Source organism: Dermacentor andersoni, chromosome 4 (assembly GCF_023375885.2).
Source record: "Dermacentor andersoni chromosome 4, qqDerAnde1_hic_scaffold, whole genome shotgun sequence".
NCBI classification, from domain to species: Eukaryota; Metazoa; Arthropoda; class Arachnida; order Ixodida; family Ixodidae; genus Dermacentor; species Dermacentor andersoni.
In genome coordinates, this window is record NC_092817.1 from 50,771,903 (window position 1) to 50,915,482 (window position 143,580).

Sequence of the window (143,580 nt, forward strand, 5' to 3'; positions counted from 1 at the left end):
ACTCCCTAAACTATATCTCAGAAAACATGGATGTAAAAAGTCACTGCTGCACGTTGGTATCACGAGTGTCTTATAAAAATTTTTCTTGGCCACATTGCAGGTTCCTTAGGTTATAGCATTACTGAGGTGAAGCCAACTTGCAGAGTGTTTTCATGTTACATTTCTGCCCAAAGACCTTGCAACATGTCCTGTGTAAGAAGGAAAGACAATTAGGCAAGCAGAATAGGAAGCAGCCAGCATTCATAAGCCAACATTCCTTGATGTTTTCTTTTCCCTGGCCATTAATATGTAATCCTTACTACAACAGCCAGTATATAATCAACCGTAGATTTTAAAAGCAGCATTTATGGAGCTACTTGAAGCTGTTAGTGTAATTTAGTATTCTCGGAGCCATCATAATGGCTGAGAACTGTCGAAAGTTGTTATAACTGGGTTCTATTGATAACGACAATGCTTTCAATTGAGCGCACAGCAAACCACGAGATATGATCTCCGTGCACTGTGGAAAGGCCAGTTGAAACTGCATAAGTGTGAAGCAACGTCACACCACTTGTAGTTATTGTGGTATTGAACCCAAACAAAGCACCACATGTTTTTGTGTTTCTCTCATTCTTATGCTGTTAATGTGCATTTTTTTAAGTCAGTTATGAATAACTAAGTTGGCCAGGCTTCTATGTTAGAAAATGTTGTAAGCATAATAACAGAAGCGGACTCGAAGATGAATGAACGCTGGTGTATTCAAGGTACTTAAGCTACGAAATTTCCTTTTATGCTACCATACACTCAGCAATTTCCAAAGTGCTGTAGTTTGGATGAAACTCTTGAATGAAAGCACGGTTGTTGTCACTCTTACTTACAGAAGACACCACATGCACATAATGGGAAAGCCTTTTCACTCCATAATAAACAACAAAGCTCACCTCTTAATATGGAAACCAGATGGAGCATAGGTGCCTCATTTATTTCACTATCATGGTGACCAAAAAAAAACACTATCACAAGATTTTAAAATTTTTTTCACAATTTGCAACAGTCTCGGTGTGAAAACACTGCAAATAAAAACTAGTCTTACTATATAATAACTTCAACATATATGGTACACAATATATAACGTTGTTTCTACACCTCAATTGACTTACATCTGCTTCGATTGTAAGCTTGTGTTGCAGATGATAAAGGTTTAAAATGCTGAAATCGCTGTCTCGCAGAGAGTAACAGAAAAAGGTTTCCTACACAACCTCAAACCTGATCTTCAGGGGTCACTAACATTAATGATTTCAGTGGAATATGTAACTCGTTAATTGTTACGTGATATGAGCCCCGGCATCTTCCTGCGTGAATACGAAGATCTAATGAAATTGTCCCCTTTTTATAGACTTACAACTGTACCTTACATGTTGTTGGGAAATATAGTGAGCAGTAAACATGCGATCATAACATTCAATGGCACATTAACGAAAAATAAATAGAAAAGAAATTATGGCTCGTCATGTGTCCTTAGCGTCCGGAGCACACACTGCAGGTTTTCCTCATGGGGCTAAACAGCCAACACGACCCTTTGCACTTTAAGAACGAGAATCTATATCATGTACTTTCACATAAACAAGTCTCACATTAACTACCACACGTTTGGACAACTGCTCTGAGGCATGCAGACCTCGCTGACCACTTCCTCAACTTGGGACACAGAGAGCATGTGCAGCATGTGCTGCGCTGAGCCCACAACAGTCATCGACGGTCCACCTGCCACCACAGTCAAGGAGGCTGCAGGCTGCTGCATGCTGGCAAACAAGTGCTCCACGGCGGCATGGTCGTGAGTTCCGGGCTCCATTCGGGTCAGCTCGGTGATCTCCTGCACCGGCTCCAATTCAACTATGCTGCTGGCTGTTGGAGACAGCGGTGGTAAGGAAACCAAAGCTTCAGCTGCTGCCGCGTTATGAACTGGAGCTGCTGTTGTATTGGAGGCCGCCGCTGGATAGGAAGTTGCGTCTGGAACCGGAAGTACTGTGGATGCAGCCGTCATGCATGCAGCCGAGGACACAGAGGATGAATTTGCCACATCTGGAAGCGAAGACACAGTGGGAGCAGCTGCCATGCCTGGAACTGAAGGCGCAGTCGACGCGGGCAGCACTACTTGAACTGAAGGCACTGTGGACACAGGCTCCGCGTCCGCAACAGAAAGTGTGGCTGAAGTTGGGGCTGTGGCTGGTTCAGGGTTGACGCCTGTCATTGTGACTGACATCAGAGCATCTGCAGAGGGCTCTGGAGAGTTCGCAATAACTTCAGCTGTTGCTCCGGCTTTGGCACCATCCTTCAAACAACAACAAAAAAATTTCTTTCCCTTAATAAGAATGGCACAAATTCTTATTCATATTAGAAAAACACGGCAGGGGCTAGAGTTTAAACAATATTTTCTGTCATCGACTGTTATTGTGTTTATTCAAACGCTTGTGCGTGCTACCCCTTGCCATTTTTTTTTTTGCCAGGATTGGCCACTCGGCATATACTGGGGGAAAAAATCAGAAAGAAAGAAAGAACAGAATCAAGTGAAAAGACACATTAAAGTTTTATATTGTTATGCTGAGATCACATAAACTTGAATTCTACTAATGGTTTAGTTGCTTTGCATGTTCCTGGCAAGGATTCCAGCAATCCCTGGCATGAAATTTGAAGAGCAAAGCCTATCACTGTAAACTTCGAGAAGTGGTAACAAACTTAATTGTTTAACAGCAGCCATAGGAACAATATTATTGCTTTTTCTTATTGAACTTGAGAAAAGAAGACACCCTACAAGGCGCTAACCACATGGAGAGGCCCACTGCCAAGAATACTTCTTTCACTGCACTGCTTTGTATTCCGCCTGGTTTGGAGACTACCAAATGCAATGTTGTAATTAACTGCGATTTACCTGTGTAAGATTGAAAGATGTAGTTATGTTATTACTAAATGGCTTATGGTTACGTTATTCCTAGTTGTTACTAAATGGTGCCACAGATGGCCCCCTTGCTTGTATACTATATTTCTGCTACTAACAAATAAAGCAGTCTTCATTCGGCTGCCGTCATTTGTGCTTGGTTGGGCTGAGTGCCACTCCGCAAGCACCAGCCGAGGATACAACAATGTTGTTGTAATAAAGTCCACAACATTTGCATTTTCCCTTCAACAAAGTTTTCAGGGAGCAAGCCTAGACATAGATACTCCAAAAAGAGAAAAATATAAAACTTAAGAGAGAAAAATATAAAACTTAAGAGTTACTTTTGCAAGTCCTGATCTAAGAAATTTTTGCAATCAATTAATATGCAGGTATCAACTGCCTTCGAGTGCTCCCCAGATGATCCTGGTAACAGCCAAACAGCAACTGACTGTAAGAGCTAGCGCTATTCTCAGTGTCATTAACATGTGTCAAGTATGTGGCAAGTTTATGTGTAGTCCACAACACCAATGTGCTGCTTCCATTTTGAAAGCTCTTTCAAAAACTTAATTACTTTACATCCTAAGCCAGCAGCAACAATGTGTCTGGTGTTTCCAGCCATCTGGGCAAATTTATGCTTAAGAAAGTCATGTAAATCATCAATTTGAGATGGCTGTACCCCGCAGCATATTTGTCAAGGCAGACTGCTGCGTCATCAACCACGAAGAAATGAGCAATGACAAAATCATTAGGAGTGTTCATGGTTTTGATTTATCGAACAGTGAAGATCCCACCACAGAGTATGCATTCATTCTGACAAAAACCTTACACAATGAAAGCCTTTAGTACAATCTGGAGTTTTGTCTGAGTGCATGACAATGATGTCACGATGCTCTCCTGACAGAATGCGAAATCTGCAGTGCATTGCCGCTGTTTGCCACCAAGTGCAAGTAAGCTGATATTCAAATTATTCAATTAAAACTACTTTTCCATGTCCCTAAACCACAAGATTTGTGGTTATTTGTAAAATTAGACATCTTTGAAATTCTGCCACAATTAAATTTTGTTTTTACAAGCCCTATCAACTTCGTTGTAGCGCGATTCAACTGCATGTCACTTAAAAAACACAGACCAACCTTGTGTGCAAATTTAACATGCAGAAGCATGGAGGCATGGCTCAGGAAACCCCGGTTGCAGACAGCACAAAATACACGCAGGCTTGATCGGTGCGCAGTGGCAATGTGCTTCTTGAGGCTGCAGCGACTGCGATAGATCTTGCTACAGACGCTGCACTTGAAGTTGACCTCCTGGGTGTGTGTGCGGAAGTGCATTGCCAGGCTCAACTCCGTCCTGCATAAATATAGCAGCAAAGAAAGTGTTTCAAGAATCAGAGTCACCCTTGGGCAATGGTGAGCATGGTTGAAGTTTCAGATGTTGAATTAATGCAAGGTAAGCATTGTGCATATATATATGGATGACAAGGATGCCATCCTTGTCGAAAACTGCGATGTAAAGTATGCCCCTACATGGTCACATCGCAACAGGTTACTAGTACGTCTTCAAACTTTTGTTTAAAAATCAAAGGCGATTTCGACTGCGACACAAATAACGTAATATACATGCTTGAATGTACGCTCTGCAAGAAACGGTACATCGGACAAACAGAAGGGCCTTTCAGATTCCGCTTTAACAATCATAAATCCCACGCTAAAACGTTGCCCAACCTGCCCATCTCAAGACACGTGCATCTTTCTGACCACTCATTTGATAAACTTAGAGTCATGTTGCTTGAATCTGGATTTCGTTCAAATTATGATAGAGAAGCCCACGAATCCTTCCTTATCTATAAGTTTGATACTGTCGCGTGTGGTATGAATGAATGTCTAGGAAAATTGTGTTGCCTGTCTTTGTAGCCGGTCAGTTGTCCCTTCTTTTACTAGTACGTCGCTATTCCCCTTTTTCTGTGTCTGTGTTTGCTTGATAACATAGCACATATTGAGCACATATTGACGTTTTGTTGTCACGTGGCGATTGGTTTTTACAATTCATTTCGGTGCATTTTTATGCTTTGTATTTTAGATGATATGTTTGCAATCGCCATCGGTCTATACACGTGTCAGCTGTCCTTTGAAGAATTCAGATGCATTTTGTTCGCCCATTTCATTCGTTTTTCATGTAAACATATCTTTATTTGGTTGATAGGCACATGTATATTAAGTGTACTGACACCATGCAATGTATTCTGATGAAGGCCGGACCCCGGCCGAAACGTCAATAAACCGCTTCATACGCACGTCTACTTCACTGTGAATATTTACCCGGACCCAGAACTGCCTTTTTTTCTGGTATATATATATATATATATATATATATATATATATATATATATATATATATATATATATATATATATATATATATATATATGCATTATTATTTTGCAATATAATATTAAACTCCAATATAACAACGTCTTTGATGTAACAAAGTATTTAACTTTGCATAACTTTGTGTCCATAGAACACCATATATTTCAAACGTCACTATGACAAATTGTGCTTATCTGTATAATAAGATATCGCTGCTGCTGTGGATGAATACCGAGGCAATAAATGGAAACTACAGTGAGAGTCAGCTGTCAACAGTTGAATTATATGCGGCTTTTTGCAAACACATCTTTCAAATTGCAATCCACGTGGCAAAGAGCAGCTGGCGAAGCAGTTTGTCAAGAGAGAGAGAATAAACTTTATTTTACAAAGGAACTCCGTGTGGTTAATCTTGGGTGGAGCCCTCTTGTAGAGCCCCACTGGCTGTAGCGGCTCACCAGGCCTGGTCCAGGGTCGCCAGTTGGCTTGCCAGTGCCAGCTCAGAAAGCCGTGCCTCCCAAGACCACGTTGTGAGTGTTTGTGATGAGCTCACCAGCCTGGATACTGCCTGGGCTGGGCGCTCCATACACTGGTAAGTAATGAGTGTCAGTGTGGCTGTGTGGCCGTTACACCAGGTACATATCCTGGTTGTGTATACCTCTTGAAAAATTGCGTGCAGTCTCAATATGTGTGGGTATGTGTTTGTTTGAAGGCGGCGCCAGTCCCTGGCTTGTTGGCTACTTAAGTTGGGATGGGGAGGAGTGCACTTCTGTCTGGTCAGGCACTGGTACTCCAAAATCTGCCTGCTAGTGATGGTTTCTTCATTGTAATCTGAAGGGGGTTTCGAGGAGGATTCTGTGGCTCGGCCAGCAAGTCCTTGAGCTACGCAGTTCACCTCCTGGTTGCCGCCCAGGCCCGTGTACCCTGGGCACCAGGTGACGGCATGGTCCTCAGTCAATCCAGGGCTCAGGATATCTGTGATGCACCGGGGAAGTGTGCCTCTGAGGTATAACCGACAGGCGGCTTGTGAATACGTCAGGATGTATGCGGGGCGACCCCTTCGTTCTGCATCTCTTGTTGCGAGGGCTATGGCTGCTGCCTCCACGGTGGCGATTGATCTGGTCCGTATAGATGCGCAGGACACCACCTTCTTTTGGTTGGTTTGTCAAATAGCCAGCCATGGCCTCTGAGGTCCGAGCCCTGCCATATCCCAGAGGCCATGATCTGGAGAGTGTGGTGCCGAGGAGGCACTAGGGGGCATACATATCGGTGCATCATATTGCGCAAGTCACACTTTCCTATTAGCACATCCTACGCAGTATAGCAGGGTGTCTACCAAGTTGACATTTCCAAATTCCCTCAGTTTTTCACGTTTTCCTTGAGTGCCTTTGCAAAATTCCCTGAGTGACGCAAAACTATGTTTTATGTCAAGACGGGCTGAAACCAAGTCACCCGATGCTGTCACTCTCTAGTAAGCATACGAACATGTTTTTTAAAAAACGACTTATTCCTGTTTGAATACTAAGGAGTAGTGTTTATGTTATTGTAAAAGAGTATAGAAAGGAGGGGTTAGTAAAATGCACAGCAAATTATATGTCTTAAAAAAAAAATTGCAAATCGAGTCGGACATATGCCAGCATCCTCAAATACGAATAAAAAGGAGACGCATAGAGAAGAAAATATTTTTTAATATGAGCAATTTCTATCAGCTGATATCAAGCTCAGAGGTATGAGGCCCGAACTTTGCCACAATTGAGATTCTCTCTCAACAGCTCGTAAGTCAACCTCAACTGTCCTGACATACTCTCAGCCCATGCACAACGCCTCAGTGTTGTTTCACTGCTTTAAAGAGTTTATTTTGGTTTGGATGAGGAACACCTGCACCTCGGCATCAGGCAAAACTTTTTTTTTTTTTTTTGAGCTCAAACTTCAGAACGGCGGCAGCACGCATCCTTTCCTGTTCATTCCTCAATGCATAGGTTTTTTCTGTTCTTGTCCTTCTTCCGCCATCCGTTCGCCCCAAGGACCATTTGAAGCATCTTCCTGGTCAGTTGCACAGTCCACGTGCGATTTTTCGAACTCCCTAAGGGCCGCGAAAACGTCCGAAAAATCGGCCAGTTGGAAAAAATAAATGCATGTCATATACTGCTCTTAAGGGCTCAACCCCCACAGGCACATTCGAAAACGCTCTGAAGGCCTGTCGGTACACGTATTAGGCATATCGGTGCTCGTACTGTAACAGGAGATACCGGATGCATGCGTGTATAATTAAGGAATACATACTATGTCCCGTGGCAATAGCCCCTTCACAAGCTTGTTATGCTTCACTGCAATACGCTTGCGTATGCTTTACCAAGTAACATTTCTGTAAAGAGGCGAAGCTGACTTTCGGGAACCGGCAATATGCAATGCACCGTGCTTTCCAAGCTTTTTAGCCAATCGCGAGGACCCCAAAGGTGCAGTCGGTTCCATTGCTGACAGCAGCGAATTCTTTCAATGAAAAACACGGCACCCAACGGCAAGAAGCTCAATAGCGAACGTCGAAACAGCTAGGTCTAGCGTTGCCACAGTGGTGGCTACGGCTGCCAGCGGACCTGCATGCGAGAGCGTCGGTTCGAGGCAGCGAGGTAATCAAAACGGCAGCGGTGGTGGATTTGATTAATGCCGTTTCGGACCTGTGGTCACGGCAAAAAGTCCGGAAAATCGAACAACGACGAGTTCTTGCGTTCGAAATTTCAGACGTTCTGATACATTGACTCTATGGGGTGGTGGCGCGAAGCCGTCCAAATTATTGGGAATCTGGAAAGTCGGTCGTTGACTGTACACTGCAAACTCCTCCAGCCTACGACAGGGCGTTAAAGTCGATTCATTACGATTCCTGTCTGTTACTTGAGCCAGCATTATCGCAGCTTTCGACCTTTTCAATAAAATTGCAGCTAATTTTCCCTGATAGACACACAAATTCCCTGAGTTCCCTGAGTTTTTCCAGACTACTCAAAACCCCTGAGAATTCCTGATTTTCCCAGTTGGCAGACACCCTGGTATAGTCATAGCTCTGTATTCCATGCGAGCCTTGCCTCAGTGCCTGATTTGGTCACTGATATGGTGTTTCTGTTGTGGCTAATGTTCCCCACAGTTATGTCCAAGGCTAATGAGGCCTAAACATTATTACATTAGAAAAGATAAAGAATATGAAGAAAACATTTCAATATAATGGCATTTCAATATAACAAAGTGAGGTGACGATTTTACCAACTTGGTTATATTGATGTTTAACTATGGTTATTTCTCAAACCAAATCAAATTTGAATCAAATAGTGACATAAGTGAGTCAAATAAAGTATTAATTACTTTTAGAATAGTTTTCACATAGCTTTGAAAGAATGAACAGCCATTTTCACCTTAATATAAAGTGATGTTCACATTCTGTGCATATTCATATTGTTAACAAGTTTTTGTCATTACAGTGCAAATTATGAAGCGCAGCTTACCAAAAGCAAAATGAAGCATTATGAACAAATAAGCAGTTTGTTTGCATAGTCGGGACACTTCGGTCGGTGAGTGTAAATGATATTGGTTTAGCTGGAAACATCTGGACCTCTGAGCAACATAAAGCATGCTCCATTATGCAATTTCTTGTGTTTTGTGTCAACTATGGCAACTGGGATTAAAATTATGACACTATTGCTTCAATTTTATGCTAGAACACCCTCAGTTGACGGTTTAAAATATCAGAAAACTATTTGAAAACTATTTGTATTTACGAATAGTGGCCGCTCTAGTCAAAGAGGGAAGTTATTTTGACATTATATGTGATCTGTTATTCAGATATTTGCGCACCTCTATATATGTCACCTTAAAGGGACACTAAAGGCAAATATTAAGTTGAGCTACATTGAAAGATCATGCTTCCATAGTAACGAATTCTTCATTTGTAATGAAAACAAAGCTTTCATAAGCGAGAATATGATGAAAATAAAAAATCAGAGTGGCACCATGTGTTGTAAACTATGGTACCTATGTGTGGCGTCAGCACCTCTGATTCACAGAGAGAGGCCACGACCCGCCACTGTAAACAGCATTGCTTTTTTCTCTTTACAACGGCTGAGGCAGCAACATTTGGCAATTGACTACTCTGCCGGCTGCGGCAGTGCAGGCTCAAGTGACCGTAACTGGTAACCTGAACCCAAGCAGAGCCCACAGAGTGACTCACGCAAGCTGAACACCTACACCCGCCAATAAGTATGCTTTGTATATAAAGCTAAATATAGAGTCTACAAAAGACATAACAAAAGCACAGAGGGCGGTCACATGGAGATGACATCAAGTCCTCCGCTTTGACGCGGGCAGTTTAAATTGAGAAGCAGCAGTAGACCTTTGATGGCAATGCCCTAGACAAAAAATTTATATATTGGCATGCAGAAAACTATGATACTTCTAGACGAATACTCTATTAATCTAGATCGGCTTAACACTTTTCTTTAGTGTCTCTTTAATGAGCAATGCCCTGTCTATGCACATAATGGCAGAGAAGAAGTTAGTACAACTCAGCTCCTGCAGTGCCCAGTGTCACAGCCGCAGGCAAAACTCACTGGAAGGATTTTCCACACTCTGGACAGAACTTCTCCTCAGCAGTTTTCCCCTCAATGCCATGAACGAAGACCCGGTGTGCACGAAGACTGCCATCAAACTTGAAGAAACGGCCACAAGGTTCACAGCTGTACTTCCACCGTGAACATCCATACTTCCTGCAGAACAACAGGGTTAACACAGATATGCTGCAACTTTTCCTTAGTTTCCTATTCACAGGCAAAGTGCTAATTTATGTGCATGCATAAGTAACTGCCATACAGTTTTGTTTCAGTTTTTGGCACAGCTGATATGTACTAGCATAGATATACACCGCAATACCGAGAGATGTACATAGTAGGAGCAGTATTGGTAGTGACACCTTGAGGCATTGTGTTCACCCAAAGAGTGCATAACATTTATCAAAGTGAAAGACTGCTTTCTGCTTATTCGCTGATGTAAAAATGTCAGCAGCAACATAATAATCTAGAATAGGTCTTGACTCACTATTCTCATTGTCAAAGGTAATAGTTGTGCAACACAAGAATGTTTCTAGTTCATTGCAGTTGACCACAATGTCATGAAATGTCACCACCAGCATTGCTACCGTTCATTACATTGTTTGATGTTACAGTAAACATGTGTGCTAACACCGTAACACCATATGCATAATCTCAACTTTTTGCATTATATAGATAAGTTTACTGTAGTGTTCCCACCATGTCGTTACACTCTGCCGAGCCTTGTTACAAGAGTAAAGCTAAGGAGGAAGAATTGAAAAAGACAGCTTTATTCTTCATTGCGGGACAAAAGCCCCGAGTTCTTTGTGAGAAACAAAGAACATGTTGCAATACCCTATTGCCATAGCCTGCTGCTTCACCAGGCTTCCAATCGGCTACCCTACAGCTTTCTAGCCTGTACGCTGCCTGAAAAACTGGATTTCTAGAAATCCATGTGGACACAAAGAGCTTCGCAAGATTAAGTGCCACCAGAACTTGTATTTCCTGGCTGCTTATAGCAGCTTCAGAAATAGCAATGTGGCTGAAACAGAAACTACTGCATAAAGAATACTTGGTTGGAGGAGATGAGGACACCACAAAATTTGTGAAGGATAACTTCAAGAAGAGCATGAATATGACACGAACAAGAGAAAGCACTATATCTGACATCTGCTTCCTTCCTCCTGCCCCTGGGGATAGCATTTACACTGTCCCTCAATGCACTGAACGTTCAACCTGTTAAACTTTCTGCACAGCTGCCCCCTTCTAACAAAAACCCATGCAGCCAGTGTTCGTGTTCCTGTCCAAAAGACACGCATGTTTCCGCTCACCTGCCTGGCCTGTGTGCCCAGTTTTTGGCGGGCACAGCCTGCTTTGCTGTTTTTTCATTACCGCCATATGAATCAAGATGAGCCACCCTTCTGTGAGCCACCATGCCACTGGATGTGCGAAATCGCTTGCTGCACAGGTTGCAGGTGAAACGTGTTGCCTGTGCATTATGAACTGAGGCCTGGTGCTTCTCCAACAGCCGTGGAGTCTCGTACAGCTTCTTGCACTGGGTGCACTCGAGGCCTTTTGCGTGGGGGGCACCGTGCAAGGCCACATGTGCAGTGTGAGCATCCTCAGAGACGAAATGTCGCGGGCAGTGCGGACAAATCAGTGGGCCGCCTGGTCGGTGCTGGCGCCGCATATGCAATGTCAGCTGGAACCTGCATGGGCAAACTTTGAAAATCAGCAAGAAGATAATGTAGTTATTTCGTGACACCTTGGCATTGCCGCATAGCGTTCCGACTAGGGCTGGGCATTGATTGAAGACTGAAACCCGATGATTGGAACATAAAATTCAATGAATTGGTGTATCTGTGTATCGAATCTGTGTATCTACACACGTAAGGCAATAATATCAAAACTGATTATGTTTGTATATAAACTTCAAAGAAAACATGCTATCTGAATCAACATTCGCCCGTAATGTGACTGTAGTGGCACCTTGCTTGAATGACTATATATAAAGCATATCAAACTCACTCAAATGCAATCATAAGTCTAGCTGCAATGAGAGTATTGCCTTGTCCCATTGGCCCTAAGTGCAGCGCTCACAAGTGGCTTCTGTGGCAACAAACATGCAGGCGCTGCCTTAGTTGGAAAATTTTAGCTCATTATAATTGTGGTTACTGTATCAATAGGCTATTCAAAAGATTAAACAATAAATCATCGAGCCCTAATTATGACTTGACCTTTTTTCGATGGCTAATCTAGCTCTTTTGCTGAAGCTCTCAGTTGAGAGTCTAAACTCCTGACTAACGTGGCCTAAACCTCTGGCTGACATGCATGTGCCAGTACTGCACTCCTCCCTAAATGAATGAACAAAAGCCTATATTTAGCAGTGAACAAAGCGACTTGGGGTGCACACAGTTGTCTGTCCTCACCTCAAGTTGTGCCATTCAGTGTTTGAGATGCTGTACCAACAAAGCCAATTCTAAACACATTCAAAAGCTTATCTTATCGGGATATCTGCAATGGGTACATCTTCCAGTAGCCCATATGCTGCATGGGGACATTGGGACATTAAACCTCATAATTCATGTTTTTATGCTTTTTTTTGTGTTCTTGCACTGTATTAGCCTTTCTTTCACCCTTTTGCAAAAATGATTAAGAGCATACATAAATCCACACCAAACACGCAAATCGAAGCCACCATGCCTTGAATTGCAAATACAAACCAATATTTAAAAAAATATTGCAGAAACCATTGGATTGTTAACCTAAGCGAATAGCTCGAACGAACACGTGAGAGCCAGCTAGAGAGGGAGAGGGAGTGAGAGAGTGAAAGAGCAAACAAATGTTTTCCTTCGTGAATTCAACTACCTACTACAGACCATTGACGTACTGCTACCAACCTACCACAAAGACAGCCAAAAGAGCCAAAGAAAGCTGCCATTGATGCATGCAATCACGAAATCAGCGGGGACAATGAAAAAATTCATTTCTGAGGCAATTTTGTCGCAGTAAAGTGAGATAGCACAAACAGGGAATTCACTTAAATTTGATTAATTCTAGACTACACGAATCCCACAGATGAGATGAATATATATATATACATATAGAAAACTATCAGTCATAGCTCTCGTAGTATAGCCCTCTGGGCCGTTTCCTTTTTTTTTCTTTCGAAAGTAGTCCTATTAGGGTTATTATAATTACACGAAGGTATTTCGCCCTCGTCAGCAGCAGTCCTTGAGATAGTTATTCTGGCGGCTAGCTTCCCACGCTATGCGTGCCGCCATCGCACCTGGTTAAGCTTCTCCTAGACGCTAGAGTTATACTATGTCCGCGCAACCTTGAGCGATCGGAAGGCGCGTTTTCCCCTCTTGGCCGGCGGGGACGGGAGGCTTTGTTCCGGCCGCAAAGCCCTCCACGTCTCAGTGAGGTGCCTGGTGGTGGTCTCGTACGGACGATGCCCTCTCGGTGAGCGCAAATTTCCCCTCATTTTTTAAGAGGTTCAATACTTACAAGCATTTGTCTCGCAAACCATATTTATTTCAAGGAAATTTTCCACGTCTCAATAATTTATCTCGTCGTATTCGAGAGCTGATTGCCGTGTTATAGTTTGTTAACGAAGCTTTCCCTCAAGTCTAAATATTTCAAGGCAATTTGTCGGGTGCGTACCATGGCCACGTACGCTTATATCGCCTTCCGTTTCTCTACCACGAGTGCGCTTCAAAACCACGGCGCTGCAATTTTGCTTCGGAGACTTTCCTTTCCTTCCTTCTTCGCCTCCCTTAAACTGGCTCTCTCAACTACTACACGCAGAGACAAAGCAACAGCGCACGCATTAGATCCCATAGATGAGATAAATATTTACATTATTATTAGGGTTATAATTATATTCGAGTGCTGATTGCCGTGCTATCGTTTGTTAACGAAGCTTTCCCTCAAGTCTAAATATTTTAAGGCGGTTTGTCGTGTGCGTATCATTGCCACGCACTCTTATATCGCCTTCCGTTTCTCTACCACGGTTGCGCTTTAAAACCACGGCGCTGCAATTTTGCTTCAGAGACTTTCCTTTCCTTCCTTTTTCTCCGCCCTTAAACTGGCTCTCTTAACTACTACACGCAGAGACAAAGCAACAGCGCGCGCATTAGATCCCATAGATGAGATGAATATTTACAATTATTATTAGGGTTAAAATTATATTCGAGTGCTGATTGCTGTGCTATCGTTTGTTACCGAAGCTTTCCCTCGTCTAAATATTTTAAGGCAGTTTGTCGTGTGCGTATCATGGCCACGCACGCTTATATCGCCTTCCGTTTCTCTACCACGGGTGCGCTTTAAAACTACGGCGCTGCAGTTCTTGCTTTCCTTTCCTTCCTTCTTCTCTGCCCTTAAACTGGCTCTCTTAACTACTACAAGCAGAGACAAAGCAACAGCGCGCGCATGCGATCCCATAGGTGAGATGAATATATATATATACATATAGAAAACTATCAGTCATAGCTCTCGTAGTATAGCCCTCTGGGTCGTTTCCTTTTTTTTTTCTTTCGAAAGTAGTCCTATTAGGGTTATTATAATTACACGAAGGTATTTCGCCCTCGTCAGCAGCAGTCCTTGAGAAATTATTCTGGCGCCTAGCTTCCCACGCTATGCGTGCCGCCATCGCACCTGGTTAAGCTTGTCCTAGACGCTAGAGTTATACTATGTCCGCGCAACCTTGAGCGATCGGAAAGCGCGTTTTCCCCTCTTGGCCGGCGGGGACGGGAGGCTTTGTTCCGGCCGCAAAGCCCTCCACGTCTCAGTAAGGTGCCTGGTGGTGGTCTCGTACGGACGATGCCCTCTCGGTGAGCGCAAGTTTCCCCTCATCTTTTAAGAGGTTCAATACTTACAAGCATTTGTCTCGCAAACCATATTTATTTCAAGGAAATTTTCCACGTCTCAGTAATTTCTCTCGTCGTATTCGAGTGCTGATTGCCGTGTTATAGTTTGTTAATGAAGCTTTCCCTCAAGTCTAAATATTTTAAGGCAGTTTTCCTAGTCTCTAAAGCCGCTCGAGTTCGCTCTTCTCCTCGGGCAGCCATTTTTCCAAGAAAGTATGCTTTCCAACCACTCGGAATCAGCAAAAACCGACTATCGCGGACAACATGAGTCCCTTTCCACGTAAGTGTGAGGCTCGGAACAGGAGCTGTGGCGCTTGAAAATAGCCTGGGGCCTGACGAACCAACCGACTGAGCTATCTTTCCGGGCAACATCGAAGGGTCACGAGCTCAAATCACCTGTTATGTTCCTTTTTTTCCCCCTTTTTCTTTCTTTTTTTCTTTCTTTCTTTCTTTCTTTTTAATGTCTTTTCCTTTATTTTATCACTGTACGGGAACCCTCCTAAAATAAAAAAAAGAAAGATATATATCTTCAATTATGTATGGCCTCACATGTGCAGGTCATAAATACCAGGTTCTCTAGCCGAGTGCCATCCGTGCGGTATAACCGAGCTCAGATTGGTCCACCTTGACTGATCAAATAGGGCACCACTGTATATTAAATGAGGCGTACAACTCCTGCGGGACCCGCCGTGGTTACTCAGTGGCTATGGTGTTAGACTGCTGAGCACGAGGTCGCGGGATCGGATCCCGGCCACGGCGCCCGCATTTCGATGGGGGCGAAATGCGAAAACACCCGTGTACTTAGATTTAGGTGCACGTTAAAGAACCCCAGGTGGTCAAAATTTCCGGAGTCCTCCACTACGGCGTGCCTCATAATCAGAAAGTGGTTTTGTCACGTAAAATCCCACAATTTAATTTTTAAATTTAACTCCTGCGGGGACGGTAGAGTACCTGCCTCCCGTACAAGAGGACCGTGATTCAAATCCCGGGCCGCACAATTCTCCACCGGAAAATACCAGAAAAAAACAACAACAACCGTGTGTTGAGAAAATTGCACAAACAGGCCTGGAGTGCGGCCTGATCCCGGTGACCAGAACCGGTAATGCACTCTCTCACCAGAGCAGGATTGGCCACCCTGGAGCAGTACTTGGCCACAACCTCCTATATGAACACAACAATCAAACCCCGGCCCTCAGTCCCCAGCAGCTGCGAAGCAACTGACCACGGCGGCGGTCAGACCTGCGACGCTGCAGAGGGTGCTAAGAATCCCTGACTCCGGACAGGCCGCCATTGGAATATGAACCTGGCAACGTTTAACGCTAGAACTTTATCTAGTGAGGCGAGTCTAGCAGTGCTATTGGAGGAATTAGAGGGCAGTAAATGGGATATAATAGGGCTCAGTGAAGTTAGGAGGCCAAAAGAAGCATATACAGTGCTAAAAAGCGGGCACGTCCTGTGCTACCGGGGCTTAGCAGAGAGACGAGAACTAGGAGTCGGATTCCTGATTAATAAGAACATAGCTGGTAACATACAGGAATTCTATAGCATTAACGAGAGGGTGGCATGTCTTGTTGTGAAACTTAATAAGAGGTACAAAATGAAGGTTGTACAGGTCTACGCCCCTACATCTAGTCATGATGACCAGGAAGTCGAAAGCTTCTATGAAGACGTGGAATCGGCGATGGGTAAAGTCAAAACAAGATACAGTATACTGATGGGCGATTTCAATGCCAGGGTAGGCAAGAAGAAGGCCGGAGACAAGTCAGTGGGGGAATATGGCATAGGCTCTAGGAATAGCAGAGGAGAGTTATTAGTAGAGTTTGCAGAACAGAATAATATGCGGATAATGAATACCTTTTTCCGCAAGCGGGTTAGCTGAAAGTGGACGTGGAGGAGCCCGAATGGGAGACTAGAAATGAAATCGACTTTATACTCTGCACGAACCCTGGCATCATACAAGATGTAGACGTGCTCGGCAAGGTGCGCTGCAGTGACCATAGGATGGTAAGAACTCGAATTAGCCTTGACTTGAGGAGCGAACAGAAGAAACTGGTACATAAGAAACCAATCAATGAGTTAGCGGTAAGAGGGAAACTAGAGGAATTCCGGATCAAGCTACAGAACAGGTATTCGGCTTTAACCCAGGAAGAGGACCATAGTGTTGAAGCAATGAACGACAATCTTATGGGCATCATTAAGGAGTGCGCAATAGAAGTCGGTGGTAACGCCGTTAAACAGGAAACCAGTAAGCTATCGCAGGAGACGAAAGATCTGATCAAGAAACGCCAATGTATGAAAGCCTCTAACCCTACAGCTAGAATAGAACTGGCAGAACTTTCTAAGTTAATCAACAAGCGTAAGACAGCGGACATAAGGAACTATAATATGGATAGAATTGAACAGGCTCTCAGGAACGGAGGAAGCCTAAAAGCAGTAAGGAAGAAACTAGGAATAGGCAAGAATCAGATGTGTGCGTTAAGAGACAAAGCCGGCAATATCGTTACTAATATGGATGAGATAGTTCAAGTGGCTGAAGAGTTTTATAGAGATTTATACAGTACCAGTAACACCCACGACGATAAGGTGAGAGAGAATAGTCTAGAGGAACTTGAAATCCCACAAGTAACACCGGAAGAGGTAAAGAATGCCTTGGGAGCTATGCAAAGGGGGAAGGCAGCTGGGGAGGATCAGGTAACAGCAAATTTGTTGAAGGATGGTGGGAACCCTGTCCTAGAAAGGTTGGCCGCCCTATATACACAATGCCTCATGACCTCGAACGTACCGGAATCTTGGAAGAACGCTAACATAATCCTAATCCATAAGAAAGGGGACGCCAAAGACTTGAAAAATTATAGACCGATCAGCTTACTGTCCGTTGCCTACAAAGTATTTACTAAGGTAATCGCAAATAGAATCAGGAATACCTTAGACTTCTGTCAACCAAAGGACCAGGCAGGATTCCGTAAAGGCTACTCAACAATAGACCATATTCACACTATCAATCAGGTGATAGAGAAATGTGCGGAATATAACCAACCCTTATATATAGCCTTCATTGATTACGAAAAAGCATTTGATTCAGTCGAAACCTCAGCAGTCATGAAGGCACTACGGAATCAGGGTGTAGATGAGCCATATGTAAAGATACTGGAAGCTATCTATAGCGGTTCCACAGCCACCGTAATCCTCCACAAAGAAAGCAACAAAATCCCAATAAAGAAAGGCGTCAGACAGGGAGATACGATATCTCCAATGCTATTCACAGCATATTTACAGGAGGTATTCAGAGACCTAGAGTGGGAAGAATTGGGGATAAAAGTTGATGGAGAATACCTTAGCAACTTGCGATTCGCTGATGATATTGCCTTGCTTAGTAACTTAGGAGACCAATTGCAATGCATGCTCACTGACCTGGAGAGGCAAAGCAGAAGGGTGGGTCTGAAAATTAATCTACAGAAAACTAAAGTAATGTTTAACAGTCTCGGAGGAGAACAGCAGTTTACGATAGGTAGCGAGGCACTGGAAGTGGTAAGGGAATACATCTACTTAGGGCAGGTAGTGACCACGGATCCGGATCATGAGACTGAAATAACCAGAAGAATAAGAATGGGCTGGGGTGCGTTTGGCAGGCATCCTCAAATCATGAACAGCAGGTTGCCACTATCCCTCAAGAGGAAAGTGTATAACAGCTGTGTCTTACCAGTACTCACCTACGGGGCAGAAACCTGGAGGCTTATGAAAAGGGTTCTGCTGAAATTGAGGACGACACAACGAGCCATGGAAAGAAGAATGATAGGTGTAACGTTAAGGGATAAGAAAAGAGCAGATTGGGTGAGGGAATAAACGCGGGTAAATGACATCTTAGTTGAAATCAAGAAAAAGAAATGGGCATGGGCCGGACATGTAATGAGGAGGGAAGATAACCGATGGTCATTAAGGGTTATGGACTGGATTCCAAGGGAAGGGAAGCGTAGTAGGGGGCGGCAGAAAGTTAGGTGGGCGGATGACATTAAGATGTTTGCAGGGACAACATGGCCACAATTAGTACATGACCGGGGTAGTTGGAGAAGTATGGGAGAGGCCTTTGCCCTGCAGTGGGCGTAACTAGGCTGATGATGATGATGATGACACTAGAAATGTCCCCTGGGCTAAAAGCTGCCATTAGCAGCTTGACTGGACCCAGGAGGTGTTGTACATGGCAGTGCGATAACAGGTAGTACTTTGTAACGTACGTGATTAATGATAAACACAGTTCAAAACCTACTAAAACGATGACCAAAGTTAAACAAGATCAATTTGAAAATCTTTTTTTTTATATATAAGCCTCTTGACAGGTTAATTGACATGTAATATAGAAGCAAACATTCAAGCATATGTGATAAGATCATGAAAAAAATCAAAGGCGGTCGTTCAATCAGCATCGTTATACATGAATATATATATATATATATATATATATAAGTTAACAAAATACATCTTCAATTCCTTGCTAGGCAAATGAGTAGTGTGAACATAACTATTAAGGTTTTTGGCAAATAGTGTTCAATGGACTACAATTCGTATTCTGTGCAAAAGCATGGTACAGACTAAGGATCAGGGTTTCTGAAGTGTACTGATATTTCATAGTGCTGCAGGGTTGCAATTGATGTAAGCCAATTTCTTAACTCTTCTGCAAAATAAAGTGTATGTAAAACATAGTATTCATAGTATCGATCTACCTATACAACTTAGCACAGTCGAACTTCGATATATCGAACAGCACTGTGATCGCGAAATAGTTCGATATGGGCAGAATTCGATATATAAAATAAAGTTAAAAATCGTCAAAAACTTATGCAAATTAATCAATGAACCAAGGGTGCGATCGGGGACTGTTGTTCAGAGCGTACGTTCGGTTGCGCCATGCGCAATTGGCCTAGGCGGCGCCGACTTCGTCTGCTGGGAGTGCGCAGTCGATTGCGCCGCACGCAATTAGCATAGACCGCACCAACTTTGTCAGCAGCGCGAAGTCGGCGTGGTCTAGGCCAATCGCGTGCGGCGTAACTGAACGCACGCTCCGAAGAAGGATCCCTATCGCGCCCCCAATCATGGCGCAGTAAACACTCACTTGAAGCCTCACAAAAAGTATTTATTTATTTGGATGAAAGCACTGCATCAGTGTAGCCTGCTACTCATTGGCAGCCACGTGCTTAAACCTGGAGTCCTCAACATAGTCTGAATGACCCACAAGCGATAGGCCGGTGCCCTCTATCCACCTTTTGCGACGCTGAACTGCGCATGCGCAGTGCCCTAGCGGCTGAGTACTGAATCAATTTGACAGGCGCATGGCCGGACTCGACTCTCTCCTCCAAGTGAGTGGAGTCTGTCCGTGACAGGCACTGCACATGTCAGTGAAATAGGGTGCCAGCCGTTTCTCTTAGACTCTTACAGACCGGCACATATCTGTGTCTTACTGTTCTACACAATTTACCCCGACGTATGTGGCGTCGATGCCTGCCCGTCCTGCGGGCAGACCTCCACTCTAGCACGCATGCTCTGGGAGTGCGGGTCGAGGTACTCCAAGTTCAGCAAGGAGGAGTGGGACTCGCTTCTGCGCAGCCCTGCTCTAGACAAGCAAATCCTGGCTATCCAGCATGCCCGTGACCGGGCCGGTGGGCTAGATCTGCCAGTCCCTACATGGGACTAGCCAGGTGCGCGCCGAGTTTGCGTCCTTGCCGGACCTCCAATAAAGCTCTTTCACTCACTTGTCAGCCTTGCCATTCTTGCTACAGCACGCATGGAACGCCTTTCGAACATTATTGCCATTGAAATTTGGCGTGACGCCAATGTCGTGTCTCGTTTACGGCTGCACCTCCCATGACCATCCCAGCAGGACAATGAGAATTTTCCGATTTCCATCGGTAAAACGCAATAGACAGCGCTGTGAAGCCTGGATTAGGGTTGTGAAGTGGCAAGATGAGCAAGGGCATCCATGGCAGCAGTTAGCAGCATTTAGACTGTGCGGGAAGCACTTTGTGACAGGTATGTATTGGCATATGCAGTTTACCTCTCTGTTTTTGTCATTACTGACTCATACGAATAATCTCTACAAAGACACAAATGTATGTTTGAGCTAGCAAAACAAATTATCTCCGAGCTCGTGCGACCTGGTTGAGTGAAACGAGAAGTGCTTTTTTTTTTCTGTCGTCTGTGTGTTTGCCGGTAGAACACTGTTATTTTGCAACTTCCCACCATGTACACTTGCAGCTTTATAAACACTCAGCGAAGGCTCGTGATGTCGGCGTAGCTATCTGTCAGAGCCAAGGTCACCTGCACTACTGGGGTGACGTGGGAAACAGCGTGCACTGTCGAAGTAGATGATAGTGCTAGTTAGCAATCGTTGCTAGTTGTCGTTTCGTCATTCTTGTCGGCATTAAGTAAAGTAATATTTAATTGCACAAGACTTTTATGTTCGTTTAGCAAATCGGGATGTAGTATAGTACAGTATGTACTAAGGCTCATTTTCCTGTGTGGCATCTTCTGGAGTTGAGTGGCGCGTCTTATTGTGTAACTGACACATTTCAGGGGCGCCTTTGTTGTTGCCCAGACATCTGGACTTCATACCGACGCTGTTTGTGTACATGAACTAATTCAAAAAAAGGACGCGGTTGACCGCCACGTTCGTACCGCGGCACGTTCTAAGAGGAGGACAGGTGCCCCACAAACAGGAAGTATTATCTATTTTGGTCATTCTGACCATTTTTTTGCATTTTTGTAGATGTACACACACTTTATGTGGGTAAATAACCTATGCAACTTGACGTTCTGTTGGCCTCCCCACTGCCTTTGTATGTGTGTACGCCTAGCACTACACTCTAAAAAATGCCACGCTTAATCGCACATTAAGTTGTAAGTTTAAGCGTGACGCGCATGTAAATGAGGCAGAGATGACATTTCAAGCACCATGTGACCGAAAATAAGCATGACATGCCTTCATGTAAGCGTGAGGGCAAAACTGCCTGCCATGGTTCTGTCTTGTGCGAGCGTGAGCCAAGCGTACGCATGAGAAATGCAAATCACACGCTTAACATACTGCGAAGCGCTCGCGCGGGAACTCTCCATCACGCTTAACATATCCAAATAGGGGATCCGTGATATATCACATTATCTGCACGAAGCGTGGGCGAGGAAGAATAATGCTCTGCGTCTTCTCACTGCCCTGCAGGGAATGCGAAACTTTTCTTGGGGAGGCTGAAGGAGAGTGTTTTGAAGGCCGTGCTCAGCCATTTTCGGTGTGGATCTTCCGGTGGACTGCCACGAGCAACGTTCGTTCATTGCAGCACAGAGCTTCCGTTCTAATTGTCAGAGTTGGTGTATATCGCCATGTTTACTTTTACAGACATTCAGGGCGTACAATGCGGGTGGTGTATGCATACATTGTGCACTGTGCCGAGTTTACGAGAGAGAATCCACCACGGTCTGACGGCTCCAGAACAGCCTTTCCATATGGATAATGGATACATCGCGGTCCCTCACCTGCTATTCATGAACGATTCAAATATAGAGCTAAGAACACTAGTTATGGTTCGCTTTTTTTTAAACAGCGGCTAACTGCCAACTTGTCATTATTTCAGGCATGTGCTTGTATGATGTGTTGTGCAATATTTGCATAATGGTACACTTATTGGAAAGTGAGAACCTTTTACACGAGCAGTAGCAGTGATCGAAATTGAGAGCAGTCAGCCTCGTGATTTTTTAACAAGTTTTAACACCGGGCTGTTGAAGTCCTCTGAATTGTTCAGTTTATTGAGCTGAAGTACTAAATTCCCACGGTTTCTGTTTTTATTTTATGTTCACCAGCTCACCATTCTCTGTGTGCCCGCTGCCATTTCTCCTCGGGCAAGGGTGGCGAGCTGGGAGTTGCCACTCTGCATTTTGCACCGTGCTTTTTCTCATGATTTAGAACTATGTTAGTGGTGCATCAATGTGGTATGTGTATGCTGTGTGGTTGCTGCATATGCTGCTCATAGTGTACCGGTGCTTATAAAGTGAAAGTTCATAATCTTGTGAGCTACTTGTTGACTGACAGTAACCAGCATCTCTGAAGCGCTGCATGCAAGGTTGCAACCACACGTGCTACTTAATTTGCAACCTCAATAGCACGCTGAATTAGGATATCTATCTAGCGTAGTGTAGCTTCGCATATTTTACATTTCAGGCTTTGGAGAGAGGAAGTGTGACTGTGGATTGATAAAGGGAAAATCAGACATCCACCCGTTCGTAGCAACTGCTACAAAGGATTGGGTGGATGCCTGATTTTCCCTTTATCAATTACTTCTCTCCACCTTGCAGGTTTCCGCAGAACTACTACGTCAAGTGTGACTGTGTTCAGTGAACATGAGTGTACTCTGCCCGTTGCAGCTCTTGATTTCCAGCTGCAAACGCATCTATGCCCGCAGTGAGATTTCACGTGCGAGAAGCTCACATAGAATGTCATTCTTGTCAAAATTTCCATCTCCATTGGGTTGGGAGTTAAGCGTAACTACATTTTTCTAGCTCATCTTTGCTGAGGTAGTAAGAGGTTTTATCGAAAACGTTGCCAGTTGTGTTCGAATTTTTAACTTTATTTTTATGATGAGCATGGTGGAATAAAATCAGTTACAGCTATGTGTTTTACCTAAATGCGTCTTGCACATTGTTCTTTTTTTTAGGTCACATTTAAAAGATAATAAAGGTTTGAATGTAGGACTGATGAAAGTGAACAAAAATTGAAAAAGTTCCTTCTGATCGTATCAAAAATACTGAAATTTTCTGAGCCTTCATACGTGGCTTTAGAAGCGTGCTTGCAACCCAGGCTTGCAATGCATGCTCTCATTACTGTGGTCATTTGACCACATTGTCCCTATTGCGTACTTCTAAAACCTTCCAAACTGCAACACTTTAAGAGCAGTCAGTAGGAGAAATGTCAGAAGTCAAATCAGTGTTAAAGCAGTGAAAAAGCAAGCGGTCTTCGTTACCACATTTAGTCTAAAAGAAACATGTTTTAACCTCTAAAGTATTATACTTTGGGCATTAAGACATCTTTATTCTTTATTTTTCAGGTCACGCTAAGTAACCATATAGGGCCATGCATAGTCTGGGGGGGGGGGGGGGGGAACAAGGCTTTTCACCTGTGCCTGTGAGCAGGAAAGCAATGAGATCAGTGACGACACACCCCTTGAAAAGGCACTAGTGATGTGCCTATGCTTTTATGGTATACAATATGTAACATATCCGACGGCATATGGCCAATTTTAGTGCAACCAACTTAAAGCCAAGAACAAGCCAAGAAATATTATGGGTGCAAACAAGATTAAGGGATTTGTTCACTGCGTTGCGCATTTAAATCAAACTCATATAAAGACTTTCTCAGCTATCTGAAAACGCTTTAAATCTGTATGTTTTGTTTTTAGGATCAATGTTTCATAATGTCATATTTTCTCGGAATGAATGTTATGAATGAAATATTTACCCCAGGAAGAAATATGTGTAATACTTTTTTGCTGCTTAGCATATTCATTTTTCTTAGAGAAAGAGGCCAGAGAAAAAGAATTTGATCAAGTATTTTGGACCAACAATCAGAGAAAGAGTGCAATAGCATGATGATTTTAATGTGGGATATTCTGTCCTGACGTCCCTATCCAACACAAGGCTTGCTAACTTTGAATGCGCGACGCTGCGGAGCACGGTTGAGAGGGCATTCATTCTTTTAGTACAAAGAGATACCGAGGGGCTTTTTACATTTTACATTCCTTGGCGTCATTGAAATGTGCCAGGGCTTGTGAAGAGGGGTTGCTGATCACTCCTTGCAGGCGTAATCGGTAAGCATGAATAATATCGTGCTTAGATTAAGCATACAAGAAAACTGCAAACGCACGCTTAGATAAGCATGGATTTTTTTAGAGTTTATGGCACACCATAAAGCAAGACATGCAGTGGTGAAATGTGACATTCGCCCTAAGGACTACACCTCATACCTTGTTTGAGTCATGCGTTTTTGTGCATGACCGCACAGTTTTATTACTTTTTCACTTTACGCCACAGGTGCAGCGGTTTCATGTCAAGGAGCTTGTAAAGCATTGTCGATGCTTTTCTTCCAGCTGTTCATCATGCTGAAGAAACCTCCGGGTACAAAGCATTCACCAGCGGGCTCCATGGCTAGCTTACGATGACAAAATATGACAGCGCTTACACGTTGTCTCACGTGGGGCGGCGGTCGCGGCGTGCAGCGGCGCCTGCCAAATTGTTTCTCATGGCCCTCGCACGATGGCGCCACAATGCATTGCAAAAGGCGGATTGCGCCACAGTAGTGGCGTAGAAGGGCCAAAGCAGCTACAGCCTCAGTTGAAGTCAGGAACGGGGCAACATCAGCGCTTGCAGGATCAACCTCGGCAGCGTCTTCGTTTGGCTGCTACTTCTGGTGCGATCTCCACATCCGTCAATCTAAGCATATTGAAACACTGTCAATAACCAAGTGGCGTCTGCAAATTAAGGCGTCTATGAGTCAGCCCAGGGAGTGCGCACTGTCGCGCGCCTTTGCGGATGCAAAACGCCAGTTCTCACGAGGCGCGGCAGGCGCAGAGCGCGGCACCGAGGAGCAGCCAGGGCGACAAATGCAATGCGTCGCTGATGTTGTCGAACTTGGGTCGAACTAGCCACAGCCGCAGCGTTTGTACGCTGCTACATTCAAATGACACCCTCAGCGTGATCGATGTGGTCCGTAGCAGTAGGGAACACCCATCGTGCCACCGCTACCTTCAAGGGTGTCGTGGGAAAGCTCACCACTTGTCAACAGAGCACAAGTGGTCTGCCTTGGCGGAGTTCGATATATCCATTTTGCATTTGACCCCGTTCGAAACAAAAAATTTTAAATGTATGTGATTTGTTAGGTGATATAAAAAATGTTTGATTTACACAATAATTTTATATATTCATGTTCGGTATATCGATGTTTGACTGTATTTATGTGACAAAGTTGTCTTCAATTGGGGATCGGTATATTACTTATGTGGCGGAGAAGTGCCTTTTGTAATGTAATTATTTTATTCATGTTGGTTTGTGCTGCAGCCCCCGATACTAAACTACAATAACTACTTTGGGAAGTGAAGAATGCATCATAAACTTGTAGCTTGGTTTTTACCGGCATGAGAGCTCTATAAGCCAGCACCCCAGCTACTGGGGAGAACTTACAGCGAAGTTGATTAAAATGAGCATCACAACTCATATGACATGAAAAATTATACCAAGTATCTTATGTTCATTAACTAGCTCAATATTTTTATCTAAATAAGTTATTGAGTGTTCTAGTTTAATAGTTTATTCTTGCTCTAAAATAAACAGCTTTCGTCTTAGCACAATTAATTCTGCTAACGCACTGCCACCCAAAACCTTACTGTCAAAATTTTGTTGGCCTACGTTGGTGGGCCTTGCTCGAGGCTAGAGAACCGCATTTCTGACATTGCAAATTGTGCCCTGTGCGTCACCGATAAGTTACGCAGATACGATCACTTTTGCAAGATTTTATGTAATTGAGCAGTAGACACATCGATGTCTACGAACAACAGTGTTATGGATGAAGATTTGCCCTATGAGGCCATATTCACAGTCAATTGCGTTCACAGATACGATCACTTTCATGAGATTTTGCGTAACTTGGCAATGGACATATCGATGTCTACAGGCTACAGCGTTGATACGATAACTTTTGCGAGATTCTGAGCAACTCACTGGAAGTGTCAGTGTCTGTTGGTGACAGCGTTCATACGATCAAATCACCTTATCAAGATTTCGGACGGGCTGGCCTCTACGAGTAATAGCGTTTCTCCAGCGCACGCTGTCACCTGTACACACCAAAGCATCTTATGTAACGTTATGCAAAACCTTGCAAAAGTGATCGTAGTCATGAAAGCTACGAGCGGAGAATACATCGAACCTGTCGGGTGGTACCGAAACAAGGTACGATAACAGGGGACATGTAAACTTGGATGTCCATCACAGCTGGAGGCATGGCAGCCCACCTCAGTAGGAAGTGGATTTGATGGTTCTTACAAGACTTTATTTTCTCCGGCAGATTATGCACAGCACATGGTATGCAAAAAACTGTCGTCCTATGTCAGTAAATGTTGATGTCCATCAGTGCCATTTGATAGGGGCGATCAAAAAGCAAGATGGCAGCCATGATATGCTTCCGGTGCTAGCGATCGCTTACTGTGCTTTGTTGTTTTGTACAGTGCAGTCCACTTATAACAATATCAAGAATAATGGAAATCCTCATCGCCATATCCAGACTGCCATAAAAAAAGAAAGGAGAAAGGAAAAAAGAAGAACAACAAGGATAAGGGAGAACTACCAAACACATATTTTACTACCAAACATGCCTTCAAGGCTCCGGAACCAAATTTGTCACTTAAGCTAAAAACAGACATTGTACAAAGCTGGCAGCAAAAAAGAAAATGCTTATTTATAAAACAGTGTCGAGTGTTAGGCATGCTGAAATAGTCAGAAATATGCACTTGCTTGTACGGAAGTTTCAGATTCATAACCGCAGTGTGCATCGCGTCAAGCTGCTGCATGAACACTGGTGCTAATAATTTAGCTTACATGAAATCAATGAGGGACTTGAAAGAGGTCAGTGTCAAAGACAAGCCATTGTCAATCCATGGTCACTGCTGCTGCTGCTGTTGCCTCTGTCGCACAACGCCGCCGTCTGTCGTGATAACGATCTCCCCGTCAGACACCTCTTCACAGTGAAGAATGAGGTAGCACTATCTGTACTCAGAAACTCTTCCATCGAAGCACCCACCGCCTGTTTCGTCGACGGTAGCGACTTGCTCAAAAAGCTCAGTCATGCCAGTGGCTTCCACCACGACTACCATGGGGGTTTCTTGCCCTGGTGCTCAAAGCCTGCCTTTCTTGTTGATCGGCATACCCCCTGGTTGCAGCCATCATGATTGCGGTGCTCCTGTGTGAGCTCATATTTTTTTCAAGTCCTGACAAATTTGTAGCTTTGTCTCAAGCGACACAGCTTTGCACTTTGTTGGCACCATATTCTACTAACTGGGCTGTCCACTGCTTCGGGGCTGCTTCCGCGCCACATTTCCGCACTCGTTGAGGAAGTGTAGAAAGGGCAGACGCCGCTTCGTTTTTAAGTCGAAAGCCTTAGATAGCTCATGGGTTGAAAAATCCGCTGCCCAGCATTATGGCACCAAAAATCAAGCGAACCAACTTGGAAGCATGGGTGAATCGGTCATATCTCCAAGTTGGATTTTAATTGACATCCTGAAGGTCATGTGTCGAGCCCACCCCCTTTGGTGTTGATGAAAATGAAGTTAATTGAGGCACAGTTAATTAAGATGAAGCTAACTAGGGCAATTGAACGAACATCACATGAATAAGAACAAATTTAATTAAGGCACAGTTTATTAAGGTGGAGTTAATTAGGGTACTAAGACCCACAACCTTTGGCGAGAGAAAACAATTGGAAACAACAACACATTTGAATGAAAATGTCAAGTAATGTAATGAATGTCTCATGAGCGCACATGCCTTTTTTTGTCTTCATCCTCTTTAGTGTATGCTAAAGTGACTGTCAAATTTATTTGCTTTTTTTTCCCTCTCTCTCTTCATGCATAGAGCACGATCTTGGGCAACATGGAAGTGAAGCGCCTGGCGCCATCTTATGGCGCGCTCTGCCAACTCACGATGCTCTCCATGGCTTTTGAAATTGGCGTGCGGTGGGATGCACTGCGAAGTAACGGTAGTAGATACGAACTTTCATAGGCAAAGTTTTCTCCCCACCTCGGAATCGTTCATTTAAGAGGAACTTAGCAATGCAAATGTCGCTATCATTCTGCATGGAAAACGCCATACAGAAGGCAAAATTTTGATTGTTGTATCTAATATGCAATATAATATACCGTTATATAAGCCTTTGATTTTCTCATAGCCCTCATGCATAAGCAGACAGTCTTAAGTCAACTCATCGTTACAACCGATATACTGTTATATATAGCATCATTATAAGTAGACTGCACTGTAAGCGAAAATGGCGGCAGGCTCTCAAGCGTGCTTCAACAGTATTTTAATGCAATTTAAGTGGAGAGAAAATGCATTTGAGCACTTTTTGCACTCTGTTAGCATTACACGGGTGATGGCAAATTTCACTGATACGGAATTGCAGATAGATAAGCAATGTACAGAATCCTATGGGCATAAAAACAAAAACAAAAGACTGACCGGAAAGTGAAAGCCCGTTCGCACTGTGTGCATGAGAAGGGGTAGCGCCCTGTGTGAGTGGCCCGGTGCTGGCGGAACTGCAGGGCACTGTAAGTGGCAAAAGAACAATCGGAGCAGCGCAAGTGCCGCACGCGCGTCATGGCGTCCAGCTCCTCACGCGTCAGCTCCTGCTCATGCACCACCGCCATGTGGGTCTGCTGCTTGCGCTCGTTTGGGAACTTGTGGCCACACAGTCTGCGAAAAGAATGGAGCCAACAGGAAATCAGGGTGTGCTGAAGACGCACGCACCACACCAGAACCTGGTCTAAGGTGTTGCACTGGGCAACACAAGATTAAACTTATGGGGCCACATTATGTAAAGGTGCACTTCATTTTTCCATCTTTTCATCCTTCATTACTGGGATTGGCCATTTGAGAAGCCAGATGATGATAAACAAGAAGTTACATTACAAAATTGTAGGAGTATGCGAATACTCTAATATTTGATTTTGAATTGACTAGTGAATATTCGAATGATTCATTCACGAATATAGCTGAACTTCGTTGATACATTCCCGTTATGTGCATTTTCTCAGCACCAATGCTTGCAATCGAGAACACAAGAAATTACCCAACAGAGTTACGCTCATTTTTTTAACGGTTAATACGTTCCCGAAAAACACGATTTTTTGGACCAATGTTCAGTACATTGCAAAATTGCGATCGTACCATACGTTTTCCGACCGCTAGATCCCATGTAAACAAGAAAATGCACGAGGTATAGAGTACAGTATATAGCTACCCGATGCAGCAGCTTCACCGCAATACTCGCCCGCCCATCTCACGTGAAAATGCCGGTGCGCATGCAGTTTCTCATTTCAGTACCAGCAAATCATCTTCGGGGCCATCACACGCGGCATTCACAGCTATCACCAACAATCCTATTGCGATAAGTATCTTCGCGTATCTGTTTCAAGTGTGGTGCTGTCAGAAGCACAGCACACACTTTTAATAGGCAATAACTGAAACACACTGCCGTTCCCTGCAGCAGACTGCGATCGCATATGTTTTCTGGCCGTTTGATCCCATGTGAACAATAAAAGACACGAGGTGCACATGATTGAGAACAGTACGTAGCCGCCCGTCTGGCGTGAAAACGACGGCGCGCATGCTTTTATATTCCGGTACCAGCAAATCTCCACCCGGGTTGTTGCACGCCGCGCCGCATTCACAGCCATCACCGCCCATCCAATTGCGACAAACATCGTCACCTATCTGTTTTACTGCACGTGGTGCGTAGTGCCATTGGTAGTGTGCTGCACGCCTTTAGTAGGCGATAATCCAAATGCGCCGCTGTTCCCTATTGCAGGTGGCGCAACGTGGGCACCCCATTTCGCTTCGACGGCATCTGGCATCGCCCACCAGCTCGATTTCGTTTCGGTTTCCCGTCGCTCTCTTAAAACAACACACAACAGGAAAACAACAAACCCATCTCGGGCTGCCGGAGCACAACCAGCTCAACGCACGTCGGCGTCTCGTGCCACAAAGATCCGCGTGACACTTCACATTACGTAGATGTCAGCAATAGTTGAGTCTGTCAAATTTTTTAGTTATTTCGGATTATATGTTTTCCCTGTTGATATGTTTTTTTCTTGCATTTTCTTCCAAAACGTATAAACGAGGTTCTACTGTATTCAATTTTTCGAATATCGGAACCTTCGGTGAATGACCCAGCCATGGTCGGTGCCTTCACGAGCGCAGCATTCCCAAGGTACATGATCTTTATCGGAACAAGGTTCGACTAGGCCGACCAGACCGAAACAATTAACGCTATGTGAACCGAGGGAACAACAAAAGCAGCGCATGTGGAAAGCACGGAAGCATGTGTGAAAATCGGGCCAATTAACCACCAGAAGGCACGCTGATTGCTTGGAATACGCAAGTTCAATGTTCACACATGCAGGTTCATGCAGTTAGGAGCTTTTTACCCACATGTGAGCATAAAGCCCAATTGGTATTTGGTCAACTTCGCTATTTCTTCAGTTTAAGAGCGAAGAAAACAGTTAATTCTATTTGGCAGGACATTCTATTGATAAAAAATATTCTCCAGACATTTGTATACAAACTGAGTTGCTACCAGCACTGGCTTACTAATTTGGTGTTCCCTTTAATAAAAGTAGAGCATACTTTTATCTCGATTTATAGGTACCTAAGTTACTGCTAGCTAGCAAGATTCTTGTTAAGTACCGTATTTATTCGAATCTAGGATGATAGTTTTTCTCAAATAATCATTTTCCAAACTCCAGGGTCGGCTTAGATTCGAGGATTTTAAAAAACGCACCAGTTTTTCATTAAAACTGCTAAATATAGCTAGCGCCATCTAGAAAAGTCAGTATCGCAGCCGCTACTAGCCGTGCCAGTAGCCAACTGTACACAAGCGAGGTCGCCATTTTGACCTGTGTCATGTCGGCCGAATCAGTGTGTGGCGTGGTGTTATCGCGATGGCACCAAGCAGGAGATGCCACTACAGTGCCGCTTTCAAGCGAAAAGTTGTGATAGCCGCAGAGACATCGTCAAACCTTCAAGCCGGGCGGGACTTCGGCGTCGACGAGAAAAACGTCCGTCGTTGGAGGGGACAACGACAGCAGCTTTTTGCATGCGCCGCAATGAGGATGGCATTTAGTGCACCAAAAAAAGGCCGTCACCACAATGTGGAGACAGTTTTGGCCGACTTTGTTCGGACGCAGAGAGCAGCTGCCTTTCCAGTGACGAGAGAAGTGCTCCAAGCGAAAGCTAGGGAACTTTTGAGGGAGCGAGGCCTAACACCAAAGGATTTCAAAGACAGCCGGGGCTGGCTTCAGAAATTCATGAAGCCAGTGGCTTCAGCCTCCAATGTCGCACTTCAATCACCCAGAAGCTGCCAAGCGATTTCGAAGTAAAGCTGAGACCTTTTCAGCGCTACGTGCTGCGAAAGAGAGAAGCGGCAGGCTACAACTCTGGGCAAATCGGCAACGCCGACCAGACGGCTGTGTATTTTGATATGCCAGTGGCGTACACCGTGAATGAAAAGGGTGCCAAGGACGTGAAGGTGCGCTCTGCCGGCTACGAGAAGCAGCGCGCAACTGTGATGCTGTGCTGCACAGCAGATGGACATAAACTCCCTCCTTATATGATATTTAAAAGGAAGACACTGCCTGCTCGAGAAACTTTCCCAAGAAATGTCATTGTGCGGGCAAATGAGAACGGGTGGACGACGGGTGCGATGGTGGAAGAGTGGGTTAAGATTGTGTGGCGATGGCTTCCAGGAGCCCTTTTGACAAAGAACCGCTCCTTGTCGTCGACTCTTACCGTGGGCACTTGACCGACAACGTGAAGGCTGCGCTCACCCAAGCAAACACGGACCTCACTGTCATACTGGGCGGCATGACGGGCCAGTTGCAGCCACTTTATGTCTGCATGAACAAACCTTTCAAGGATCGTCTGCGGAAATATTACACGGTCGGGTTGACTGACGAAGGCCACATGCTAACGACAACGGGCCGCTCAAACATGCATCACTATCGCAGCTGGCGGGCTGGGTAGCTGCAGCGTGGGACGACATCCCAGGTACTTTGATTGTGCGCGCCTTTAAAAAGTGCAGCATATCTAATGCGCTTGACGGTACTGACGATAGTGCACTGTTTGAAGGTGACAGTGACAAGGAACACAGCGACAAGTCTAGCAGCGACGACGACGTTGAATGAGCTCTGCACGTTCAGATTCAATAAATGCTGTTTGCATTTTGTGAACGCTGCCTTCGCTTTTTTTTGTTCGGCCTACATTCAAGGTAATATATATATATATTTTTTGTTGGCTTTGGACTTTAGGGGGTCAGCTTAGAATCGGGGTCGGCCTAGATTCGAGTAAATACGGTAATGTGATAAGCCTCCTGAACATCTGCAGAACTATTTCTTGCATGAAATTTGGAAGCATAAAGGTTTGTGTTAAATTTTCTGATATTCGATATTCAATTAGACATTCTGCTTTTCCTTTTTTACTCGGTTCGATAATCAATTCACAATCTACAATTCAGTATTTGCACACTCCTACAAAATAGGCCTCCTGAGCTGTTTCTGGGCCACGAATTAATAGGCAGTATGAGAACCACAAAATAAGCTTTTAGTGATTTGGCTTCAACACTCTACCAGCATTTAATTGTCTGAGAAAGGTTGATTATTATCACAGAAAGTGAAGCCCATGCTACCCTTTTCGAATTTCCCAATCAACGGTGACATCAGTGATCAGTGACATCAATGTTTTCACAGGCTTCACCACCCATCTCTGATTTTTGGATCTTTTCCCACTTCTGTTGGTTAAGACTGTCCTACTTAGTACAAAGAATGCGATGTCGTCCTCAAAGGTAATCTACCTTATCCAGCTAAGTATTTTAGTAAACTTCAACATCGCCTTCAATAATACGCAAAGTGAAGTGTGCAGCCAGCTCAGACTATCTGTTGAAAACTGCATACACTACACCTTACCGGCAAGAAAACTTGAAGTTGCGGGTGTGGACAAGTCGCTCGTGATTGCGCATGTAGTCAAGGGTGGCAAATTCCTTCGAGCAGTGCGGACACTTGGTGGCATTGGCAAAGTCGTGGGTGCGCTTGTGCTTGGTCAGACTGCCCCGGCTGGTGTAGCGGTGACCGCACTGATCACACAAAAATGGCTTGGCCTGCGAGAGGGGGAAGGATTGAGTGTACCATGTGAGCCCGTATGAAGCCATGTTAATTGTCAGCCAAACCAATAAAACACACAAACAGCATGAAGCAATAGAACACGCTGCTATCTGCTGCATTTCAGTCACAAAAAAATATAGATATATATAGTACTACCAGAGAGGTAAAAGAGGGTGGTGGAAATTGGGGGTTAAATATATGTACTGCATTTATCAGATTCTAATGCAACCATGTTTTCTTCAAGGAAAATGGCCGAGAAGTTCACGGTGTGTTAAAATTGAATATGGAACAACAAGCATGTTTGTGGCATTGGCAACTGACGCAGTTGAACCTCAAAGTAATAAAAATGGATAGAGCAAATTATGAGATTAAAATTATAACCAAGTAATTATAAAATTTGCAGTTTTGTTTCACAGATATCAGTGTGTAGGGCATAACAAATAGAGGATATAATGAAAGTATTTTCATGTTGGATGCAACTGTGTTACAGGCAGTGTCCACATCACACCCCCACCACCCCAGGACAGCTTCCATAGAGCACAGTCAATGACCAATTTTTTGGATGCCTTCGAAGCACCGCCATATACCCCATAGAGCCAGTGTATAAGAACACCTGACATTTTGAATGTTGAAACCCTTTGCCGTCCATTTTCCAGACTTTTTGCTGTGACTGCAGGTCTAAAATGGCAATAATCGAAGCCACCATTGCCACCATTTTGATTATCTTGCAGCATCAAAACAGCGCTCTCACATGCCAATCTGCTTGTAGCCGTAGCCAGTGCAGCAAGGCTAAGCCTAGCTGCTTCGACGCTTGCTGCAAAGATTCCTGTTTGGTGCGATGTTATATTGCAATAGCAATTATATGGACACTACAGGTGAATTTGTGCTGTCAATGTCGGTGTTGCTGTGATGTTCAGTATAAAGTCCAAGTGGAATATAGGATTGCTACCGCGCGCCATTAGTTGTAGGTGTAACGGTAAGCTAGCGAGGCTGAGCTGAGAAGGAGCTTGACCCCTTGATCTCACATGCGTAAGGGAAGAAGGCAGGGAGGATTCGCCCAGTCGTCTCACACGAGCAAGGTGGGGGAGGGGTGGGGAAGGGGTGCGCACCATGTCCGTGTGCTAGAAGGGAGGGGGGCAGGGGGCAGGTTAGCATGCTTCTCCTTATCTACTCCAGCCGTTGCTGCACATGGTGCATGCGAGCGCAGTCGCATGCACCCTGCACTACAGTAATCTGGAGGTAATCTACATTGAGTACAACCCGAGTTGTACTCAATGTACAACCGAGCATGCCTAGTTCGCTCACTGCTGCTGCAGCTCTTCATCACATCAGAGCCCTGATAGAGGGTGTCTGTGGTCATTGAGTGAGATTTGTGTATTTTTGGCTGTGAGCGTGTGCCATCATGCTTGTTAATTGTGTTTGTAAGCGAATGTTTAGAATAGCCTAAGTGGCCAATAGAACTATTATCCTTAATAATTTGTATAGCCGTCTAATAATTTGCTATCGCAATCAATGCTTCGCCTTTCAAGTGAAACTGCAACTTTTTTCTTCGAAAGATTTTGCTGCTGACAGCAATGGCACCAACTCTGCCTTTGCAATCCCCGCTAATGGTATAGAAGCATGGAAAGTAAGGCAAGGTCAAGTGTTGCATAGTGCTGGTTCACAAGAGTCAGCTTCGCCGCAATACTGCGATGCTAGGCGGTGAAGCATACGCAAAGCATTGCAGTGAAGCACACTAAGAGTTGAAAGGAGCCACTGTCATGGGACCAATTATGTATTCTTTAACTATACACGTGTGTACCCGCTGTCTCTTATCACAGTACGAGCACTGATACACTTGTGTACCCGCTGTCTCTTATCACAGTACGAGCACTGATACACTTGTAAAGTGTACTGGCAGGACTTCAGAGCTGTTTCGGACATGCCTGTGGCGATTTGAGCCCTTGGAAGCAGTAAAAGGCGTGGATTCATTTTCTTTGGACTGCCTGACCTTTCTGGCGTCTTGCGGCCCCGTCCCTAAGAAGTCCAAATAATCAGATGTTGACTTTAACAGAAACACATCTCGAAGGCCATGGTTTCGAGCAGTGCAAACACAAGAAGCTATTGCAGGCACCAGAAACATGTTATGGCCACCACATACTGAACACTACTTATAATGCAATTTGATTGTACCGTTGTAATAATCAGAGGTGGTGTCATTGCCACTGCCAACGCAATAAGTCAGTGGCGATAATGAAATCTCTGATTAGTACGACGGTACAGTCTATAACAAGTTTTTGCATATGATGGAAACAACAGCACACCACTTTCATTACAAAAGCTCATTCAAAACATAACTTATTTAGCACATATACAGCAGAACCTCACTGATAAGATCTCATTACGCAAGATTTCCCCACATCGACATTTGCAGTCGAGAACATAAAAAATGACCCAATACACTTTTGCTTTTGTTTAACTGTGCAAACAAACAATCACAGAGAGAGCAGACAAGGAAGGCGCCTGTCCTTGTCTGCTCTCTCTGTGACAGTTCGTTCACGCAGTTAAAGAAATGTTCGCTAATATGCACCAACTCGCCCAACAAGCTTTTCTAAACAGTGTTGCTTCTTTTTTTTTTTTTACTAGTTCATATGCTGCTGGAAAATGCAATCTTTTGGTACCAACATTCAGTACATCATCAAACTGTGATGGCATACATTTTACATCCCATGTAAACAAGAAAGGTGCAAAGCACACATAATCCAAGAACAGCATCTGCCTGCTTCAGCACCTTCCCCACAATACTTGCGCTCCAATATCAAGTGAAAACACTGCTGCACACTCAGTTTCCTATTCTGGTACCAGAAAATCTCCTCTCGGCTCATCACCCGCCACATTCACAGCTATCACCACTAACCCTATTGCAAAATGCACCTTCACCTATTTGTTTCATAGCATGTGAACGTAGTGCTGTTGGAAGCACACAGCACCTTTATAACCCTTTCAGGGTCAATGACGTAAATATACGGCGCTGGAAACAAGTCCAAAATGGTCGATGCCGTATATGTACGGCGCCGTCGGTACGTTTAAAAAGCACGCCAATTTCCTAACTTTTTCTTTTCTGCCATATGCTGCCACTGTGTGGGAACACAGGGAATTTTTTTCGCGCACCTCCTTCTCTCGGTTTTCGTTGCATGGTTTGTTTTAGAGCAAACCGGCGTGTCTATATACTACCGCCCGCGCATTGGCACGCGCGGGCGGGCGGCGGTTTGGGTTTTGTTCTGCGTACGGTTTCGGCTTCTTGCGCTGGCAAAACTGATGGCTATCTCGTTACTAATCGCTCAAAGGGCAACCGCTTGTTTCTAGCTCATTTAGTACTCACAGGGGTGTGCATAGGAAGGATGCTGTCGTGCATGCATTCCCGTTTTTCTTTTTGGGGACTCACGAAAACTAGTTGCCTCTGGTTGGCGATAAGATGAAGATTAGAGGAAGTTTGTGACACGTTTTGCTTTTTTGACCAGCACACCACACAGTTTTCTTGAGTGCGCACACCTACGCAGTTTGATTATGCTATGGACGTATATATTAGTGTAAGAATAGGAACATTTGAGACTTGCAAAATATTCTCGTGTGCACATTTTCAAAGCCTTGAACTATGTGTATAACAATGCATCAAATTTTTTATTCTTATAAGCTTATTTCCTTTTTTAATGTTGTTATTCGTGAATGAATAGTACACATATACCAACGCAAAATATTTTTTTCTCACTGTACGGTCACCCTAGAAAAATTATGGTAAATTTTTTTCGAGATAGGTCCCTAAGAAGAATGGGAATCTGCAATAAAAAAAATCGACCCTGAGTGGTCGCATATGGCAAAAAAAAAATCGACCCTGAAAGGGTTAATAGGTAATAATACAAATGCACCAGGGCTACCTGCAGCAGGCGGCGAAAAGTGAGTGCCATGCCATGGCATCATGTTTTGCTCTGGCGGCATTGTAAGCATCATATTCCAGCACAAACCACCAGCTTGACTTCGTTTCGATTTCCCGTTGCAGTCTTAAATAAGACTAAGCAATAGGAAAAGCCTAAGACATGTGTCTTAGGTCGCTCGGGCCCCACTATCTTACCGTGCATCAGCGTCTCATGCCACAATTCACGCCGAGTGAGCAAATCAAAACTTCCTGCCAAAATGCCCTTCTAGAAAATACTGATGACCCAGGCCAAACTCAAGGAGCGTAAACATAAGCTTGCTGAAGCCGCAAAAGTGTCAATATGCATCCCGGGCTGCTCGGGCCCCCTACAGTTTGGTGCACGTTGGCATCTTGTGCTGTAAGAATTCGTGCGACACTTCATACTATGTAGGTGTCAACTACAGTTGAGTTGGTAAAATTTTAATGACTTTGAATTGTACATTTTATTGCAGTACGTTTTTTTCTGGCATTTCTTTTCCCATAATGTATCAACAAGGTTCTACTGTACTTGGGTAAGAACCACACTTTTTTTCGCAATCTAGATGAGGTGAGACGCTTACACGGGCATGAGCCATTGCAGTTGAATTTTTCTGGCTGTATGAAAGATCCCTGATTTCTTTGTGCAAAAAGAGTGAATGTTGTTTTCATAATGTGTGTATTTGTTCATGCAAGCACGCAGCTGATGCCTGTCTGTACTATCCGCAGCTGTCACTGTCACTGCTACTCAGATTCGGTTCGGTAGCACACTCATGGATACAGTCTTCCTCAGTGTTTTCCACGGTGTTAGATATGACTGTGACGTCAAAGCTTTTCACAACGATGCCCAAAGACCTCACACGCCAGGTCTTCAGAATCCATGAAATGGCACACAAGCTGCAACACTCTTCAGTCTTTGAATTCTTTATTGAAAAATTTGTTTTATAATTTTGGGCTGGGAAGTTACAAGTGAAGCCCTTACATGAGTGCGCCTCTTAGTCGAGTATACTTATATGGTACATGCTAAGCCAATGGCAATAGAGTCATGTCACATGCTTTTTGCCGTTCTGAAGACCTGTGTGCATCGTAGGATGAACTGACAAAGTGGTCATTTGAGGCATGGGCCGCCACTCCGGATTTCCTCTGGTCCCCTGATGTAGTGAAATCAAATTAAAGAAAAACGGGGAAACCCATACCTACTGGGAAGCAATAATGGGCCACCAACCCATTCGCAATTGCTGTGTAGTCATTTAAGAAATGGAGAATATGAAGTGCATGGCGGATGGTTTGTTGTCGTGCATAAGCAGTACTATAGAGTGGTCTGAAAGTGATGACAACGGACATTATTTACTTCCATACCACACTCTTATCCTGAATTCTGGCAAAAAATGGCTAAATTATTTTTAAAGAGATTACCGTATTTATTCGTATATAGGTTGTGGGGGTTCCACTCTGCGTGCGGCTAGGGCTGAAGGCGAGCTCCGGATCTAGCCCCACACAGTAGCTTCGTGGTACACCCAACCCGTAGCGCGGGAATTGCAGCTACGCCGGGTTCAAACGAATAAGGCAACCAGCGGTGTCAACGGTAATAACGTTTATTGCTATTAGCAATAGCGAACACTCGCAGAGGGACGTCCTCTCAGTAATAGTAGTAAAAGGCTTGCCTCGTTGTCTGGGTGGGTCAGACAAACGAGATCACTCACGGGATGCGGCAGGTGCTTTCGTCCAGGCGGTCCAGGTGTCGGCGTCCCAAGAGAGAGGGTCTCCCCCGGTCGCGCTGTTTTGTACCTTATTACCTGGGCGAGGGGAATGTCCTCCTCGCCCGTCAGCTACCTGCCCGCAAGTCGGGAGGAAGGGCGCGCGCCCGTCGCGAGAGCGAGGGAGAATCGGGAGAGGGCGTAGTGCGCCTCTCCCCTGTCTATGCCGGCTCTCGACGCGATGGCGCGGGGGAAGATGGGCGCGCGTGCTCCCCACAAGGTCGACCTTTTTTCCAGGAATGTTACCCATATATTAGCTATCGACTTACGTTTGTGACCAAAGAATCTTTACCTATATTCATGATCAAAGCTAGCAAAAGTACTAGCTAATGGAGTTTCAATGTGGAACAGAGCCGCTGCCGGAGCAGCGAGGGCCAAGGCCGCTACTCAAAATGCCTCGCTATGCATGTCGATACCACACGTCGAAGCTGCAGTCGCACAAATCACAAATACCTTATTTACTCTATTCTAACGTGCATTGACTGTAATGCGCACCCATACAGTACTGCGCACCTGTACAATACCGTGCAACGGTACAGTACTGCACACCCATACAATGCCGCGCACCCATACAGTACCACACACTCCACAGTACTGCGCACCCGTAGAGTACAGTACTAAATTAAGGGGGGACACGGGTCTTAGAGATAGAAAAATTACGGAAAAATAACTTTTCTAAAAATGTTATTTTTGGATTATTTTGCATTATCTCAAAAATTTTTATGCATCTTGGACCAATATGTTGGTGGTAATGGTGTTTCATATCACGTTGGCGAGCAGTATTTTTAATGACGAACGCATAAGGGCCTTTTTCTGTGACGCGCAGTTGCCGTTCTAAGTTTCCGATTAATAAAGGGAAAATCAGACATCCACCCGTTCGTAGCAATTGCTACAGAGGAAACCCATACGGGTTCCTCAAAAGAAAAGCCTCGCAGTTGAAGAAAAATTCGTCCTGGTTCGGGACTCGAACCCTGGGACCACCACCTTTCTGGGGCAGCCGCTCTACCATCTGAGCTAACCAGGCGGCTAGCAGATGGTATGGCGAAGTCGAATTTGTCAACAATTTGAAGAAAAGGCAAGAGTTTGACGTGATATTTTTGCGGAAACCCACTACGAACTGGTGAACGTCTGATTTTCCCTGTATTAATTACTTCTCGTCACCTTACGGGTTTCCGCAGAACTATTACGTCAGGTTTCCAATTGCAGCCATCTTGGTCTTGTTTGAAAGAGCAACTCTTCTCGTTTAGTTTTTGCGCCACCGCTTCTCTGTGAGCTGAATGGCTATGAAGAAAAAGCCTGCGAAAAAGTATTCCCCATGCGCAATTCCCTTTGTTGACTGAGGCACGTGACCGTAATAATGCCACGATATTGGTAGATTTTCGCCGGCGTCCAATCGGGCATGCGAAACTCGACACTAAGCGATGTCAAATTCAGTTTGCTACAAGCCATAAATTTGGCGAACAGAAGAAGAAAAGAGGAGTTTTAAACTTTCGAAAGTGTGCAGTAGCTTTGGAAGATGCCGGCAATAGTTTGCTACCCATGCTGAGCCCCACCAGGGTATCCCCCCTGTGACTGTGGGATAGGCTTAGCAGATGAAAGCGCTTTTGGCAGCGGCTGGTGTTCATGCGGCATTCCAGCACTACTAATGCAGCTCGATGATTTGGAGAAAGTGAAGAAGGCTCAAGAAAAATGGCAAGACTTTGCTTTAACGCTCGCTAACAGGCTAAAATCGGATTTTCTCACTCATGCTGATGCGGTCGCGGCTGGCTTGGATGCGATGTAAATGCGCTTTGTTATCATAAGCATATAAATAAATGCTCTGCCATCTTGTGTAAAACGCAAGTTGCGGTGCAGCAGCAGGCAAAGGTGAATGTGACTGCGGTCTCCCCATAGAGATAGTCATCTTGTGTGCAATCTACGGCGATGCTGTGTCGGTATGGAGTTCGCCGCGCGTGAGCGGCGGCCAAACGTGCATCACGTTCCTTGTGAACTCTCTCGCTGTGCACGCTGAGCACCATTAATTGGCAAATGGCATTAAATGAATTCTTTTTTTTTAACCAATTAAACATGTTGATATCGTGTGCAATCTGCAGTGGTGCCTCGTCGACCAAACATGCAACCCATTCCTCGTGAACAATCTCGCTGCGCGTGAAATGCGGAGCCCCGGTAATCGGCAAATGACACTTTTCTTTTTTTATAACCAACGTTTCACACTAGGGCTAGGGCACACTAGCCTGCTATAACTGGTAACACGTACATACTTCATTATATTCCTGAATAAATCGAGCTGTCTGTTTTTCTCAACACAAACTTCTCGCTCAGCCTGCCTGCTTGTGGCAACATTAATACAGCTGTAATTTTATATATATATGCATGTATGTGTGTGTGTGAAGCTAAATGCATTAAATTTGCAGTGTTGCAAGCACATTACTACGGTGCTTACTAGTCAATTCTGAATGCAAATATGCAAATAGCTTTTGCTGTATAGCACTGAGCAGTGCCTTGGCATTCCACTGAGCCCAAAGTTGTTCTTTTTTCTCAATTTCTCTAAACATGGTTTTTGGTCACTTTGCTTGTTTGCTGTATCAACAGCTTTGGATCTAGGACAGCTGGAGCTATTATTTCTTTTGCAGCACGAAGCTAAATGTATTGAGAATGCAATGCTGAAAGCAGATTTTTTATTTTCAGCTCCAAATTTTTTATTTACATTTACATTTGCTCTTACTATTGATACTGTGAACCCAGAACTTCAATGGGCTGCAATATGGCAATTGTTCAATTTCGAATCTCTTTCTAGCGTTGTTATCTTATGCGCTCTAGTATTCAACTACACGTTGTGTGCAACTTTCCCTTTTGCAGGTAAATTTTAATTGTTTCAACAAACAATAGAAGGCAATTATTAATTATCTCAGGAACTACTATGTACAGTAAACTCTCAGTTGTACGAACGTCGGTTTATCGAATATTTCAGAATAACAAACTTTTTAAAAATCCCCGGCAGTTTTCTTATAGATTCTATGCAAAAATTTTTCACTTAAACGAATTGCGGAACAGTGAATATTTCAGTTTAACGAACTCGCTCAGAGGACCAAGACTTATTTTTACGATCAGTTCAACGAAGTTTTGTGCCCTGCACTGCAGGCGCAACCGATGCCTGCCCTCATCAAACTGCCGCTCCAGCGGCAATGTAACATCGCTGGCGCTACAGCGCCCCTGGGGCAAAGCAATGGCGCGGAAAACGAACGGCAACGAGGCATGGCCTCCAAGATAGCCTGCACAAAACGAGCAACCATGTAATCTCGGAGGCCATGAACAAAGTAACATCGGTGGCGCTTACAACGCCCCCAGAGCAAACGGTGATCTGTCACATCACAAACCACGTGGTGTGTTTTTTTCCGACCGGCTAGTTGTGGCATGGTCGTCGTCTCTTTCTTTCCAGTCTCGTTGGTTCTGCGTATGCACACAAACGGCCCACGTGGTGTGTTTTTCATCGGCTCCATTCAGCCTTTCAGTTTAAAGTAACAACGGCAATTCACGTGCCCACTTTCGAGATGAGTACGACGAAACAGAAGCGGTTGTCTTTCAAGTGCAGAAGAAGATTACAGATTTTTTTTCTAAGTGAGAAAGGCAGCATTATAACTGTTATGAACCTTATACTTGTTGATATGTACAAATTCCATTTCACACATTTCTAACACTATGGATGCCATGTCTTTTGCTCCATGAATTGCACTTCAAACTTTTGACTCTGTATGCCATGTCTTATGTTGGTCTAGTGAATATTCAGTTTAGTGAACTTTCAGTTAAGTGAACTATTTCCTTCAGTCCCTTGAAGTTCACTTAAGTGAGAGTTCACTGTATATGCAAAATATAAATAGATTTTTAAAATAAACATGATACACTGAATCTGCATATGCAGTTTTATCAGATTTGATCAAGAAAAAAAGTTATTTCAGCAACCCATATCCCCCCTTAACAAGCATGGTGTGACACACGCTCAAGCAAGCATGAACACATGTGAACACATGAACACATGAACATGAACACATGAAAACAAACATGAACACAAATACTATGTCCTGCTTCAGTCCACTGTGTTGCTTAGCTGGCAAAAACCATCTCCTTCAGTTTGTGCCAGTCCTGCATGCAAGTTTCGGGAACTTCAAACACTCGTGATATGGCCTGATTTCCGTTCGTCTCCGCACACATGATCACTTTCCTTTTAACTATGGCCTCATGATGCCCTCAGCACTTCATGCTGATAGAGCAAACGCAGAAAACGGGAAGACAGATGGTGGACTAATTCCAAAGCACACATACTACAGCATGTGGAGGAAGCTACGGCAGCTAGGCTTAAAGCACGTACGAGGCAGCCATCTTGAAATGCTGATGGAGATATGGTAACGTAGATTTAGCGTCATGCTCAATTCTAACACACTGACTCTAATGGGTCAACCTATACCCAAATAATTTTCTTTTTCTCTCGGAGAGCACAATATATAGGGGTTGACCTATATTCGTGCTCTACCTATTTTTGAGAAATACGGTAGTTGGCACCGTTTTATTTCCTCAGAAAGAATTAATTTGCTTCTGCTGGTGCTGCTCTGTGGATTGGGTGCTGCCACATACCAAAAGCATGACTAAGCAGTGAGACAACATTAGGCTTCTCCTTGGCCATTTTTACCAGAAACACATGGACGAATCCAGATCCAAAACCCAGAAGGGGTTAAGCTCGACTAAGTTTACATTCTATGAAGGCAATTTCTGCAGGTTTCATATTTTTCGAATTGCAAGAATTAAAGGCATGCTTCCTTCTTCCTTGTTATAAAAAAATTTACACAGATACCGTTTATCTTGATCCTCAATGTAAGCGAACAGCCAAAAGCTCCAAGTAAGCTGTTCACTTTATTAAAGAAATGATGCACTTGATGACATATACAGTAGAACCTTGTTCATATATTTTGGGAAAAAGAAACGAGAGAAAAACGTACTAACTAGGAAAACATATGATCCGAAGTAAGTGCAAAAATTTGACAGACTCAACAATTGTTGACATCTATGTAATGCGAAGCGTCACGCAGATCCTTGCGGCACGAGACACCGACGCACATTGAGCTGGTGGTGCTCCGGTAGCCGGAGACGTTTTGTTGTTTTCCTACTGCGTGGCGTTTTAAGAGGGCGACAGGAAACCGAAATGAAATCGAGCTGGTGGGTGACCCCGGAGGCACTGAAGCGAAACATGATGCCCACATTGTGCCAGCTGCAGCAGAGAACAATGGCGGGTTTGGATAATTGCCTACTAAAAGCGTCCAGTACGCTACCAATGGCATTACGCACCATGCACTATAAAACAGGCAAGGATGCTTATCGCAATAGGATTGGCAGTGATAGCTGTGAATGCCGCGTGCGACGACCCTGGAGAAGATTTGCTGATACCGAAATGAGAAACTGAGAATGCGTCGGCCTTTTCACGTGAGACAGGCAGGCGGTTATTGTGGTGGGGCTGCAGTGGTGGGCCGCTATATACTGTTCTTGATCGCACACGCCTCGCGCATTTTCTTGTTTACGTGGAATCTAGCGGCCGGAAAACATATAATATGACCGCAGTTTGGCAACATACTGAACGCTGGTGCCGAAAAATTGTGTGTTCCGGGAACTTATGAACAGATAAAATATGAGCATAACTCTGGTGCATCATAATTTGTGTTTTCGATTGCAAATGTTGGCGCTGGGAAAACGTACCTAACAGGGACGTATGAACGAGGTTCTACTGTATTTATTGCAGTCAGGATATTTAGGTAGCGCTCATTGTTTCGTTGCGTAATTCTACAGAAAAAAAGAGCTGTTAAGTAGCACACCTTTTGTTGTAGTACAGGTGGACAGCACGTGTGTCTCAATATGCCATGCAGGCTAAGTGGTGTTCAGCAATAAGCGGGCCTATTGCGTCGGCATTCTTGTTCCAACCTTCAACCGCCAGCCACAAAAATGGGTGAAAGAATCAAAGAAAGCTATTTGCTTGAAAACTGGGTGCATGTCAGATGTGGGAGCGCATACGAATCGGCACAAATTTGCTACCATATTTACTCGCATAATGATCTCACTCGCGTATTGATCGCACCCCTGAATTTTGTCGTCAAAATTTGATTTTTTTTCTTTCCCGTGTAATGACCGTACCCTGAACTTGTCGCAGCAATGTGTCATGTGCCAAGTCTAGCTAATGATGATCGCGCTTACCATCTGTCGAATGCTACGTGAACGACTCTTGAAGACCCACCAAGCGGTCTGAGCGCAGCCAACATTCTTAAGCAGGTGCCCCATTTCATTCCTTTCATCACTTTCTGCACTTCCATGAAAACAAAGTTACAATCGAACTTGCCTCGGCTTTATTATTTGTAGGCTTCATAATGGTTTTGGTCAACAACAACAACATAAAGGGCGCCTTTCGATTCTTCTCGTCTGCACGCGTGGGCACGCAACAAATTGCGAGTGGCAACGATAGTGGCCATGTTCACATTGATACGTTAGAAGTGTACCCTATTAACACGCCGCCGCATGTAATGCCGCTAAGATATTCATCCACCCTTAGCAGTGACGTGGCATATTAGGATAGCAGTGAAGACAAATGCCGCAGTTTCCGCAGCATGCCCACCATGTGTTTCTACGTCAGTGGCAGCTAAACACGCCCGTCTCTGTTTCTGTCCCCTCGAAGTGGACATGCCTACGTTATCATTGCAAACTCGCCAATATTAACGATATTATTCATTACTGATATGGAAGAAACTGTTTCAATGTGAGTAATGTACTCACAAAAAAAAAAGACAATCGCGTTCGGCGCGTTCAGCTTGCTCCGCCGGCAGCCACCTGCCTGTCATCCCGCAGCAAATGCGGGATGAAAAAAGAAAATGTTTCTTTTCGTGGGAAACATAACCCGCATAATGATTGCACCCCTGAATTTGCGTCAATTTTTTTTAGAAGAAAGTGCAATCATTATGCGAGTAAATACGGTAGTCCTTCTCAGCTGAACCACTTAGAAAAAGATACTGGTTGTAAGCAGAACAAAACTGCCAGGTATAAAGAGCAGAGACCAGGGCAACTAAACTTGCTACTATGCAGTCTACTCCCAACTTGAGCGGTGCTGTGATAAAAACCTGCCTTTGTGTGGCCCCTGAGGTGTCCCCAGTAGCCGCTGAACGTCTTCAGCCGGCGGTCACAGATCTGACACAGATAGTTGCCATCCGAAGTCGGCTCCACATGAAGCAGCTGATGCTTGTGCTGCATGTGCTCGTCACACTCAGCCTCCTTAAGGAATGGCTGCTCACACTTTTTGCACCTGCGCCAAGATGAAAACAGCCTTTGTTACCACTCTCACGGTATTGAGTTTCACAGTCCGCCAGTTAACTTACGAGGATAATTGAACAATTGCAATTCCTGCCAAGATTACTGCAGGACATTCTAATGTCCCAATCGTGAAAGCCCTGCGCGAGATATTCTCTAATACAGTCGGCCTTAAAAGTTTGCACAATGCAGGTTTCGTGAAAGATCCAAACTTCTGCCCCCAGCTTTAGCTTGCAGCTAGTAGATATGTGCAACACTATGCTGGTCAAATGCACCAATACAGATAGCAAATCTGAAATCCAGGCAGTGATCACAGGCTCAGAAAATATTTTTCTCAGATGCCATGCCCCACAAGCTTTTGACACTGACTCAATTTTTTTGCTATGATTTGACAAGGCTTTCTTAACAAAGCACACTGCAGTTTTTTTCATGATCATCTTCTAATGCTTCAATTCTGTTGGGCGTCTCTGCCCTGAAAGATTTAGTATTTAGAGCCCTTCAGTGCCTTGAATGTGTGACCAAATCATGTTATCACACCATATACGCCCAAGCTGTCAGCATTCATTAATGGGCAGTGAGAATGCATTCTCTAACAAATTCTATTCATACACTGCAACAGTGGCACTGAGAATGCAATGTTTGCAGACAACACCTTAAAGAAACTGACAAATGGCCAGAATGTGTCGCAAGACGTTGATAAAAATGAAATGACCATGATCTATAGGGACAGAATGAAGCACACTGTTTGCGATTTAAGTAGGAATTATTATTTTAAATTCGCAAAGAAAGTCTCAAAAGCCAGTAAGTGGTGCGAACTAGCAATGAAGCCTTGGTACTTCACATGTAGTATATGAGATTACTGTACGTAATTCGGCTGTTATTAAGTACCGCATACATACTGCCTAAAATTGCAGTTTGGATATTATTAGGCTTTTGCACTTTATTCTGTGCATATTACAATGTAAAAGATGTCCAGATTAATGAGCAGCGCTCATGTCTCTCAATGCACGGCAGCACACATGACTGCGGCTGTACGGGTGCAAAATTCTGAGCACGCATGCAAGCTAAAATGCTTTGTTGCAGCTCGCTCAGGCCTTCCGGAGATGACACGGTTTGGAAATCAAACACACTATGCAAATCATGGGATTCGCTGAACTGCGAATCCCATGTAAAGGCGCCATTTCACTTTACAGAACTTAACTTCTCTAAAGGAGAAGTTAAGTTAAGGTTAACCAAGGCTGGAAAGCTTGGGAACTCCTGCGTTAAAGCAATAACAATGTCAACGAAGACAAGCAATCCAGCATTATTTTTCTTTTCTTTGTGAACATACCTAAATATTGGTACCGTGGGGTGGTTTGATGCAACGTGCTGTGCCAATTCTGTGGGCTGTGAGCAGCCAAAGGTGCACTGGTCACAGGACAGTGCAACCGGAATAGAATCCAGCATGGCTGCTGTCTCTGGAGCTGTCTCTGGATCTACACCGTCTGCTTCATTAACTCTTTCACCAGTCGACACAGCTGACAGATTCTTGTGATACCTAAGAGAGAAAAGAAAAATTAATACGAATGTAATAAAAAACATGGACTAACACTGCCAGAAATTCCAGCCCAACTATAACAGGTAAGAGACTGACACTAAAGAGATACAGTTAGATCCCAATAATTAGAAATCTCTTAATTCGGACTGATGGGTAAGTCGAACTGCTCTACTGGTCCCAGCAAAGTTCTACGTATTTGAATACATAAAAACTGCCATGAATTCAAACTCCAACAAAAAAGCACAATGGTTATTTCAAACAAAATTTCTTGTTCCCATTGGCTGCTTTCTACACAAACCTGAGCCAAAGGCGAAAGTACAATGTGTCGCTACAGTCTATGCTCGTTAAAATGGACCCGCGTACAACAGACTTCTGGATATAACGGACCATATTTCAGCCTTAGTTTGGTGCATCTATTTATTAATGCAACGAAGTTCACTTTGAATAGACCGTGCTACAACGGACTATCGGCTACAGCGGATGAAATTAGCGGCAACTTTTTTCAAGATCCGGCATATAGAATGTACTTTTGCCATGTCGACACAGGCTGACAACTGACTTGCGAGGGTCAGCCAACGATCACGGCTCAATATCCCACACGCAAGGAAGGAAGGCAGAGCAGAAACACGTTGTTATTCACACACGAGACATGGGGGGGGGGAAGGCGAGAGAGAGTGGTGTGTTCTGATACTATATATTAACTTGATACTATACATATTCTTGTTTTCTTTGCATCTGACATGTACATGCAAGTTTGTACTATACTGAATACTAGCTGCTTGGCTATTGGTCTAAATAGTTTTGCAGTAATTCATCCTGTGCACCACTAATAAAGCTTTTTATGGATGGATGGATTTATTTATTTATTTATTTTATGAACGAATTCTGCCCCAGTGCTTTCTTTGGATTCACTGTCTGTTGGCTTCATATAGCTCACAAAAAAAGAAAACTAGCTATTTGCTTCTATGGTTACTGTCATTGAAATGCACTTACCGCACCACATGCCGTGCCAGGCCAGCCTTGCTGAGGAAGAGCTGCTCGCAGTGGACACAGAGGAATGTCTCACGCCCATTCTGGTGTGTCTGCACACATATCAGTGCACATTCTTACTGAAGTTCCAGCACAAGTAAGTTGCACAAATGTGTTGGGCTACCTTTATGGGATACTGAAGAGAAGTACTAAATCGTTTTAGGATAGTATAGCACTGCTTCAGTACTACTCTATTAGCATTCCTGCGAAGTTTCAAGACTTGTCTGGAGTGATTGTGGTAGTGACTTACAGCAAGTGAAGTATACACACTTCATAGATGTTAAGAGCCACAAACAAGTGCATTATTATTAACAGTAATAAATTTTATGCGAAATCTACAGCTTGGTGTTAAGTGTACACTGCTTGTTCCTCTAGAATATGATTCAACAGCAATGAATAGGAAAAAACAGCATTCAGTACCCGAAATGCCTTACAACAGTACTAACACCCCTGTCACACTGGGCGTTTTAATGTAATTGGAATCAAATAGCATTTGGTGCAACGAATGTCATTCGCCCGCGGGGGTGCTACACTAAAAAAATTAATGTCATTCGGTGGCGATATCAATGGCGATCATTCCGAAAAAACGTGGTGACTAAAGTAGAACAAGGTAGGTATAAAGTGCTTGCATAAGTGCATATAAAGTGCTTGCCGATGCCTGATTAACTAAAACATGCAACCAGGTGCCAGGGTGTTTACAATATGGTCGACGAGCAGAGTGGCGGCGACATGGGCGGCGGCCAGACGCTGCTGAGCTGGAGAGTAACAACATTTTGCGACAGCCTGCCGTACAGATTTTGTCTCTTTAAAGTAACAAGTCCATTAAAATGGCAAAAGTTATTTCTTTACGAGTACAGCTTTCAACTCACGTACGGGGCAGAAACCTGGAGGCTTACGAAAAGGGTTCTACTTAAATTGAGGACGACGCAACGAGCTATGGAAAGAAAAATGATAGGTGTAACGTTAAGGGATAAGAAAAGAGCAGATTGGGTGAGGGAACAAACGCGCGTTAATGACATCTTAGTTGAAATCAAGAAAAAGAAATGGGCATGGGCAGGACATGTAATGAGGAGGGAAGATAACCGATGGTCATTAAGGGTTACGGACTGGATTCCGAGGGAAGGGAAGCGTAGCAGGGGGCGACAGAAAGTTAGGTGGGCAGATGAGATTAGGAAGTTTGGAGGGTCAACATGGCCACAATTAGTACATGACCGGGGTAGTTGGAGAAGTATGGGAGAGGCCTTTGCCCTGCAGTGGGCGTAATCAGGCTGGTGATGATGATGATGATGATGACAGCTTTCAATTTGCAAACGCTCTGTCCTGTTTTGCTTTGTTTCTGGGGATGAGAGCACACATTCTCTCCGAGTGCAAAGCCGAATGAGTTTCTCGAATTCATTCGATTGTGGAAGTCATTCGGTGCTAATGGCATTAAATATCGCTGTGTAGCAGCCGAATAATGTCATTCGATGCTAATGCCATTCGATTCGAATGACATTAAAACGCCCAGTGTGACAGGGGTATGATGTTATTAACAGCATTTGAAGTCTACACAGCACTTTCTACAAGAACAGCTCCTCGCGGAAATTCCATGCAACTCACCAAGTTATGTTCATGCAGCTCTTTTTGGTCGGTGAAAGCACGGTTGCACTCCTTGCACTCGAGGGCGTGGGTTTGCTGGTGGCGCACAAAGGCTGCCTGGCGGATGAAGCCTCGACTGCAGGATTTACACTGGAACGGCCATTCAGACTCTGGCCTGCATTCCGTCCAGAGTGACCAAATGAATTCCAACCATGATTGGATCAGTGTTTCAGAACAAGCAGAGTGTGCCTTAACCAGTCCAAATAGGTGGCAAGTCTTATCTGAATAATGCTCAAAACACGTCAATTCGGTTACAAAAAGTGTGTTGAGGTTACCTATTTGTAGTACTAGAAGCGTATTACAGCAGGAGGCTCCAAAATTTAGAAAAACAAAACAACTGGTAGGGGGGCCTTCTGTAACTACAAAGACCGGGTAAATATAAAAAAGAGAGGAAGCATTAAAAATTTTATAAAGTACAAGCATATGAACACTGACAAGTGGATTAGAGCAAATATGACTTGGTGCATATAATAATGTTAATAATAATAAGCACTAATCAAAGTACAGACATGTTAACAAGCATATAAACAGTAACAGGAACAATCAACTTGGCATAATGAATAGTACTGTCTTTGTCAAGCAAACTGATTGCCTTTAGCCTTATTGTAAGACTCAAATGACAAACAATTAAAAATATTTAAGAACTCAACACAAATTAAGAAGTGGTATATATTGTATGAAACATTTGGCTAAAAACCTAGCTGTGCAGAGTTACCATACATACTCATGTTATGAACGCACTCACACAATAAACGCACTCACAACTTTGCTGCCGAAAATTAGGATCCCCCCTCCCCTCCCCCCTCGTAATAATCACACCCCCAACTTCGTTCCGTGCTATCCTGCAATCGAACGCCCATGTTGTAGTTTTGGGGGGAAATTAGAAGCTTTTAGAACTCTCAAACACGCGTGTTTGATGATGAAGCAGCTAACGAAAAAGAGGAATGCAAGAATGCAAGCGGCAAGTATGAGGTAAGAACAGGCTGAGCGTTATCACATATCACGGTCCCACTTTCCGCCAAGCCCTGCAGTCCCTGGCAAAAAATGGCTGACCGGAACCTGCATCAATTCTAGGTGGACTTTTGAGCCCTCTCGCAGTATACTGAGTGAATTGAGCATTTAGGTGGTATTGTTTGAGCACTCTGGCAAAAGTAAAGCTGCTGGTTGCCATGTTTACATCATGGTGGGATACTGGCACTCGTTGCTGCAATAAAGTAAATTATTTTTACAAGGTAAACAATTTTTTGTTATTCTTTTTCTTCTGCTGCATTGTTTAATCAAGCAGTTCACTAAGGTGGCCACACCTGCAGCTCAAAGGCCTTCAAATTTTTTATGCAGTTCCACGAAGTTCCATAATTTGATATAATATTGGCTCGACAGTCTTCGAAGCTGGCCATATAGTGGTGCGCTTAGTTTTTCGATGAGTTGAAACTGTCGACTCAAAGGCACTTGAAATGCCCATGTGACACGGGGGTGTTGGAGCCCTGGAAGTTTAACGCCAGTTAACTTGTGCATGTGTCTTGGGTTTTAATCAGCTGATGATCACCTGTTCTGTAAGTAGATGCCAGCAGAAGGAAACATAACAGTAGAAATGCAGAGCTAAATCCAATGCTAACTTGTGTTTCCACTTGTGCAGCAGGCAGTCGGCGCTAGTGCCGAAGGTCTTCTTGCAGTCCTTACAGCCGTACAGTGTCTTGACAGGCTTGTTGGGGTTGACTCGGGCATGACTCATGGCCTTGTGCAGCTGCAACACCTCAGCATTGCTAAACCAACCGCCGCAAGACGGGCACAGCAGGCCTGAGGTCACAGTGGGGGTAGCCTCTTCAGACCTCGAAGACTGCCTGTTGCCATCTCCTTTGTTGGAACCTGCACGCAGATCCAGTAATATGTACAGACATTGATAAATTCTTCCAATTCAATTCAATTTCCAGAAAACCTCCTGAAAAGAATTACGGGCAAAAAGCAAAATCAATTGCTAGTCGAGGCCCATAATCCCCCTCTGGGCAGCGAGTGGCGACACCGAAAACAATGCAATGACAACGCAATGACAATGCAATGACAATAGAGGCATATGGAGCCTAATCCCCCACCCCTCAAGAAATTACAAAGAACAAAGCAATACGGCATTTATTTTTGTGATGCACAGAAGTCTGTTTCCACAAGAAGGCTGAATGTTACTTCAAAAAGAAAATGCTGTACAGCGATATGACAACACTACTCAATTAAAAAAAATCAGATTATTTGACAGGAACCAAGAATATTCATGTTGGTCAACATGCACAATCGCTATGCTGCAATGGTTCTGTGAATGCGACAAGCAACACCACAAACCAGATTTCGTCTTTATTTGGTTGAGGAAAGGTTGATTAGTACTACACCCCTGTTACACAGGCACCTGTGAACTCCATTTAACTCCTTTGTCTTTACCTCAAAGGAATTGTGCTCCATGTCACAGTCTCCCTTGTGCCAAGGAAGTTAAATGGAGATTTTGGCAGAGGGAGTTTGTCAACGACCATTACGGCTGGATGGAGCACTCTAGTTCCCAGATAGCTACAGCTGCGAAGAAAACCACGCTAATAAAATAGTCATAACTGGCTCACTCACAAATCTTAGCATTATTTTTATTTTTTATTTTTTTGCCTCGGTTTATGCGCCACGTAATGGGAGTTTTTAATTTGTTTTTAAGGACATAGTGCCTGTACCCTCTACACCAACACTTCGCCATGCCACATGGGGAAATGTCATTTCACCATTTCATTTGTTTATCCGCTTCATCACTCATCTCGAAGCAGTTCAGCTCACCACGAACACACACAATTACACAGCACAGAATCACAATTCGAAGCGCACCGCTCGAACAACATTACCAACACTGCCCATGCATGAAGACAGGAGCGCAGTGTGGCCAGCATCGCTTTCAACTTCACTATGCTTGGAAAACAAGTGTTGCAGTATTATACAGCAAACTTTCTTGCTGTGATTTTGTTAGATTACATACTGCATTTAAAAAAATACCTTTAACAGCGAATGTATATACGAGCAGTTGCGTGCTAAAGTAAGCACAGCAGCACTATTTCTGTACCTCGCGGCACCCGTCGAAAGCTTGCATTGTGCCATGTAGCACGGCTGCAACTCCACTGCCGTAAATCTCCATTAGGGAGTTTCATGTCAACGGAGTTCGTGAGTGCCCGCGTAACAGGGGTATCAGCAGAGAACATTAATACCACAACTTTCATTTTTTTACTTTTGTGTTAAAGCCACTGCACCTGTGCCGTCAGTGTGACGTCAAGAATTTGGTACTATTTTCACGCACGTGTGTGCACTGCTTTTGTGCCATTAAAGTAGAGGTTGGAGAATATCAACTTTTTTTAATACGAACTGAACCCCAATACTGAATTGAATATTGGATAGTCAAACACAGATGCATATATTTACAGGAGCAATAGCTATTTCAGTACAATTAGGTACCACGTCTGTGCTGACTAGTGCAAGGAAGACTATCAAGGACAAAGAATAAGTTGCAAACACAAGCTCTCATTATTTGTTATTAACAGACTGCACAAATAGTATCTCCAATGTACAGCCTTGTTGCAAACAAGCCTTCCAATAATGAGTGTCTGCTATATGACTAGCTTTCTAGAAACATTAAATAAATGATCATCACACAAAGATTGGAGGCTGCGGAAAAAGAAAACAAAATGCTGCTGACGGACTTGAGTGTCATAGTCACATGAAAAGGAGCCCGTTTCAAGAAAAATATCTCTGGTTGTTATAGCGTAAAAGATAAAACTGCTACTACTTGACTAGAGTGCCGAAAACAATAACTGGCAGCCTACAACTAAACATGACAGGTTGTCATGTAGGCCTCCGGCACAAAACCATATACAGAGCTTGAATTATTAATTTATTCAGATTTTCGCCGATCGGTGACTGTGTTCGCCACTATCGTTGTGCTTTAAGTGTAGCCTGTTTTTGTGGGCACAGGTTTGCCCAATAAAAGTTAGTTTTGTCTTTCACAGTATTGCTACTATGTTCTTTAACATCACTACTACGTGACATCTGGTGAAGGTGCTTTGCATTCGTGTACCGGATTCCCCCACAACACCGTGACAAAAGCCCGAACGTGGAAGACAACGCCAACGTCGCTAAGAACCAGCGAGGTAGCCGCGGGCTGCAAGGACTGCCCCCGAAGCACGGACTTTTGCCTGAGATGACCAAGAAGATCGTCGCCCAGACAACCCCAATGGCAGCCCCAGCATCCCCCATTGTGCTGCAGCAGCCCAGGGAGCTTCTGACGTTCCGCAGTTCAACATTCAAGGACCCGGAAACCAGGCTTGAGACGTATGAGAGGGTTGCTGCATTTAACAGCTGGAACAGCGACGACAAACTTCGACATGTCTTTTTCGCATTGGAAGACGCCGCCAGGACGTGGTTCGAGAACCAAGAAGCCGCCTTAACGATGTGGGACCTGTTCTGAAGCGGCTTCCTGCAGACATTCACAAGCATCGTACGCCAAGAACGAGCCCAAGCACTACTAGAAACCTGAGTGCAGCTGCCTAATGAGACCACCACAATCTTCACGGAGAAAATGAGCTGTCTATTCCGCCACGCCGACGTGGAAATGTCCGAGGAAAATAAAATCCCCCTACTCATGCATGGTGTGAAGGAGGAACTTTTCGTTAGAATGGTATGAACCCACCGAAGACCGTCGATGAGTTTCTTCGCGAGTCCACCAGCATCGAGAAGACACTGGAAATGCGGAACTGGCAATTCAACCGCCGCACGAACTCAACAAACTACGCCGGAGTTCAATCACTGGCCATCAACGACTTGCATGAGACGATCAGAATGGTTGTGCGGGAGGAGCGTCAGAAAAACACATTGTTGGGCTAGTTGGTGCATTGCATTTAAGAGAAAACCAGCCAACGTAAGGGATTGGTTCCTGCTGAGATTGTGGCTTTTTTCGGTATGATCAGACCGTCCTGTGGCCACATGACGTGCATCTGCCGCATCTTGAAATCGGAGCTCTGGAGGCAAGTAGCCATCCTTTTTCCTGTCTTTTTGTATGTTTCCAGTCTGCGTCTATTTTCGGCTGGTTTTTTCTTAAAGAGCTTCAGAAGTTGTTCCCTTCATCACAGCCTCAAGCGGCTTCGATTGCCGACGTCATACGTGAGGAGCTCTAGCAATCACTCATAGCCCCTGAATCACTGCAGCCTCAGCCGCAAGTGATGCCGTACGCCGCCGTAGCCCGCCATCACGTTCCCCCTGCATGCCCGTGGCAGGGCCCAGTGACGCCACAGTTCCGTCGTCTGCCGCCAGCATGCCCACCTGTCGCCCGGCGTAGCCACGTGAGGAAGACGGACATTTGGTGCACCCCAAGCACCGTTCACTATGCTATCACTACGGAGAAGCTGGCCACGTGTACCGCTGATGTCCTTATTGCAAGATGGGACTGCGAGGGTTCGCTGTCAATGCACTGCGCCCTCAGGAAGGTGAACAGCCTCATGATATCGCTGACTACATTGCCGCTACTCAGTGGAGCCCTCGAAGACCGTCCTGTTCGCCGCCACCAGGCCGCTACCTGTCACCGCAGCGCCCTCCATACAGTGACCCAGCCTGAGGCCGGTCCGAACTCAAACGACGCATGCAGTTGCTGCCGGTACTGGCGGCGCACTTCGATGAGTACGCCAATACTGAAATCCACACTGACGCCAGTAGCCTAGGCCTCAGTGCTGTCCTAGTCCAGAGGAAAGACGGACTTGATTGGGTGATAGTTTATGCTAGCCGGTCACTGCCAAAGCGGAAGGCAATTATTCTACGACTGAAAAGGAATGCCTCGCCATCGTTTGGGCTACAGCAAAATTTCGCCCTTGCTATATGGTAGGCCATTCAAAATCGTCAGCGACTATCACGCATTGTGTTGGCTAGTGAATTTAAAGGACCGTTCCCGACAGCTGGCGCAGTGGAGCCTCGGACCGCAAGCACATGACATTACTGTAATGTACAAGTCCGGACGAAAACACTCTGATGCCGACTACCTATCACGCGCCCCCATTGACCCACCACCACAATATGACGAGGATGACGATGCCTTCCTTGGAATAACAAGCGCGGAAGATTTCGCTGAACAGCAAAGAGCAGACCTGGAGCTAAAAAGCCTCATCGAGTATTTGGAAGGGAACACCGATGTTGTCCCTAGGGCACTTAAACAAGGATTGTCTTGGTTCTTGCTCCAAACAATCTACTTGTAAAGAAGAACTTCTCACCAGCCCGTGCCAATTATCTTCTTCTTGTTCCCTCAGCGCTGCGTCTAGAAGTACTGCACGCCCTACATCACGATCCAACCGCTGGGCACCTCGGATTCTCCCGGACGCTATCGAGGACACAGGAAAAGTATTACTGGCCACACCTGACTGCCGACGTCGCCTGTTACATCAAGACATGCCGAGACTGTCAGCAATGTAAGACACCACCGTCATGGCTAGCGGGATTACTAGAGTCGATCAAGCCTTCTTGCCGACTATTTCAGCAGATCGGGATGGACTTGTTGGGACCCTTTCTGACGTCAACATCCGGAAATAAGTGGATCGTCGTAGCAACAGACTACCTCACCCGTTTCGCTGAAACGAAAGCTCTGCTAAAAGGTAGCGCAGCCGAAGTTGCGAAATTCTTTGTCGAGAACATCCTGCTGCGACATGGCACCCCAGAAGTCCTCATCGCCGAATGAGGAATGGCCTTTAAAGCGGAGCTTACCCAAGCCATTCTGCAATACAGCGAGACAAGCCACAGGAGGACAACTGCCTACCACCCACAGACGAATGGTCTTACGGAGCACCTGAATAAGACCCTCACCGACATGCTAGCAATGTACATCGACATCGAGCACAAGACGTGGGATGCCGTCCTGCCATACATAACCTTCGCTTATAACACGGCAGCACAAGAAACAATTCAAATGACGCCATTCAAGCTGGTTTACAGAAGGAACCCAACGATGACTCTCGACACCATGCTGCCGCACGTCACCAACGAAGAAAATGTCGACTTCGCCGCCTATCTCCAGCACGCCGAAGTCAGACAGCTGGCCTGCCTGCGGATCAGGAAACAGCAGAGGACCGACAGCCGACACTACAACCTTCGACGATGCTACGTCGAGCACCAGCCCGGCAACTGTGTTTAGGTTTGGACCCCAATACGCTGACGAGGACTTAGCGAGAAGCTTTTACGCCGCTGTTTCGGACCCTACAAGATCACCCGATGCATTGGCACGCTCGACTATGAGGTCGTGCCAGATGGAATTTCGCTATCACAGCGGTGCCGTTCACAACCTGGAGTAGTCCATGTTGTCTGACTTAAGCCGTTCCACTAGTGTTAACGAACTTTTGGACTTTGCATAGCTGAACTTTGGACTTTCTTTTTTTGGACTGTATTACTTTGGACTTTGTTTCTTTGATACTGTTTAATAAGTGTCCTTTTGTTTTTTCGCTCTCCTGTTATGTTTGTAGCATTGGGACGATGCTTTTTGAGAGGAGGGCGTTGACATGTGTACTTGTATATTTTTTTCGGGTGACTGCTTTTCACCATTTAAAATGTTATTGCTCAACGCGGGATGCACCCGCATGTATCGGAAGTTTCTCGAATGTTATCGAAGGTTCTTTCTGCTGTCTGTTGTCACCAAAACTTGTTTAATCTGATTGTATGTGCAACGCGAAGTGTGTAGAACTCTCTGGAAGAAATGCAGGCACCAGCGATTACTCTAGAACCTTCGATGGCTCATGATAAGAGCCAATGCATTTGACCGGCAGATCAAATTTTCACCGATCGCCGACAGCGTTTGCTGCTATGGCTGTGTTGTGAGTGTAATTTGCTTTTGTGGGCACAAATTCGCCCAATAAAAAGTTAATTTCGTCGTTCACAGTTTTACCACTGCATTTTTCACCGTCGCTACTACGTGACAATATATACCTTGAGGTGTAGCGCACAAGCAGCAGCCAACTCGGAACAGCACAGAGACTGACAAGCAACACACTGTTTGTGGATCGCAGTTATTTTTTCGATGAATATGATGATGGCAATTTCACCTGCTTCAGGAACTTGTCTGCATCAACTTGCTTGAAGCAAGTACTTCTGTAATGGCCTTTCACCACCGGGAGACTTCCAGTGGTATGGTCGGAGACCAATGAGCGAAACTTTTTTGTGAGCACAATGTTGTGTAACTTGATGCAACATTCTTAAAATCTTCACACAAGACCACATTCGTAAACTTTATGAGAAAGTCGGGAGAGTTGGCAGGTCGGAATTACTAGTCCCAAGCAATTGGTGTTGCTGCCTGTTTTCACATTTTTCCTGGATTCCCAAGAATCTGCACATGAATACACTTCCTTAACGAGTGCTAAGTGTAACCTACCAACTTAGCCAAATATTTTTCGTTAGTGTCCCTTTTTTCCTTTCATTCAGACATATATTTACACCGCAGAGAGCTTTGAAGAAGGCCGATGGCTTTCTTGCACTAACGTGCAATTGTACATATTGTGAAGCAACAGTCGATGTTTTAATACCTACGGGGCCCTATCACTGAGCTAAAACGTTTGCTATATAGTGGAAGCTGTGTGCCAGTCTACAACAAACATACAGCCACAAGAGTTCTTCGAAAAGATGCTGTAATAGCAAAGCTACAGGACTATGAGGAATGACAACATGGTTTCCAAGGCTTCTGGCTTGCCTTCGCTATTCTACTCCTCTCTCCTCGCCAGGTACCTTCTCTGTAATCCATCTCACCAACCACGTGTAGCGCTGTGAAAACTACAAGTCGTGTCAGCCAAACAGAAGAGAAAACTAGAAAAAAAGGGTATCCTCTATTGTCAGTCTCTGATCACCCTCCGTGCAATGCTGACTGAATGGTAGCTTCATAGAAGGATCAGTGGTTGCACAATGGGCAAGTCCTCTCCCTTCTCAAAACATGCAGTCGGCTCTGAGAGTCTCAAGATGGCGTGCTCGTCCCTCGTCGGTTAACTAATCGACAGCTTCTACCCCGTGATGTCACACGCGTGACACTGCTGGCTTCACAGCATCTGAGGAATGGAAGCAGAAAAGCACAAAGAGGAGCTCGAAACTGTTTTCTGAATGTGTGATCCTAGATGTGTAGCGCTACCATGTTTGTCAAAGATGGCCCTCACAGCATCTATATATAATATGTGTGTTTATTTAAAACGAGTTAAATATGTCAAGGGTGGTTTAGGAGCCCTTTAATGTATCTTTTACCTGCTTTTCAACTTTTCTCTGCCTTTGATCCTTCCCACATTCCTTGATGTCTTTCCACATGCCCTTGCATCCGCTATGGACAGTGTGCCAACATGTCCCACAGTGTGACAGAAAAGCTCCATAACCACAAGAAACATACTAAGGGATTTGATTACATCTTCCTTCACACAACACTCGCAATACACAATATTCCATGGCTACAAAACAAACAAGAAAACTGCAACTACGAAAAAACAAAGCATGAAGCAGAAGAGCTATAAGCTACAATATGGTTTCTGAGCCAAAACTGAACAAAAAGTACGACTTCAAGCATGCAGTCATTACCTAAGATTACATCATCCACAGCTTCTTCGTCGGATGGATCTGGAATATCCTCAAGGTCCTCAGGTAGCGGAGCATCTCGTAACGTGCAGAGAGGGTTTCGCTCTCCATAAGGCACACTGATGAACACCTTTTTCTTCAGAGGTTGTTCTTTTCCTGTGAAGATACGACAAACCAGATACTCCCACTCATTGCAAATTTCCACTCCTATTACACTGAATGACTGCATTTCATTTGACTCCTTGTAATCAAAAAGTGGCAACAATTGAGCAGCAAATGCACCTCTAAAGGAACCTGTATATAGCTAGCAATCATTGCTGCTCATTTCTCTTCTCATGGCACATGCACAGGTGTGCGTACTTGTGCTCACTCTTCATACAACAGCCAATTGCTGTCCCACATTTGCAAACTCCTCAAGCGCGTCTTTGGTGTCTCGGAGCTATGCGTCAATGATTTTCTATTTTTTTGTACTATTGGCTTCATGCAACTTTGCATGCACCTGGTACATGCTGCTAGGTGATGACCGCGTGACTTTCAAGGAGCGCAGTCTACTTCCATGTGTCACCAATGTTTCTGCCCAGAAATATGCATGGATTGCTGAATGCTGAGCCCCTACAGCATCTTCGTGGTAAAGTACTGTTGTAGATCTCACTGCTGGTTCACTTACCAAGACGCATGTACTCTTTACGTCTCCCCTCAACATCTGCACTTTCAGGATTATGATGTTTATAAAGTGGTTTGATTTGATTTGGATTTGGCTCTACTTGCTGACTGCAAAACTTCTCTGCACAGCACGTGTGTGCTTGCACAGTAACCCTTTTTAGCTTCTACAGCTTCAGCTTTATATGCCTAATCATGGTACATTTCTACGCTTCCATGGTACATGTGTCTGTGAGAGATGCCAGGGAATTCCTACAGGTGTACTTAGACAGATAATGTGCACAGTGCATTTTTCAAGCTCTCTGTAAAAATGTAACTATCACAATGGTATTTGTGGCTCCTAGCTTTCTTTTTTTTTTTAAAGAGTTTTACAACACCAGACTATGTCTAACAGAGAACAGGACAAACAGAGAATCATAACATAACAGCACTGCTTTTTTCCCCTTAATCTGTCTCCTGTATTTCAGTGTCCAGTGCACTAAATAATACTGACACATATTGAGTAGCATGTAATAAAGAAATTAGGGCAGGACGTTATTTTCTATCTTTATTGTACCTATCAGCTTCATAAAACATTGCATCATGCTACGTCTGCAGCACGAGGATCATTTGTACATACCAGACTTGGCTCTTGCGGCAGATTGGAGAGAGATATGACGCACTCCATGGTCTTGTGCACCATGAGGAGCCTCCTGGCTGAAGCGGCCAAAAACAAGAGAGACAAAGCCTCCAACATCAAGACCTTTTGGGAACACTAGCTCCGCACAAAAGGGGTCCAAGTCCACATTGATGAAGACTCGAGTGGACATCACTAGTGTCAGACGTCAGTCAGCACGACTGGAAAGCAAAAAGTGAATGACGAAGGTGGTGTTAGAAAAAAAACAAGTCACACATGTAGGTAAATCATGCAATGGTGACAAGGTCAGGCTAATATCATAAAATGTAAAGACTATAAACATCTCATGAAACACGTGAAGGCCTCTAACAATGCAGGGTCACATGACCTACACAGTTACAGGATGCCATCAGAAATGCCCCAGCCTTTCTGCTAAATTTAATTCCATCATGAAAAGCTATTTCATAATATTTCTGCACATTCTGCGATGGACAGTACTAGCATTTTGTAACATATGGCTTGTTTCATAGCCTTGACTAAGAGTTGTTGAAAATGTTTTTCTCTCCTTCATTCGATAGCCACTCTCATAAAATTTTTCAGCTGCTGTTGTCAATTGATAGTACCCATGAGTGCCAGCGCTACACTTAAGGTTTCTTTTTTTTAAAGAACTCGGCAAAGTGTCAACACTCAATGTACCAATATTGGCTTTTAAAGCTCTGAATACTTCTGTGCGCAATAATTGCTTGTGATAAATAGCAGAATGTATATGCAAGGATGTGCTGAAATGTTTAACTGCAAGCATAAAACGTGAGCAACATATTTTAGAAACAACACATTCTAGTGGCAAGCATAATTTACAAACAAGGGTGGCTGAGTGTCCATATTAGAACATAATGTACGCATCAATTTTTGCAACACTGTCAGAGCTTTGCCTCAGAATGTTTCTACAATCTCCTTAACATAAGTCAAAGCTACGTTATCTCGTTTCTGATTCATCTTAGAAACAAAAGTACACCGCTGCTGATCTTTTTGAAAGTGAAGGCTGAGGAAGACAGAATCAGGAAATTATTTGCCAGGTCACTTCTAGCAGTGGCAAGCCACGGTAAGAACAAATTCGGACGCTAGCTCGTCACTTTTCAAAATTCCAGTTAAGTTTTTGGCGCCACCTAACACTTGAACCAGACGCAAACATGGCACCACTAATTTTCCATGCTTACGGAAAATGGCTAAGCTAATTTCATAACGCGAAAGATATAACCGGTGTCAAATTTATGAAGATTAACCTTCCTGCTTTATTGTGTTCATTGCTTGAATCGCGTCGCAAAGCATGGTAACTCGTACAGGTGAGTTTTACAAGTTGATGTACCATGTTCACAACTGAGAAACGATCAGTAAACGGTGTTGGCTACGAGATCGTGGACTTGTTCAAATGCTGACTACTAAACACAATGTCGGAAACAATATGAACAAGCCGTAACTAAACAAATGTCCAGAATTACCTCACAGAACTAGCAAATACACTGGCGTCATTCAGTGCATCTCCGTTCATTCCAAAGTTTGGACGACGGCAAACGAAACAAATCTAAAAATTGCAATGGAGCGCACATTGGTGCCAGATGGTGGAGCACTTACGCGCCAAACTCGCGGTATTTTTGGTAAAACAAACAAACAAATCATTGCTAGTTAGTACCATTGCTCATATTTACCTAAAAAATTCATAAATACATTTTTCGTTAAAACATAATGGACGGTGTTAATCAATAAATTCTTAAAAAACGATTTAAAAGGTGCGGGTACCTCAAAATTGTTCCGGAGCGACCACATCCATTGAAACATCCTACACTCTAAGAACAGTTTACACCCTTTGGCTTGCCCCTTCTGCCACACAAAAATAATCGTCATCTGCCTTGATGCGTTTCCTTTCTTTATCGCTGCAAGCCCGGAACTTTCCAGTGACGAACGGCACGCGCGTTATCAGAAGGGGCACTCCAAAGGGTGTAAACTGTTCTATGCTGATAACGCGCGTGCCGTTCGTTACTGGAAAGTTCCGGGCTTGCAGCGATAAAGAAAGGAAACGCATCAAGGCAGATGACGATTATTTTTGTGTGGCAGAAGGGGCAAGCCAAAGGGTGTAAACTGTTCTTAGAGTGTACGGTTGAACTGCGGCACTGAGGCACTCACGTATCTATCTATAACAGCCCGAGAACGCTCGCACCTCGTGTTAGCGCTACTTCTTTTGTACTTGACAGCAAAATTTACTTTTAAAACCTCTATTCGTTGCGCCATAACAACAAACGGAGGGGGGCTATGCCCTGGCTATGCCACTGCACAGGGCTAACAACGTGTCCGTCTCCAGGCGGCCCATCAACCAACGTAGCCCACCCCTTAATCCTCCTTGATATGTGAACTTATATGATCATTGACCCTATTGCACGTCGATCAGGTCAACTCGCATATTATGTATTCATAGTACTAGCAGAGCCTTTAAAACTTTGGTAATAGCCTGGTAATTATTAGCCGTTAAAATCGTGCTATCGCCCGAATTCATACGAGTAAGTGATGCTTCGGCTTGGACCCATTGTGGTTCGCAGCAACCAATAAAGAAACAAAAAATAAATAAGTGCATGGCTCACCCATCAATAGCCGCTAAATGATGTGGCCCATCAACAGCTGCTAAATGAGGCGGATTCTGATGATAATGATGATGATCTCCAAACTATGGCACGTATGCACAGCGAGGGATTGGATAAGAAGCGGCCGTACAATTAAAGTGAAAATTATGCAGATCTCACGCACTGTGCATGGGAATCGATGTTATGTGAAGTATTTTGCAGGCGTCTGTTGGCTATCCAGCATTGTTTGGCATTCTTCGGAGACTTACTAGATGAACCAACGTGTTTGAGTAAGTCAAGCCGCTGTCGTTGACGCGAGCCTGCGTGCGACTACAGATGGTAGTACGACGGCGATGGTATTACGACAGTTTCCTTTTTTTTTTACACCGCGAAGATACGTTAGAAGTTGTTCCGTTAAGACTTTGGCTGATCCCGAAGGCAGTACACTATGGCGCAGCTTCTTCGTAGCGTTATCTGCTACGAGTAAAGGACTGGCGAATATGGGCCGATCCCGAAGTCTTCGGGATCGGCCCACATTCGCAGTCCCCATATTCGATCCGTAGTCTTCGGATCGGCCCATATTGCAGTCTAACACTATTAAGCGTCTCAAAGCGATTAGATGTCCCGAAGCAAGAATGGGAGAGACTGAAATGCTTCCGCTCGTGACTCAAGTGAAAGACAGGGCTAAGTCTGTTGCCGAATGGAAACTATAGGTGTGAGCACACGTTATGTGCAATGTGACGTGCTATGTGTCATGACGCGCACGCGCTAGAAAGAGAGAGAGAGAGAGAGAGAGAGAGAAAGGGCTCTTTAATGGATAGTGGAGAGGTTCTCCTGGCGGCATACCTAGCATTCTACTCCAAATGGATAGGATAAAAAATGAAACGATGTGCACAGTTCAAACTAAACATGCAAAACAAATGCGCAAAGCACGACACTCGACTTAAACATGCAAAACAAATGCGCAAAGCACGACACTCGACTAAAGAGTCTCATTGAGACCAGTCGAAGGCGCTAGTCATCCCAGAGAGCCAATTGGCGCTGGCACGAGAGAAACACGCGTGAAATTGTGGCCTAACAGGATAGAAAAGAAAAAAAAAAAAAGAAAAGGTGATGTGGTCTAATCGTTAGAGCATCGGGCTGCCGTGCTCGTCGTCAGAGTTTCGATCCCAGCATCGGACGCTTGAATTTTGTTTTTGTGAAGCGAGGCGAGACAGGAACGTATACTTACTTGATTGCAGCAAAGTTCCTAGGATGAGCCAAAGAATCTTTCGCATTAAAGAAAAAATTCACGCAGTAACTCCTCTGGTAGTTGTCTGAATATATGTAAGCATTGTGTCACTTGCTCATAACCACGCAGCCCGGTGTCACTATCGATGTTTTGGAACTTGATCCGGCCAGTATAAACTTTTATAAACCCTCATCAGTCGTTCGCTTATTATGTTCGCTAGCGAACATGATAAGGCAAGTTTAATGAAGATAAAGTTCATTACTGCACTCGAACCCACGACCATAGCTGTTAATTAATATGAAGTTAATTAGTCACGATTAATTAAGATATAGTTTATTAGGCACTCGGACCCTCAACCTTTGGTGGTGTTAATTAAGATGAATTAACCTTAATTTAGCGAAGCTGTTGCAGAATCACCACTACATTCTCTGAGGGGGGCATGCAATGCTTTATTGATGGTTCGCATGTTCTTTATTGAAATGTATGCTGTTCTGTGTGTTGTACAGGTGAATTCAGTGAATTTATGTGCTGTTCACTTCACTTTGCTGAGCGCTTGTATCTGCCTTACATAGGTGTGAGCCATTGAATATTTGTTTGCTTACCAGGGTATGAGGCCATTGCTTAAGCGGGTGTGAGGCATTCATTGTCTTACGGGACGCTTAAACTTCTCGTTGGGTAGGCATAGAACGGCTTAGGCATTTAAAATACTAACGAGATTCAACGGATCCGGGAGTTCGCTATCCGGTGTCTTCTACTGCGCACGTGAGCTATCTGTCTGTTCCCTTCTCTTCCTTTTTAACTGTTTCAATCTTTTTCTGCCGACAAGTGCAATCAACCAGACGTTGGTCTCTCCTTTACCTTTTACCTTTACCTTTACCAGGCTCTCCTTTTACCTGGTTACGGCTCTCCGCAAGATCATTGCAAAGACGGACAACGCTTTCCGCCTCGTTCGCAGAATAGCAAACCGACACCGAGGAATGAAGGAAAACAATCTCCTCAGGCTTATCAATGCATTCGTACTATGTCACTTTACGTACACAATTTCTATGCACAACTGGCTCAGAGCGGAGCGAGACAAGCTCAACGCTCTCATCCGCAAAGTGGCCAAGAGGGCTCTCGAGCTAGGCATCAGGACCCGTACCGAGGATCTCCTCAAGCTGGGGGTGCATAAAACTGCCGAGGAGATTGCCGAAGCCCAAGAACGCGCGCAACTCACTCGCCTGAGCACCACAGCGGCAGGTAAACACATCCTCGAAGAGCTGGGTTACCAACCTGCGGGATTCCCGATGGTCAGTACCCCGATCCCTAGGTGCATTCGAGACAAGTTCGAAGTGGCCCCTGTGCCCCGAAACGTCCATCCCGTCCATAACGAGGGCAGACGCAAGGCCAGAGCAGCAGCCATCCTCAAACAGATCAAGCAACGAGACATTAGAGCGAGCTTCGTCGACGCCGCGGAGTACAGCGATGGGAAGACCTTTGCCATTGTTGTGGTCGACTCCAGCGGCAAGATTTCCAATAGCGCCTCCATTCGCACTTCAGACCCCGGAGTCGCCGAGCAAGCCGCCATCGCCCTCGCACTGCTAGACGGTCGTGGGTCCGATATATATAGCGATTCCAAAACGGCAGTTAGGGCTTTTCAGAAGGGTTGCATCGCCAAGCAAGGTGCTCGTCTTCTTAGCAGCTCGTGTCGCTATGCTCTCACGCATCATTCAATCCACTGGTTTCCCGCTCACGTAGGGTCGGTCGAGGGTGCTCCCCCGAACCTCAATGAGTCTGCTCACGAGGCTACACGTGACCTCACCGACCGCGCTTCCTCTACAAGAAGCACCGACTCCCCTCCTCCCTACGGCCACAGGGACGCTCCCGCTACTCACAACGAGATTATTAAATTCTTCTACATGTCTAGAAGGGTCTTTCCACCCCCTCACCACAAGTTGAATAGGGCGCAAGCCGTTTCGCTTAGGCTTCTGCAGACCAGCACGTATCCGTGTCTGTCCGTTCTCCACGAGGCTTACCCGGACGTGTATCGCGACGACGCCTGCTCCTCCTGCGGGCAGACCTCCACTCTAGCGCACATGCTCTGGGAGTGCGGGTCGACATACCCCAAGTTCATCAAGGAGGAGTGGGACTCGCTTCTGCGTAGCCCCGCTCTAGAATAGCAAATCCTGGCTGTCCGGCGTGCCCGCGACCGGGCCGGTGGGTTAGACCTGCCGGTCCCGACGTGGGACTAGCCGGGTGCGCGACGAGTTCGCGTCCTCGCCGGACCTGCAATAAAGTTTCTTCACTCACTCACTCACTCACTCACTCATCGGTCACGAGTATCACCATCAGGTTTCCCTGGAAGAAGTATAGTCGCCTGGAAATTCCATTATTTGCCACCAGGATTCCACGTAGTATCCGAGATGCGTGAGTCGTCGTCGCCGTTGCGCAAACCTTGTAGCCGTTGCGCATTCATATCGTCATGCTATGCGAGACAAAGAAACGAAAATTATATTTATATATATACCGTGTTGAGAAGTACAGTACATACCGTGCACACTCTCCGTATACAATTTATCTAGTAAAATTCACAAGCACAACGTTATAATTCGACGTACCACTGTTCCTATTATACATTTATTTTGTAACGAAGAACCGCCGGTCAGCCAGGCGCATCACCAGCGTTTAGCTCGCAGGATAAAACCTCGGCACTGAGTTCGACCTCGCGCTTCTTGCGTACTCTGTAAACAAACACTTTAACAATTTATCATTAACTCTCTCTCTCTCTCTCTCTCTCTCTCTCTCTCTATATATATATATATATATATATATATATATATATATATATATATATATATACAGCTTGTTGCCGTTATGTAAAAACAAAAGAACTGGTGGTCAAATTGTTTATCAACGCATTTATTTGTCACTCTGCTCAAGTTCCGCTAATTAGCACTTTGCAAAGAACACTGTGATCTTCTGCTGCACTTTAGCACATAGCACTGCAGCAGTTGTGAATTGAGTCACTGTGTCTAAGCACTCGAGCACCTTCTCTGGCACAGCGGGCTGCTGGGCAGCAAAGGCTTTAACTTTTTCCAGGGCGATTAGTGCCTCTTTGGCAGATATATTTGGCGCTATGGCTGTGGAGCCAACTAAACGCACTAAACGTGAAAAAAACAGCAATGATATCGGCTGGCTACGGCTTAGGTAGCCAATCCAGTTCAAAGCTAAACCGCTAAATGGCGGCGGTGAGCAGTAACGCAGTAATGGAGCGCGGTCGGCGCGGTTCTCAACGTAAAAAAAGCGTGGCAAAAAGGGCGGTTTATACTTGTTGAAGTGCTCAGTACCTAGGAGACATGGCATGGCGCCTCGGAAACTGTTCGTAGAAGTGAAATGCGCACTGCTTCGAATTTCGTTAAGCTGAAGGGCGTTTGCATCTATAGGGTTCAATGGCGCGACGGTGGGGGTTTTAAAAAAAGCTCGTACAACTGAATACTTCGTTTAAATGAAGTTCTTTCAAGTGGTATTTTACTGTATATATATATATATATATATATATATATATATATATATATATATATATATATATATATATATATATATATATATATATATATATATATATATATATATATATATACTGCCTAAATGTATAAAATAGCTGTCGTTATGCATCTGGTGGGACTTGAGCTATTTCACTTGGGACGACCAACTAACCATCGAACCAACCACCTAACTGTATTAGGTTGCATCACTAATAACTAGATATGCGCATGACATTGTAGCTGCTGCTACATATATGACTATGGGTCTACACTAGCCTTTGGCTACTGGCCCAACAGTTCCTTTGTACAAATCATCATCAATGAAAAATAAACTGAATTGAATTGAACTGAAATGGAAACCTACACGGTTCGTCCGCTTGGCGTGTTCGTTACAGATCTCATATTTCCCTCTCTAGGTCAACGAAGGGATGGCAGCGGAAATGATGGCGGAATAGAAAACATAGATGGGCAATCGTGCGTCGTAAATCACTCGGCTTCAGTTTTGTTTCTTGCTCCTTTGTGACTTTCCCCCCTTTTTTTTCCTTCATGGAAAGAAAGTAATATCGTTCAACACGATGATGAAGAAGATGAAGTTCAATGGCGGTCATTCGTGGCAGCAGATGACAACAGCAGCAGCGAGTGTAAGGACAGAACACCAATGCCCTCAGTGACCTTCGTTCGAGACGTCTTCGGGGAACTGGTCGCCACGCGGGTGATCTCGTGCCTCCACGTTTAGGCGCGGTGGACGTGAGTGCGAAGCGCGTTTGCTTTGTGGCGTCACCGATTGGTCCAGTTAGCGTCGAAAGTTCTTGCGTGAAAGCGCGAACGTTTAAGAGCGAGAAGGGAACGAGAAATGCACGCTGTTAAGCGTTCGCACTCTCACGCTACAACGCTGGCAACTTTACTGAGGACTGTCACCTGTCGCGCATAGTGGAGCCACATCCACATCATCTTTCACTTCCCACTCCCTCTCCCCTGACGACGCTTCGCCGTGCTCCCTCACGGGTTGCAGAATCAAGCGTCCTTCCTTTATTTAGATCACGATCACGATCTCACACAACATGATTGCTGCACCGCGCACGCATTGCCGCACCACAACGGGAGAGCCTTCATGAACATTTGTACCGCGTCGTCGATGCTTCCGTGATGTTAACCTCACGCCACGTTCCTTTCCTCTCGCGGCGATCGTCCAATAGGCATCGCGCAGGCACTGCGTGTCGAATTGGAAAAAAAAATTATCGGGTTTTACGTGCCATAATCACGATCTGCTTATGAGGCACGCCGTAGTGGGGTACTCCAGAAATTTGGACCACCTGGGGTTGTTTAACGTGCACCTAAATATAACTACACGGGTGGTTTTCGCATTTCGCCCCCATCGGAATGCGGCTGCCGTGGCCGGGATTCGATGCCGCGACCTGGTGCTCGGCAGCCGAACACTATAGCCACTGACACCACGGCGGACAGTGCGTCGAATTGACGTCGTTTACGTCTGGCGGACGAATGAAATGAAAGAAGAAAAAGAATATTATGGGGTTTTACGTGCCAAAACCACGATCTGGTTATGAGGCACGCCGTGTAGTGAGGGACACCGGTAACTTGGACCACCTAAAAGGTTCTTTAACGTGCACCTAAATCTACATACACGGACGTTTTTTCGCATTTCGCCCCCATCGAAATGCGGAACGAAAGAGGAATGACGATTTTCTCACAACATAGTTAAGCGTAGTGCTTTTATTCAGCCTCGCTTCAAACTGACTGTCGTCTCGGCAAGAATCGATGCAACAAAGCGACTGGCTTCGCGACCGGCGCTCCATTCTTCGTCAAATGGACGCGCGCGCATGCGGCCCGCGTTGGGCAACGTACAGTAGTATACAGCATAACTTTAGCAATTTATGCCGCAAGATGGTGTTCTCAGGTCTACATCATCCACTGTACTGCATTTGGCGTCGTGGCTTGCATCAGCGAGCTTATGCAAATAACGTAAACAAGTTGCTTAGACGTAAACCCGTTTATGTCTCTGCAATGGAGCTGGACGGGCATATGACTATAGTTTTCTATATGTTTCTTTGTTTTATTATTTTTTTTAGACGAAGTAGACAAGAAAAGGTGTCGTGTACTTTGTAAAAAGGATGCGGACAAAAAAAAAACGGTATTTCGAAATCTGAGCTAGAACAAATAATTGGTGAGCGTAAGATCTTCTTTGCCCTTGTACGTCAGCGGGTCCAGGTCCCGACCAGGGCGCTTGACTAGCTGCCACTGTGCCATGGGGTGCCTTCCAATATGCTTCCTTTTGTATGCCATAGTTGTATATATCGCTAAAGGTTCACCGAACTCTGCAACTGCTGTGCGCTCCTGCTGACGTCTCGCATGTAGCATCCCGTGCTCTTCGCTGCAAGCAGGGTCCCGCTTCTTGCAGGTGCTGCTGCCGAGTGGCGGCCCAAGCGCCCCTGTCACATGTGCCCAGCTACCCTGCTCGCGACACTGGCGCTGGCGCTGAGCGGCGGTGCCGCTTCGGCCGTCGCCGCCACAGAGTTGTCGGGGTGCGCGTACGGGGGAGAGCGCAACGTGACGCTGTACACAGACGCCAGCTACGTGTACCTATGGAACTACGTGGCCTCGAAGATCACCGACTCGCTCACCGACGACGTCGATACCGGTAAACGCGTCTTCGGCTCAGTGCTAATGGTGTTATATATATGGCACTGTCCGGTGCGTTGACAGTAGTTTCTGTCAGAACGACGCGTCATAACGTATACTAAATGATTAAACGTGCACTAAATGATGAAACGCGCACTAAAAAAATGAAACGTGCACTAAGTGATGAAACGTGCGCCATGACAGTTTCTGTAGTATCGTTCACGCTGCCGCGCAATTGGCAAGCTCACTTGCTCCGAGTCCAAACAAAGGGACTTATGAGCAACACTCACTTTTGGTCTAGTTGACTGCCTCACGGCGTCTTCATATTTGAAGTATACTGCCAGTAAGAGCAGTGTTTGTCCTCTTCCTTGAATTGTTCGATAGCGCTTGAACATATATTATCTTACTTATAAAGGCTAGAAGACACTTGCTTGTTGTGAAGAAAGGGTGTTGGTAATTAATTTTCTATGGTGGAAAAAGAAGCCCGTGTCTTGGTCAAATTTGAACGCGTCCGCAGCTTACAGTGTTATGTTTCTATATCCCTCACTCGAACTCAAATGGTGCAGGAACCATTGAGAATATTCTGTTATAATGTCAGAGTACCCAACAACAGATAAACGTGGGAAGGCCGTTGCAGTACGTCCACCATTGCAATCATGTGGCAGAAGTATAAGGTCGGGAATGCACCGTAAAGACAAGCGAATTGGTAAATCTTTCGCAACTGACGCACTAAAAGAAACAACAACTGAGAAATCAAACAGCCTCAGTCTTGCAATGCGCGCGAGTAAACTTCACAACCGGATGCGCATGCGCACGAGAGAGGCGTCGATGCTGCTACGCTGTGAGCGAATGTGCTACGGCTGGTATGATGCACGCGCCTGTAATATGTAATATGGTCGTTTTCCACACTAGACGACCTACAGCACAAGACACCGTGTCAGTGCCGCCACTGCTCTCGCCTATACTTCCACGTATTCGTTTCATTTTATTCCATCATACTCGGTGCCATTACGGCGTTGCTATAGGGATGAGCGGCAAATAGAAATCATGTTCGAAACGGCAGTCTTGAAGGAAGTGTGGTCTAAGTAACTGGCGACGGAGGCGGGGAGGTGTTTCCATTCAGATGACGTTTTCGGCACGAACGAATGGATGTACACGTTGGTCTGGCAGTATACCACTTGAATTTTTAAGCGATAGTCTCTCCTATTAGTGTTTCTCTCTCTCTTTCTCTCTCTATCTCTCTCTCTCTGATAGAGGGTCGACAACACGAGATAAAACTTAGCCGGGAAAGGGAACAGGATGTGCTTCAATTCAGGATTGGTAAAAAAAGATCTCATTAAAAAAAAAGAAGTCATAGACGGGATAGCTTTAATTTGTAAAAGAGTTCAGGAAAGTCAAGAGATTTTATATGGCAGTGACATTGGCGGTCCGAGAATAGTTGGCGACATTGCACAGACCAGAATGGCTTTGGATGGCTTCAACGCAGATACAATTGTAGAAGAGTGAGGGACCCACATAGAAGAAGCGTACTTGAGTTTCGATTCTGACTAATATTTTGTAAGTAGCAGTTTTAAGGAAACAGAGGAGCTATACCCGCGCAAATGGCCGCGGTGATTCTCAGTGGCTACGGCGTCCTGTTGGTATAAGCTAAAGGTATCGGGCTCGATTACCGGCAGTGGGACCACGTTCTGATGTCATAGCAAAAAGCGAAAAAAGAAAGAGAGAAAAAAAAGCCCGTGTTTTTAGATTTAGATGCGCACTAAATAATTTCATGTCGAAATTAACTGAGAGCTCCCGACTGCGTCGTTTTTCACGGCACGCGTCCATCTTTGGAGCATGAAATCCGATCAGTTATCAATGAATTATTATGCATTATTCTACGCCATGCCAGTGGCCACACCTTCAAAATGGGTGCTCATATTTGTTCGCACTCTTTTTCTTGTGTCGCTTTTCAAGACAAGATACTGGACGACAAGCTCTTCGACATGCGGACGGGGCTGGCCAGCTTGGTAAGAAGTCATTTTATTCATTTCGGCATGGTGGCAGTTGGCCAGCATCGCTTGGACTATACGTATAAATCCCGCTTGCGGTGTAACACCCATTTCTTCATTAACACATGCGAGCTGAGAGACAGAAGGCAGCGATGCCGTAACCATGCTGGGCTTAGTTTTCCGAAAGTGTTTTCAATCTGCCGGAGTTGTTCTTCTCATATTCTGAGCCGTACGTCTGTTGTTCCTCTGCGCGAGGGCTGACAAATAATTTCAGATGTTCTCACACCGAAACAGCCCGCCTCTCGCTAAGCCACAGTTGCTCTGTCTTGTCTGTCTTTTTCTTGTTTCGTTATTCCCGTTGTTCACCGTGTTCACCACAGCACTATCAGGTAACCAGGCTTTCCTTGCTTGTGCTGTTTACCGGGCCGAATAGACAGCCCTTCGCCTAGCAGCCCTTTGTTTCGTTAAAAAGATAAATTTATACAGTCAAAAAGGGTGGATAGTTGGGCTCGTTGGCGGTTCATGGCTATATAGGCACAGTGAGAGGCAGACAAGACGGACTGTATAGTAGACGCACGCGGCGCTGACGTTCAACAAATTAGACTGCTTCACTTTATCACAGACCTGTTCTTTCGGTCACATAAATCTACGGGCTGTCTATATAAAACAGCTTTGAAGTCTGCTTCCTTTGGTCTTATTGCGGTCCATAAAGTTCTTAAGCACTGGGGATTCCCAGAAAATTTGTAAGCGTTTGTAGACAAAAAAAAGAAAGAACGAAAAACTAGCTCAGAACTTAGCCCCGCTAACAGTCTAAGTATGCGACAACGCACTTAGATCGTGACGTCTCGACAGCTGCGCGCGCTTCGGTCCCGGGCGACCTTGCACACTCTCACTTACCCTCAAGTGGCGTTTCTACACCTCGTATGTCTTACAAACTTGCAACTTCGTGCACACTGTTACGCACTAGCGTTTGCGCAACATCCATCGAATTTTCTGTTAGATACCTAAAAAAAAAAGGTGAATTCCACCTGTCATGCTGTGAAAGAATGAGATATACCAACGGTGGGATCGAGCCTCTGTCTTGCAGCGTAGCAGTCCAGTGCTCTAAACAAGGCCATGATCACACGCAAGCTTCTTTTGTGTCAGAGTCGCTCTTTGAAACGTCTGGCGCGAGCGTCGCGCGACAGTTTGTCGCATTCTTCTCTCGTGACAGCTGTGGCGCTATGACACGCTGTGTTAGACTCCCCTGCCCTCGGGATCGGGCCACATTATTCGCTGGACGGACACTTAAAAGAGTTAGCGCAGGCCACCTATAACGCTATCGCGTTCAAAAAAAAAAAAGAAATGCGAGGGCGATAGTATGTAACGCTGTGTACGCTCATTCCAGAGAGCTGACAGCAAGACATGTGTATAGATTCTGCGTAGACTGTCAAACAATTTGCGAGGTCTCTCCACCTCGCGCAGGCGTCCCAACACCAGCCGCGGCTGAACAACGCTTGGTACGCGCTCACAACGCTCATCGTGGTGGTGCTCGTCCTGCTTCCCATCTTGGTGGTGTCACATGTGTCCGTGTCGCGCATGCAGTGCGGCTTCCTGCGCGGGCTGTTCGCGCCGCCGGCGCGACAGGACAGCATCACGTGGTACACCGCCGCCACGGCAGCGTTCGCGGCTCTCATCACGTGAGTGCGTGCGACCGCGCGCTGCGGGTTGAGTGTGTACGTCGACGGAAAAGTTTTAACACAATTAATCGGAAACGTTTAATCGGTGAATAGGATTTATTAATTTACATAAGTGAGTAAAAAAAAAAACACACGACAAAACTTGCGATTATGTACGTTAATATTGCAAAAAAAAAACAAAAAAAGAACAAATCGTGCTATTTGAATCGACAGTTGCCTGTCAGCAACAAAGCGTGTGTGGGCTTAAATCAGGCATATCAAGATTACTCGGACGCAATCCATCAGCGTAGGCAAAGAAGCCTGTTAACCTTCTATAGGCCTGTTAACGTCCATTTGCTTACTATACCACTCATGCCAGCCGCAATAAAGAGGCTCACGCAAGGCGTTGTATTTCCACTTCTCTGGCTCACTATTTCACTATTTAAATATTTAAATCTGAAACAAAGGCTATCACACCACCGCCACCTCCTCTGGCTCGGAAGCGCAGCGCTTATCGGTGGATTCTGTCCTGAAAGACCCAGAGACGCCCGCCTTAGAGTCAGAACGCTCAAGCGCGCAGTCAGTCGTGTGGTTATTTTTCTTGCAGTTGAGCAACTGCAGCGAAGGCGTCATCGCTAGTGCTTGCTTGAGTTTGCTGGTGACATCACCCAATTAATTGCGATCAGAAAAAGAATCACGATTAAGGGACACTAACGAGAAAAAAAAAATATTGAGCTAGCTGTATTAGTAAATTGACAATAAAAATAAAAATAAAAGGGCGCCACTCTCATGGAGAGACAGAAAACGCTTGGTAATTAAGACAGAAAACGTGAAAGAACGACTAAAATAACGACAAACGTGTGGCGACTCCACCTTGTAGTTCTCGCACCAGATCGCAGTGACGTCATGGATTTTGAAAACGTCTGCTCGGACCTGGTTAATTTGTTATCGGCAAAGATAGACCTGGCTTGTATTCTGAAATAGTGAAAACCTGGACGTAGAAAGTTTCAAGAACTGTTGCTGAGCCAAAACGATTCGCATACAAAAAAAAGGGAACTTAGAAATCTGTGACGTCCCATTGACGTACCGGGGCTGGGGTTAAAGCACGTAATTAAAAAAATAAATGGCCTGCATTTTATTTTCTAACAATCAACCTATGCGCGCTAAATTAGCAAGAAATAGAATTCTGGGAGAATACTTTATCAGTTTAAACTGATTTACTGATTCTTTAGTGTCCCTTAAAGCATCAATCGATTGATTGGAATGTTCGGATCAATCAGCCAACCACACAGTTGAAGGATAGACAGTCGTGCAAATGTGAAAAATAGGTTTAGTACATTGCTGCCATCGCTAAAAGAAACGGGACTGCATGATGTTTTGAACATATTATTAGCGCACGCTCTTTCTCGGTGTGTCTAATCTTTTCGCAGCTTGTTTATGATGTCATTCATCGTATCACTTCATTTTTGCCCCTTTGTAATCGCTTCTCATGACAGCTTAACCAGTGTACGAAATGAATAACCTTCATGTACACCCTCGGTCAATGTGAAAGGGAACACCGTATTTGCGGTCAAGGCATGTAATTTTGCTAGTGTGTACTTGTAATGAGGAAAAGTTCCTTGAGCGGGATTCTTCTACAGGAGAACAACCTAACAAATAGCAGTGACTGAGCTTCTGACGTGCATGTTTATAGGAATGGTGGTCCAAACACAGATATGGTGCTCCCTTTCATATTTGACGAGGCTACATTATCACAAAAGGACAGAATTCTCGGGTCAGTCGAAGGGGTTTTCGGCACTTGTATACGTGGACTCAAAAGAAAGGAAACGAAAACAGGGACATGAAGATAGGAAGATGTGAAGCCACTGGTGTGTCAAAGCGATTGGCTGCGTTTTCGGACCACCCACTCAGAACATTTCAGAACGAACTTTAGGAATCTAGTAAAGATTTTCAATATAGGTTGCTGGGTGTTTTGGTTAGCCAGGATTGAGTTATAGAAGCCCCTGATACCGTCAAAGCGACGAGGCTTTGAACACTTCTTATTCAACCTGTGATTCTAAGTATTGTAAGATTTATTAACATTCTTCTCAAATGATTATATTGTCACGATACGCTGAAAACAGAATGCGAGGACACGTACACATATAAAAACAGGCTGCTTAAAGCGATGAAGCGATGAGTCGTCTTTGTCGACAGACCCCAAAACGTGAGAGTCCGTTGTAGCTTACGTGGTTGTCTTTGACGTTAGGTAAAGCAGACGTGGCAATACACTATATATCACGTCTAGTACTCTTGTGGTATAAATGTCTTCCATTATTTTTTTTACTCTAGCCATTCTTGCTTTAAGGTATAGTTTGTTTTACATACACCGGAATGCACGAAATTTGTTAAACTTCACCACACTGTACCGACGTAACAGAATCGGCAGCGTATATAAAAAAAAAGGAATTCGGAAGATCGGCCAAATCTCAACAACACTCAATTAGCAAAGTAGAGACGGTACTCCCTTCCAGTAACATGCGAATTTACGGCGCTTAGTCATAACTTCCCTGCTGCCTTGTAGCACTGTTTCGGTCATAAAGCACTGCTATAACGCATCAGAAAAGTTGCTTAGTTGTTTTTTTTTTTTTGCTGCCCATTGAGTAACGCTGGAACATTGCGGCTAAGTTCCACAGATGGCCGAAGAGGCAATATCCAAGATTTCTGAGCAACGAAGCCTTTCAGTAATCTTTACTAACTAAAGTTACTAAACGTAGCGTGTTATGTGAAAACATTCACAAACTGCCTTCAGTGTATATGTTACAATTTCTTCATAATAAGGCATGTGCTATGTGGATTACTGCTGCTGAGCCAGCGGGCACTGGCGCCTGTTTCGTCAGGCATTTGTTTTTACGTATACCTTCGCGGGGGCACATCTCAATGCAACGTTTGCACAATTCGTTGAATTACAACGCGACATCTGAGACATTTTTGTAGCGTTATCATCCTCTATCATCATTTATTTTCCCTTAAAGACCCCAATGGGGCATTACATAAGGGGGTGGGGGTGGCAGCAGGAAACATTACAGGGCGTGTTAGGACATAAAAGATAACAGTGAACAAGAAATAAAGACTGAATTAAAGACCAACTATATATAACAAGAACCACATACAGAAAATATATTGTTAAGGGGCGACGGGGGAGAGATTTCTCTCCTGACGTTCATTGACTGGTGATTCAATAAGGTTGTCTCTTCGTTCCTGAGGCAAAGACAAAAAGCACAAGAAAACATTTAGGTAATAAAAAGGGTTCAATCTCGCTCGCAAGATATGCGGACACCAGCCAAACCTTTGTTATACAACCTTAGAAAAGCGTCTTCCCTGAGTTAAAGCGCAAAATGAAAAAGAAAGAGAAAAAAAAATAGAGAAAAGCCTATAACACGCGGCTTAGCACTGGCGGGTATTGTATGAAAATCTTTACTCAGATCCTTCAGGTCGCGCTAGATTCCTATCCCGAAGCGGGCCGCTCCCACGTCGGGACCGAAAGGCCTACAGCCTCTCAGCAGCGTCGCGGGCCCGATGGACTGCCCATGTCTGTTCTTCTAGTTCGTGGCTATTTGGTGTGGTCCTTGTTGCTGCGTAACGCGGAGCACCGCCAGAGCATATATTCTAAGTCTGCACTGGCAGGTGTCTGAAGATAATCGTTTAAGAAACCACACAAACAGTGTGTTCCTGCGCCATTCCAGATTGTTCTACACTTTTCAAATCTTTTCCTCACTTGGAGCGGAAAACGCTGTCGACATCATGCAGACCAAGACTTGGGAGATAAGGAAGGACATGCGCTCATTTCTCAACAGCATGAACTGTGTGAGTTTTCTTTTTTTTTTTTTTTTTTGATATTGACGGTAGTGTGCGCCGCTACTTAAGGGGACTGACAACCGATTTATAAGAAACTAGCTTTTAAAGCGCAATGAAAAGTTCACCCTCGGTAGTGTTTACATCTGCAGCGGTTACTTCCAAAAGCGCGTGGGTATTTAGTAAGCAGATTTTTTTTTTTTATCTGAGCAGCATCTAAAAGAAGTAAGAGCCCCTTCTCCATGCAACGCTGACAAATGAGAGCGATGTCGATAGCCCGCCTCGCAAATTGTGAAAGCCGCCCATCGCTCTGCTTTCACAGCAGTGAGTGTAACTGTGGTTAGCCACCTGCATTTTAACCGTTTCAACCACTTTTGAAAATAAAAGGCTGGTGCAATAAGTTCGCGTTGTTGTACAGACCTTTCTTATATTTGTACCACGTTTTCCCCCATTTACACGCCTAGGTCATGGCCAGTCATGGTTGACTGGTCCCCGTCGTCGTTGTTCGGTCGATAGACGAGCCAAGCCAACTAATCAAAAACAAAGGCGGAGGCAGCGCCAGTTTTCTGCTCACTGTAAACGAAGGCTCATCTGTACATTTAAACCAGGAAAAACTTATAATAATAAAAAGTATGCAAAATTTAAATAGTAATAGAAAGACCAGGAACCGCGTATACTAGTCAAAGGTCACGTGGTGGACCTCTTATGTAGCTTCATGTTTTTGCCGCGCGGGGCGTCAAGGGTAATTTTTCGCTACTTTTAGTGCAGAATTAAAAATATAGATCCATGTTAATTGAGAAAAACATGGCTTGTTTTTAGCCACTACGATAGGGAATCATTCTACCAGCAGGGTTACCTCGATTCATGTCCTGAGCGGTTGCCTGTTCCTTTAAGTAAAGAGGTGAACGTGTAGGGCTTTGCTTCGCTGTACACTGCACTGATGAAGTTCAGAAGGCCAATGGTGGGTTCTCACGACTGAAAAGCTCGTGGCGTTTGCTGTTTCAGCGATTCGACCAGTTTCTCGACGGCGACATCAAGCCAACGCTAGAAACTGTCAAGGGCACTTTCGGTTCCGGAAGTAAGTTGCTAGCTCCCCGCACGTGGACCGATAAGATGAAAACCCATGCAACACTGTAAACGTGCTTATACCATAATCCAGTTAGCGCGTACTTGAAATCTCTCATGTGCCGGTCATATCTGGGCAGGCAGTTTAGTTGCTGACAAGCGATAGGTAATTTGCTATTTCATCCTCTAAGCTACCAAGCACTTCCAGAGCCTTGACAAAAAGCATTTCTTTTTTTTTCTTTCTTACTCCTCCAGTTCAGTGAGTGAAGTTTGTTTTGTTACAATACAATAACATCTTGCAGTGAAGTAAGCTTTCAAAAAAAAGTAGCTTACGACAGCTAGTTGAGCCTGAAGCACTGTTTTATCAGATAAATGATGATATCCTTACACTTACTGGGACATTTCTCAAAAGAACTGATATCAGCTTAAGCAGTGAGAAGTCCTCGCTTATGTACAAAGACAATAGCGCACTTTTCGGTGACGTTGTAAATCTCCTCATAAAGATTCTTTTTACTTTCTCTTAGTAAGCAGTTCGTTTCCGGAGCAGCTAGCAAGAGAAGTACGGAAAGTAATAAGCAACACTCGCCTCCAAGCCGTCTACAACATCAGCTTCCTCAACAGTGAGTTCTAGCCTTTACATGCATGAAAACATAAACCTTTGAAATTAAAATTAAATTATGGGGTTTTACGTGCCAAACCTATGATCTGAGTATGAGGCACGCCGTTGTGAGGGACTCTGGAAATTTGGACCACATGTGGTTCTATACCGTGCACTTAAATCTAAGTACCACGGATGTTTTCGCATTTCGCCACCATCGAAATGCGGCCGCCGAGGGCGGGATTCGACCCCGCGACCTCGTGCTTAGCAGCCCAACACTATAGCTACTAAGCAATCACGGCGGGTAACCTTCGAAATTGTCTGATCCAAACACAACAATAAAAAAAGTTTTTTAACGCAACGGCGTTAAAGAGCTCGTGTTGCAGAAAAGCCGGTGTCGGTGGCGTTGGCCGTGAGCGAAAAAGCCCGGAGACAATTCATAAATAAAAACTTGCAAGATGAGCTGGGTGAAAATCGAACCAGGGTCCCCGGAGTGTGAGACGGAGACGCTACCACTCAGCCATGAGTTTTTTTTTTTCTTTATTCCCGGCTTTGACATACACAAACAATACACACACAAAAAAGAAAACATGTCCGCAAGGATTTTGCTGGCACGACATAATAACATTTTTCAATGCTGCAAGTTTATCTAGCATGTCAATCCATGTTGGCTGTTCAGGGAGTGCCCGATGGACATCCCTGAACCGTATTACAGATTCAGTGAAGTGATCACGCGTAGGTCGCGAATTGACATCAGCATTGGTGAACTGCGTTCTAGCTTTCCACAAACTGTGGAGGGCCAGGAGAACTATAGCGTCATACGGAAAAGCCTCCGTTTCTACCGGTAAGAATCTTATTCCATGTGGATCTAAAGGTAACTATTTCTTTAAAGTCCTTTGTAGCACATCCCAGAAAAATATGGGATCCCAGCAATCTAAAAACACATGCTCTATCGTTTCAGGTTTTTTGCATAAGCAGTAAATGGACCACGGGACAAAAATACCCCTGTTATGCATCCATGTTTCAACTGATAATGTGTTAGTGTGTAGTTTAAAGAAAAAAAGTTTTTACCGAAGGGTGTACCTGCATTCTTTTACTCCCTTTTGAGGACGTCTCTTGGGCCTCCACGGTTTGACATACGGTAAATCGGTAGAGGGAGCATAGTGTCAATTAGGTCCTTATACAGTTTTTTCCTAGTAATATTGGCGAGATACTGCACTGAAAGCCGCACATGCAACATTCTGTACGCAAGCATGACTTCTCGCAGGTAACCTTTAAGGGCACCATGCATTGCTTCACACGAGCATATAACAAATCCTGGAAGGTGACGACATAAAAGCACTTGCATGACTGTGCGAAGAAACGCATCATTCTGATCACGAAGGTACATAAAGCGCGACACAACTTGTTGCACAAATAAATGTGCCAACCCGAGGCCCCCTTTCTTTACTGGCAAGAAGAAGTTTGTGCGGCTGGTCCTTTCCCAAGTCGATGCCCATATGAAAATGGCGAAGATACGGTGGTTGTTTTGGATGTTGATCCGCGAAGCACACAGCATATTCATGACATACCATATCTTGGACGTAAGAAATAGGTTACAGACTGTGGCGTGCGAGAACATTGACAGCTGTCGCACCTGCCACACGTTAGCCTTTTCCTTTATTCTCGCCACTTGTTCATTCCAGTACGGCTCAGGGTCGCGATAAGAGTCGAGAGGCACGCCTAGGTAGGTTGTTGCAGTGGTTGACCACCGAAGTCGAGCGAAGTAGTCTGGCGTTTCTTCCCATTCACCCCCCCCCCCCCCATGCCAAAATCCATAACTCTTCTCGCAGTTTATTTGCGCCCCGGTGCACTTGCAGAAGGATTCAACTACCACCACGGTCTCACAAATACTATTTCTATTTGAAGATAATATAGCTATGTCATCGGCACACGTCAATATTTTCACCTGTGTTGACTGTAACCTGAAGCCAGTTAACCGTTCATTGTTTTGGATGGCCTTGCAAAAAGGCTCAAGGTAAGCCGTGAGTTCGATGGTTCAAAGCGTGACAAAAACGCCGCTAGTGAATGCGGTGTTGCGCTAGAAACGTGCCGTAGAAAGGTATACTGCGGTGTATATCGGTAATTATGAGCATGTAAATTACAGAAGTCGCAGTTAAACGAGTAGCGAAGTACGTTTCCGCTACATTTCTTCTGCGCTTGGCGCACACGCAGAGCCATCTTGCGGCAAACACAGAAGACACCCTCCTCGCAATGTACGGCGCTGCCCCGACAGGTGGCGCGCCACTCGCCCGCTTCTCATCTTCGTCTCGTTTGAGCGCATTGGGGCTGTGCGGGGACCGGTGTGATGATGCCCCAATACCCTTGCGTTTAATAAGTTTTCTCGCTCTCTTCCCTTCCAACTTCCAGCGTGCGTCACTCGAATCCTCGTGTTTAGGCGACGCGGCTCCTCTTTCCGCTCTCAGCACGATTCCTAGGTGCAGCGTCCGATGCGGGACGCCTCTGACGTGATCGCTGCGCCGTAGCGCGTCTGGTGGAAAAGCATCCCCTGCGATGTGTGCCGTGCTGCTGGCGAGGAGTCATGCGTCTGCGTGGTGCTCCCAAGAGAGATAGAGGACGATCCCATCGAGGCGTCAGGACCATGATCGCGTCCGCCTTCATGGCGCGTCGCGGTCCGGCTGTCCGTGCCAATTAGGACGTTTGGCTCGCGTAGATCGTTTTTCCCTCAAAGACACCGAATTCTTTGGTTCGTTCAGCTTGCTCAGGCGCACGTTTCGTCTTTGTGTGACTCAAGAGCATGCCGAGCGAATGAGTGGGTGGTGTGAACGGGGTGCGATAACGCTAACGCGTTCCACTCTTGAAGGCGAAGCTTAAGCGTCATCCAAGTTTCTTTTTCTACTTATTCACCGTGCTACGTGATGGTCTGCGAAAAATTTGTCTTAACATATATTTTTCAGTAGAAACCAAAGCACAGCGACTGAACACTGAAAAAGACTGACCCGTAGATGGAGGTTATAACAAAGAGAACGAAAAAGAGAGAGAGAGTCTACTGGAAGGTCTAGTTTAGTCCTGTTCAATATTTTGAGAAAATGAAGACCCATTTGAAGAAATTTCAGCATTCCAGCGTTCGAAGTAAAACCCGTCTTCTATAATAGGACTTCACGGTAATTTATTTTTTATTCATCATTTATTATTGTTTGAGCAAAGCTCTCTCAGCAGAAGATAGATGTTGGGAGCTTGATGTATGAATTGCGTAACTTGGACAAAAACTTTGCTCGCTCAGAGGCACACATGAGAAGTGCGAGCTAAAAAATAAGCGCCAGGAGTTCAACTTACGCGCGTCAATCCAATGATGTGCGTTTCTCTGCCTATCTAATCGTCTAAAATTGTTCTGTCAATCTATAGTAGTCTAATAACCTGTGTCATTCCGTTTATACATCATTGTTCGTTGATCCCCTGTTCACAGTGATACGCAGAACTATCGCTGTCTATGCGAATAAGGCAAGTATACCTCGGCAAGTACAGTCCCACCATTGTGACGGCCTACACGTTTCTTAGTGCCAAAGATAAAAGGGGTAACTGCGCCCGATCAAAACAGCGATGGAATTTTAATCGATGACGTGAGACTCTAACGAGTATGAATTGGCCCGTGGTTGAATGGTAAATATACACGACGAAATACAGGGTCTTGTGTTATAGAACACATCTTCGCGCTTCTAACAATACTATAGCCCGGCCGGAAGCCACCACTCATAGTGCGTAGGTGACCCTCTTGGCAGCGGCGAAAAAGCGTTAACATTATACATGTAGTTTGAGCAGGTGATGCTAATGCAGTTCCTCCTCACTGCATTTAACTTAGGAAGAAGTGGCTGCAAGTCTCAATAACCTCATCGATTCTGCGAACAAGACTGACCATGAGGTGGGTGTCATTCCGTTTAACGTTTTTCTCTTTAAAAAGATGACTTTCGTAGTTTTATTAAAGCTGGTATCAACAAAATTGGTCAAAAGAAAGATAAACTAAGTTGTAGTCATTGGCTAATACACGAGGCAATACACTACTTCAATCTGTCGTGACGACAAGCGGCTACATATTTTTGCAGATCCAGGAGTTGTGGGCGCAGCTGGTTAGCCGCTTTGGCAGCCTAAAATCTGAAGCCAGACGAGGTGAACCTTTTTCTCCATACTTTTCTTCCTTCAATACCACTACGGAACTCCTACAGGATGAGAAATCGCCATTAAGCCCAGATTTTACATAATATATACAGAGCCTTGAAGATTGCTAAGGAGCTCCGGTGTGAGCCGATCTTGGAAATTGGTCCTTAGGGGCCTCGGGGCGTAACTTCAAGTCATCCTTAGCAAAATGTACTTTGTTTACATCCTGTCGAAACTTTACAGAAGCTTTTCTGTAACGAAAGAGGGAGGGGGGAGGGATATAGAGACTGTCTATAGACGGCCTGTAGACCTTTTGTCTTACACTTGCTGTCGCCTGATGTCTATAAAATGTCCTGCAAACAGCCTGCTGGGAAGTGTAAGGACCACAACGGACGAGAGGGGGTAGACTGGGGTCACACTGGGGTCACACTATGTTTATAGATAGTGTACATAGACTTTGAGTATACAAAACGGGAAGTCTGTACAAGATGGTGAAGTGGTCCACAGAGCGTTTATAGACAGTATACAGACTGCCTGATTAAATTTTTGTAAGGCGACCACAGGGGGTCGTTGTGATGAATGCGCAGGAGTTGCACGACCCATGGCATTACTGTCACCTGCTTCCCTTATAGTAAACCGCAATATCACGAGTCATTAGATAGGTTTGGTACTGCCAGGCCTCCGTAACACACATTTGCCTCACGGCTAGGTGCTTTTCGTACGAAAAGGCAGCGTGACCCTTATATGTACTTCTGGATTGCCCAGCCCGAATAGCTCACTGGCACCCGTTTTCCTGCAAAATAACAGCCGAATAAAGAACGGCGAGACATCGCCCACCCTCACAAAAAACACACCTCTGCAACCAAACTTCAGGCCCGCTTTCAACAAACAATTTTTTTTTCTTTTTGCTAAGATATATTTTGGTGCATGTTCTTGATGTGCACTAAACAAAACATTCTCGGACGCCACGCATTCCTCACTCGGTTTAGTTGCTTTTTCTGCTCAGACACCAATGTATCAGGTGTGAGCACAGTTTGTGGGTGAACAATTAGCCTTTGTGGAGTAGTCAATCTCTCGATGTACTATGGCAGTCAGTTTCTCGGTTTATTATGGAAAGTACAAGGCCGGCCTCCCGGTCAGCTCCTCGCATAACCCCAAAGCTTATATAAAGGCGGAAGCACTTCCCCAGGTGCCGTCATCCCTACATATGCCGCGCATTCGGTGTGCCGCCCCTGCTATACGGAAAAGCACTTCCGAGAGCGCAACACAAATTTTCCGAGGTTGCTTGTGCACTCGCGGTTCGACGGGTATAGTTTGCTGATGCATATCGCTTCCAGAAGTGAGTAATCCGCGAAGAAGTCCAGGCGACCGGCCGAAGGACGCCTGTACTTGTCTTTGCTGGCCACTAAGAGGGCGTGAGCGGCAATCGAACGTACGCACGACCTCCAGTGGCCGAGGCGAACGTTCAATTCCACGAAGCCGCCATTGTGCATTTTAAATGTAACGCGTGCGTTTTATTCAGATGCACGCACTGCACCTAATTTCATAAAAAACCCATCACCTCCCATTTTGAACAAACTGTCTGATATCAGCTTCTACTTTCTCGACTTAAAGCACTGGCGTATGTCGTGGTTAAAACGCAGACGCTGTGGAACAAGTGATCAAGATACAGAAGATAGCAGAGGCGGTGCAAGACAACGTCCGCAAGAAGATAACGACGGTAAACTGGAACCTTACTTCTTTTCTTACCCCCACCTCTTTCTTTCTTTCTTTCTTTTTCTTTACATGCCTTGATTTTCACGTTCCTTGCAGTATTGCATAGCAGAAGTCTGACATTTACAAGCGAGCCATATGTTGCACGACATTGCAAATAGTGGACGAGAAATGTCTCACGTGTTACAAGATACTTCTAATAATTGTTAAAGAAATATAATTTTCGATAGAGTAACGTTCTTTTTCTAATAGTAACAGAGGAAAGAGCTGATCTATGTCCCATAAAGAAGTTGCAAACTTTGTCCTCTCGGAGCGCCGAGCGAAATGATCAGTTGCAAGCGTTTAATTGTCCACGTTTTAGAATAAAATCTGGGACAAACTGTGAAGTGTTGAAATAAGCTCCAATCTCCAGCAACAACCATTATACTTGTATAACAACCAATATACGTGTATAACCAACTAGCCCACCAATTCCTCCTGAGCAAGTTCTTCCCTTGTGTTCATGCCACGAAAATTACTCTTCGATGGGCGTCCGACGAGCTCCATTTCCGAAAGATTGCCGACCTCTGCAATGAAGATGTAAAGGAGGCTCGATGTGTAAAGCATTTTCTGCTGGCGCGAGGCTTAAGTGAGGCGTGGCCCACTTGCTCGTCTGTCGCAGGCCAAGGACGTGCTTGTCACGCACGAGATCGCCTACCCGGGCTTCTTGGGAATGCGGACGGACCCCTTCCAGACGGGCAGGCGGCGGCTGTGAGTGTTATCGCTGGCGTGCACCGCCTTGATACTGTAGTATATCGAACACGCTAGTCACCGGTGCTTCTCAGAATTGCGTTCCCAGAATATCGCCATGACCCCCACCGACCTCGGCTCTCTGCGTTCGGAAGCGTCTGCGCAGTGCAGGCCGCCCTGTGCACTGCGTTAGGTCGATGAGCCACGATGCGAGTGCGACGACCACTTTTCATTTACCTCCTCCTGTGTCCACGTCTGCACGCCTAACCGTTTTCGAACATGAATCCCTACAAACTGGTTTCGCTAGCTGTCGTCCTTTCGCAATATTGTGTAGGTATAGCATATGTGAACAATGATAATGGAGTGACAACACGTTTGCGCTCAAATAGCGTCCGTTTAATAACAACCGCTATGAAAAGTCGCGGCGTGGCTCAAAATATAAAATATTGCCGATAACACAAAACATCCACGCCATGTAACTTTCGCTGAGACCATGCTGTTATCACAAGTACGCAGTTCAAGTCACCCTTAATTAGGTGCCGAAATTTTAGAAGCTCGCGCGAGCTGTTGCCGAAACAAAACTGCGGTCACTGCGGTCATTCGGCGGTCACCGTCCAGAATCATATATGACGGGAAATATCTTTGGCCCACATATACCCAGAGACCGCTTGCTAACAAGCTTCGCTTTTGGCCGTTCTTCAAGTCAAAAGGCGTCTTAATGCAATAAAAGCCAGCGTTGCGTACGACTATGGCATGCCGATGAGCCCGAGGTGGTGGGTACGACTCTCGGCTGCGGCGGTCGCATGTCGACGGGAGCGAAAGCGCTCGTGTACTTGCATTTAGGTGCACCTTACAGAAGTCCAGGTGGACAAAACTAGTCTATGTAGCTTTCCACATTTACTAAGCGCAGTTCGTTTTCGTCTCTCATAGTCCCATAGTTGTCAATCAATCAATCAATCAATCAATCAATCAATCAATCAATCAATCAATCAATCAATCAATCAATCAATCAATCAATCAATCAATCAATCAATCAATCAATCAATCAATGGCGAGCGCTGCTTTCTTCATTCATTCACGTTTACCAAGTAAAGCATCTGAGGGCTTACTTTCCCAGGAGGCTGGTCACCTTCGTGACGTCCCTGGTCGTGGTCGTGTTCGTGTTGTCCCTGGTGGTCACCATCGCGCTCGGCATCTCGATGCGCAGCCCGGAGACGATGCCCGCCGAGAAGAACAAGTTCTCGAACTTTGCCGGCCTGGCTATCCTCTTGTGCGTACGCGAGCATCGATGCGCGGCATATCTGGCGGTGGCCGCGGTTCGCTTGCACTAAATAAGATTTTTATTACATGTCTTACTATAGTGGCGTCATCTTGCATTATGTTATACTCACAAAGGTAGAATGAAAAGGTTACCACCGCATTTATTGACGTTCACATTAGAATGTGAGCACGGATCACTGCTTGCAGAACATATCATCGCAGTGTTTCTGAACAAGTTATCGTTTATTTTTCCCTTCGTAGGATGGGTACAGACAGCACAAGTGTTTCTTTTAAAAACAGGGAAATATATTTTCTGTTATATATGACACCTAAATTAGCAGTGTGTTCCAGTGTGGTGTTTGTTTATTTCATTGAGCAATTTTTTTTTCTTCTTATGGATGCTCCATTGTAGTTATGTGATCATCGCTGATGTACGTCACTTGATGTTTATTTCTTTGTTCTGTGTCACATGACCGTTGGCAGAGGTCTGGGATTACGTGAGGCAGATATGCTGTCATTTTAATTTAATTCAGTCCAAATGTAGGATTCAGAAGCAAGGGCCCGTATGGATGGCAGAAACCCGTATGGCCGTAACCCGTAAGCCCGTTCAGAAACCCGTATGGCCGCATGCTACACTCAAGTGGATGGCATATTTTCTTGTTGCGGACCTATACCCTTACCCCCCTCCCCCCACATTGCCCTTGCCTCTTCATTCCCTCCTGCTCGTTTCCTCTTCTTGCGGATTTCCTCAGAACTCATTCGGATCGACCAGGTACAGGCTTTGAAGTTTTGGCGACGATCTTAAAAGCGTTCCATAATGCGGAAGATGTGCTTTTGCAAGCTTCACCGCAATGCAGATGTATATTGCAAAGAATCCTTGCTGATTTGATCCCCTGCTGCTCTTTGGGCGCCTTGGAGCTGCAAAAGCTTATTGAATAATGACACGTTGTTTAAATTTAATACTTTCAAAACGAATGTTTTTAATGCATTGCGTATACTTCACTGCATTACAGATTTGTTTTGTGATGAAGCCATTATGAAACTCGCATAATATCCTTGTGGAAGCTTTAAAGGCACTCCACGAGTAGCCAGATCAGTCACCGAGCTCTAGCAGCGCATGCTCTTGGGCTTTTAACGCTCCAAATTTCACGAGGGTGAGAAGTACAGTGTGCGTCGTAATGGACAGGGCCACCGCGCCGTCGAAAGTTCTAATGATGCCGCGGTACTCGGCCTGACCGCAGGCCAGGCTCCATCAGAGCCTCGTGAAGGCAAGTCTCCGGTCACTGGACATTTCGTCGCATATGTGGCTGTTACGTGCCTCGGATGCTACGGGACTGCCGGAGATTATGTGGTTACACCTAGGGCTGATTGTCAAATACGCAAAAGCTGCATCGTCGTACCAAAACTATAGCCATTCGCATTCGATGCTCAAGTTGGATTCGCACAGAAAAATTTGCGTTGGCATTTAAGGTGTTCGCTATGGTTGTGTCCATTTGGTTGACCGCCTAGGAGAAATGTACATTTGATTACTACAAGAGTACAGAGCAAGTCCCTGCCACGGATACCGCGGCGGAAACCAGGTACAATGCCAGAGGTTTACTTTTCGCAGTTACTTCCCCACAAGTTTTAGATTACTTGAACCGCTTCTGTGACTTAGTAGCTACCGCGTCATGCAGTTGAGCATGATGTCGCCAGTTCAATTTGTGGCTGCAGCAAAAATATAATAAATAGAAACTAAAGAGAAAAAGAAAGCTCGTGTATTTAAATTCGTGTGCCCTAGTTTATTCAGTGCAGTGTAGGAGGAATACGCGTCGTGTTTCCTGACATCGTGTTCTTGCCTGACATCATATTATTGTTCAATTTCGCATATTTAAAGCTTTTTGATATGTATAGCAAAATTGTATATGATTCGTACAAGTTGTAATTGCTCGACTCGGACTGTTTTACAATAATTTTCCCTCCATTTTTAACTCCCCATCCTCACCTCTATCAGTGCACATCGAGATCGAGTTATTTGCTTACCGTTACTACCGGGGCCCTTTTCAGTACAGCCTACGGCGCACTTCCTGCGTCGGCCGTGCTGCTCGTAATTGGCCGGAACATCATGAACATGAGCGTGGCTGCCCAGGCCTTCATCTGCAACCCCTACTCGAGGAGAAATCCCAGCCTCGTCGACCACGTACGCCCAGCTTCTCTCTTGCAAAGATTAGACTTGCTCCGTTACCCACAGGCCGTCTATAAACGTCTTTCAGACTGCTTGGCGTGCTATAGACTATTTACCAACCAATGTCCACAAAGTTTCCATTGTGGCGTAATGGACAAAAAAAAAACAAAACAAAAAAACACGCAAGCTGCAATAGTCGCCTACATACCGGATGCTCCACGGAAGGCTTAAATGATTACAAAACTCAGAGCAACAGACACTTGAGGGATGATTTTCTCTTTCCGACACGTTATTCGGGGCAGCAGATGTTTTGGGATTCGTGCGTTAATTACCAGTTGGTTAACTGATAACTACAATCCACTAATTACTTTTTTTATTTCCGAACTTTAGGGGACACCTTGTAATTTCAAAATTGACGCTAATTTATACAGGCTATAAAGCCCACCGATTGGCTTGACGACCTGCGCTTGGCACCAATTTAGAGAAATACGTCCACGGAATCTTTGGCAAAGTGCGTTGGTGTTCAAGTAAACATATATGCGCGTTGAATTTTTCCGTATAGCTAAATAAATGTTAAATGTTAACTAACTTATAGTGAAACCTTAAACGCGTTTATACGTGCGTGGGATTTCATGAGCATATTTCAGTTCATGTGCGTACGTGTTTGAGTGTCTATGTGCACGCGGTTGTGTGAGGTAGAGAAAGGACAGCGGCGCAATCGAACCACAACTATAGGGGGATTAATGCGTTTGACAAAAATGTAGGCCGTTGCTGCGAGAAATACAACTTCAAAAGCGTCGGTCTTTATTCTTCTTCTTCTTCTTCTTCTTCTTCTTCTTCTTCTTCTTCTTCTTCTTATTATTATTATTATTATTATTATTATTATTATTATTATTATTATTATTATTATTATTATTATTATTATACAGTTTTAGCGTAGGTGTGCGTGCTCAAAAAATCAGTTCATTAGCGAGTTTTTTTTTCTCACCTTACAGGTACGCTTTGCAGCTGAACTAAACCGCAAGTACACTGCTCACATTCTGGACTACCTCACTTATCCGTCCAGCTTCGCGTAAGAAGCAAGCCCATTTCTTTTTCTTTTTTTTTAAGGTGCATCGCGTTTGAATTATTAAGGGGCGCTATAACGTAAAGCTATTCCAATCTTCTCTATTCCAATTCTGCCATCGGCGCTTCACGATTGGTGAAAAAATTTTCGGGCCACCCGCACTTCACCTGTCTGTCAAGCGACGTCACGAAAACCGCGAAAAGGTCCTATAAGATATGGTATGTGCACAACGATTATGCATGGTTAGGTGGAACAAAAGAAAAATTATTCTTTCTGATTCGACGCTTCTTTGCTATTAGGCATCTGCTATTGGTAAAGAGTTTTCGGGCTGCACCCACTTCACCTGTCTGTCACGCGACGTCACAAAATGGCGAAAACTCACCGCGTCAAAGCGACGTGCACGCGTTAAAGGTGCATTAATATGCCGAACAAAAAAGGATATCTTTCTGAATAGCCAAAGGCTGTCCCGTTCCGAGAGGAATAGAAGATGGCTGCCCGCCGATCGCTCAGGCACTGGCTACTGTTACGTTCGATCTGCGGGGGCTGGCAACCTTCGGGGAAGCGACCGTCAAACTCTGCCCGGCTCGCTGCAATGACTCGCTTTGTGAAAACAAGAATGCCCCTCGTCAACAACCCGTTGGCGCCGGAATGTCTGCTGCGGCGACTCGCTTTGTAAGGACGACAATTCGCTGCGTCCCAAAGTGAACGGCGCCGGGATGTCTAGACGCAGTTAGCGGACCAAGTATAGTTAGTGGATTCGCCGTCACGGTCACGGTTTGTTTACAGCGGGGAAACTCCTGGAAGGAGGTGTTTTGCGGCGCCGTCTCACGGGTCTTAGAAGTCCTCAGTCAATGGAAAGACAGGACGGCCACTTTCTGCGGGGTCAACTCTGGGACCAAGAGGCGCCTGCTCAGGGCAAGACCCGTGTCTGCGAAAACACCCTCCCCTTGGTGTGGTCAGTGAAACCTGTGCAGATGTGATTGTGTAAACCCTCCCCCTCAAAGGCCGGTCGGCTACGATGACTTTGGACGCTCGGAATTGGTCGACGGTTGAACGGCCGTTTTCCCTTACCTAGGCATCTAAAAAGGACAGAGTGTTTATAAGCAGCCATGGGCGCGGCTGCTGAGTGTGCAGTCTCTTTCAGTTATGCTAGACAGATGAACTGTAACGTTCTCATGTAGACACTGTAAATAAATCCCATATTCCTCGTTCTCGATGAGAACAAGTCCCTCCTTTCAACAACGTCCTCAGCGTGGACGAGTTGGACGACGGCATGGGCCAGCTACCATCTATTTCATGCCCGACCCCAACCATCACACTACTCTCACCTGCCCAGAGAGCATGGATTTGCGTTAATAAAACGTTTTGCGTAGCAGTATGACGTTATCGAGCCCTTACGCCACGTGCACGACGTCGCTCTGCCAACTCTTCCGTTCTGAGGATCCATTTTAACGGCATTCTTAACCTTCCGTTGCCCGCCGCTGTGATTTTCGACCAGCGATCGAGAGCTACATAAGTAAGGAGTAGCGGACAAATGGCAGACGCTGGCACCATGGTCCTCTTCCGGTTATCTATTTTCATTGCGCTGGCTCGGCCCCATTGAAAACCTCACCACTTGAGCGTGCTCCTCGCCTCTTGTCAGCCAATTAGATAAGAAAAACCGTTAAATGCAGGCAATGTTGTTGGTTTTTAAAGCAAACAAAAGTGACCTCCTACAAACGAAGAGAGCGTTTGGTTGGGCTAGTAACACAACGCTGCAGGTCACCGCCCGGTGTCTGCGTCGGCAATTACGTAAATTTGACGTCAGAAGATTAGAATAAAAACGGATTGCACTAGTTTTACGTTATACGACCCGAAGTATTACACCATCTATGTTAGAGAACAACACTTAAATGGCACACTAATTCAGTATAGACTGACAGATACGTTCAATACGCACCTTACATGTGCTGGTTGGAAGATCGATTACTATATATATAAAAAAGAAGCTACCGAACTTTGCATTTCGCGCATAGACCGCGCGGCGTTCGGGACTTTACGTTCGTGCACGTAAAGCTTTAAAAAACCGGCGCTTTCTAATCCTTTTTATCAAGAATTAACGAGCGACAGTCTTTGAGGCTTCGCCAAAGTTAGTGACGTCATAGTGCAGAAACTTAAGCGTGTCACCGCTGCCAGTCTTTCGCTTTCTTTTCTTTGTTTTTCTCTCACACCAATCTTCCACTCATGACAAGATCGCCCTGTTTGAAATTTCAGGAGCATCATCTCCAAATGTATAGGTGAACTATTCTCTCTAGTCTCTATTTGCCCGTCAGTCGAATGTACACTGCTCTCGCACTTCTGCGTGAATGAGGACGTGTGGGATCAATGGACAACCTTTCTTGCTTTCAGAAAATGTGCAAGCGCCCTCGAGAAGGCCATCAGGACGGACATAGAGCCCCTTGAAGTAATAGTAAGTCAAATTTAAATCCCACGGCTGGTGAAATCGCAGCCATCGGCGTGTCGTGTGAACACCTAAATGAAGCACACACCAAAAGAAATATTAATCCCCTAACTTTGTGTGTCTTTTCTTTACATTTCCTGGACGGACACATTCACAAATGGCGTCATAGCTATATGCGTTTTCAGCGATAGAAGAACGAGCTCACGTGCATCGCTTGAGCAAGTGATGAGAATGTCAAATTTGTTTTCTGGTGCGCACGTTTTCTAAATGCTTGACGTAACTCTGAACTGTCTTGCACGTGCAACGGATCTAAGCTCACTTTAACAGAAACGGCGGCGCACCGAAAGGCGCTCTTTACACATACACTGGCGAGGAGCCTAGTTGTCCCGCCTAAGCCACCCAGTGCTGACGCAAACTATAGCTTTCGCACCAATGCCGCATTTTCGAGGTCGGGCTCTCTCTCTCTCTTCGCCCCACATACACACGCGAACACATGCACGCACACACAGTGCAGACAAGTTTGTAATTATTTTCTCTCGATTTATCACTGTGATGCATATTGGTTTCATGGCACGACAGCGTATTATTTCGACGCGACACAAGTCCGAGTTTTATGTTCGAAGGAAAGGTCCAGGGGAAAACGTCTAGTCGGTATCAATTACGCGACAGGAAATATCTTATGGGGATTTGGAAACCTGCATAACAGGGCGCTTCTTTGAATATTCCAGGAAATCGGACGAGTAAGGAGAAAGCTGCTTAGCGGGCCGTCAGCAACAGCGTACCGTCACAAGGACGCGGACTTGAACACTTTCATGCAGTACGTGACTGACTTCAAGGCCTACGTGGACGAAGAGAGGCAACGCATAAACATCGTGAGCACGCTGTTTGTGATAGAAGCGCACCCGGTGTTCTCGCATTTCTGTGTGTCTCAGACCCATTTTTTTCCCCAGATACCCGAAACAAGTATAACCGTAAGCAATTTTACACGCATTACTGTTTTACTTGTAAAACGCTTTCTTTCTTTTTTTCTCTTAATGTCGGTGGAGTACTGATTGGTGCTCCAACAATAACGGTGGCAAGCTGTGGCAACGTACCAGCTATGTATGCAACGACAAATTGAGTATATAATAAGGTGATCGAGGTGGCGGTAGGGAGGGGAGGGTATTCTGTAAGTGTCCACCTGATGGACCGGTCCATTTCCTCTACTGCTGAAGTTCCGATTGGCTGAGCTGGAGTACGGACGGGAAGGAAATAGGCGGCCCCAGCCAATCAGCACTTCAGAAATAGACGAAATGGGCAAGTCCACTATAGGTGGACACTTACAGAATACCCACTGATAAATGATAAATGATAATCGGGATATTAGGTGTCACGATTAGCGCGACACATTTCGTGCTTTTACCTCCGTCTGCGCGGTGTCCTACGACTTACGTGTGGGGCGGTGTTTCGTCCCACTTTGGCCTGTCCTGACCCCTATAGTTCCGGAATGGCTGTCCTGCGACGTCGAATCAGCTGTTCACTTTCTCTGGCGGAGTGACGCAGCCTCCAAAGCCTCTCGAGAGGCAGGCGGTAAAGCAAAGCACTGCCATAAGTCAGGTTGCAGCACCTTCGATAGAGTGTATACTAGAAATATTCTACCTGCTATCGTACAACGGTTAAAAAAACGAACCGTTCGCTTGCCCGCTCGTACTTGGTGAGAATGGCACTTTTCCTGTAGAAAGCGCGATTTTGGTCAATCATTCGAAGGCAAGCGCACGGCTTGGTTTCCGAGCCGTTAGAAAATCGCACCCCTCCTATAGAACGCAAAGTCATTTACGGCTCGTATATTTTCTCGGTCCAACTGCAATGGACTCAATGCGTTGGCTAAGGAGCCGCGGCCAAGCTAAAGCGCACTGATGACGCCGTCTTCGGGTGGATGCTTGTCCCGCGTGTGATGTTGGAATCACGTGGAATAGTACCGAAACGCAAAGGCACGTTTACTAAATAACTAGTTTTTTCGTTTCACATAAGACTTGGAATAAACGCTGAATCTTGTTTCCATCTCAGAACTTATTTCGCGGGCTCTCCCCTACGTTCGGCTCTACATTCAACATTTATCCTTGCACCGCTTTCAATAGGACGCGATTAGGGTGACCCCGCTTTCAGTGATGCATTTACCGCATCTTTATACTTTGTTACAAGTTCCTTTCTCCGGATAAAGGGCTTGTTTTATAGGTATGCACATGATTCCCTTTGCTGAAAAGCTTTGAACTCAGGTCTAGGTGATGCATGTTTGGGACGTCTGCCCGAATGCGGATGGTACGTGTAGTGCTGGAGGAGGAAAAGCTGTCTGCTATCTTCGTCCAATTGGTTCCTTTCGTGTGCACTCCTATCTGTCCGATGTAAGCTGTACTGCCTGCATCTCCTGCAGAACTGTTCCTGACGGCGCGTGTTTGACGAACGAACTAAAGCTTATTTTTTGTTAAGTGCCGAACTAATATGCGTAGCAGCTTCTCAACACACCTGTGCGAAGCACAAGGGTATTTTCCTTTGATCGCGGTGGGACGCATAGCAGGCGTACGATGGAGAAACCAAACATATGCCAAAATCGGTCGTAAAGTTTTGCGCACACGCACGCTTGCTTGTTCACGCAGAAGTTTATCGACTACATCACGTCCAGTCTTGCCACCGGTGGTGACGCCCTTGCTGCGAAAATGTCTGAGGTCATCGAAAAGGTCAGTAGCCTCTCGATCGCTCGCATACCTATACTCTGTGACGAAGTTTATACACCGAGCATGACCTGAACCGCAGATGGCTTGCGTTGACGTCGTCGTGGCTGTCGTTTTAAAGAAAGAAAAAGAAGAAAAAAAGTGGCACCTTAAAATCTGATCCGCTTGTCTCCGGAAGAGCTACGCAAGCTGGTTACATAATATTGCGTTCTTCGTGTCACGCCCAAGTAATCTACCGTTGGACTGTTATAGTGTGCGTATTAAAGTGCGAAATGTTCTTATGCATTGTACGGAGCACACAGAACTGTGCTTCTCAATCCATCTACGTACATTGGTTTGACCGGTAGTGCCGCAGAAGGCAGGCTACATATGTGGTCTACAGTAACAACTGCGGTCGACAACAAGGGAGTGGCCTTTTGACACAGATAGTTATGTTTATTGAAATGGAGAGCTAAAGGATTTGTCTTCCATTGCAGAGCTACCGGAACATTGTGAGAAATAAAGTTCTGAGACTCGAAGCGGCATTTTCTGGCGTCCGGACCAATGTGAGTTTCGTTCAATGTTATCCTTCCGAAATCTCTTTCTGTACTGCATCGAACTCAGGTCGAAGTTATGTGCTTTGTCTGCAAATTTCCATTATGTTCGTGCGTTATCGCATGCTGCCCCATTGTGTCGCATGTTTACAACCAAAATCGCATCCGCGGTTTCACGAATACGAATGTTTAAGAGGTAACGCATATATGTTGAAAGAACTGACAAACTGGTTGCGGGCGCACTTAATTTGTGGAGGTCCGTGAGACTGTACATATGGCCACCTATATAATGACGGCGCAGAATGAGTTGTGAAATAGCTGCTTCATTATGACGCCTGACTACTCTCGGCTCATTGTTCTATATTATACTGCTCAGGCGATCGCTGCTCTTGGACACTGCGATGAGCTGAAACAGGCCTACGACTCCGGGGTGTCGCTTATGTGCAACGTCATCCTGTCAAACGCGGTAAATACTTTTCCTGCGTTTTGCACCTGTCCTTCTGCGACACGCCAAGAAAAAAAGCCGGAACAATGACACGCTATGCAGCTCCTAACTAATCATTACTTAACGGAACGTTAATGACAAAAACTGATCAATTGGTGCTAAAAAGCAACAAACACGCTGACGATCTTTGCCCGAGAGCCTCTAGTGGACGGCATCTGCTGTAATATTTGTCAGCCACTAGTAAAGCTACAACTGAGCGAATAGTTGGCGAAACATTGAGCAACGTACTTCGCGCTTCTCTCTCTCTCTCTCTCTCTCTCTCTCTATTCCTAACTTGGGCTCTTTTCAGTGTTTTGAAACTAGCATATTTGAATTCCCACCCTAATCGTTACCCTCATTGCAGAACGGCTTCTGGGTGGCGCTAGTAATCATCTCGCTGCTGCTAACCTTTGCCTCGTTCACGTCTATGCGGCTCTCGAAGCAATGTCTCAAGATGAACAGGCGGGAACTGGCCGTCTCCGAGGGCGAGCCGGTGCGACACACCCTCAAGGAAAGCGGCCAAAAGTAAGCCGCAGACGTATCTCCCGTCTGATCGGCACGATCATGTACCCTGCTTGTGAAATATGTTATTGTATCGCATAAAAAATGAAAAAGAAGCGCCAACGGTAAGCATAAAATGGCAAAATAACAGCGCGACATTGCAGCTTACCCGCTAAACACATTCGATGCGTGGTAGGCTTTGCCCTGTAGTGCATTTATAAAATACGGCGAAGCTCACCTGCGGGAAGAGGAGGATGTCGAAAATAACGTTTCTTTTTTTTTTAGTTTATACGATTTCTTAAAAAATCTGCTTTGACAGACAGAAAAATTCTAGTCATCGAGGTTCGTTACTCAAAGAGTAATTACTCATTACTCATTACTCATTACACGCACGAGAAATCGAAATATATAATCGTCTAATTAATAAAATCACTGATTATTTTTAATTGATTACCTTAGGCATTTGTCACCGGTGAGTTCGCAAGGCATATCCACTTGTCGAGATATTCTTTCCCATAGTGTGCGACGAAATGGGCGTTCCAGTTACTTTTGTGCTTCAATGAATAAAACGGCAGTTTGTAAAAAGAAAAAAGAAAATAAGTGGAACAACAGTGCATTTTTACAGCAAGTTTCATGGCGCATATTCAGAAACCGTGAAATCTTCAGAAGTCGTTCCAAGTGAATATGCCTTGCAAGCTCACCAGCTACAATACGTAAAGAGCAATATGTACCGTAAAGTAATTAATCCATATGTTAATAATTATTTTTATTAATTAGCCAGTTGTGCATTTCAAGTTCTGGTGTGAGTAATGTCCGCCGCTTCGAGTAATCCAGCTCGAGGACTACAGCTAAGCCCTCTGCCACAGAGGATGTTTTTTTTTAAATACTGTATGGTATTAAAAAAGTTGCAGTTTCGCCTAAAGGCGAAGCATAGATTACGATAGAAAATTAGGAGACAGCTATACGAAGTAAGGATAGTAGTTTCGTCGGCCGTATAAACTTGTAAACATTCGCTTATTAACTAAATTAACAAGCATGGTGTCCCGCGCGCACAAGCAAACGTTAAGACATCTCACACCATCGCCGCGCTCGCTTGCCGTCAAAACGCCGGAGTGAGAAACCGCGGCAGAAGCAGCGAGCCAGCTGTGACCTACGTGCTGCATCTCGCTTCAGCGCGAACTAAGCGGCGAGAACACAGCGCACAGGAAACTATCAGCACTCGGCACAATTTGTACCCATCGCAGATCGCCTTCAAGATAGGGCCCGTGCGGCCGCGCCATACGCCGCCGCGGGAGTAGAACGTAGTCCCCCCTCCCTCCCTCTCCCCATGTGCGTTGAGCGCGACGGAAGACGGCGCGCTTCCTCCCCGCTTTTCTCCCTTTCACGTACAAGATTGAGCCGCCATCGTCGGCTCACCCTCACAAGCTTTCACTCGCACATGCAGCATACGACGCGCGGCGACGATGTTATCGTCTTCGGACTTTATGTGAAACATCACGTCGACGGCGACGACACAAATGCGCCTAGAGTGTCCATGTAATTGCTAGTGCAATAAAAAATGAAACATCCAGGGAACGCAACAAATCAGCCGGTGCGATTCACCCGCCGTGATTGTTAGTGGCTTTGCCGTTGCGTTGATAAGCACGAGGTCGCAAGATCAAATCGTAGCGGCCGCATTTCGATGGGGGCGAAATGCAAAAACTCTCGTATAACGTGCAGTGGATGCACCTTAAAGAACTCCAGGTGGTCGAAATTATTCTGCTACGGCATGGTTTTGGCACGAAAAAGCCGTAAGAAAAAATATTTTGAAGCCGGTGCGATTCCAGTTGCGTTCCGTGAAAGCGAGCGCCACTGGTGAGATGTACGTTGCACCTATTATAAATCGCCCTACCGTATACTACCTGCTGCTGTAGGCACTACAATTCATGTGAAGGATGCACTGTTGAAAATCGAGCGACAATCTCTCGTTTAGACTTCCTGCGCCCGCCTTTCCAATACATGAGCACAATGGCGGTAACACATCGCTTAGAATGTTTTGTTATTGTTGTTGAGAAAGCAGCGCACTGACGTACGACACCAATTAAACCCCCGTGGAAGCATATGTTGGACGATCTCTCTAGTGTGAAGTTCAAATGAAAAAATAGCGGCATTAACACGTTGATGACTTCACACCCTTGTATGCAGCATTTCGTCCCGTATCCGTCCGAAAGCCGTGACGGGTCGCGAGGAATGCGGCGACTTTCGGGACGCCACGTCACCGACGGACGAGGACCTGGACGTGACGGTCATCGGCAGTGTCCAGAGCAACAGGTTCTACGGCGACAGCGTGGAAGCGGACCACGCGTTCCGCGCCTAAAAAACTTTCGCGCTCTGTTCTCACCTGCCTTTAACACACATCGCTCTTCCCACTTTTTTTTGTTTTTTTCGTTTCATCAGAAGATAACGCGCACGACTGAAGGAACTCACCGATAGTGCTTACCTCATGTTACATCATGTGCCCTGAAGAGTGCTTCCAATAAAGCAACTGTTCCGCATTGCCTTTAGATCGTGCAAACAACACAGTGAGCACAAACCAGCAGTGACAGTGTAGAAAACTGATGGCCTTATCTCAATAAAGTTCGGCGAAAGGATTCCGTTATGGAGTTCAGTAATGTTCATTGGCGGGCTAGTATACACTGCTACGAAGAATCCGTTGTGAAGTACATGTTCGTGCGCCTTTGTTAATTATGTCTACAAGTAAATGTCTTCCTTGGCAAGTTGCCGCCACTTTTATATGTCTGTTTCTAACTTCTAGCCTATTGCGTGGAGTGATGACGAACATGTGCCGTCTGAGGCCCGCACTTCTTCCTACTCCCCTCACGAACGGGTTGAGGCGATAGAGTGCCGTGGGCGTTGACTCCACGTTCGGCACGTGGTCGAGGAGCGCTAGATCGCGCTGGCCCCGCGTAAGTGCTTCGGTAAAGCGGCACAGAATGAGATCGGTGCTCGCTCGCTACTCGCCCTCGCATTGCCATGCCGTGCCCGAAGAAATTTCTGACCAAGGCGGGAGCTTGAAGAGCTGAAGAAGAAACGTGAAGTGTGCGCCAGTCGTCGGCTATGCATGCACTCGAGAGAAAGTTGGAAGGCGATTCAAACACCTACAGTTGGCGTTGATATCAAACGTTGTTGTCACTCCAACGCGGCCCCGCAATAAATTGCACGGTCCGTACACCCCGTCCTCGATCACCCCCGTTTCGCCCAAGAAGAAACTGCCTTTGCTCGACATCAACTAGAGGTTGAATGGCCTTCCAACTTCCATGCCCCTAAGGGGCGAGGGTTCATTGAAAGACCACTGAGATTACGGGAATATGCAAGCTTGCACGCGGAAGTCGACAAGGCTCGCGGATTTTATTGTCTTCGGTTTCAATGGAATTTAAACGTGTTCGCATAGCAAGTATATATCGCCGTCCTTCTGTTTAGTATAATTTACACAGTTGGTACGAACTCGCTATAGGCGGCAGTCTTATACTCTTGCAGATGCAGTGCGATAACATATACGTAGGGAAGTTGCGATTTTCCCCGCTAAATAAAAAAAAAAAAAAGAGGTGGGGGGTGGTAAACATGAGTTTCGTTTTGTAGCCACGCTTAGTGTAACCTATATAAAACGTAATGCTGCTCTAAGACGTTACTATAGTTAGTAAGTGGGAACTATACCGGCGTGTTCAGTTAAATCGTGTTTTTTGAGCAACATTCTCGGCGCAGGGAATCCCTTGGGAATCGCCGTGTCGGTCAATAAGTTTCCCTCGTTATGGGCCTTGAGACCGTAGTGAAGGATGTCGGACGATAGCGTTGGAAAATTCTTTGGTAATATTTAATGTAGCCTCTCTCGAAAACTCAAAGATTAGGCAGCTGTCTGGATTTTTTAGGGAAAACCAACTTGCCGTATTCTTTATTGTGCGCGTGCGTGCGTGCGTGCGTGCGTGCGTGCGTGCGTGCGTGAGTGCGTATGTGAGTGCGTGCGACCTTTCCATCGGTGCTCGCTTACCAGGACGTGCAAAAGTCTATCTGACATCAGCAAAACATCGTCGTCTCTTTCTATATGTTTAAAAAGTAACTAAAATCTTATTTTCAATAACTTGCTTAATTTCGTAAGCATTCATGTATAGGGTACTTTCTTCTTTCTTTCCTTTCCTCTTGTAGTGGCGTTTGTGATCAATTATTGTGGTAACGATGTAACCTCACTTGTATATTTTCACTGTTAGTTGGAGTTTCGAGTTCTAGAATAAATTTTTCGCTTCATTGGTCGATACAAATCGTCGTAGTTCAAGATGGCGTTCTACCGGCTTGGTCCGCAGCCAGCGTGCCAAAGGCAATCTTGTACGCCTGCACTGTTACTGTGCCTTTGTGTGTTTTGCTTGAATTGATCATTTGCCTTTTAAATTTTTTTTTTACCTATTTCCACAGTCGGTTCTGTTTTCTATCGTCTTGCTTTAATTAAGATTTTTCTGCTCGGTTGTAATTTGCTCCTATGTATAGATGGTCCTGGTACGGCCGCCTGACAGTGGGACCCTCTTCTGCATATTCCAGTGGTGTAATCGTTTCCATAAACTCAAATAAATTTGAAACTGCGCGGATACTCTGGAACGTTTACGTAACATAGAAGTAGGCCTGTGCTATTATCGTGATGTAAGATTGTACATCTAGCATCCCTATAAATGAGGCAACCCACTTTGGAGAATCGGCCATGAATCGGGTGGTGAAAAACTATTATCAATTTTTTTTTAGTTCTTGAGGAAAATAGGTGAAATGAAAAAATGAGGTGAAATGAAAAAATTATCTTTTTAATGTGAATTAAGATGTCTACTGTTATAGATATGAATGATCAGACATCTGATTATTACAGTAAAAATTATGTTAGCATAGGAAGTAAAAAGAACAATTTTAGCATGCAATTCTTTTTGTCTCGCGCAGAAAGTTGCAGAGGGCTTCGCAAACGTTCCTGTGGCTGTAAGCCAGTACTGTAGCCCCAAAGGAAAGAATTAGCAGAAGAATCAAATTCGAGCCAAGGTTTTGAAAGGGTTCTTCTAAAAATCTTTTCCTTTGAATATTGAACCCGCGACATGTCACAAAAAGAAGTGTGGAATTGCCATTGCATAAAGGACACAAAGGTGGCATAACCAGACCAGACCTTTGGAGGTAAAAGTTAAGTGGGGGGACTCGCACCGTGGTCTCGTAATCGTTGCTTCAATTTTCCTCATCCTCCCTCATTCCCTGTTTTCCTTCCATTTCTCCTTTTCCCTCTGGGCAGAGTTGCAGGCGAGAGAATATAGGTAAGGGTGGGTGAACCTCCCTGCCATTTCTTAAATTACCTCTGTGCGTGCGTGTGTGCGTACGTGTTTTGTAAAGCTACGATACTGTATTACGCACTGGCATTATTTTATTTAAATTATTATCGCCTTCTTTCATAATTATATCCATCTTTTTGTACTTGTACTAGCACACGAGTCCCGGCCTATCTTCACAGTAAGCTTGTGCCATCTTTTGAACAAAATTATCGCCATAATCCTCATCGCCCTCCCACACTTTCATTTCTGCATTGAGAGCAAACATACGAGTATACGACATGTCTTGTTAAGATGTGATATCTCTACTTATCAAAGTAAAATACATTTCCTTGACTTCCGCACTGCTACCATTGTGAGTTTTCACCACACAAACATTTTTGAAGGCATTTTTTTTTTCTTTAAGGAGACAAGAAGAATTGAAGGCTAAATTTTCTCCTTTCGACAATTCTACTTTTCTCTTTACAGTAATATTTAGCCAGTTATCATTATTCCTTGTATGTCTGTATTTGCCAATTATAAGTTTCAGCATATCTGTGGTCAAATAATTTCGTTTGAAATTAAACTTACCAAAATCCTTCTTTTAATGTATTTTTGATCACTTCCACCGGCGATCCCCTAGAGTGGGTACAACATTACACCAGAAACCAACCGAAAAACTCGCATCGGTGTCGAACATGAAAGCCCGAAAATCAACACTGCACAGGTCAGCGGAAGAAGAAGCTTCGCTGAAGAAACGAGGAACAAGGAGAAGAAGACGATAAAGCCAAACTCCAGCCATGGGTAAGAGCTCGGCGTTCTGCCTCGCATCTTATCTTATCTCCGTATTCTATCTTCGCACAAACTAACGCTATTTCAAACGTCTGTATTGAAAACGTCGCATAATTTCCCACAATAGTACCACGTTTCGCGCTTCTAGCGGAATCCTCCAACGTAGGATGCCGTTAGAGAAAGGCTCCGCAACCACTCACGGAAAGCGAGTGGGCTTTATTTTTCTTTATCATTACTCTTTACCGCTGTTGACAATATTTCAAAATTATTTCAGCGAAGAAAAGGTCGGGATTCACAAGGGGCAATTCACAGTCGCTAACTCCATTACGACACTTAAACATTGCGGCTAAGTCCTCGGGCAAAGACGATAAGTTTGGATAAGAACAAGTGTGGCTGTTGTTGTTTTTTCGTTACATTTATTAAAAGGAAACAATTGCAAAAACCTATTTAGAAGTACTGAATGCTGGACGAGTTTTCCAATTCTGAGCGAAACGAAACAGCGAGACACTGTAACGTCGATGGGAGGCGAGACTGCGAGTCTCAAAACACGTGTATGGATTTGATGCACGTCGAGGAAGTTTTGTACCTCGTTACAAAGTGCCCTGCTATACAGAGAAGTCATGCGAATAATAAAGAAAGAAAAAAAAAAGCAGATTTTCGTGCCATTCGTTTATGTTCGACTATGTTGCACACGTTTTTCGTGCGTTTTGAAGTACATCGTCAAGCACACAAGTTGGCACTGCGCAATATCTGCACAAGCGAGATCGCCTCTACTTAATAGGAACAAATCAAATGCTACTATATCGATGCCGGTAACAGCGCGACAGGCCTATTGTGTCTTGTGAACTCATATTATGGTGTAAATAATGCCCCGCTCTCTCTCTTCTTTTTTTTTCAGCTGAAACATCGGGTAAACCACCTTTCTCTTACTTAAAATTCTAGAAGGATATGCTACTGAGAGCGCAAGTGCTTTTAAAGCGAAAGCTTTATTGGCCGCGAACTTGCGATTTCGCCGTGGCCGTGCTCCGAGGAGGCACATGACGTCACACCGCGTTCGCCTCCGCTCGCTTCGCCAGCTGCGTCGCATGCCTGATAACATGTCGGAGGATTGAAAAAGAGAGCTCGCGTGCGCCGCAACCCCAGCTGAGGCAGCAGTATGGACGGCGACAATTCTGATAAGCAGGAGGAAGCCTGGAATCGACATCGGAACGAGATGAGGAGGAAACGAATCGCCCAGGAAACAGGCGAACAGCGCGCCGAACGACTGGCTAAACGCCGCAACATAGCAAAACAACCAGACTAACCTGGACTGGCAATCAAGATTAACCAAGGCTAACCAAGCTAAGCCTTAGCTTTCGCTACGTATATCCTGGATTAGCCAAGCTAAGCCACTGCCAATTTTTTTGTTTTACCTCTTTTCAACAACGTCACCCGGCGACTCGCTCACTTTAATCCAAGCACCGGCTGAATAAATCCGAGCGCCACAAAAATAATCTAAGCGCCAGACTATTTATTCCAAAAGCCAAACATTTAGTCCTCGCGCCAACGCATTTAGTGCCAGTGCCAACACAAGCATACGCCGCGCACCAGCGAATTTAATCCGAGTGCCAACGTGTTTAATCCAGGCGCCAGGAGCTTTAATCGAACTATCTGTCAAGTTAATCCAGGCTAAAAATACAACATTGTGAGTCAACACAGCTAAAATGCCAAAATGCAGTTACCGGAAGACGACCGCACTATATTTTTATTTCGCTGCTAGCACTTATAAAACGAATTACCGTGGTATTTTGATTGAGGCCGATAGACGCGCACGGAGCGCTTGTACTTCAATAAAAAATCAATATTCGCGAATAAATGTCGATCGCTTCATTAATCTCATATTCACAATTCTCATTATCAAGCTGCAGTTATAAAAAAAGTGATAATTTGTTAGGTAAAGAGTTTTATGCATAAAGGTGGTTGCTTGTCTTTTCAGCAACATGGGAACGGAAGAGCGGGGTTCATTTTATTACATCTTTTTGTATAACTATTGCAAAATAAAAATAAGACATCTTAATCTTAATTTATTCTTCGATTTGAAGTGCGAGGTAAATTTGTCTGTAGGACGCTGTTGACACCGTCGCGGTTTTCCGGCCCAAGCGATTACTTTCGACTCGTCCTCGAGGAAGTCCTGAAAGCATTCTGCTAGCAGACGACAATAAATTTGCGCCAGAACACGATCAGCCGCGTACATGATTTGCCGAAATTCTGTGACAGCTATGAATAATAATACTGGCGAGCTCTAGGTTCTTGAATAAAATGTTAACGAGATGTGCTTTAAGCCTTCATTCAGTGTTTAAATATGTAAATTCACCACTTTCTGATAATTTTAACGCTAAAAGTGAGCCAATTTGTGACATTTATTTCAATGCGAAACACCGAAGTCATTGATTTGATAACTATTAGCAGCAACCACAAAAATTAGTGCCGTATTCCTCCGGTAACTGTATTCCAAAGTTTCAGCTATTTTGGTTCGCAATCCTGCGGTTTTTCTTGCATAAATGAAGTTGACTAACACTTCGATTAAAGCTGCTGTTACTTGGATTAAACTCACTATGTAGCACACAACTTGGGCGCTATAACGTACAGCTATTCCAAACGTTTCTATTCCAATTCTGCAATCAGCCCTCCGCGATTGGTCAAACACCTTTTTGGACCACCCCTACTTCGCCTGTCTCTCACGCGACGTCACAAAACCGCGATAGCTCCCCATGTGATATTACGTGTACGCACTGATTATGCATGATTGGACCGAACGAAAGAAAAATAAATACTTTTCGATCGACGCTTCTTCGCCATTAGCCCTCGGCTATCGGTCAAAAGTAATCGGGCATCACGCACTTCACCTGCCTGTCACGCGACGACACAAAACCACAAAAGCTCACCGCGTCAAAGTGACGTGTACGCGTTAAAGATATTATACCGAACAAAGCTGAATTTTCTTCTGAATAGCCGCAAGCTGCCCAGCTCAGAAAGGAATAAAAGATGGCTGCCGCCGATCGCTCAGGTACTGGCTACTCGCACCTGCCGGAGAGCATGGGTTTATTTCCGTAGAATAACACCTTTTGTGTGGCCGTGTAACGTTTTCGAGCACTTTCGTAACGCTTACGACCTCGCTCTGCTAACTCTTCTTTGCTGAGGATCTGTCTTAGCATCATTCTTAACCTTCCATTGCATGCCGCCGCGATTTTCGACCAACCACCGCAAGGTAAGTGAGGGAAAGCGGACCAATCGCAGATGCCGGGACCACCCAGTCGTCCGGTTATCGATTTTCATTGCAGTGGCTCGGCCCCATGGAATCCCTCGCCACTTGAGCCTGCTCCTCGCCGCTTGTCAGCCAATTAGATAAGACAGCTCGCTAAGTGTAGGCACTGTTATTCGTATTTCAAAGAAACAAAAATGACCTCCTATGAACGAGGAGAGCGTTTGATTGGTCTTTTTAGGTAATCCTGAGGGTGACCGCCCGATACATGCGTCTGTGGTTACGCAAATTTGACGTCACGAGATCGGAGAAAACAGATTGGAATAGTCTTACGTTATCGGGCCCCTTATTTGTGCTGATGCCGAGGTTAAATGCGTTAGCACTAGGATTACATGATTGGCACTTCGATTAAATGGCATGGCGCTCAGATTATTTCAGCTGGTGCGTGGATTAAAGTGAGCAGAAAAACATATAGCGCCCGGAATCTGACGAATGTATTTTCTATCGTTTAAACTGTCAGTGTTGGTTTAAGACTTGGCTTGACATTCAGCAATAAACAAAATAAATAAAAAATAAATAAATAAATAAATAAATAAATAAATAAATAAATAGCAAACAAATAAACAGCCAAACGGATTGGGTGCTTGTTAGCTTTCCGTTGAATGGGTTACATTATGCCAGGTTACACCATGTGCCTCGATCAATCATAACCCCTCAAACTTTCTGCGGTAGAAAGAGAGCCATCAGAAATCTGCATTTCCTGGTGGCTGCCGTGGTGGTGTCCGAGCCAAATGCTGTTTATCTTCGGCTACCTGCAAAAAAAGCAATGTGTTCTTCGTGGCCTGATCGATGTTGGCCTTTACAAAGGCCTTAAGATTAAATACCTTACAAGGGCGACGAAGCGGGCTCCACAGTGGACGTTCATTGTTCTTGCGATGCGAGCAGCGCGAGCTAATGGGGAGCGAAAAGAACGTCGACCTGGAAGAGAAATACAAGCGGTCGACAAGTTGCGCTTCTTTCGCATCCAATGGTCGGTGTTACTTTCCTCCACGATAATAGGCGCTGTGCAGAGCGCGAAAACAGTTTCTTATATGCTACCTTTGGTAGCATATGCAGTAACTATACGCACGGATAATGAACGGCGCCCTCACAAGAACTTCCTCTCAGCGTTCAGTTTACTTTCCGTGAAGAAGCGATGACAGCAGCCTAGACTTAATAGTTTGCACAATTCCGCAGACGAGTGATTTAGCTCGCTATAGCGGCGCTGGAGACGATGCAGCGAGAGCATCCCAACAGAAAAGTCGTTCGACCGAGAGAACGTGTGTCATCCTATAGTGCATTTTTCGTGTTTCAGATTACTCGGAGATTTCCATTTCTACGATGCTTTCGTCAAGAATAATGTCGGAGCCCGTAGTGGAGGGTAAGGACTTTTTTTTAAATTCTGCTCTTCTTTCTGAGTAATTGTTCGTCAAAGAGAATAAGAAAAAATAAAGAAAGACTGTCCTGCCTTCTGATCCGCAATTAGCCGGAAACTGTCCACTCATTCCTGCACGTGCCGAGATGTTGACCTGTAAAAATATTTAGTGGGGATTCGGGATTGTACATATACCTGTCTGTGTCTCTTGTGAGAAAAAGAAAGAATATTATTCATCTCTGGTAAAGCAGGCGCATAGAAATAAAAAAAAAATTGTGACATCGTAAATGACGAAATCGGCCTACGATCCAGTACCACTACTTTCTGTGAAACTGGTGACGAAAGTACAGCGGAATCATTTAGTGCCTGTTTTACCTCCATACGGCCTAAGGCAGCTGCACAGCTACATGCTGATTTTCGTTCGGTGAAGATGCCGGAGCGTGTTAGCAACACTTTTGCATTGCCTGACATAGAAATTGAAGAATTACAGCAGTTAGCAACCTTTCAGACGGTAATGTGGCGGGACCAGATGCAATACCTGTTAGACAGATAAAAAACAACAGTGATATACTGGGAAGTCGTCTACTTCGTATCTTTAACTATTCGCTCGAAAATGGAGTGTATCCTGATAAACTGAAAGTGACGAAGGTCATACCTATCTTTGAAAGCGGTGAGCGATCCGTCATACGAAGGTCCAGGGCGATATCGGTGCTAAAAGCAATTAATACAGTTTTTGAAGAGGTTCTTTGCAAGCGTATACAGAATTTTCTAAATAAGTATAACATAATCTGTCCTAATCAACATGGCTTCAGGCCCAAACGATCAACGTCATCCGAAGTTCCTGTTCTTACACAACTCGTAATTACTGAAATGAATAACAAACTAGTCATAGTAGTTTACTTAGATATATCCAAAGCTTTCGATATGGTTGATAACACAATACTGCAACAGAAAATGGAAGCTTACGGTCTGAGAGGAAAAATTTATGATCCAATTAAAGTTATTTTACAAATGGGAAACAATATGCTGTTGTAAACAATCTAACCTCACTACTGCAAAGAATTATTCTGGGTGTTCCGCAAGGTTCCGTGCTTGGTCCGCTGTTTTTGTTTCTTTCTATATTAACGATCTTCCGTCAGGCCTGAAAGATTCTGAAGCTATTACGTATGCCAATGACACTGCATAACTTTTCACAGCGAATAATTTAGAGGAACTACAATGTAAAATTAATGAAGAACTTGGCGAAGTATCACAAAGGTTTATAAGTCATCGGCTAACTATTAATACCCAGAAAATAAGGTACACTTTGTTTCACTTGCGAAGAAGGAACATAATTATGACCACGTTGCACTAACTATTACCGACACGAATCGGCTCAGTGAGTCGCAATACAAGTGTCTTTGGGTTCTGTTCAAGTCTTATACGCACTGAAAACAACAAAATATTAGAGTCTGCTCCAAGTTAGCCCATGGATGTCATGAATTACTGAGGGCTGGAGAGTGCTTTCGACTTTCGATCTTATGCATTCTCTATTTCTCATTTGTGCGCAGCAGTTATGCTATTGCCTGGAAACGTGAGGCCGCACATACAAAACATATTTAGACCCCGTCTCTCGCCTTCAAAAACCTGCTATTCGTATAAAAGCTTACTCCAACAGTACTCACCACAGTATGCCACTCTTTCAGCAGCTACGCATATTACCCGTATCAACAGCACATAAATTGAAGTTAGCTGAAGTAGTAAACATAATAATAACGTCTTATAAACCGCTGCCCCTTACCATATTCAGATTACCATGAAACAAACAAGAGCCGCTAATAACAATCCATTTGACTTACCACCTTGTCATAATACATACAGGCAGAGACTCGTAGAATATACAGAAGCCCACGTGTGGAATGCAGTTCCAAACGAAGTAAAGAAAAATAATAACCTTTTGGCATCTCTTTTCCTGGTTTCTATGGAACTATTGGAATGAATAACCGTGTAAATGATGTTACAAAAAAATGTTTACTCTTTTAAATATTTTTTATCTGACTTTGGTCGAATATACCACAAAGTTATGTACTTAAGTCATCATAAAGAATGCATATATATATATATATATATATATATATATATATATATATATATATATATATATATTACAGAATCTCGAAATCTTTCACCGGATGGCTAACAGAACGTACCCGTTATAATTTAAGCTAAAATTTACCTCCACATGCGGTGAGTTATTGCCAAATTAATCGCTTATTCGATCCGTACGTGAAAAGGTGCAGTGCTTCCATATGTAACCAATGCAACATAAGTAAGTCGATCGAGTAGAAAATATAGTATAATCCGCCAGATCTATTTTTATTGTATACGCGTGACTTATCAAACTCTTCAGCTTTAATTTCAACCTCCTTGTTCTGCAATATTGAAACAACATTCTGGAACATCAGACATGTAGTTCTCCGTTTATGTCGCCCAACACTGGTTATTTAACTTTTACCAGCGCTTCCATGTACATGCAATGCCATTCAGTTCAAGCACTCTTAATCAGGTGTCGACCGGAAGGTGTCGGTAGGTCGCTTTTATAGATCATTTAATATTGATAGTTATGCGCTGTTTGTATTGTTTCCTTGAATTTCACATCGCTTAAGTGAAAAAGCATGGCAACATGGTCCCTGTTTCCTACAAAAATGTCCCCTAATGTCTGGAAGCGCTCCTTCTAAAAAAAAAAAGAATAAATAAAACAACACTGGTCACAGTGATGCTACAAAGCGACTATAACGTAACTTAACGACAACACTAATCGAAACAACAAAACTTTAATTTCAGATACGAGACCCAAGTAAGTTATAACGAAAAAAAAAAATCGCTTCGAACGAAACGTTTTCTCGTGCTTTCTAGTGTCGTGTACTAGACTACAACGGCCCCTTTCTGTTACAGTTCGTCACTGCACCATTGCATACGGCGACAACACCAATAGCGAGTAACGCGGATGTTGACGTTACTTTCAAAGGAGATGAAGCACATATACACTTGCGTTGTTTGAATAGCGCAGTTTTTATACGCATAGTTCTTGATATATGCATACCACATTAACGATGTTCTCAAACCCTAAGTTGGTCTCTCTGACGGTGCTGCGTTGCTATAAAATAACGGAGTAGTGCGCCTGTGAAGCGAATGAAAAATTGCGAAAATTAGTCGCCTCTTACATCCAGGCGTCCGCATGTGGCTCATACAAACGCTGTGTGCCCCTTGCGAACTTGCGCGGAAGCTTCTGAGCCAAAATACAGAAAATTTAGTTTTGCACAAACGCCACATAAAGGAGTCTTCAAGACGTCGATACTACTAATTTGAGGAGGCCCTCCATTTCTAATTGTAACAATGCAGATTGACCTTGCCGAACGCATTATGCTTGTCCTCATGCCCTCAGTGACTGATTTAAACATGGGGACGCTACTCTGAAGAGTCTCTTCCACGCTTTAGAAGGATGCGCGGCGTAAAATTAAAGCCAATAGATGAAATAAGAGGAGGCAGAGAAAGAGCCCGCTTTCTGCATCTCCTTATTGCTTTTGTTGGTTTTAACCTCACGCCACACATTCATCTTAAGCTATGCACAAACTAGCTCTACACGGTACTGTGCTCTTCCCTTCTGTCCGACCATTAACCGAATTTATTGCCACCTTATTGGCGTTATCACCCACCTTGTGCAGCCATATTTGCAAACTGATCGAGAAAAGGTAATAGATTGTTTTGTTCTAACATACTGACCAATGCCCAGCGTCCATCCCCCGAACTTACCGTGACCCGTTCGTCCAGTTGCCTCGCGTTAACTGAGTGAGTACCCGTTTACTACGACGCCTTCCCCACTCTCACCGAGCGTCCACTCTCTCCCTCAACTCCGCAGAAGGAGCGCGTACTGGAATGCCGCGCAGGCGCTGCCTATCGCGGGCGCTGTGCTGTTCCTCTTGGCTGCAGTCGGACTGTTCTCCTTCTTCCTGGGTCACGGTGAGCCGTAGCCCGCGCCAAGTAGCGTCCTAATCGACATCTGGCTGTCGGTCGATAGGCCGCAATGCTATCCTGGAATGCTATTTTAGGACAATTCGCCCTCTTAATTTGTCAACTGCAACTCGCTCAGAAGGCTGCTGTACGGCCTCCCTAAGTCGCTCAAAAAGCCAAACGTTCAGGAAAGGAAGCGTCAGTGCTCGAACTTTCTGTGCTAACTGAAATGTTGTGCACGAAACGAATTCTTTTCGGTTGTTCTCTTCGTTTTATGTAGGCCTTGGTGTCCGTGTTACCCTGAAATGCGTAGAAATGCGTTACTTTTGTGGAAGCGCCAACAGGACAGTCGTATAACGGCCGTGTCCACTGGCTGAACTGCTCTCGTGTGATCCACGAACGCAACGTGGTCTTCAAGCTGAATCAAGTAGCTTGTGGCAGGGCGTACCCTCTCCCGTGGCTACTTTGTAACTGTGGGAAAAATTAACATTTCATTTCAAACAAGGCGGAATACAACAATACGTCTATGGTGAGCTGTAGTATGGCGGAATTTGGCAGTGTCTAGAAAAGCGCACCGGTCGTTCTAGCTGTCTGGCTGGCAAGTTCGTTGGTTGGTTTTGAAGGCTGGCTTGGCTGGTTAGTTTTGCTTGTCTGCCAGTCGGCAGCGTTGCTACAGCTGAGCGCTTTGTGTCTGCTTCCTATATTGTGCCTCCTCGTTTTCTTTTCTTTTTTTCAAGTGCGCTGCTTAAAATGTAAAACTGAATAACCGACTAGTCCGTCAGCACCTGTGAAACTTCTCTCCTTGCAAACTGGCAGGGAGCTCGGACGAGTTCGGCGCCGCTGCAAAGATGAGGGTCGACGACGTCTCGACCACGGACACCGTGCTGGCATTCCGCAGGGCGCTGGACGCCGAACGTCCGACGGACAGGACGGAACCGATGCCGCTGCTGACCGACAGGGCGAAGAGGTACGGCGTCACCACTATAAAAGTGGCGAGGAGGAAAAACGCCATTAAGAACACGACCAAGATTGTCACCAAGAAGATGACAAAGGAAACAACTGAGACGCGTGCCAAGAAGAAGACGAAGAAGCTAGCGACGACGCCAGCCAAGGGAGTGAGAAAGAAGACCTCGAACACGATGGCAAAACGCATAAGCGTAGATAAGCGTGGCGGGCGCAGGACCACTGCGATCGGGGCTCGAAAGAAGGGATCGTTGAAGCCGGAGCAGCGGTCGATGTCTAGCAAAGTCCCGCGGATCGTCGTCACAAAGCACCTGAAAACGAAGTAAGCGTTCTCGGCGTCTTTTTTCTCGCGCTATAGCAGTTGAATGGACACTCCAGGCGAATTTTTGGCCACGCCCTGGTGTTCCATATAAAGTCCAAGTGCGATGAGACAGGTATGCTGTGGGTGCGAGGAAAAGCGTGAGAAAGTGAGCCGATGAGATCAGTGGCTTCATGCGCGCCGTCTTGCCGCGCGCATAGTGTTGGAGATCACGTGATCAAGCGAGAGCTGGAGGACGAGAGCGGGCGTCTCCTCCTCTATCCCGGTCGTGGCAGCGCATGGCGGTCCGTCCGGTTAAGCGTTTACGTGTTCCGCGCACCATGTCTTGGAAGTAATCTGCGGCTGGTGCAAAGTCTGAATACGAGCATAGATGGTCGGTACGTTTAGGTGTGCTGTTTTTCCGCATGCCTAGTTTTGTAGGTCGCGCAATCTCAAGTTTCCGACACTCGGTGAAGCGAGAGGCTGCACGAAGCATTCGCTTCGCGGCCCTCTCAATCACGTAAGCGTTGTGACAGCGAGTGCGCGCGATCAAGTGACATCTAATCATGTTCCTCCTTTTGCATGTGACACCATGTTTGCTAATTTAATTAGTAAGTAAATGATTATTGCAATATAAATACGGCCGAGAAAACTACTAACACTACATCCTGTAGTCTGATAATTTGCAATCGCTTCCAATGCAACGCCTTTCGAGCGAAACTCCGACTTTTTTAGCAAACATTTGCGTTTAACTTTGCCTGGTTCGACTTCTCCAAGAGGTATATCAGGCCTCGGTCAAGCGTAATATGCCAACGAACAACTAAAGGCAGTGATAGTTAAGTAATGCAAGCTCCTTTCGCAAAGGCGCGTTACGCCTGCTCTGTCTTCATTAGCGCTCCCAGAATATACGAGGGTCGTGAGAAAGTGAGAGAAAGTGAGCCGATGAGATCAGTGGCTTCATGAGCGCCGTCTTGCCGCGCGCATAGTGTTGGAGATCACGTGATCAAGCGAGAGCTGGAGGACGAGAGCGGGCGTCTCCTCCTCTATCCCGGTCGTGGCAGCGCATGGCGGTCCGTCCGGTTAAGCGTTTACGTGTTCCGCGCACCATGTCTTGGAAGTAATCTGCGGCTGGTGCAAAGTCTGAATACGAGCATAGATGGTCGGTACGTTTAGGTGTGCTGTTTTTCCGCAAGGCTAATATTGTAAGTCGCGCAATCTCAAGTTGCGGAGACGCTGTGAAGCGAGAGGCAGCGCGAAGCATTCGCTCCGCGGCCCTCTTCATCACGTGACGGCGAATGCTCGCGGTCATAGAGTGAAATCTGATCATGTTTTTCCGTTCGCATCTGACACCATGCTTGTAAATTAAATTATTAAGTGAATGATTATTGCAATTTTTATACAGCTGGTAAATCTACTAACCCTACTTCCTGTGGTCGTCTGATAATTTGCCATCCCTTACAGTGCTATATACGCCTTTCGAGCGAAGCTCCAACTTCTTTTAGCAAACGTTGGCATGTAACTTTGCCTGGTTCGACTGTTCCGAGAGGCACATCCGGCCTCGGTCAAGCGTAATATGCAAACGAACAACTAAAGCCAGTGGCAGATAAATTAGAATTCAATAGAAGTTTCTTTCTCAAAAGCGCGTTACGCATGCTCTGTTTTTTTTCGCGCTCCCAGAAAATAATCCTCTTTCTGGTCACGGTCATGAAGACAATGTGTTTCAGTGGTTCAGCAACAACAAAACCATGGACACGGCAAGTCAATATCAGCAATTAAGCGGGGACGAAGACAGATCGCACGGCGTCACCTGGCTCGCAGCACAAACGCACACGCAGCACTGCAGGCAAGCACTGAAAAGGGATTCGGATGGAGATATCTGACCTCAGAAATAGTGTAGAGGATTACCTCGCCGACGCATGAGAAAGTGCGATCAACGCAAGAAGCGTGACTACCTTATACATGTATCTTACACGCGTAGAACAACACTCCCACCTCGGAACCTACGATGGAATAGCGCCAGAACGAGGCCAAAGAGAAGGATAGAAGGAATAGGACGAGGTCGTTCGCTTGCACATGTACACGTGTTCTCTTCGATGGGGATTTGCAGCTGAAATTTTGACCTGTCACAGTAACCAGAGCACAAACTTCCGCAAACCACGGTCTCTCCGTGTTCAACCCATTCCAGCTCAATTTTTCTTTTGCCTCGCAGGACTGTAAAACCCACTCGGAAGAAACCGCGGCGCAAGATGAATGCTCCAGACGCCGAGAAAACATCGACGAAGGCAGGCGTTCTCGGAGAGGACGAAACGAGCGCGAAAGCCGAATACAATACCGACTAAGAGGCTCTGGTGACCGCGCACCAATCGGAATCGACGCACCCCACCGAACGGTATAGCAGTCTCGCTGCTATCGCGTGACGTGGTCAACGATGAAGATAACATTCGACCTTAGCAAACACGACATCAGCGCCCTCCTCGTTTCTTGCTTGTTCTTTCTTGCTCCTCGTGTTGGTATCTGCATAGATACAAAACGCAGACGCAGCGACGCCCCGGCGCCGACAGCTATCGCTATATGCAACATCCTATACGCGTGGCAACAGCAACAGCATATAGAAAGCGGTTTATAGATAATTCCGCGCTTGCATCTCAATCCCGGATTGAGCAGAAGGCGCAATTTCCTGGAAAACGTTTTCGCGTCCGGTTTGCCACTTGTCTCTGCAAAACAACTCCGCGCGCGTGTATAGACAAATGAAAAGAAGGCCGACCCGATGCCGTCGCGCCGTTCGTGCTCTCTTTATCTCGTACCACCCTCCCCTCCCATCCGCTTGCTGACACAAACTTTTGATGCCCAGCCATATCTCACTTCCTCTTTGGTCGCAACCAGCGCCACCGCAACGAAAGGCTGAATTCGAAATATCTGACGGGCCGCCAGAAAAGAAAGTAGAAGAAAAGAAAAGCCTACTTGCAACGGCTCGACTCCGTAAAGTATATTCCGACACAAGTCTTGGAAGCATCACGCAATGTAGTAGCCCTGCATATGGCTCCCGTTGCGATATACAGGAACACTAACGGAATTGCACGCGATGTATACCTCTAGCGTTTGAAAAACGAGTGGGGAGTCGGCACGCATGCGCGCTGATGTTCTCTAGAGTTGTGTAGGCCGGAGGTTGAAAAATACGTAACGGCGGAATTGCGAGACAATAGTGGTGAATTGCGAGACAAAAATGGTGAGAAATGGTGGAGTATATAATATTGACACTGTCCTGTATAGCATGTTATTCCTACACCAGGGAACGCACCCAACTAATTGTCAGTGGCCTCCATCTTGTACACGGTGATCAATATGACAATATCCTGCTGCGCTTGTTGAGATCAAAGTCATTGAATTTTGCTATAACCGAGCGCTTTGAAGTTACGCCTATGATCTCAGGATTAATGGTCCTAATATTTGGCTCAATTTTCTGTAAAGAACTAAATTATATGCTCCCTCCCATCTCGCCCCTCCTTCTCTTTCTCCCTCTCTTACACATATGCACACTTAGTCAATCACACGTTGTTTGTCAAGAAACACTTGGGAAATACTGTCTATCTTCGTCACTGAATTATCTTGAATAAAAGCGCGAAACGTTTGATAGCAAGTTTAAGAACACAGGTACACGATTTCTCGTGTATTTGTGTTCTTGTCTCTTTGTCAAGCGTTTCGCGCTTTCACACAATATGCTTTTTTACAAAACAGCTAGCCGAATCAGTTACGTCAGCAAATGAATTACTGCGCGACATATTATGGTCACCTTCGTGAAGCATTTTACGCGAGGGTGAATCCTGCGAAAGCGTCCCGGTACACGGTCGCCCGGCCGGCGCGTTCTTTGGAACTGCCCCGGTATCGCACGCCTCATGCACTGTTCTTGTAGACGGAACTCGCCATCTTCAATATGCCATGTCGACTCTCCTCTCTTTGTCCGTGGGGCCATATCGCGATGTCCAGCCAACCGCTCGCTATAAAGAAAGCCCCGTCATGTCCTCGCCAAAGGCGATAACTCGGCTGTCTGATCTCTTAAAAGAAACTTCCACCGAATACAGGTCCCCACTGGAGACATAGGAAGAGGACGAGCCGTAGATTTGAGTGATCCACAGCTTATAGGCATTCCATTAAAGAATCGCGAACTCGGAGGAGACTGCCATTAGTTGTCACCATAGTGATGATGTGCGCGCGAAATTATAAGTGCGGCACGCGTCTTGAGGGAAGCAGACGAAAGAGGCAAGCAACACTACTACTCGCTCTGATAAGTCCCATAGCGATACATCTTCTGCGACGTTTCGTCTTCTGCGGAAATTTTGCTGTGGACATCTCGTTCTGCAACATTGAATACGGCATCGCTGATCGTTCAGCGTCGGTGTTGGCAATCCGCTGCGACAGCCCAGCTCTCCTCTGGCGGGTTCAATTCTTTCGCCAATTTTCAAAGCATTCTGTTTGGCATTCCAGTCTGTATGCCGATACGATGCGAGATCGCTGGGGCACGAATAAAATAAAAACGACAAATGAGCTGTTCTTAGTTCGTGAAGCAGAGCAGTGGACATTGCTGGCCATAAGTTGCCCTATAATGCCAGCTACGTATATTGCAAATATCCACCACATCTCACGGATACAGCACGAAAGTCGCGCAGAGGCTCAATATCCGAGCGGCTTTGCCCTCAAACATCAAAGTCAGAGGTGCAGTCTCGTGAGCGTCATGGGGAAGCATGTGGACTGCATATTGATTTTAAGACGTCGCGTGCGAAGGTTGTGGGTTCGGTTCCCACCTGCGGCAAGTTGTTTTTTCATCCACTTTATTTTCCATTAATTTATCGTTTCTTTATTTTATTTATTAAAGCACAAGTAAATTCCCCTACGTTGTCCTTGGTGTCAGTGTTTGTTGGCTTCTTCAGCCATGAAATATGGTGTTCAAGTCATCTTTTCAGCAAAGAACTCGTTAAACAAGATTTGCAATCATGTCAATAGACCTACACAGGCGTCCAAGGCTATGCGCCACGTCAAACACTCGGGGCAGCTTGTGGCATGATCGGTGGGAGTGGTCTACATCATTCCACTTTCGTGCGGCAAAACGTACTTTGGCCAGATGGGACGCTGTCTTAACATCCGCCTTAGGAAGCGCCAAGGTGCGTTCAGGAATGCAACAGGTTCGAATCTGGCCGCGCATTGTAGATTTTGTTTATGCAAACTTGTATTTGAGCAAACGGAAATACTGTATAAAAATATGAATCAAATCGACCGCGAGATTGTGGAAGCCCACTTCATGCATGTAAACTCAGGCGCATGCGTCAGCCAGACTTCTATCACTCTGCAGGATAAAGAAACTGACTTCTTGAATGGCAAGATAGGCTAGCACCCTTTCACCCTTGTAAGCGTCACTTTACACGTGTTTACATTTTCTGTATATTTTAGTCCCTTGTTTGAAAAAGTCAACCAGTTGTTAGTCTCCGCTCGTATTGTGTACTTCCTCTCGCCTTTCGTCCGGGTTGCGCTGCCCACCCATAGGAACATGTTGTCGGCAGGCTGCAGGCGTCCGGTAGACCATGGTGACCAGGCAGGGACGAGACTATTTCTAGTGCGAAACTTGCACTGTTTATTCAATGGTTCATGAAGGATAAGAAGAGAATGAATGAAGTAAAAAAGTACATATCGGGGGCCCTTAAATAGGCCCACGAAAATCGTAGGCGGGATCTTGCTCACGCCAACGTCACGTGACAGGCACGGCGTCTTGTTGTGAATGGGCTGCTGATCTTCTCTCCCAGTTGACCTTTAACGAGCTTTTGGGATGCGATTAGGATGCCTCACGATTGGGATGCCGCACCACGAGTTCGTCGAATTGCACTCTCTTTCGACTGGTGTACTTCTATAGAGGACGACTGCCCTCTTGAGGAACTTTACGTTCTGTTTGGCCACATCTTCTTTTGCCTCTGTTACGCAGGGGGGAATCTTTTTCCTGTTCAGCAATCAATGTGGCAGGGCTTACATTCAATAAATTTCTTCTGTAATCTGCCTCTCGAGAGGTTTCAGGCTGCGGCGCTTGCCTGACCTATTTATTAGCTAGTGTACTTTCCGCAATAATCCCTATAGGGCTGTCCTGTTAGGTGCTGGTTGACGAATCCTCCGTCAAACCTGTTTCCTCCACCACTGGGCATTCGTACACTGCCTTGTCCGCGAGCTCCCTTGCCTTGGAACGAGTTAGGGCTTGTACTATTCCCTCACTAATCGCGATTCCTCTACGTCGCAACAAATCCTCGGATTCGTTAGAAAAGAAATATGGATACTGTGGCGGGAGATGTGCCGAGATGGCGGCTTCAGTGTCCAGTACTCCAAAAGGGCCTTTGAAACGAATCTTTGCCACAGGGAGACAAACACTGGAGGCCTGTACGGCTTGCCTTATCCAAGCACATTCTCCCGTGAACTGGCCTTCCTCCTGGTACGACGGGTGCACCACGTCCATTGTGGCTGCCGAGTCGCGAAGCACCCGACACAATTTTCCGTTTACCACGAGGTCCCGAATGTACGGTTCTAGCAATTTCAGATTTTGCTCCTTACTAGATAGTGACATCGACACTAGATTGGGATTTTTACACCCCACGGAAATATGCCTCGTTTGCTGGCAGTTGTAGCATACTACTGGTTTCTTTGCCTCAAAAGCTTTTTTCCTTTGCCTTTCTGCTTTCTGTTCGGGTGACTCCTACTTTCCCTTGCTGTTCTCGTCAATAATTTTCACCTAATCTGACCTTTCCTTAGAGTTATACTGACTCGACTTTGACCATCGCTCTGGCTTGCCGGGTCTGTATTTATTCATCTCCTTCTTAGGAGCTTCGTTGCCTTCGAATGTACGGCGGGTTACGTACTCCTCGGTGAGATCGGCCGCTCTGGTGATAGTGTCCACGCCTGGCCTATCCTGAACCCAATACTTGATGTTTTCTAGCAGCCGGTAGTAGAGCTTTTATAAAGCAACGCACTGTATTGTGTTTTCGGCGTCGCCGAGTGCATCCTCTTCTCTGAGCCATTCTTCAGGTTCACCTCCAAGGTGTATGCGAAATCTCAGTATGACTCACTTTTAGTCTTCTCGACCTCCCTGAATTCTCGCCTGAATGCTTCTGCTGAGAATCTATACTTTTTAAGCAGACTCGCTTTGATTTTATTCAAATCGTCTGCTTCTTCTGTACCCATGCAGGAAATATCAGCTACCTCACGTGGTGGCAACGTAAGCAAGCGTTGCGGCCACATGTTTCTCGCGAATTTTGCCTCTGCACACGTGCGCTGAAGTTGCACCAGAAAAAGACTACGTAGAGTGCCATCAAGTCTGTCATTCTGCGCTCGCTTTCTCGAGCCTCTGCGCTAAGCCTGGTATTTTGAGCCTTCAGAAACTCAATCTCTAGACGCCTCATTTCAAGGTCACGCTCTTCTTTGGCCTCACGTGCTGCCGCTCGCGCTCTTCTTTTTCTTCTGGGCGCTAACGCTCTTCTTTTTCTTCTAGGCGCTTGCGGTCTTCCTCCTTATCCGCAATGCTCTCTAGGCATTCATCCAGTTCATCGTCGTCTGCCCCGATCGCTTCGATCGCGTCAATGATCTCCGGCTTTCACTTTGATTCGGCAATTTGGAGGCCCAACTCTCTGGCGAAGCTAAATAATTCCGGCTTCTTTAGTGTCTTCGAGTTCATGGCTGCCCTTAGAGCTGCTAACTCTTCACTCCATAACAACCTCGACGTACTCAAAACTTCCTTCAACGGTTAAAGAAAAATCACTGCTGTGTATTCCCCCCGGAAATACGTAAAGCAAAGTGATATCTTAGTGAAGAAAAGTCGCGCACTCACCATATGCAGCCGTGAATCCTGACACCTTCCTTCCGAACGTTGTCACCAAGCGTATCCCTCCGCTGCCCACCAGTTATTGCGACGCCTGTTTCTTCAACCTCGACCGGCGCTATTATTGGGTAGCGTGGCGTTGTCGGCGGGGCTGCAGGCGTCCGGTACACCATTGCGATCAGGCAGGGACGAGAAGATTTCTAGTGCGATACTTGCACTGTTTATTCAATGGTTGGTGAAGGATAAGAAGAGAATGAATGAATTAAAAAAGTACATTGCGAGGCCCCTTAAATAGGCCTACTAAAATCGTAGGCGGGATCTTGCTCACGTTAACGTCACGTGACAGGCACGGCGTCTGGTGTGGATGGGCCGCTGATCCCCTCTCCCAGTTGACTGTTCACGAGCTTGCCTCCAATGGTTGCAACCCGGGGGTCCTAGGGATCGTAAGAGGCTGATCCCTTCTCTTCTAGGCGTCGTTGGTTCGCGGAAAGGGCCCTCCCCTAGAGTTGGACAGTTCGTGGAAAGGGTTTGTCACGCACACACACAAAAGGGCCTGTAAACACTGCGAGGCATCGGCCAGACCGGCGACCGCTCGAGACAACCATAACAAATTAGGAATCCACCCTCCGTTTTGATGAGACATGGTGGTTGAGTATCCTTTTAGCCCGGGGTGTTACACGCCAACCGTAACACCGCGCACTTCCTCGTTTCAAGCTGGGCGTGCGATCACTGACCGTAAGTGGCCTCCAGTTAAAGGGCCGCTAAAACGGTTAGGACAAATTTTGTAGGCCGGTAAAGTACAGCTAAAGTTAATCCTTCGCACTACAATTTGTGTGAAACGTCTCACATTAAGAGAGCTACGGACGATTAGAAGTTACGCTCCTCCGTAGTCATGTATTTTCTCCTCAACTCGTTCGCCGAGTGATCGGGGATGAGCTCTGCCTTCACTGGCTCTGCGTCATGATGGCACGTCGTGTCGTCGACTTCGAGTTCTCTAGGAGCGAGCGCGCGAAGCCTCTCCAAGCTCTCCGCCAGCTGCTTGACAGTCGTCCCCAAGCGGGAGCTGTCAAAGCAGCGTGCGTTGCGAGCGTTACAAACGTGTCTGGTATTCCGGTAGCCACAGGCGAGCTGGGCGTTTCGACGGAACGGTGGTGGCATAAACTCAAGCTGATGAAGGAACTTTAGCGTAGACGTACGTGAGCTGCCTGATCAGTCTCCACGGTCCAGCCACCCGTTGGCGCAGAGCTTAACCAGCCAAACAAAAAGATAATATTGCTCTAACCAAGTGTAAAACATTTTAAACATTTACAAAAACAACGTGTTAACTATTACACTCCTGCGAAAAATTTGCACCTACACTAGCAGCAAAGAAAAATACATTTCGTTACTGCTACTGTGTGTGGTTGAGCTCTGTGCCACCAGGTGGCTGAACCTTGCAGACCATTCACATTTGCGCCTCTGCTCATCCCGTAAGACGACACGGTCAAAGGGCCAGGCCCTGTCCCCTTGCGCTTGCGTTTACCCTAATACCGGACTCGCGAAACGCTATTGCGTTAGTAACGTTCCGGTGTAAAGTGACGGCCGCAAACGCGCAAATCCTGGCGCCGATCGGATAGCGCCAGTCCGATGCGCAGCAGCCAGTCCGCTCGTCTGCTGCCTTGCGGGGGGACACGATGTCGCAGCTTGACAATTGCCAGTCGATACGTTTGCAGTCCGCAACGCAACAAAGTCGATTCATGGTGCTCACGAAAAGACAGACCGAAACTGACCGCGAAGCTCTCGTCAAGACGGAGCAACTTTGTAACACAAGCAGACGATGCTTGCTGTGTGCCTGAAGTGCTTAATTTTAGGGAGAAATTGTTCTTGTGTATTCTCTTTCTGTTACCTTATATTTATAGAAACAAATTAACTGACATTCAAATTATTACAACATCATTTGTTCACCATAAAAGTGGAAAAATTATCGATGACGCGCCCTGCGCAGACAATGCGATAGCCCGCCCTACTGACGTCAATTGGGTGATTTACGTCATATGCGTAGGGGAGGCTGAAAATTCCTCCCAGCAGTATGCGGCGATCGGCAGCGATGTACACTTTTAAAACCTTACAATAAATTACACGCCTTACACGGAGCACTCAGATGCGTCAATTAATGATCAGAAGGACCTACTCTAACGACTCAGTACGTTTGTAGAAAATCATCAAAATCGTTTCAGGGTCCCTTTAAGATCAAGGCCCGTCACTTTCTTTCAAGGACGCGGTCTCGGTGGGGCGCGAAACAGCGCGGCGAAAGAAGGGCCTCGCCTCCGTCCTTTCCAGATCCCGCCACGGTGGATCATTTTGACCGCCGCGCTAACGCGGCGGTCGGAAACACACACAAACACACACACACACACACACACACACACACACACACACACACACACACACACACACACACACACACACACACACACACACACGCACGCACGCACGCACACACACACACACACACACACACACACACACACACACGCACACACACACACACACACACACACACACACGCACACACACACACACACACACACTTCCGTCCATTCATCCTCAGTACCGTTTACATCTGCAGCGGTTACTTCCAAAAGTGCATGGTTATTCAGTAAGCAGAATTTTTCTATCTGAGCAGCTTCTAAATAAGTAAATGTCCCTCCTCCAGCAACGCTGAGAAATGAGAGCGATTTCGATAGCCCGCCTCGCAAATTGTGAAAGCCGCCCATCGTTCTGCTTTCACAGAACTGAGTGTAATTGTGGTTAGCCACCTACACTTTAACTTTTTCAACCACTTTTGAAAATAAAAGGCTGGTGCAGAAAATTTGCGTTATTGTACAGACCTTTCTTATATTTCTACCGCGTTTTTCCCCGTGTACACACCTACGTCACGGCCAGTCATGGCTGACTGGTCCTCGTCGTCGTTCTTCTGTCGATAGACGAGCCAAGCCAAATCATCGAAAACGAAGGCGGAGGCAGCGCCACGTTTCTGCTCAATGCAAACAAAGGCTTATCTGTACATTTAAGCAAGGAAAGACTTATAATAATAAAAACTATGCAACATTTCAATAGTAATAGAAAGACCAGGAACCCCGTATATTAGTGAAAGATCACGTGGTGGACCTCTTATGTAGCGTCATGTGTATGCCGCGTGGGGCGTCAAGGGTAATTTTTCGCGACTTCTAGTGCATGGTTATTTAGTAAGCAGAATTTAAAAGTTAAAATATTAATCCACGTTTAATGAGAAAAGCATGACTCGTTTTAGCCACTACGATAGGGAATCATTCTATCAGCAGGGTTACCTCGGTTCATGTTCTGAGCGATTGCCTGTTCCTTTAAGTGAAGAGGTGAATGTGTAGGGCTTTGCTTCGCTGTGAAATGCGCTGATGAAGTTCGGAAGGCCAACGATGGTTTAGCACGACTGAAAAGCTCGTGGCGTTTGCTGCTTCAGCGATTTAACCAGTTTCTCGACGGCGAGATCAAGCCAATGCTAGAAACCATTAAGGGAACTTTCGGTTCCGAAAGTAAGTTTTAGCTCCGCGCACGTGGACCGATAAGATACAAACCTATGCAACACTGTAAACGTGCTTTTATCACAGCCGTGTTAGCTTGTACTAAAAATCTCTCGTGTGCCGATCATATCTGGGTAGGCAGTTTTGTTGCAGGCAAGTCACAGGTAATTCACTATTTCATCCTCTAAGCCGCAAAGCACTTCCGGCGCCTTCACAAAAAGCATTTCTTATTTTTTTTCTTAATCCTCTAGTTTAGTGAGTAAAGTTTGTTTTGTTGCACTACAGAGTCATCTTGCAGTGAAGTAAGCTTTCAAGAAAGTAGCTTGCGACAGTAGAGCCTGCAGCACTGTTATATCAGATAAATGAAGACATCCTTACACTTAATAGGACATTTCTGAAAAGAACTCATATCAGCTTAAGCAGTGAGAAATCCCCGCTTATGCACAAAAACAATAGCGGACTTTTCTGTGACGTTGTAAATATCCTCATAAAGATTTTTTTTCTACTTTCTCTTAGTAAGCAGTTCCTTTCCGGAGCAGCTAGCAAGAGAAGTACAGAAAGTAATAAGCAACACTCCCATCTAAGCCACCTACAACACCAGCTTTCTCAACAGTGAGTTCTAGTGCTTACATGCATGAAAACATGAACCTTCGAAATTAAAAGTTAAATTATGGGTATATTTACGTGTCAAAACCACGATCTCATTATAAGGCACGCTGTAGTGAGGAACGCCGGAAATTTGGACCACCTGGGGTTCTTTACCGTACACTAAAATGTAAGTAAACTGGTGTTTTCGCATTGCGCCGCCAGTGAAATGCTGCCGCCGAGGCCCAAATTCGATCCCGCGACCTCGTGCATAGCAGTCCCACACCATAACCACTAAGCAACAACGACGGGTAACCTTCGAAATTGTCTGAGCCAAACGCAACAATCAGTCAGTCAGTCGAGAACTTTATTGAAGTCCTGAGGAGTTTTAAGCCGTTGGAGATCCCGCGCGGGGAGCTCCTCAGGCCGAAACCGTGGAAGACGCCCAAGTCGGTATGGGAACGTGGAGACGCTTCGCTACTTCTTGGGCCCTCTGGAAGGCCTTGAGTGAGTTTGAGGTCCGGGCTTCTGAGCGATTCTTCCCATTCGGGCTCACTGGAGATATGGCCCTTTGGTAATGCGGTACATTGCCATGGCATGTTCTAGAGTCAGCAATAAAGTTAGGGGTAGTCTGGGCAATTTGCCCGGATGTCAGAGTTGTTGTGACTTAGTAGCCCTCGTAACTGATACGAGTCCGTTTGTAGCATTCGAAACGCAGCCGCCTGCACGCGTTCGAGTTTGGCGTGCGGGAGCGGGTATGTGATTCTGCCTTTTCGATAATATGAGGTGGTTTCTTGGTAAGTGAGTAGCGGGTCATTAAACTGAATGTCCAGCCCCTCGGAGGCAGCAGGACCGTCGCGGCGGGCAAGTTGTCGCGCGCGGTCGTGGGCCGTTCATCAAGGTTTGGTTTTTGCGGGTGAGTGTCTTTCCCCATGTGAGCGGGAAACAAGGAGAGGCATCGTTTACTCTCTTTTGAGCTCGCTAGTAGTATACGCGCTACTTCTTTAAATACGTTGCCGCTTTCGAAGGCCCGAATTGCGGCACGCGAGTCCGTGGTAAATGTGGGGTCTGCCAAGGCGATGGCTACGGCTATCTGTTCGGTTTTTGCGCTGGTGGTCGTTTTAACCGATGCTCGTGATCGTAACATTCCGTTGCCGTCCACGACTGCCGTCGTAAAAGTGGATGTGTTGACGTACTGGGCCGCGTCCACAAATGCGGTGGCTTCACGATTCGCGTCGGTGCGGTCGAGAATCGCGCGGGCACGGGTCCGGCGTCTACCCACGTTGTCTTGTGGGTGGACGTTTCTGCGAAACGTTGTGGCTTCGTCATCATCATCATCATCAGCATATTCATCATCATTATCATCCTGGTTACGCCCACTGCAGGGCAAGGCCTCTCCCATACTTCTCCAACTACCCCGGTCATGTACTAATTGTGGCCATGTCATCCCTGCAAACTTCTTAATCTCATCCGCCCACCTAACTTTCTGCCGCCCCCTGCTACGCTTCCCATCCCTTGGAATCCAGTCCGTAACCCTTAATGACCATCGATTATCTTCCCTCCTCATTACATGTCCTGCCCATGCCCATTTCTTTTTCATAATTTCAACTAAGATATCCTTAACTCGCGTTTGTTCCCTCACCCAATCGGCTCTTTTCTTATCCCTTAACATTACAGCTATCATTCTTCTTTCCATAGCTCGTTGCGTCGTCCTCAATTTAAGTAGAACCCTTTTCGTAAGCCTCCAGGTTTCTGCCCCGTACGTGAATACTGGTAAGACACAGCTGTTATACACTTTTCTCTTGAGGGATAATTGCAACCTGCTGTTCATGATCTGAGAATGCCTGCCAAACGCACCCCAGCCCATTATTATTCTTCTGATTATTTCCGTCTCATGATCCGAATCCGCGGTCACTACCTGCCTTAAGTAGATGTATTCCCTTACCACTTCCAGTGCCTCACTACCTATCGTTAACTACTGTTCTCTTCCGAGACTGTTAAAGATTACTTTAGTTTTGTGCAGATTAATTTTTAGCCCACCCTTCTGCTTTGCCTCTCCAGATCAGTGAACATGCATTGCAATTGGTCCCCTGAGGCAATATCATCAGCGAATCGCAAGTTACTAAGGTATTCTCTATCAACTCTTATCCCCAATTCTTCCCAATCCAGGTCTCTGAATACCTCCTGTAAAAACACTGTGAATAGCATTGGAAAGATCGTATCTCCCTGCCTGACGCCTTTCTTTATTGGGATTTTGTTGCTTTCTTTATGGAGGTGAGGACGGTGGCTGTGGAGTCGCTATAGATATCTTTCAGTATTTTTACATACAGCTCGTCTACACCCTGATTCTGTAATGTCTCCATGACTGCTGAGGTTTCGACTGAATCAAACGCTTTCTCGTAATCAATGAAAGCTATATATAAGGGTTGGCTACATTCCGCACATTTCTCTATCACCTATTGATAGTGTGAATATGGTCTATTGTTGTGTAGCTTTTACGGAATCCTGCCTGGTCCTTTGGTTGACAGAAGTCTAAGGTGTTCCTGATTCTATTTGCGATTACCTTAGTAAATACTTTGTAGGCAACGGACAGTAAGCTGATCGGTCTATAATTTTTCAAGCCTTTGGCGTCCCCTTTCTTATGGATTAGGATTATGTTAGCGTTCTTCCAAGATTCCGGTACGCTCGAGGTCATGAAGCATTGCGTCTACAGGGTGGCCAGTTTTGCTAGAACAATCTGCCACCATCCAACAAATCTGCTGTTACCTGATCCTCCCCAGCTGCCTTCCCCCTTTGCATAGCTCCTAAGGCTTTCTTTACTTCTTTCGGGGTTACTTGTGGGATTTCAAATTCCTCTAGACTATTCTCTCTCACATTATCGTCGTGGGTGCCACTGGTACTGTATAAATCTCTATAGAACTCCTCAGTCACTTGAACTATCTCATCCATATTAGTAATGATATTGCCAGCTTTGTCTCTTAACGCATACATCTGATTCTAGCCTATTCCTGGTTTCTTCTTCACTGCTTTTAGGCTTCCTTCGTTCCTGAGAGCATGTTCAATTCTATCCATATTATACTTCCTTATGTCAGCTGTCTTACACTTGTTGATTAACTTGGAAAGTTCTGGCAGTTCTATTCTGGCTGTAGGGTTAGAGGCTTTCATACATTGACGTTTCTTGATCAGATCTTTCGTCTCCTGCGATTGCTTACTGGTATCCTGTTTAATTGAGTTACCACCGACTTCTATTGCACACTCCTTAATGATGCCCGTAAGATTGTCGTTCATTGTTTCAGCACTAAGGTCCTCTTCCTGAGTTAAAGCCGAATTCCTGTTCTGTAGCTTGATCTGGAATTGCTCTATTTTCCCTCTTACCGCTAACTCATTGATCGGCTTCTTATGTACCAGTTTCTTCCGTTCCCTCCTCAAGTCTAGGCTAATTCGAGTTCTTACCATCCTGTGGTCACTGCAGCGCACCTTACCGAGCACGTCCACATCTTGTATGATGCCAGGGTTAGCGCAGAGTATGAAGTCTATTTCATTTCTAGTCTCGCCGTTCGGGCTCCTCCACGTCCACTTTCGGCTTTCCCGCTTGCGGAAGAAGGTATTCATTATCCGCATATTATTCTGTTCTGCAAACTCTACTAATAACCCTCCCCTGCTATTCCTAGAGCCTATGCCATATTCCTCCACTGACTTGTCTCCAGCCTGCTTCTTGCCTATTTTGGCATTGCAGTCGCCCATCAGTAAAGTGTATTTTGTTTTGACTTTACCCATCGCAGATTCCACGTCTTCATAGAAGCTTTCGACTTCCTGGTCATCATGACTGGATGTAGGGTCGTAGACCTGTACGAGCTTCAATTTTTACCTCTTATTAAATTTCACAACAAGACCTACCAACCTCTCGTTAATGCTATAGAATTCCTGTATGTTACCAGCTATATCATTATTAATCAGGAATCCGACTCCTAGTTCTCGTCTCTCTGCTAAGCCCCGGCAGCACAGGACGTGCCCGCTTTTTAGCACTGTATATGCTTCTTTTGTCCTCCTAACTTCACTGAGCCCTATTATATCCCATTTACTGCCCTCATATTCCTCCAATAGCACTGCCAGACTTGCCTCACTAGATAACGTTCTGGCGTTAAACGTTGCCAGGTTCAGATTCCAATGGCGGCCTGTCCGGAACCAGGGATTCTTAGCACCCTCTGCTGCGTCGCAGTTCTGACCGCCGCCGTGGTCAGTTGCTTCGCAGGTGCTGGGGACTGAGGGCCGCGGGGTTTGATTGTTGTATTCATATAGGAGGTTATAGTATACCCTTAATACCGCAATATCACGAGCCATTAGATAGTTTTGGTCCTGCCAGGCCTCCGTAACACACATTTGCCTCACGGCTAGGTGCTTTTCGTACGAAGAGCCAGCATGACCCCTATAAGTACTTCTGCAGTGCCCAGCCCGGAAAGCTCACTGGCACCCGTTTTCCTGCGAAATAACAGCCGAACAAAGTACACCGAGACACCGCCTGCCCTCGCAAAAAAACCATCTCTGCAACCAAACTTTAGGCCCGCTTTCAACAGTCAATCTTTTTCCTTTCTAGTAAGATATCTTTTGGTGCATGTTCTTGATGTGCACTTAAAAAAACATTCTCGGACGCCACGCATTCCTCACTCGGTTTAGTTGCTTTTTCTGCTCATACGCCAATGTATCGGGTGTGACCCCAGTCTGTGGGTGAACTATGAGCCTTTGTGGAGTAGTCAATGTCTCAATGTATCATGGCAGTCAATGTCTCGGTGTATTATGGTAAGTACAAGGCCGGCCTCCCGGTCGGCTGCTCGCATAACCCCAGAGCTTATATAAAGGGGGAAGCACTTCCCCAAGTGGCGTCATCCCTACATATGCCATGCATTCGGTATGCCGCCCCTGCCATACGGAAAAACACTTCCGAGAACGCAACACAAGTTTTCCGAGGTTGCTGCCGCGATTCGACGGGTATAGTTTGCTGATGCATATTGCTTCCAGAAGTGAGTAATCCACGAAGAAGTCCAGGTGACCGGTCGAGGGACACCTGTACTTATCTTTGCCGGCCACTAACAGGGCGTCAGCGGCAGTCGAACCTACGCACGACCTCCAGTGGTCGAGGCAAACGTTCAATTCTACGAAGCCGCAACTGTGATTTTTAAGTGTAACGCATGCGTTTTATTCAGATGCACGCACTGCACCTAATTTCATTTAAAAAAAAACCATGACCTCCAATTTTGAAGAAACTGTCTGATATCAGCTGCTGTTTGCTCGACTTAAAGCACTCACGTATACCGTGGTTAAAACGCAGACGCTGTGGAACAAGTGATGAAGATACAGAAGATAGCAGAGGCGGTGCAAGACAACGACCGCAAAAAGATAACGACGGTAAACTGGAACCTTACTTCATTTTTTATCCCCACCTCTTTCTTTCTTTCTTTCTTTCTTTCTTTCTTTCTTTCTTTCTTTCTTTTGTTTTCCCTACATGCCTTTATGTTCACGTTCCTTAAAATATTACATAGCGGAAGCCCGACATTCGCAAGCGAGACATATGTTGCACGACATCGGAAATAGTGGACGAGAAGTGTCTCACGTGTTATAAGATACGTCTAATAATTGTTAAAGAAATATAACTTTTGACAGGGTAACATGTTTTTTCTAATAGTAACAGAGGAAAGAGCTGATCTGTGTCTCAAAAATAAGTGGCAAACTTCCTCCTTACGGAGCGTCGAGTGAGATGATCAGTTGCAAGCGTTTAATTGTCCACATTTTAGAATAAAATTTGGGACAAAGTATGAATTGTTGAAATAAGTTCCAATCTCCAACAACCACTATGCTTGAGCAACAAAGACGTGATATAACGTCACTTTATCAGTTAATCTTATGAAAGAAGAGCCAGTTAAGAGTCCCTGTCACTGACAGAGAGTCCAGAGTGTGTTCCGTCTTGATTTTATCACGTCTCTTAACGTGGACTCCCAAAATAATTGAACGCTACAAGACCCCACATCCATTTATGAAAGCGTAGGTGCGTTACAGGCGGCCGGTGATGCAATGCAGTGTGATACCCAAAGATGACCTCATAAATATGCCCCCTCCCCACCACCACCTATCCGTTCACATTATTGAACAAACCTCATCTCGTGGAATTGAAAGGCTTATAGTACTGTGTTAGTGCGATGAAATAAACATGTCGTTACACTTGTAATTTATTATTTCTGTGCGTCAGCCTAGTTTTCTTTCACACCTCGGCCCCCTGCTCGTCGCCCAGCGCTCGAAATTGCTTTTCGGCAACTCGGCCTCTTCATTCAAAATGTTAGCAAACTTATCAGGAAACAACAATGACACACCATGTGTCTTCTTTCCTTGTCTATTTGATCACAGCGCACAATAAATCGACAAGGACTGACAAAGTAAAGACGCCACAAAGCGCCGATAGACAGACTAATGACATCATGCTGTGATCAAATATACATGCATAACCGACTAGCCCACCAGTTTGTCTTGAGCAAGTTCTTCCCTTGGTGTCCATGCCACGAAAATTACTCTTCAATGGGCGTCCGACGAGCTCCATTTCCGAAAGATTGCCGACCTCAGCAATAAAGATGTAAAGGAGGCTCGATGCGTAAAGCATTTTCTGCCGGCCCGAGGCTTAAGTGAGGCGTGGCCCACTTGCTCGTCTCTCGCAGGCCAAGGTCGTGCTTGTCACGCACGAGATCGCCTACCCGGGCTTCTTGGGAATGCGGACGGACCCCTTCCAGGCGGGCAGGCCTCGGCTGTGAGTGCTATCGCCGGCGTGCACCGCCAGGGTACTACAGTATATCGAACACGCTAGTCGCCGGTGCTTCTCAGAATAGCGTTTTCAGTATATCGCCACGAACCCCAGCGGCCTCGGCTGACTGCGTTCGGCAGTGTCTGCGCAGTGCAGACCGCCCTGTGCACTGCGTTAGGTCGATGAGCCCCGATGCGAGTGCGACGACCATTTTTCGTTTACCTCCTCCTGTGTCCACGTCTGCACGCCTAACCTTTCTCGAACATGAATCTCAACTGGTTCAGCTATCTGTCGTCCTTTCGCAACATTGTGTCGCTATAGCATATGTGAACGATGATAATGGAGTGACAACACGTTTACGCTCAAATCGCGTCCGTCTAATAAAAACCACTATGTAAAGTCGCGGCATGGCTGAAATTGTAAAATATCGTCCATAACACGAAACATCGTCACCATGTAACTTTCGCTGAGGCCATGCTGTTATCACAAGTACACAGTTCAAGTTTCCATTAATTAAGCGCCGAAATTTTAGGAGCTCGCGCGAGCTGTTGCCGAAACAAAACTGCTGTCACTTTGCTGTATGAGCGAATAGCGAAGTTCGCTCAGTCGATGGCACACTTTTCGGACACCACGCAACTGCCGCATCTCTAATCGTCAGGACCAACACCCGTAAATCGTGCCCGGCTGCTCATATTCAGTTTATGTAGGGGTCCTAGCCAGAACTTCCAAGCTTGATGTTTGCGCTGTAGTTGACGTTAACTCTGTGTGTCAGATGTCGCGTGCCAATTAAGGCTGGCACCAAAACAGAGCACTCTTTAGGCGCAATTCGGCTGTCACCGTCCAGAATCATATATGAAGGGAAATATCTCATTGGCCCACATATACCCGGAGACCGCTTGCTAACAAGCTTTGCTATTGACCGTTCTTCAAGTCAAAAGGCGTCTTAATGCAATAAAAGCCAGCGTTGCCTACGACTATGTCATGCCGATGAGCCCAAGGGGGAGGGTGCGACTCCCGGCTGCGGCGGTCGCATGTCGACGGGGGCGAAAGCGCTCGTGTACTTGCATTTAGGTGCACCTTACAGAAGTCCATGTGGAGAAAACTAGTCTATCTAGCCTTCCACATATGCTAAGCGCAGTTCGTTTTCGTCTCTCATAGTCCCAGAGTTGTCAATCAATCAATCAATCAATCAATCAATCAATCAATCAATCAATCAATCAATCAATCAATCAATCAATCAATCAATCAATCAATCAATGACGAGCGCTGCTTTCGTCATTCATTCACGTTTACCAAGTAAAGCATCTGAGGGCTTACATTCCCAGGAGGCTGGTCACCTTCGTGACGTCCCTGGTCGTGGTCGTGTTCGTGTTGTCCCTGGTGGTCACCATCGCGCTCGGCATCTCGATGCGCAGCCCGGAGACGATGCCCGCCGAGAAGAACAAGTTCTCGAACTTTGCCGGCCTGGCTATCCTCTTGTGCGTACGCGAACATCGATGCACGGCATATCTGGGGGTGGCCGTGGTTCACTTGCACTAAATAAGATTTTTATTACATGTCTTACTATAGTGGCGTCATCTTGCATTATGCTATACTCACAAAGTTAGAATTAAAAGGTTACCACCGCATTTATTGACGTTCGCATTAGAATGTGAGCACGGATCACTGCTTGCAGAACATATCATCGCAGTGTTTCTGAACAAGTTATCGTTTATTTTTCCTTTCGTCCGATAGGTACACACAACACAAGCATTTATATTAAAGATAGGGAAAATATATTTTCTATTATAATATGATACCTTAATTAGCAGTGTCTGCTAGTGTGGTATTTATTTATTTCACATTAGCAATTTCTTTCTTATGGTTGCGCCATTGCAGTCATGTGATCATCGCTGGTGTACGTGAAAGCGCACTGATCACGCCGTCTTCTGGCGGATGCTTGTCCCGGATGTGATGTCAGAACCACGTGGAATAGTGCCGAAACGCAAGGGCAAGCTTACTAAATAACTTGTAAAAGAGTTTCGCTTCACATAAACGAAACTTGGAATAAAGGCTGAATCTTGTTTCCATCTCAGAACTTATTTCGCTTGCTCTCCCCTAAGTTAGGCTCTGCATTTATCCTTGTCCCGCTTCCAATAGGACGCGGTTAGGGTGACCCCACTTTCAGTGATGCATTTACTGCATCTTTCTACTTTGTTATTAGTTCCTTTCTCCGGTTAAAGGGCTTGTTTTATAGGTATGCACATGATTCCCTTAGCTGAAAAGCTTTTAACTCAGGCCCATGTAATGCATGTTTGTGACGTCTGCCCGAAGGCGGATGGTACGTGTAGTGCGGGAGGAGGAAAAGCTTTCTGCTATCTTCGTCCAATTGGTTCCTTTAGTGTGCACTCCTATCTGTCCGATGTAAGCTGTACTGCCTGCATCTCCTGCAGAACTGTTCCTGACCGCGCGTGTTTGAGGCATAAACAAAAACTTATTTATGGTTTGGTGCCGGGACTAATACGTTTAGCACTTTCTCGCCGCACCTGTGCGAGGCATAAGGGCATTTTCCTTGGAGTGCGGTGGGACGTAGAGCAGGCGCACAATGCAGACACCAAACATATGCCAAAATAGGTCGTAAATTTGTGCGCACTCGCATGCTTGCTTGTCCACGCAGAAGTTTATCGACTACATCACGTTCAGTCTTGCCACCGGTGGTGACGCCTTGGTTGCGAAGATGTCTGAGGTCATCGAAAAGGTTAGTAGCCTCTCGGTCGCTCGTATACTTATACTCTGTGGCAAAGTTTATACACCGAGCATGACCTCAACCGCACCCAGCTCCCATCTTATCGGTACGATCATGTACCCTTCTTGTGAAATATGTTATCGTAACGCATAAAAAATGAAAAAGGAAACGCCAACGGTAAGCAATAACTGCCAGGATAACAGCGCGACAGGGCAGCTTACCCGCTAAACACATTCGATGCGTATTAAGTTCTGCCCTGTAGTACATTTGTGTTATACGGCAAAGACGGCGCGCGGGAAGCGCAGGATTTCGAAAATAACGCTTTTTTTATTATTATTATACGATTCCTTTAAAAATCACCTTTGGCCGTTAGCGAAATTCTAGTCATCGAGCTGCATTACTCAAAGAGGCGGACACTGCTCGCACGAGAAATCGAAATATATAATCGTCTAATTATTAAAAAAACAAATTATTTTTCATTAATTAGTTTAGGCACATTTGGAATCTACGAATTGTTACCGGTGAGTTCGCAAGGCATATCCACTTGGTTGAGATATTCATTTCCACAGTGTGCGACGAAATACATAGGCGTTCCAGTAGCTTTTGTGCTTCAATGAATGAAACGGCAGTTTGTCAAAAAGGTAATGCAATAATATGTAGAACAATTGTACATCTTACCGCAAGTTACACGGCGCATATTACGAAGCCGTGAAATCTTCAGAAGTCGCTCCAAGTGAATATGCCTTGCAAGCTCACCAGCTAGAATTCGTAAATTGCAATATGTACCGTAAAGTAATTAATTGAAATGTTAATAACAATTTTTAATAATTAGTCAATTATACATTTCGAGTTCTGTTGTGAGTAATGTCCGCCGCTTTGAGTAATACAGCACAAGGACTACAAGTAATCCCTCTCCCACAGACGATTTTTTTTAATTCTGTATGGTATTAGAACAATCGCAGTTTCGCCCAAAGGCGAAGCATCGATTGCGATAGCAAATTAGGAGAAAGCTATACGAAGTAAGGATACTAGTTTCGTCGGCCGAATGAACTTGTAAACACTCGCTTATTAAGTAAATTAACAAGCATGGTGTGCCGCGCGCACAAGCAAACATGAACACATCTCACTCGATGACCGCTCACACTCGCTATCAAAACGCTGGAGTGAGAAAGCGCGGCAGCAACAGCGAACCAGCTGTGACCTTCGTGCTGCACCTCGCTTCAGCGCGAACTAAGCGGCGAGAACACAGCGCACACGAAGCTGTGAGCATGCGACGCACTCCGTAACCAACGAAGATGGCCTTCAAGATAAGGCCCGTGCGGCCGCAACATACGCCGCCGCCACCACCGGAGTAGAACGCAGTCCCCCCCCCCCTCTCTCCTTGTCCCCAGATGCATTGCGCGCGACGGAAGACGAAGCGCTTTCTCCCCGCTTTCCTCCCTTGCATGCGCGAGATTGAGGCACTAACGTCGGCTCACCCTCGCAAGCTTTCACTCGCACAGCAGCATACGACGTGCGGCGACGATGTTATCGCCCTCGGACTTTGTAAGGAATAACACGACAACGGCGACGGCACAAATGCGCCTGGAGTGTGCATATAATTGCTATTGCAATAAAAAAAGAAACTTCCAGGGAACGCAACAAATCAGGCGGTGCGATTCACCCGCCGTGATTATTAGTGACTTTGGCATCGCGTTGCTAAGCACGAGGTCGCAAGATCAAATCGTAGTGGCCGCATTTCGAAGGGGGCGAAATGCAAAAACTCTCGTGTAACGTGCAGTGGATGCACGTTAATGAGCCCCAGGTGGTCGAAATTATTATGGTGTCCTCTGCTATGACGTGCCTCATGATCAGATCGTTATTTTGGCACGAAAAAGCCGGAAATTAAAAAAATATATATATCTTGAAGCCGGTGCGATTCCGGTTGTTTTGCGTGAAAGCCACCGCCACTGTTGAGATGTAAGTTGCACCCATAACAAATCATCTGAGCTTATACTACCTGTGGCTGTAAGGACTGTAAATAATGTGAAGAATGCACTGTTGAAAATCGAACGACAATCTCTCGTTCTGACTTCCTGCGCCGCCTTTCCGACACATGACAACGATGAAGATAACACATCGTTTAGAATTTTTGTTTGTTTGTTTGTTTGTTTGTTTGTTTGTTTGTTTGTTCGTTTGTTTGTTTGTTTGTTTGTTTGTTTGTTTGTTTGTTTGTTTGTTTGTTTGTTTGTTTGTTTGTTAAGAAAGCCGTGCACAGACACAAGTCACTAATTAAACCCCTGTGGAAGCTTCTGTTGGGGAATATCTCTAGTCTGAAGTTCAAATAAAAATAACGGCATTATCTCGTTGATGACTTCACATCCTTGTTTGCAGCATTTCGTCCCGTATCCGTCCGAAAGCCGTGACGGGTCGCGAGGAATGCGGCGACTTTCGGGACGCCACGTCACCGACGGACGAGGACCTGGACGTGACGGTCATCGGCAGTGTCCAGAGCAACAGGTTCTACGGCGACAGCGTCGAAGCGGCCCACGCGTTCCGCGCTGTTACGTTTCGCCTACAACGCGCGGTAATGCCGGCGCGGATGCAACGGACGCCGGGGCTTTGTTCAAAGCGGCGGACATTTTGGCCCGTTCGACGCCGCCGAAACGCCTACCCGCCAAGCGTGTCCAGGCGTGTTTCAGTGCCACGTGTCTTCGTGTGTGCGTGTGTGTGTGTGTGCCCTCGCTTGTCAAAGCGCGGCAGCCGGGGAGCGGAGTTCCCCGAATGAGGAGCCTGGAGGTCTCTCGGCTCAACCGTTCGCGCCGTCGTGTGGGCGGGTTGGCGATGCGTCACTGCACTCGGTTCAGCAGGTCTCTCGGCTCGACCGTGCGCGCCGTCGTGGGCTCATGCTCCGCCGTCCCGTGACCTTCATCCCGTGACCTTCCCTTTTGGACCGCGACGCCGAGAGTATAAGAGCAGCTGCCCCCGGACGCCAGGAGAGAGGCTCCGATTTGTACTGTTGAGTTACGTGCTCTCCCGTCTCTCCACTTCGGTCGACCTGACCGGCCGCTCTTTTGCTATGTTAGAATAAACAAGTTGTTCTGTTACCAGTCTTCTCTTGCTTTGCCGGGACCTTCGGATGCTTCCAGTGCCCCAGGCCGCCAGGCCAACGCTACCCTTGGGGCTTGCGACCCATTGGCAATAACGGGCGTCAGCACCGAGACCCCAACAACTCGTGCCAGCGGTGCGATTCCAACAGCGCCTAGAAACTTTCGCGCTCTCTTCTTACCCGCCTTTAACGCACATCCCTCCTTCCACTTCTTCATTCGTTTTTTTTTTTCATTACATCAAAAGATAACGCGCACGCCAGAAGAAACTCACCGAAAGTTCTTACCTCATGTTACATCATGTGCCCTGAAGAGTGCTTCCAATAAAGCAACCGTTCCGCATTGCCTTTAGATCGTGCAAACAACACAGTCAGCACAAACCAGCTGTAACAGTGTAGACAGCTGATGGCCTTATCTCAATAAAGTTCGGCGAAAGAATTTCGTTATGGAGTTCAGTAATGTTCGTTGGAGGGCTAGTACACACTGCTACGAAGAATCCGTTGTGAAGTACATGTTCGTGCGCCTTTGTCAATTATGTCTACAAGGAAATGTCTTCCTTGGCGAGTTGCCGCCACTTTTATATGTCTGTTTCTAACATCTAGACTATTGCGTGGAGTGATGACGAACATCTGCCGTCTGAAGCCCGCACTTCTTCCTACTCCCCTCACGAACGGATTGACGCGATAGAGTGCCGTGCGCGGTGACTCCACGTTCGGCACGTGGCCGAGGAGCGCTAGATCGCGCTCGCCCCGCGTAAGTGCATCGGTAAAGCGGCACAGAATGAGATCTGTGCTCGCTCGCTACTCGCCCTGGCATTTCCATGCCGTGCCCGAAGAAATTTCTGACCAAGGCGGGGGAGATTGAAGAGCTGAAGAAGAAACGTGAAGTGTGCGCCAGTCGTCGGCTATGCATGCACTCGAGAGAAAGTTGGAAGGCGATTCAAACACCTACAGTTGGCGTTGATATCAAACGTTGTTGTCACTCCAACGCGGCCGCGCAATAAATTGCACGGTCCGTACACCCCTTCCTCGATCACCCCCTTTTCGCCCAAGAAGACACTGCCTTTCCTCATCAACTAGAGGTTGAATGGCCTTATAACTTTCATTATAACTAACGGGCGAGTGTTCATTCAAATACCATTCAGATTACCGGAATATGCAAGCCTGCACAATCGAGTCAACGAGTCGCGGATATTATTGATATTCAGTTTCAATGGAATTTAAGCGTTTCGCGTAGCAAATATATCGCTGTCCTTCTGTGTACTGTAATCGATACATTTGGTACGAATTCGCTGTAGGCGGCAATCTTGTACCCTTGCAGATGCAGTGGAATTAAATAACGTAGGGAAGGTGCGATTTCCGCCGCTAAAAAAGAAAAAGAAGGTGAAGATGAGTTTCGTTTTGTAGCCACGCTTACTGTTACCTAAAACGTAGTGCTTCTCTAAGACATTACAATAGTTAGTGAGAACTATATCGGCGTGTTGAGTTAAATCATGCTTTTCAAGCATCTTCATCGCAAGGATCCCCTAGGGATCGCTGTGTCAGTCAATAAGTTTCCCTCATTTGGGCCTTGAGACCGTGGTGAGGGATGTCGGAGGATGGGGTTGGAAAGTTCTGTTGTGATATGTAGCCTCTCTCGAAAACTCGAGGATTAAGCAGCTGTCTGGATTTTGGGGGGAAAACCAAGTTACCGGTGTTACGTTTGACCGGCGGCAGCTGGCGATATTCGGGGAAGCGACCGTCGGAATGACGCCAGCAAGTCTACTGCGACTACTCACTTTGTGAAAACAACAATGAGCCGAGTCAGCTGCCCTTCGGCGCCGCCATGTCTGCTGCGACGACTAGCTTTGTAAGGACCACAATGCGCCGCTTCCCCTGCCGTGAGGCGCCGAGATGTCTAGACGCAGTCGGCGGACCAAGTATTGTTTGTGTAGTCGCCGCCGCCTTCACGGTTCAATTGGAGCGGGGGAATTCCTGGAAGGATATGTTTTGCGGCGACGTCTCACGGGCCTTAGAAGTCGTCAGTCAATGGACAGACGCGTCGGCCACTGTCTGAGGGGTCAATTCTGCGATCAAGAAGCGCCTGCTCGGGGCAGACCCGTGTCTGCGAAAACCCTCTCACCTTGGAATGGTCAGTGCAACCTGTGCGGAAGTGATTGTGTAAACCCTCACCCTCAAAGGCGGGTCGGCTACGATGACTTTGGACGCTCCGAATTCGTCGGAAGTTGAACGACCACTTTCCCTCAGCTAGGGATCTAGGAAGGACACAGTGTTTATAAGCAGCCGTCGTCGGCTCTTCCGTGTGCATTCTCGTTCAGTCATGCTAGACTGATGAACTGTAACGTCCTCATGTAGATACGGTAAATAAATCCCATATTCCTCGTTCTCGATGAGAACAAGTCTCTCCCTTCAACAACGTCCTCAACGTTGATGAGTTGCACGACGGCATGGGCCAGTTAACACCCCCCCCCCATCTGTTTCATGCCCGAACCCAATCGTTACACCGGCCGTATTCCTTATTTCGCGCGTGCGTGTGTGCGTACAACCTTTCCGTCGGTGGTCGATTACCAGGAGGCGCAAAAGTCTATTTGACATCAGCAAAGCATCTTCGTCTCTATATGATTGAAAACTCACTAAAATCTTATTTTCAATAAATTGCTTAATTTTATAAGCATTCATCTAGGGTACCTTTTTCTTTCTTTTTTCTTTGCCTTCAAGTGGTACTTGTAATCTATTTTATGTGGTAACCATGTAAACTCACTCATATATTTTCACTGTTAGTTGGAGTTTCAAGTTCTAGAATAAATTTTTCGCTTTATTGGTCGATACAAATCGTCGTAGTACAAGATGGCCTTCTACCGGCTTGGTCCGCAGCCAGCGTGCCAAAGGCAATCTTGTACACTTGCACTGTTTGCTTGAATTGATTATGTTGCCTTTTTTTTAATGTTACCTATTTCTACAGTCGTTTCTGTTTTCTATCGTCTTGCCTAAATTTTGATTTTTCTGCTCGGTTGAAATTTGCTCCTATCTATGTATAGATGGTCCTGGTACGGCCGCCTGACATTGGTACCCTCTTATGCATATTCCAGTGCTGCAATCGTTTCCATAAACTCAAATAAACTTGAAACTACGCGGATACTCTGGAACATTTCCGTAGCATCGAAGTGGGCCTGTGCCATTATCAGTTATGCAAGATTGTACATCTAGCATCCCTCTAAATGGGGCAACCCACTTTGGCGGATCGGCCATAAATCGGGTGGTGAAAAACTATTATCAATTTTTTTTTTGAGGAAAATAAGGTGAAATGAAAAAAATTATCTTTTGTATGTGAATTAAAATGTCTACTGTTATAGATATGAATGATCAGACATCTGATTATTACAGTAAAAATTATGTTAGCATAGGAAGTAAAAGGAACAATTTTAGCATGCAATTATTTTTGTCTCGCGCAGAAAGTTGCAGAGGGCTTCACAAACGTTCCTCTGGTTGTAAGCCAGTACGGTAACCCCAAAGGAAAGAATTAGCAGAAGAGTCAAATTCGAGCCAAGGTTTTGAAAGGGTTCTTCTAAAAATCTTTTCCTTTGAATATTGAACCCGCGACATGCCACAAAAGAAGTGTGGCATTGTCATTGCATAAAGGACACAAAGGTGGCAGAGCCAGACCAGACCTGTGGAGGTAAAAGTTCAGTGGGGGGACTCCGCACCTAGGTCTCGTAATCGTTACTTCGATTGTCTTCATAATCACTGATTCCCTATTTTTTTCTATTTGTCCTTTTCCCTCTGTGCAGAGTAGTAGGCGCGAGAATATAGGTAAGGCTGCACCTCCGTGCCTTTTCTTAAATGTGTGTGTGTTTTTGTTTTTTTTTGTGTGTGTGTGTGTGTGTGTGTTTGTGTGTGTGTGTGTGTGTGTGTGTGTGTGTGTGTGTGTGTGTGTGTGTGTGTGTGTGTGTGTGTGTGTGTGTGTGTGTGTGTGTGTGTGTGTGTGTGTGTGTGCGTGTGCGTGTGCGTGTGCGTGTGCGTGTGCGTGTGCGTGTGTGTGTGTGTGTGTGCGTGCGTGCGTGCGTGCGTGTGAGTGTGTGTGTGTTATAAGGATGCGCTGCTGTATTACTCACTAGCATTACTTTACTTGAATTATTATCGCCTTTTTTCATAATTGTATCCACTTTCTTGTTCTTGCAATACTTATCAAACTTATCAATACTTATAAAGGAAAATACAATTGCTTGACTTCTGCACTGCTACCATTGTGAGTTTCCACCAAGCAAACGTTTTTGAAGGCATGTTTTTATTTCTTTATCTAGACAAGAAGAATTGCAGGCTAAATTTTCTCCTTTCGACAATTCTACTTTTTCTTTACAGTAATATTTATCTAGTTA

At 45.4% G+C, this 143,580-nt stretch overlaps 2 protein-coding genes across 3 annotated transcripts; one reads left to right on the forward strand and one right to left on the reverse strand.

The window, feature by feature from the left end:
- Positions 1–719: 719 nt before the first annotated feature.
- LOC126537131 (uncharacterized) lies at positions 720–63,333 on the reverse strand. 2 transcript variants are annotated; one of them, XM_055073734.2, is made up of 15 exons: positions 63,245–63,333; positions 61,749–61,966; positions 60,473–60,625; positions 52,504–52,753; positions 50,849–51,002; positions 49,214–49,302; positions 48,014–48,220; positions 46,501–46,678; positions 33,469–33,659; positions 28,970–29,203; positions 11,224–11,554; positions 11,034–11,053; positions 9,870–10,067; positions 4,048–4,261; positions 720–2,311 (listed from the first exon to the last, which is right to left on the reverse strand). In XM_055073734.2, the coding sequence occupies exons 2-15, from the start codon at positions 61,936–61,938 to the stop codon at positions 1,619–1,621; spliced, it is 3,102 nt and encodes a 1,033-aa protein (XP_054929709.2). In that variant the 5' UTR covers positions 61,939–61,966; positions 63,245–63,333; the 3' UTR covers positions 720–1,618. The 2 variants fall into 2 exon arrangements, with proteins under 2 accessions (XP_054929709.2, XP_050040245.2); XM_050184288.3 differs by lacking the exon at positions 11,034–11,053 and having other exon boundaries at positions 9,870–10,025; positions 11,177–11,554.
- Positions 63,334–95,375: 32,042 nt separating this feature from the next.
- LOC126537153 (uncharacterized) lies at positions 95,376–101,184 on the forward strand. Its single transcript, XM_055074196.2, has 6 exons — positions 95,376–95,390; positions 97,053–97,133; positions 97,604–97,672; positions 98,037–98,126; positions 98,509–98,669; positions 100,830–101,184. Exons 2-6 carry the CDS (start codon positions 97,113–97,115, stop codon positions 100,999–101,001), a joined length of 513 nt encoding a protein of 170 aa, XP_054930171.2. The 5' UTR covers positions 95,376–95,390; positions 97,053–97,112; the 3' UTR covers positions 101,002–101,184.
- Positions 101,185–143,580: the final 42,396 nt, after the last annotated feature.

Excerpts from the sequence above, each read along its gene's own strand:
- LOC126537131 (XM_055073734.2), bottom strand. The coding sequence starts at position 61,938 with ATGTCCACTCGAGTCTTCATCAATGTGGACTTGGACCCCTTTTGTGCG. Across the intron at positions 49,303-50,848 it reads AGCTGCATGAACATAACTTG|ACACACCAGAATGGGCGTGA; the intron begins GTGAGTTGCATG and ends ATATGTGTGCAG. Across the intron at positions 46,679-48,013 it reads CCCACGGTACCAATATTTAG|GTGCAAAAAGTGTGAGCAGC; the intron begins GTATGTTCACAA and ends ATCTTGGCGCAG.
- LOC126537153 (XM_055074196.2), top strand. The coding sequence starts at position 97,113 with ATGTCTGAGGTCATCGAAAAG. Across the intron at positions 97,673-98,036 it reads TTTCTGGCGTCCGGACCAAT|GCGATCGCTGCTCTTGGACA; the intron begins GTGAGTTTCGTT and ends TATACTGCTCAG. Across the intron at positions 98,670-100,829 it reads CTCAAGGAAAGCGGCCAAAA|CATTTCGTCCCGTATCCGTC; the intron begins GTAAGCCGCAGA and ends CCTTGTATGCAG.